At 38.3% G+C, this 144,179-nt stretch overlaps 1 protein-coding gene and 1 long non-coding RNA gene across 3 annotated transcripts in view; one reads left to right on the top strand and one right to left on the bottom strand.

Moving 5' to 3' along the window:
• Positions 1 to 2,434, bottom strand: part of LOC116183322 (uncharacterized) — a 4,818-nt gene extending 2,384 nt beyond the window's left edge. Inside the window, exon 1 of the long non-coding RNA XR_004147923.3 lies at positions 1 to 2,434. This exon is cut by the window's left edge and continues 1,033 nt beyond it. This is a non-coding gene — a long non-coding RNA (uncharacterized LOC116183322).
• Positions 2,435 to 24,574: 22,140 nt separating this feature from the next.
• CDH2 (cadherin 2) lies at positions 24,575 to 138,718 on the top strand. 2 transcript variants are annotated; one of them, XM_021525736.4, is made up of 16 exons: positions 24,575 to 25,219; positions 35,945 to 36,056; positions 100,617 to 100,843; positions 102,657 to 102,803; positions 103,871 to 104,026; positions 105,379 to 105,523; positions 106,582 to 106,754; positions 111,632 to 111,769; positions 112,129 to 112,314; positions 114,239 to 114,495; positions 115,831 to 115,973; positions 117,147 to 117,380; positions 117,697 to 117,930; positions 119,179 to 119,318; positions 130,153 to 130,317; positions 137,307 to 138,718. In XM_021525736.4, exons 1-16 carry the CDS (start codon positions 25,145 to 25,147, stop codon positions 137,511 to 137,513), a joined length of 2,739 nt encoding a protein of 912 aa, XP_021381411.1. In that variant the 5' UTR covers positions 24,575 to 25,144; the 3' UTR covers positions 137,514 to 138,718. The 2 variants fall into 2 exon arrangements, with proteins under 2 accessions (XP_021381411.1, XP_085428170.1); XM_085572044.1 differs by lacking the exon at positions 24,575 to 25,219 and adding an exon at positions 25,954 to 26,274.
• Positions 138,719 to 144,179: the final 5,461 nt, after the last annotated feature.

Genomic DNA, 144,179 nt, shown 5'->3' with positions numbered 1-144,179 from the left:
AAGTATAAAGGTTTGTAGTTAAAATTCTGTGAGGCGCAAGACTCCTCTGGAACATCTGTCATGTCAGCAGAACTGCTAAAGTGCAACTCTGGTCAAAAAAAATGACACTATAAAAATTACATCTATCATGTACCCTATTTATTTTCCCTTGGTGATTTCCAGATTAAATCTGCTCAGTTTAAAAATAAAACAGACTTTTTTTTACTGCTTTTTTATCCAACCATCTATGTTGTCTGTTCAGCTTCTGCCTAAAAAAAAAGAAACCATGTTCCTTCTATTCCATGCATCATTTTCCATTCACTCACAACAAAAATTCTCCAGCTAAAATACATGTTATATTTACACGGATATGAAATGAATCAGAACAAAGCATATATCACTCACCTTTCAGATTAAAGTAAAACCTGGTTTTTTTTTTTTCTAACCAGTAAGCCACAAACATGTATACATGACAGGGAGTGATCAAACTTGACATTTTCACAACAGCAAACTGAAGAATGTTTCACACTAAATACATAGATAACTACATACTACACATTTATGCCTCTCTCTATATATATATACAGACACATATATATGTGTATATATGTATGCATGTAATACACACCTGTGTACTTCTACACTTACATATTTGGATATTCTTTCAAGAATTGTCCTAATCATAGGCTGTCAATGATATTTTATATCCCTTAAATACTTGTGCTGATACCTCCCTAAAATGTCCTTCCACATTTAAGAAAATTTGGGAAAAAGGACAATACCAGCCTTTACCATCACCAAATGACTGCAGCCGTGCACTACTTTGTCTGTATTGAAAAACATTAGGATTATTTGTATCATTTCCTACCTCTTTCCTATCTCTCCTATTTACTCACTCGTACTTCATTAACTTTGTTTTGATAAGCTGAATTTTGTCAAACTGTGTATATTTTCTATTTATAAGAGATAACACAGTTACCTAGTCCTTATTATCACTCCATAGAATATGAATAATCATGTTATAAAAGATGCTATACCACAAAATGGATTTGGCTAGTTAGCAGGTATTTTTTGGCTAGTTAGCAGGTATTTTTTCCCATGGCAAAGAAATAATAAATATTTGTATATTTGAAAAACAAAGTAAAAAACAGCAAAAAACTACCATAATAATGCTGCATTTAAAATATCAGGATTATGGAGAAAGCAAGAAATGCAGGGAAAAAGATGATATTTCAAGAAAAAAAATTAACTCTACTTTGTCTTCAGCATTAATGGCTGAATGGCAATCAGATTATCTCACTTCATGAATGAAGTATAGCTAAATGATGGTGAATCAAAGCAAGGCAAAGGTCATGCAGTTAAACAGAATATACTTTGTGGAGTGTACTTAGCCCTGTTTGAGTACATTTTGGCCAAAAGGAGATGGTCAACCTGACTCAGATTTGGAGGAGTACTTTGATTGTACCAGATTTCTCCACAACTTTATTTGTGAAATGTCTTTTCTATCAATAGTATTTAATGATGTAAATATGGTGGTGGTTCATCCCTCCATCACAACCTAGAGGAAAATGACATCGTCATCCATTATCATCACAATATTATTGCAGGAAGTTATCTGGCCAGGAAATTATCAATCCTTGGGAAATACTACTACTACTACTACTACTACTACTACTACTACTACTACTACTACTACTATTACTACTACTACTAATCTTAAGCACACATCCTCAATAATGTAATCTGCCATATGTACATTCAATCTATTTTTCACTCCTTGTGCTGGGTTGCAGTCTTTATTTCGCAGACAAGTTTTGGGGTGGAGCCAAGGTAACTGAAAAATCACCTAAAGCTCTCAAATGATGACTACTGGGTGACAGTATTATTCTTCAGACATAAGGGCAGTTTTATGACAGAAGTAAAGTTTGTCTGTGAAGGAGACACAACGCTTTAGGGGTGTCTGCAGGACTATCGATTAAGCTACCACATGAAATAATGGCCTTTACAAATCTTGCAACTTTCTTCTACAACTGCATATGATCAATGTTAATAATTTCATTTAATGTAGTGCTGGAAGGTGAAGGGGAGAACAGGAGCTGAGATAGAATTTAAGCCTCAATTTGTCTATATCAGTGGTTGGCTTACAATATGGTCTTAATGTATTTGTGTCAGTTAATAAATTGCTATAAAAATTTACAATAAAATTGAGTTAATGTTGACAGCATATATCTGAAATCTATACTAAGACATATTCTTACACTGTTAAAAATTAAAACTGTATAGAAAATAGTTTAATCACCATGAAAAATGTCAAGATTTTATAATCTCTTCCCACGCCAAATCAAGAAAAAAATTAAGATCTCAAGAATATTCAGTACAATCCAGCTCAATTTAAACAATTAATTCAACAGAATAATAAATTTCAACAATCAACTTATTTAAAAGATTTAATTAATTTAAATTGAAAAATTATGACTCAAAAAATTATTGATTCTATTGTTTTATAGACGGAGCTTTGTTTTGCAATTTTTTAAACTACCAATTTCTTGCCAAAACAGAATCTTCCACAGGAAGTTGTTCTGCTCAAAAATCATGCTCAACAAATACCTCTGTTTTTCTGCCCAAAACCACCATACATGATATAGCCAAAACAGAGCTTAGAAGTACAACATGTACATAAATAAAAATGCTAAACATTAGTTCTAAAACCAAAATATCAGCTATGGACAACAGAGGAACCAAATAAACGACTTACTGGTCTATGATGTCGAGTGAAATAGTGCAATAACCCCAGGTCATGATTGAGGCATTTGTCTGGCTCTTCACCTTCGGTGGAATATTTATTAAAATAAATGACTCCCCAGAACACATAAAAGTGCCTTTTTCTTCCCCTTTCTGGTAAAACAGGAGCCCATGTGGCTGAAATGTCCATGTTAGATTTCCTCACCACTTGCTACCCTTTCTGCATAATCCTAGCACATGCTCTCCTTGGCCATAAATACTCTCTCATAGTTGTTCTCAGCACACTCTGTTTAAATGCACACCTACACTGCCAGTCTTCCTTATCCTGTTCTGCTTACCTCTGCTATTGTTTGAACTATCAATGAAAATACAGAGCTAAAACTTTATTTCATTAGAAGCAGGTGCTTTTTCTTAGTAAAAACAAGAATTATTCCCCATCAAAATGGCTGCTGCTCCCCACTGCCTCTAGTAACACTGATGCTAAGACATGTATAAAGACAGAGGCTTCCTACCCTGAAAGAGGAAAGGGTTTTTGGAATGATGTTCGTAAAAAGGAATTAGATGTTGAAATGTGTATCTGCTCAGATAAGTGTAGTCATAGATTTATTCTGGATGTACTCCAAGCTAGGAAACTGTGCGTGTGCTTTGGCTTGGCAGCCAGAGAGGCAAATTGGAAGAGTGTTAATACACTCTGCTTTTCAGCTTTCTGCTCCAGGTACAGCTCTAGACCAGGCTGACTCATATTTGGTAAACTCAGAAAGAAAGAAGGGAAAATAGTAGGAATATCTGGTATAGTTGACCCTCAGCTACGAACAAAAAGATATCAAGAAACAAGTTCCAAAATTTAAAAAAAAAGCCCCCGATCTGGTAGGAAATTTATGGCAAACCTCACTGTAATGCACTTATTCATAAGTAGCAGCATATTAGCATTCATAAGTAGTAACGTTAATATTCATAAATAACATCATGCCATCTTAAAGTAATTAAAGGAATTTAAGTGGTGAAATTCTTAGGGTTTTAACATGTTAGCTGTTAGACAACTTAATGATAGCAAGAACTGTGGCTCAGCTTTGATTGTCAAGTTGTGAGACAGAGAAGATCTCACTGCACGTGCAAGTGGGGACATTGGTGGGATGCGACTTCAGAGATAACAAACAGCAGCCTCAGAGTGACCAGTCCTCTTAATAACCTCCAAGGTAACCCCACAAAAACCCATCTTACATCTAACTTATCTGGGTGGCTCATAGCTTGATCATCCTCCCCTCTTCCACTCCTTACTGTGAGACATGGGGATCTGGGAGCCCTTAGATCACTATTCCTCACCTATTTCTTGCACATTCTCCTTTCCTCTGCTACATTAGATTCCATGGACATAGAGAATAACAAGCAACTCTTGACATATTTGAAGTTTGTAAACATGGCCTTCCCCTGTCTCTTTTCCTTATGGAAAATATCACACGATGCAGTCTTGCCTGGAATTTAAGGTGTTTCAAATTCTGGATTACATTCATTTTTCTGCCTTTACACTGAGAACTGAACTCAGTACACCATCTAATACCCTATTTTCATTAAAAATACTGCACTTTTCCTGCATTCCAAGTATGTACAGCAAGATTTCAATTCCACCCCCCCACATACTTTTTTTTTTTTTCTTTCTCAGCATAATACATTTAGATTTCATGGTGTTTAAAAGAAAAGGACTAATTCTGTTCAATGGAACTCCAAATACAACTTTCCCTGATTTAAAACTCAGGCTTGGGTTCTCTAGGAGTGATGTCCTCCTGTGTTGTTGCTAGTTGGGATGCTTAACCTACCTCCTACTTCTAAGATTAAGAGGCAGCCAAAGGCACACCCACTACCTGGATGAAACAGTATGATGAGCAGCTGTAAGCATTGCTCAGTTTAATCCTCTTGACCTAAGGCTGTCACTATATCACTGCAGTTACACCTAGCTAAATAAAGCATATTGCAGAAGCTTAGTTTATTTTTCTCAGACCAGAACTGGGTGCAAGTTGGTTTACCAAGCAGTGAAATTAAAGACTAAGAGACAGTTAAGAGGAAATGTGGGTATATGCCTAACTTCTTATCTTTTTCATGACTTTTTATATTCTGTGAATGAATGAATGAATGAATGAATGAATGAATGAATGAATGAATGAATGAATGCCTAAAGTTGAGTAATTTTTACCAAGTGTCCTGATCATAGGCTCTTTGACAGGGAAGATTTTGCTTTTGCTGCGTATAAGTAGATCCATAATGCCAACACTGTTGAGAATAAAGAACTATGGGACTCCAAGGCTTCATCTTCTGTGACGGGTGAAGGAAAACAATCCTGTCACTTAATGGATATCCTAGCAGGATCTAAAGTCCAGTTTGTCATGCAACCACACCAACATGCTTGGATTTTCTGTGCCAGACACTTAAAAGAAACCTGGGCTAGTTTGTATGTAGTCCATAAACATCAGATTTTGCAGGAAATGCATAACCATCTTTCTGAGAGCTACTTGCTAGTGTGGTTTTGAATAATACAAATAACTCAGGTTAAGCACACCAGATGCAAAAACCTTCATGGTAGAGAGATAATGGTGTGATATGAGAACAGTCTCAGTGCTGATTCTGAGCTGTATGCAGTATTCAGCATCACTGGGTAGTCCACAGAAGCAAGTAGAGGCCCCATGCTCCCCTCTCTGGGTAACACACACAACTGAGACTGTCTAATGCAACAAACTGAGCCCTTCCATCCCCTCAGCAACCTTCCCTAGACTGCACATCTTATGTTTCCCACTGAGAATGCATCATTAGAAAAAAGAAACTAGAAAAAGTTATTATGCACACCTACCTGATCTCCAAACACTAACAGTTTTGGTTTTGTGGTTTTCTTTTCCCAGACAAATACCAAATTCAGTTTATACAGTGGTTTCTGTGGGTGGAAGAATGCAAAAACCTGAGTAAAACTGGCTTTCTAACAAATGTTAGATTTGAGGTTGGGTATACTTTAATCTCTTTTAGGAGTTAGAAATTCTCCTAAATTTTCCTTTGTTGTTGAGCAATTTCTTCAGTACAAGATGAAGTGATGGTAAAGTCTAAAAGGAAAAGCAATGTACAGAAAAAATATCCTTGAGATCTGAGTTTCACAGCCTCAGCCATCTTGAAAGGTGCTGGTTTTTTTGCCTTTTTAATATACTAAATTTTAAAGATTATTTCTAGTAACACTATAAACATGACAATTTCTCTGTATGGCAGTTTTATTAGTGGAAAATGTGAAGATGGTTTTGGCAATGGTTGAACAGCATGTGACTGGACAGCCAGTACAGAGCAGTCTATGATATATTGGTAGCAGCCAGAACAGCAAAATGGCCTCTGAAGCATCAATGATAAAAAACTGTCTAAGCAAGTAGATCTTCCAGGAATCAATTATCATTAAGTTCAGGCATTTAAAAAATCAACAATTCAAGAAAAATATATGGATTTGATATATTTAAAAGGAAATCTTATTGCTGCTCTGTTCAGAAATTAATTTCTGTATTGAAAAACATGACTTGTGAAACTTGAAGAGAGAGGACTTCTTCTGATCATATTATGGACCATGTGAGAATATACTGGAAGTAGAAAAGAGAAGAATTTTGCTGCTCATCCTGCCTCAAGTTTAGAAGGAAAGAGTGTCTATTTTTGATCCAGTTGTTTGCTGTTTACAACTAATATTTTTTGTAAAGTTGTACTGCATAACAGAAAACTAGAAGAGATGTGAGAATGTGTGCTTGTACAGAGGCAATATTGGCTTATTTTTTTAAGACAAATCCTGTGCCTTAACTACCTTTACAACTTTAAAATGTAACACAAATTGACAGGAGTTTCTAGACTCTATATCTCTCTCCTTCAGACCATGCTTTCCACGCCATAGCTCCAGCTTAAACATTTACATTTGCTGCATACATGCTAACAAAATCCCTGACAAGTCTAGTGATGAGAAGGGAAGAATGATTCAAAGGGAGACTTCCGTGTTTTGAAGGTGATAGTACTTACTGTTAGCTTCGCAATTAGAAAAAGACATATTTCAGTCAAATTGTAAAAATCAACTTAATTGTTTTGTCATTATAAAAGTTTTTTTTCTCTATTGTAGAAACCTTGCTTCTATTCTAGCCTTGTGAACAAAGTCAAACAGGAATTTTAAAATCTTTTAGACTTGTATCAAATAGCAGGTGTGTAGAGTGAAGATGGAAGAGATACTGAAGATCTAACAGGTTCACATGTAACTTAAAGAGCTGAGATTAAAGTGGTCTATTTAACATAAATTTTACAACAAAGTAATACAAAATTGTAGCAGAGGTTTAGATTCTTTATGGATGTTCTCCTGTATTTATTCACTTAGCCACCAAAAGCTTTTTATATGGATTTATATGCAACTTATTTTTTAAATAAAAGTTTTTATGGTGGTTCCAAATTGTCTGTTTTTATTTAAACCTCATCAGAGTGTTCCAAAAATAACTGTAATGTAAGTACTTATCAGAACTCCTACAACATAAGTCAACGTTTATTTCAAGTGCTATGTCACAAATAGACTTCTGGAAAGTCCTGCATGAAGTCTTGTTATTACTCTAACTTTTCCAAAACTTGGGATTTTTGAAATTTGAGACTATACAGGACAGCACCTACTCAATTTACAGAGCCTCTTTTTCTTGGTTAACAGGTTCATTTAACCGTAACATCTCTTGTAGTATCAGTCTTAACAGGTCAAATCTTATCAGTCCAGAGAGACTCTTGAAAATAGAATCAACATAGTCCCTGTTCACCATCCTTCTTGAAGTTGAATAATAACTTCCTACTTTCATTCCCCTTGTACAGTATACAGATTTTTCTTTGTTTACACAGTGCTCAGAACAAAAAGGCCCTAAACTCAGCAGTAGCCTGGTAAGATGTGTCAGTAATAAAGGCATGTCAAAAGACATTTGGAAAGTTTGTTTTTAAGCTGCACTTATGTTCCACCTTCCATGGAAATTTTGTATAGTCTTTTATAACTTTTGGATATAAAGAAGAGCAGGAGGAGGGGAAATCAGCCCACAATTTTATTTTTTGTTTTATCTAATGACGAGTTATTTTGGTTTAAGTACCTTGAGATTTCATTGCATTATGAATACAGTGTAGGAAATAGATGGAGAAAAACATCTGCAGAGAAGAAAACAATTGATGACAGAGAATGAGCATAGAACATTTAATGAATAAAACCTTTTTTCTATTAATTTGTGACCAATTTTTAGACTTAAATGAGACTGAAGAACTAATTTTCCTATGAACACATAGATACACAGACAACATAAAATGAGGCAACGGCTTCTTTCCTTGAAGTGTGCTCAGACTAAATAAAGTTCAGTTTGTTAACTAAAAAAGTACAAAAGCTTACACTTTTCTCTTGAAGAATTAAGCAGTTCAAAAAAAACCTCCAGGATCCCTGAAGAGACCCCAAGTCTAGGTACTAAAATAAAAACCTCCATTAATGTTTTCATTTCTATTTCTTGACCTAAGAGAAAAAGCTGGAGGAAAGACTGGAGGCTAGAACATTACAGCTCTTTCAGGTTTAAAGCATCTACAACAAGAAGATACCATCTTTGGAAATGCACAAAAAAAGATAGGATTTTCCCTTGTTTCTTTTTTTAACCTGTTAATGAAAAAGTGTCCTGGTTTGAGACAAATTTGGGAGGAAACAGATTTTTTTTTTTTTCTCTCAGAAGGAGACTGCAGATTTGCATGACTCTGAATTATTGTTTGAATGTGAATAGTACCGCTTTAAAAAATTCCAACATTTTAGCTAAGCAGTTTGTTCAGTTTTGGTCCACACTTTGCTTATAACACCACTTAACCCTGGTTTTAATGCAAAGCTAGAATATATTGCCTACTTTTATCAAAAGCCAAAAATAACACAGCACTCTGTATTTTTCTGTGCAAACATTGTTAAAGCTGGGGGAAGAAGGGAAATAAAACTGACCTGAGCTGAATGAAAAATTGTGCTGCAATTAAAAAGACTGCTATGGTAGAGAGAGAAAATAAGAAAAGGAAAAATACAGCAGCATGTAAGAAATAAACAGCAATTAGTGAATGAGACTATTGCTGCTTAAAATTGGTATTTAAAACTTGGAAGAAGATCAAGCAACTTTCTTGTAGCATTCCTATATTAACATGTACAATGAAACTTCATATCAGCAAATTGCAGCATAAAGACGTTAACGTGTTATGCTACCATAAAATAGCATGAAAAAGTCTTAGAGGGGAAAAGAGAGAAATCTGGGGGAGAAAGGTTTCTGCAGTTGCACAAAATTATTTATTTTGTCTCATGTGTATTTGGCAATGAAGATTTAAAATTTAACAATGAAAAGGACTGTTAGTATTGCAGCTAATGTTCTAAGCAGAGGTACTTATATTACTTAGGTTTCTTCTTATTAATGTGTTAGAACTCTGTTATTACATAGAAAGAGATGGACAAATCCTGTATGTTTGCTTAAGAAGTGTATTTCTGGTATGACAAGAATGCTCCTCTAAGTGTACTTTATTGACTTTATTGACTTTATTGACTTTATTGACTTTATTGTTAAAAGTGTTCTCTGATTCAGAGGTAGAAGTTATATTAATATTAATCTAAAATCTTCCTAATATTTCTTTTGCTTAAAACAACAAAAGTTGGAAGAGTTTGTTTACTATAACACATAATAATACACCTGTCTCCAAAATGTCTTTCAAAAATGTTATTCTTTGAGCTGGCAAAGCCCCCACTCTCTCTGGAAATTGTTTCAAACCCCATCCTAAGTGAAGGCTTACTTTAGCTGGCATTTATTTGATTTCCTTCATGGACATTGTGTGGAGGTCACAGACCAAAATCCAAGTGTGTGTTTTTCATTCCTAATAGCAGAAAGATTTTAAACATGAAGCAATCATTCTCTTCTTCAAGAAAGGTAATTTATCTCTTCCCTTAGCACAGTCAGATCCTGGAGACTTGCCACTTCAATTCTCTGAGATTTTATAACCCACACTACAATATTCAAATAAAATTTTATTGTATTGTGAAAAGGGGAGGGAAGAAGAAAAACTGTGTTAGCACTGATTGAAGTTGAAACTTCAATCTGTGAAGGTCAAGGAATTCAAAATAGCTTCTTATATTATCTTTACCCAGCTTCAGTATGTGAACATGCAAAATCTTCTTCTCAGACAGCTGTGTGTTCTTGGAACAAAATACCATTTTAAACAGTTTAAAAATAAACTAATTTCAAGGTTATCAGGATTTCACTTTCAAAAAAAATTGTGTAAAATGTGATTGACTTTTCTTTATAGATAATTATGGTAAAGCTGTGTGTTCCTTGCCCATGTTTTTTGGCAGGGAAAGTTGGTGGTGCCCAAAATAACTGACTCAAGAAAACTTAGACTTATTACCAAAGGTATTAACAGTATGATTTCCAGTAAAGCCTGTAGATGCCGAGATTGTGAAATCCAGACATCTTATTTAAAATGCACCATTTACCATTTTCAATTGTCACCCATCAATTTGAAAGGTAGCTAAACTGTCTATTAAGTCATCAAAGCAAATCAAATGCCTTCTGTCTTAGCATTTCCAGTGTTTTCCCTAAAATTAAACTTTTGTATGTTCTTTAAAGACAACAGTAATCATGTCATTGCTTTTGGACATCATGTCCAAAGCTGAGCATGTTTTTAAAATTAATCCTATTATTCTGTCAGACATCTTTCTCCTTTCATCAGTTGAAAAAATAGCCTCCCGTAGAGAGTCAAATCTTTTTTTTTTTTCATTTCAGTGCTAGCTACAATTAACTTTGTTATTTTAAAGAACTTATCTTGTTACTGAAGAGACCTGAAGAAAACATGTCTTCAGTTAAAAGGATACCTAGTGTCAGCATTGTTAGTATTTTATGAAAATTGCCTCATGTTGTGCCTTTTCAATTTATTTTTTTTTGTGAATGCAATATGTAATTCATACGCACACATGTGAGTGTCTGGATCGCTGAATAATAAATATTAGACTTTATTTTCTGCTGTAAACAAATTTATTGCCTATAGCAACATGCCACTTCTAGACTGATTAAGAAAAAAATAACTACAGTAATCTTTAACACAAAAAATTCAACACCAGCCAGCTGCCCAAGTCTAATCACCTTGGCTGCATTTGTTTAATAATGTAGGAGAGAGTTCCTCATGCTCCATTTGCTCAGAATGTAGAAGATACTTTCAATGGAGTTGAATGAAAATTAGGCTGAATTTAAGGAATTAGGATAAATCCTGGCCATAGAGGATTAAGGGAAGTGAAGGAGCATCTAAAGGGTAACTAAAATGCAGTACAGAAAAGGGCATGTTTTTCATTCCCTGCAGTTGGGGCCATGGAAATGGCAGATTCTCAGGTTGTGACCAATTTAAGAAAGAAATTTAATAGAAGTCCATGGACCCTCTCCTAGCAGTAAATGTTACTTGAGCTTCACCAAGGAGAAGCAGGGTTCAAATGTGACCATTAAGTATATGCTCAAAATATTCACCTCTCCTTTTTTTCCTGATGACCTGTGGATTTTATTAGCCAGTTCATCCTAACAGTAGGCTTCTTCTGTGAGTCAAAGAAACTGCTATCTCAGTGTCTAATTTCCAGGACATTTAAAAGTTCTGATTTTTTTTTTCTCTATACAGTGCCTGATTTAACATGTAAGGAAACTTAAAGCTTTTATAATAGAGTATTAACAATTGAAAAATTTGGTCATAAAGGTAACAATGTAATGGAGGTGCATATTCCCTTATCTAAGCCTGAGACCTTCCTAGCTACAAGGTCATTAATTTTTATGGTGATTGCAGGAGTAGTTTTGTTAGTTCCATGTTTGAAATGTTGGCAAGACACTTAAAAAGATATTGCTTAATGCCTTTAATATAATAAAATAATTTCCTTTTTTGCTTTTTGGGAATTTATTTTAAGATTTATTTGCTCTGTAAGGACTAAGGAGATATCTTCATCTCTTTTCCATGCACTTCTCCACCAATAAAGAGTAACAGAACTGATTATTACATGGTTAGAGATCTATAAAACTATTATGGTTGTGTAGATAGATGACTGTGTTGGCTGGCCGGAGTTCTATTTCTGATTCTTCCATCCAACACAAACAGAGAGTAAATGGGTTTCGTTTCTTTTTCTTTTTTTTTTTTTTTTTTCTTTTGAGGTTGGGGAGTGAAAGAAATATTTGGTTTTAGTCTTTTTTTGTTTTACTTTGGATTTAGATGAATCATTACCTGGGTGGAGTGCCTCATGGTAATAGTATTATTATTTCATTTCCGTTTCGTTTGAAACAAACAAAATCCTTCATTTCCTTCATTGATATCATAGTCAATATTTTGCATTAAGTGTTTTCTTCAGACCCAGCATGACATCAAGAAAATGAATGATGTCCTTCAGTTGACACTGGAAATATTTAAATTTTTTTCTAGGATTGTGCAAAGTGTTCTTAAAATGTATTGGCACCATACTAAATCATGACTTCATATGGCTATGATAATGTACATTATTTTGCACTAAACACTGACATAATTCTAGTCAATGGGATTTTGCCTTGTAACAGTACTTAATTGGTGTAAAACCACACTGACTCCAACTGCTTAAATGACCTCACTAAGTGGCATTGAGGTTAATTTTATTCTTGATTCTGTACTTCTGTGGTTTATGGGGCTGTGCCCAGTTTTTAGAAAAGAATGAACCAGGGGAGAGCCACAGCAGTCAATAAAATAAATTTTCTCAGTAGAATAATAATACTTCATGGTACAGTTTTTCAGCAAACTGTAGTGGGTAAAAATCATCTGAAGGAATGCTTCACATACACCTTCTCAGGCTGCACCTGCAATTGACCATACACAAGATGGTCAATCAAAAAACATTAATCAGTTTCAGCACAGAAATTAAGCAATATGAAACCCAAGTGGATCTGTGTCACTTTAGGCACCACCTTAGAGTAGTCTCACTGTAATGAGATTATTTTAATATCAACTATTTTTTCAAGTGTGCCACTCTGTAGTCTGAGAAAATGCACCATGGTACAATGTTCCACACCATACCTCTATTCTACATATTTGGTTTCTCAGTGCAGGATACTCCCTGAAGAAAAGAATTGCAAACTTTGACTCAGACTTACACTCTCCTCGTGTTTTTGATATCCATTAATTTTGCCATTTCTGTTTTTGAATTGACACTTTCAAGACACTTGACAAAATATTGAATAATGCTGTGAATATAAATCTTGTTTATACAAACAGACTGTGCCTTTGCAACAGGAATTTTATAGCAGATGGATACCACTGTGCAGTATTGTGTACCTTCAGATGTCATGGTCATCTGGCTCATGGAAGAGGAGCAACAGGCTCCCTGTGAATTGCATTCTCAATTCTATTAGGACTCGTAGAAGGATGTATATGACTAACCTTTACAAGGTTTCAAGCCTTCATCTTTCAAAGTCTTCATCTACAGGACAAAATATTTTTTCATGTTGCCACAGGGCCTCATCAGTTATTAAAGAAGGTCCCCTAATATTAATGTGGGAACATCAACATTGCCAGGAACTGGGGTTCATCTTCAACAGTGTTCAAAGGCAAGTCTGTTTTCTGGATAATCTAGATATTAATGTTGCTGACAATTCACACCTCACTAGGGAATATCTGATTTATTTTCAGTTCCCCAGCATATGGTGCTTTCTCTGTGTTCCACAGACAGCAAAAAATAATAGTTTGGCTTAATTTTGCTTAGTTTAAAACAGGAAAATGCTCTTGGCCCACTTATGGTTAAATGTTGAATTTTTCCCAGGGATATGTGGAAAGGACTGCTTTATTCAGAAGGAAGGAAAGGAGGATTAAACGATTGGTCCTGTAAGCCAATGCTTGTCCCCACAGTGATAGTAGCAAAGCTTGGGGCCATCCTGCCCAGCCTTTTGCTGAAGATTTCCATTGGCATAATTTTTTTTTTTTCACTCATTTTCTTTATTTTGACCTTTTCCTGACCCTTTTTATCCAGTTTGATTCCTTGGTCCTAGCATAAGAAGCCATTTGCTTCTCAGTTGTCTCTTTATGGCTCTCTTAGAGCAAATATTATAATCCCCCAAATAGATCTTTTCTTCTTTCTTTTTCTGTAGAGATGTCTGCTTCTCAATGGAGAAAATGTACCCCCTTTTATGCAAGCAGAAGCATGAAAGAAACATCCCAAGAACTTGGAGACCCCTCTCCATAATATCAGTGCTAACAACATGAAACAATCCTTTTCCCCTTTCCCACCTCCCTCACAGTTTTTGGGGAGCCATTCCAAGATACTCTTCTACCTTAGCTTTTCGTTTGACATCTGTTGAGATTGTTTGAAATTATTTTCTTCTTCCTAAAGCTTCTGTGACACCAGCTGATTGTTTAACCAAGAATGTGTTAGACTGGGGACTAGGCAAAAAAAATCTGTAAAAATTAGCCTTCAATTTGAGGTTTGCTACTACACTTAAAGCTGTTTTTACTTTTTAGGATGTTACCCAGAGACAAGATTTTCCTGAGACATAGAAGGATCTTATTCAAAACAGACAATGGATAAGATGAACAAGGGCGCTCTTTATTATGATCTTTTCCCCATCCTGCTCTCAACCATAGATGGACTCTAGCTGCTGGAAAAGTAAAGGCAAACACCAAATATCTGAACAAGCACAGGAGAGATTTTCTTCCTTGGAGTCTATGCCCTTAGTTTTCAGCTCTTTTTTATTATACCTGCAAATAGTTTTCAAATACACTGTAAAATTAATAGCATTTTGCAACAGCTGTTTAAAGCCAAGTAGTTGTTAATGTCCTACAAGGTGTCTGAATTTACTCTGTAATGTGATTTTGGCTGTTTATGTTATAGAGCAGATCACCTTGAGTGCTACCATGCAGCACATACAGGACAACCAGGAGATCAGGCCCAGCCAGCCTGAGTTCATAAAAGCCAAGTGCTGCTTGATTGACCTGATCTCCTGTTGTGACAGTGTGACCCACTCAGTGCATGAGTGGAAGGCTGTAGTTGTTGTCCACCGCTGCCTTAGAAAAGCCTCTGACACTGATCACCACAGTATTCTTCTGGAGAAACTGGCTGCTCACAGCTTGGGTGGGTGCAGTGGTCACTGAGTAAAAGCACCAAAACTGGATGGCCAGGCCCAGGGAGTGGTGGTGAAGGGAGTTATATCCAGCTGGCAGCTGGACTCAGAGTTGGGGCCAGTCCTGTTTAATATCTTTATCTGACTGAGTGAATCCTCAGTCAGACTTAAACAATTCTATGATTCTATTAAAATACTGCCTCCAGCAGCAAAATTATTGCCAGACTTTTGTTTCCCTAGCACTCCTTGAGAAGAGCCAGTACTGTGAGTAGAGGTGTTGAGTCATTATATAGATGTGTATGAAAAGTGAGAAAAAGCCACTGAAAGAATTAACTATTTCCAAAAGTTATATGTTACTCCAGTCCAGGCTGAAGTTTATGGTGTTTACACAGTACCCTGACTCTCGGGAAGAAACAGCACCAAGAAGGAACAGATGCAAAGCAAAGTGATATGTACAAAAAAATCTCCAAGACAATCCAAGGCCTGTAATTCTTTGCATACAATGCAAAGTTACAGTCAAGGATCATATCAATTGTGTTTTTGATGGATAACTAAACAATACATAATTCTTTGGTTTGACATAACTAAGATCCAGACTCACAACTGTGGCACATTCATCATCATAAGTTCTGTTCTTCTCATCCTTCAGGTTCTTTTGTTACCATTTCTTAGCCATTGAGACAAGGACTCCTATTTGGAGAGATTTCATCACTAGTTCTGAATGCCGTGTATGTGTTTACAATTTACTGACTCATCTCCAGGTGAGATTACACATTCTTGTCTTCAGAGCCTTAAGATATGTTCAAGCTGAATCAAGAGGGACATGGCTGCTTTAATGGATATGGAAACTCAACGTTATTTATCAGCACTCCTGGCTTCCCAAGGATATTTATTTGCAAAGGCAATCTGGTGATGACTCCAAATCAGTATCAGGAGAGAATACGGAGACATATAAAGTGATGAGCGTGGGATGGAAGTGGAAGACTGCCAGGAGTGGAACTGCAAAGAATGTATTTACAAAAGCTTCAGTGCAAAGGAAAATGAGGGCTCTCCCTGGCCCGAGAGCAAATACTGAAGGGCGTGGTTCTGAGCAAAGAATATTATTCTGGGAAACTGGTTCTGATGGGGGGGTCATCTGGTCATCACACTCAAAGCAAGGGGGTGATGCAAGGGTTAATATGATCACTGTATCTGCTAACATGGGAGCACTGAGTAGGAGTCTGGTACATGTATTACTTCTGTTTTTCAAATTACTACAGCTGGTGGTAAAATACAGCATGCAATTCTAGTACCAGTATTTCAAGCAGCATGTTGAAATGAGGGTCAGGGAAGAGCTGGAACATTTATTAAATTATTGGGAACTATGTATTTAATGAAATAGTCAAAGACTTTGATTTAGTTAGCTTAATGAGGAAAAGTTTCATCTTATCAAAGGTAACTGGTCTGTTCCAATACAGTGAAAAGACACATGAAAAAGTTAACTCTTTCAGTGCTGAAAAAAGTAACAAGAGTGAATGCCTAGAAATTACACAGGTTAGATAAACATAACTTACTCATTACTTCCCTGAAAGGGTTTAAGGCCAAGTTGGATGGAGCTCTGAGCAATCTAGTCTAGTGAAAGGTGTCCCTGATCACTGCAAAGGTGTTGAAACGAGACGACCTTTAATGTCCCTTTCAACCTAAACCATTCTATGATTCTATGACATTAACCTGCAACATTTTTAAAGAGAAGGCTAACCACCCACTTAGTACAGGCAACATTAGACTTTCCAACAGCAGCAATTTTTAAATGAAAATCAGAATTTTTTTTGTAGAAAATAACAAATATCTAATTAGGCAGTAACTTCTGCTTTGTTTCCAAAGTAACAATTTTAAGGCAAATCACAAGCATGCAAGACGAATGTCTGACAACAAACCCTGTGAGGCATTTTCAATATTTATTTTTCTCCACAAACTATTCTTGGCTATGCAATAGCTGTGGTACAATGTAGGTACCACGGAAGTAGCACAAAAGCTCAGTGCTGGACGCGAAATCCTTCTGCAAATGAGAGTGAACACTTGGGTGTTTAGTCCATGCTGAGCTCCCTGCTGTTGCCTGCAGCTCAGGAACTGTGAACAGACGAGGTTGTAGCAGCAGCTCATAGTGCATCCTCTCCACAGTGGTTCAAAGAAAGGCCTAGGTGGAAAAAGTCTGTCCCTGACTTGTGAAAACTTCTCACAGAAGAACTGCATTTCACTAGGAAAATATAACTAGCAAGGCTTGCCACTCTAGATCAAGCTTCTATGTCTGCCTCAAAAGCATCGCCTTGCTCTGCACAAGTTCTTGGCCTTGTTAGAAAAACTACTAGGTAATATTTTTAAGCCTGTGCTTTGATGAAGTCAAAATAAATTATTAAAATGGCCCCTTCTGACTTCAGAAAATATAAAAAAACAATGAATATGATCCATTAGCAGTGGAGAAAAAGATTTTATTTTAAAGCCAAAGAACTAAAGTCATAGATTTTTTATATTAGCTAGTTAGTTGTTTTCAGAATCTGCACATGTATTGAATTGTGATCTTTAACACAAAAAATAAATTAGGGCTACAGTTAAAAAAAAAAAAAACACCAAAACCAATTCTTTACTTCAACTCCTAAATAATTTTTTTAAGACTCCAGGGAAAAAAAGAGACCAACTTTCAAACTTGACAAGTCCTCAGGAACTCCCACTGGTCCTGAGGTGAAAAGCAGCAAAGGGGCGTTTATAAGCAGGAAGGACGCAGATTTAGGGTTTTGACAAAGGAGCCCTGTCTCATGTTGCCGTGACCGTTGTTAACACCTAAATCCATCCCGCTCCGTGGCCTCGGAGCCACCATGCCATTTTCTAACCCACTGCCTGGCAGATAGATACCCCGGGGCACCGCTCAGCTCTCCAGCTCACATCGCTGCTGAAGTGTCTGAACCAACAAACTGGTGAAGAAGGGTACGAGCACATGCTGCCCTCAGCTCTGAGCATGGAGAACTCTAGGCAAGAGACAAGGTGGGCAGCTGTCAACAGCTGCAAACCACGGTGCCATGGGAAAAAGCCCCTTTATTTTTTTGTAGTTTTGTTTTGTTTTGCTTGAAGTTGCAGACACAGCTGTACCTGCAGAGATCAGAGTTTTCACAGGACATACCTGGCACTGTGAGGACAAAGACCCAAGTCTCCAGGCTACCAAGGGTCTAACGTAACCAAGGGAGAATATTCTTCCCTTATGAATAAAACTTTAGAGACTTCCTAAAGTTCAGGTTAATGATCCGGTCTTGTAAATTCAGATAGCATCTGGGGATGACTTAGGCTTGCATTGCTGCAAAATATATGAAAATTTGCAAAATTTCATTTTAAAGATTAAAGCCATTTTTGAGTCTTACTAATGCAAAAATTATTTTAAAAGTACGATTTTTTTAAATCATCAGATTTTGCTGCAAGTGTGTAAAATATTTCTCCATGGCTACTTCACTGCATGTCTAATTTTAACTTGGACTGAATTTTTGCAGAAAATTTGTAAATGCTCTTAATAAGAGAACTAGCATTAATATACTTGCCAATAAAACAATTTTTCAGATGCTTGAATCCACAATTCCCTAACTTTCTAGCTGTTCTAAACTTCTGAATCCTTCCGCAATTTTTGAGTACATTGTCTGAAAGGGGAACAACAAACTCATGAATATAGACAGCACCTACACTCCCTCCCATTAGTAATCCAAGAGGAAGCATTGGAAATTTCAGAGCATTTCTTCCATTCTCAAAAAAAGGCACATTGACTTGTTCTATGAAGATGGCTTGTTTGCAAAATCTTTGCAAAACAGCAGTTGTTGGGGGAATAGGAGGTACGTTGGATGCAGATGGGTCTGTCAGGGGATATGGCTGTGAAACTCTTCTGAACTGTAACAACATCATTTTCGGATCTGTAACAATGCCAGATATTGGCCAACTTTAACAGCAATTGAAAAAGGCACAACCTCAATGTAAGGCTCATGCTCCTCCCAAAGTTAAGCTCTCTGCTTCAGAGCCTGGCATAAAATACCTGAAATGGCAGCAAGATTTTTCTCAACAAAACAAAAGTTGCATATTTTCTTTGATCTCATTCTTCTAAAAGGACAAAGAATTTTTCTGAAGTTTTCAAAAAGCATTCGGCTTGAAACAGAGAATTAAAACTTATTAATTAAAATTAAGGAAATACTACAGTAAATGAAAATAAAATTCAATGTAAGGCTCATGCTCCTCCCAAAGTTAAGCTCTCTGCTTCAGAGCCTGGCATAAAATACCTGAAATGGCAGCAAGATTTTTCTCAACAAAACAAAAGTTGCATATTTTCTTTGATCTCATTCTTCTAAAAGGACAAAGAATTTTTCTGAAGTTTTCAAAAAGCATTCGGCTTGAAACAGAGAATTAAAACTTATTAATTAAAATTAAGGAAATACTACAGTAAATGAAAATAAAATTTAGTGGAAAATATTAGGTATATCTAAATAATGAAAGTGACAATCCACATGAAAACTCTTACAATTTTATTAAAGAAAATTATTAAAATTTCATTAAATTAAATTACTATTTGTCTATGCTGGTTTACTACACACAACTACTGTTACAGTTCTTTAATTTTTATTACCAAAAAGTCAAGAATAGTAAGATTTATCTTTTGGAAATTTCTTTCTTTCTTTTTTGTAGGTGTTACATACATACCTCTTCAGAGAAGTCAACAGCTTCATTCACACAAGTGAATGCTGGTTATGGCTAAAGAGGGAGTCTGGGACTCTGCAGACTGCATAAATCAGAAAAAAAGTTGAGATTTCTGATCCCAAGACAATAAAATTATTACTTGATATCATTGGAAAGCAAACCAAGAGAAAGGAAATACTAAATATCATAAATCATTTTTTAAAGTATTTACTGAAGCTACCTTTTTAAGACGCTAGCCTTTTAAAAAGCAAGAACCTACTGGCCTGATCAATATGAAGCAGCTCTGTAAAACTCTAAAACTTTCTTTTGTGGAGATTAGAAATCATCATATGCCCTTGTTAGAAGTCATCATCCTTTCAGTCGATCATCAGTTACAAGTCGATCATCCCTTCTCACACCATATGATTAAAGCCTTGTTCTGGAAAATATTTTTTTCTTTTTTTAAGATTTTCCACTGAATAGAGATGCTATGCTGATCTAAAGGTCTCTATCTTGATTTTCAATAGAAACTCTCCATGCCAAACAGCTTGAAGGCAGTGGGCAGTGATGCTGAATAAGATTCCTGGAAGAATGCAGCACAAGTAATCAGCTTGAAAATGTTGATCCCAGATCTTCACACTAAGGGTATAAACATGAAGCCAATTACACAATATGCAAATATATTGCATCACATCTGGATTACATATGCTCAGATTCTTCTCTATAGAGAAATCCTTTACAAAATTCATTAGCAATTGACAGAAGTATAACTATGGTGACAGACACAATTTATCTACTAGAAAAGGGAAAAGAAAATCCTTTTCTATAAATCATATGTGTGTGTATGTGCATGTTCACACACACATACACACACATACACACACACACACACATACACAAACTTCTGTATATCTCAGAAAAAAGTGATTAATGCTGCTAAGGCTTGCTAAAGCAGAAACAGGATTTGATGTATGCTACATTCTTCTATCCTAACCCACCTGATTTTCAAATGTGAGCATAACAGCACACTAATGCAACTGTAGTTACCTTTCCATGTCTTTCATTGCCTTGATGTAAGAAAAACTGGAAAAATATGTAAAGCTATGTATCTTAAGTAATGATAGGGCCAGAATAGCCCACCAAGATAAACTGTTCAAGTTCTATAAGAAATTACAAGATACAGTCAAATAAATATTACTTACTGCTAAGACCACCTTTTCCCCCCTCTTTCTGAGAATATGTCCCTAAATAAAATGATAATTAGAATTTTTTGGGGTTTTATTGACATAGGTGATCAACATGAAAAAGTATATTAAAAAACCTGAACACTCAGACCAAATAATTCAGTGTCATTCTTATTTTACTGAAGTTAGAGAAAGACAGCAGCGCTAGCAATAGCATTTAAATTATTCTAATTTTTAAAATATTTAAGCTATTTTAGTTTCTGTGCCACTCAATTTTTCTTACTCACTCAATGCTATCTCTATCTACATAAAATTTCTTTCTTCTTGGCCATACATGATTATTTGCTTCCTAAAGCAATAAATCATTTTCATGTGGTGCCAACAACTAACAATCTTACTATTTAGAAAAATCTCCCTCCCCTAAGGAATTTCACATGCGTGAAGTTGCTACAGAGAATATACAAATATGCCTTTCCCCCATTGCCTGTCACAGACTACTCAAAATAAATTTGGAGTCTTAGGATGACAACAGAATCCACGTTAAAAACCACTGTTTTAAAAATTTAGATTTTTGTTTGTCTTAGTACTTCTTTCTTTTCTGTTAGGAGAATTTATCTGGATGAGCTGTTGGTGCATGCAGCCTTTGTGTCATAGTAAAAAACATTCACTGCTTTTTCCACTATTGTGAAAAAACTCATTAATAAGCATTGGACATCCACAGATCCATTAATTGTGTGATTTTTTTTTTGTTTGTTTTGTTTTGTTTTTGTAAACAAATAAAAGTATTTCTTCATATGCCATGAAGAATACAAGAAAACTGGGCAAAACTAATATGCCCTTAGTATTTTTGCTCAATGCATTTACACTTCCATCTTGTAAGTACTTAGACACAGGAATGGAGGTATGCATGTGTGCAGTGTAAGTGACTAAAATCACACATATAAATGTCAGATAAGGGTTTAAACTGTTGGTAAAGTACTTAATTTGCATAATTTGAATTGAGGAGAGCAGTAGTAGTGGCAATACTTGGCAGATTAAATGTAAGAATAGATCCACAAGGGAAAGGGTCTTCTTTTCTAAAATATTTGAAGCCATGAGCAATCTAGTATGTTCCAAACTGAAAGCATTCATTTTTTTACAGACTTTTTATGAACCTTAGGAATGAAAATTAATTTGGACAAGTTGAAAGAGAAACTCAACTCCATGACTAACATGGGAATTACCCTAATCCTCTCTTCAACTCAATCATGGAATTTTAACAAGGTTTTTCTGGAAGCCCTTGAGATCTCCTAGCTTGAACATTAACTTATGTCCACTCTTTTTATACTAGTTAAAACACATAAATGCAATTTGAGGCTGAATTAGGAGATCAACCTTTTGAGTTCTAAATCACTTGTTAGAATCTTAGCCAGAAGTTGCCAACTTGCTGGCTTTTGCATGATATACATGAAAGAAGTTGACAATCTCATTTTAGCAGTATCTGAATCTCCAGCTATGCCTACTTAATGCTAGATTATTTCTGTGTGGAAAAAAAAAAAAAAAAGGTGTTCTCCTGGGTTTATGCTACAGATTAAGGATTCCCTGAGGAGTCATTCATGTTTGGAAGCAACGTACAAGTTTCTCCTCTGCTCTACCAAACAAATGCCTCTCACCATAAAGAGATGCGGTGCAGAGATTATACCTCAAAAGGTACTACCGACCCATGCTCTCTTATCTCTTTGTCAACACACCCAGAAGTAGAGAACTATGAGCTGTAGGAAACTTTTGGTTTCAAGTAAATGAGGGAAGGCTGCTGCTTGATTCTAACTTGTTCAAGGCTAGAAGATTCAATAAAATTATGTTGGTGAGAGCAATTTTTCTGCCAGTGTTATTAATCCTGCCAAGTAAATTTAAAGGCAGCAGTAGAACCATAAGAAGCATCAGCATCAGATCTGGTAACTTTCCAGATATGCAGCAGAACCTTTAGTTTCTTCAGGCCTTTAGGGATGGATGGGTTGAAGGATGTGAAGGGCCAGGCTCATTTAGGTGACAGGTAATTATTCTCATCAGACAGCTGGTTTATGGAGTAGTTTATAATGTGTGATTTGCATTCTGTAAAACACTTGTAGAAGTGAATAAATGTTCAAATACAGCCATTAGCAAATGCTAATATTTTACCTACCTATCAGAAAATACAAACAGGAATCTGTTACTCCGGGAAAGTTACTGTTTCATAAGCAAATCCAAGCATTTCTCCCTTGCTAAAAAGACAGAACACGTGCTCTGTCAGGTGCAAAACCGGGAAATTCGTCCTTGTTACAGGATATAAACATCAGCTGTGCCTTTCTTGCTTACTTTCCCTCAGGCTTTGGCTAAATTTTAATCCAGAAACTCATGACCAGCCGTAGTTTCCTCCTCTCATTGTTCTTCACAACTCTTGGGATCGGCACAATTGCACGGGCTACAACTTTAAAGAGGGAGCGGGAAGGGAGGGATGCGGCGGCGGGGGGGCGGCTGTTTTGCTGGATGAGGCCGCCTCTGCTCGGCTGAGTCTCGCTCGGTGCCGAAGCCTCGCAGGTGGCGCCCGGCTCGGCCGGTGCCCGGGCTGTGCGGTGCCCCGCGGAGGCGGCGGGCGGCGCGGCTGCGGCGGGCGCGCATCCCCCCGCGGCTCCTTCTCGCCGTCTCCCCTGCTTGGGTGCGCAGCTGCAGCGCAGCTCACGAGTGACTGCTATTTTCAATTCCCAGGCTAATGAAATCAGCATCGTAAAAGCACGTACTTACCCCGCCTTTCCCCGACAAAAAAAAAAAAAAATACAAAGGCAAATCCACTGTTTCCTTTCAAAACCTTGTACGTGACGGTTTGCATTATTTTCTAAAGGATTGGGGGGGATGTTGGGAAGAGTATTTTTCTTGCAAGTTCGTGTGTAAAGATGCTTTAAAATAAATAATGCACCATTTTGAATGAACGCTTCATGAGATTGCTCAGCGATCAATACCTACGAATCCTCCCTTTACTATGTCCCAGGATGAAACCTCTGATGCAGAGACACCAAACAACTTTGCCGCCGGTGGGCGTGCGAAAATCCGCGCCAGCTCGGCAAGTGACCCAGCACTTGGTCCTGGCTTCTCTAACTGTTCGCTTAGCAGCTCCGTTCCGCACGCTGACATTTTAGGACCCACGGACTGCGGACCCAGCCAAGCTTTTGAAAACAATTTGCTAATAAAATTTAGCAGGTAGTTTAGGAAAAAAAAAAAAAAAAAAAAAAAAGTAAGGAACGAGGGGGGACGGAAGGTGGTTAAAGGGAAAAAAAAATAGGGAAAAAAAAAAAAAAAAAAAGGAGGAAAGCTAAGCTGAGCGGAACTTGCCAAGCCACCATCACCGGGCGGCAGGCAGGGCCGTCCCACGACCCCCGGGCTGGGCACCAGCGGCGCCCCCGCAGCTTCTCGCTGCACCGACTGTGCCCCACCGAGCACGGCGGGGACGGGTCCTTACTTCCCCAGAAAGTTCTCGCCCCCCCAAACCATTGCAGTACACCAAGTGTGCGGGTTGGAATTTATTTCGTTCCACCGCTCTTCAGCTGTTGGCGTTGCAGGGTCAACGAGCGCCGGCGCCTGCCCCGCTGCCCCCAGCGCCCGCTCTCCGGGAACCGAGGAGGGGCAGCACTATTCGCAGGCACAGCGGCGAATTTCCCCGGCGCTCGCTGAGCCGTGCCGTTCCCATTGGCCGTGCGGCCGGCAGGGAGCGACGGGAGGCGGAGAGGGAGCTACAGCAGCAGCAGACAGGCAGGCAGGCACCGGGCGAGCGCGTAGACAGGCGCACGGCAGGCAGAGGCTGCTGGGGTATTGTTATCATTGTGCTTCGGCGGAGGGCTTTGCCTGCAGGGGGAGGAGTGGAGGGAGGAGAAGAAAGAGGGAGAGAGAAAGTGCGGGGCGAGCATGCAGCAGGGCTGGGGCCGGCGAAGCGGCGGTGCTGGCGTGCCTGGGTTGAGGCGCTGAGAGGAGCCGCCTGCCCGAGCTCGCTGGGGGGCACCGGCGGGAGGAGCGAGGCGGGCACGATCCAGGCGTGGGGAAGGCTGCCAGCCGAAGGGAGCCGCCGCCGCACCGGCCTCGCAGCAGCAGCAGCGACTACTTCTTTCTTATCTCCCAGCCTTTTGTTCGCCCATCCTCCTCCTCCTCTTCCCTGCCCACCCTCTGCACCGCGGAGGGGGCTCGGTCGAGAGACAAGCAGGCTGACCCAGAGCTGAGTTTCACCCATCCTCCGCCCCCCGCTCTCTCTCCCTCTGCTGCATCGCTGCCCATGAGCTAGAGCGGCAGCCGGCTCCGGCAGGCGGGGGCAGACGCCGACCGCAGCTCCCGGCAGCTGCCGCTGCCCGACCCTCCCCGCCGCTCCCCTCGCCCCGCTCCGCGGGCTTCAGCCGCGCTCCGGAACTGCTGGGGGCCGCCCTGCCGCCTCCCCTCCTCGCCTCCATGTGCCGGGTAGCGGGAGCGCCGCCGCGGATCCTGCCGCCTCTGGCGCTGATGCTGCTGGCGGCCCTACAGCAGGTAAGCACCGCCGGCGGGGAGCGGGCCGGGCTGCGGCTCTTTGTTCCCCTGCGGGCGGCGATGCCCAGGGAAGGCGGGGGAGCCGGGGGGAGAAGGGGGGGTGGGGGGGGGGGAGAGCAGGCAGGCTGGCTGCGCTTCGTGGTGGGGGTCTCGGAGAGGGGAGAGGGGAAAGCGGCCCCGCCGCCGGGATGCCCCGGGGTGGCTCGTGGCCGCTCGTGCGGAGCCACCTGCTCGGGGCAGCCCCGCCACCGGGCTCCGCGCCGCAGGGAGCGGGAGAGAGGGGGGGAGCTCATGCCCGGGGTCGGCTGGGAAGGAGAGCGTGGTCCCGAGACGCGAGAGGTGATGGGGGCACAGATTCCCCCTCATTCCCCAGAGAGCAGGTGCCGCGGGACGTGGTGAGGAGCTGGCCGGTACCCGCGCGCTGGCAGGAGCGCGGGAACTCGGCCCCGCTGCCGGCGCGGGGGACAAACTACCGGAGTGGGGGACGGAGCGAACATTCCCCCCTCCGTCCCGCGTGATGAAGAGTGGGCTGCGGTGCAGAGAGCAGCCCCCGCGGCTCCCTCGCCCGCTAATCCTTTCCCCGGGAAGAATTTAATCAGCCTCCGCCTGGGCGCTGGGCTTCCCCACCCCCTGCCGCTAACGGGAATTTCCACTGGGACGGGCTCAGGCCCCGAAGTGTTTAATTTATTATTACGAAAGTCCTGCTGCTGCCTCCCCCCGGCGGCCTTGCCGGGGCGCTCCGGGCGGGTGGCTCTCGGGGTCCCGGGCAGGTGGTCGTGGGGCAGCGCCAGGCACCGCTAGCTGCATTGTGCTCTCTTTGGGTGCAGAAAGTAGAGGTCTGGGGCAAGATGGGAGTGACCGGGAGGATACGGGGAAACGACAAAATGGATCCTGTTGGGGCAGCAGGGGCAGTGCCCGTGTGGTGATGGTTGGGCTCCCCTCCGGCGGCGAGGAGTGTGCGGAGCGGGAGCGGAGCCGGGGCAGCCGGTGGGTTCCCCGTTCGTTTTGTGCTCGCTCAGCTCGCATCCGGCGCGGCGCCGGGGGTGGAGAGGGCGGTAAGTCCGAGGGACAGATGGCGCAGATCATCGCCTCTTAATGGTATTTACGATTGGGGCATTTCTGTCGGGCCGGGGAGCGGGTTGAGGCGAGGCCGGCGGCGGGGCCGGGGCGGGCAGGGCTCCCGCCGCGCCCGCAGCGGCTGGCGCAGGGCAGGGGGGGCGGCAGGCGCAGCCACTGTCCATGGTGCGGTCCCGCTGCCTCCGCCGCGCCGGGGCGGGAGGAGCCTGCCCGGCCTCCCGTCTGCTCTCCGCTTCTTCGTCTCTGTGACGCTCCTGTCCCCTCGCGGGGTCCCCCGCCGGTTGAGTCCTTCACGCAGTTTCTGCGCCGCTCTCGGGGGCTGATGACTTGCACCGGGCGAGCGAGGTGCTGAAACGCTGCTCCACGGCAGCCGGGGATTTTCCCTTGAGTCCTAGCAGGACGCGCGGCAGGGTGGCTGGCGTGACACGGGAGTGTCCGGCTGAGCATGAGCGGCTGCATGTGATATCAGACACCCTGTTCAGAAACTTGTGTGTGCCACTTACCGGCTGTTGTTGTGTTGGGTTGTTTTATTGTGTGTTTTTTTTTTTTTTTCCAAGTCCGTATGTGCTGTTTACTGTATGTGCTTTCAGTTCTGTTTAGTCTTCCTATCTCAATAAATCTTTAAAGCACAAAATCTGCAGTAAGCTTTTATTCATCTTATTTTTTTTTTTTCTCCTTACCCAAGGCAGGTTTGAAATTGAAGCACAGGCTATGAATTAAGGACAGGAACTAGCCGTGTTGCTTTTATTTATCACAGTGTCACTGGCACGTTATGGTTGGGGAATCCAATTTCCCCCTTGTTTGGGTATCCATTAAATCAGGTTAGGGTTGATTTTTAATAGTGTGTAACAAAATTGGAATTTGAGTATGAAATCAGATTTATAGACCTGTGTCTGTACAACACTTTCATTTTAAGAGCTCTTTTTTCCTCCCCCCTTCTTCCATCATGCATACTGCAAGAGCCTTCATGAGCTAGGTGCACTGCTAACTTTTTTCCCCTATTGTCACACCTACTACTTTTGGTTTGTAGGAAGTTGTTTGTATCGAGTTCTTCTGAAATGTTGAACCTTTTTGCTCAGTTTTTCCTCTCTGCAGCACAGCATCTATCTACCTTTATTTTCTAGAGTTGTTAATCTGCTTGTTATTTATTAGTGGTGTAGACAAGCTGTCGTTATGGAATAACTTGAAAGATTGTAACTGGAGCCAGATTTTTAAGGGCAGATCTGTGGATGTTGTTTATGTACAGGAAATATGGCTTAAGAGTTTTGGCAGTGTGTAACCTGCACAAGAAAGAAGGGTATGAAAAAACTGCACTCTATTTTGCTGGTTAGCGTATGAGTCTGGGAGTATTACATGAAAAAAATCCTAACAGAAGATAGGATGAAAGGAGTGAGTCTTGTTTTTCTGGCTAAATCAACAATTCAGTCCAATGAAGGAATGGGAAAGCCAGTATGAGTTTACAAGAATGAACCTATTACTAGAAATAAACTGGAACAAAAATTAGAAATAAAGTGTTCAAAAAGGGAATATATTTCTTTAAATGTAAGCTGATTGAATCACTACGTGGATGTTGTCTTTTCTAAATCAAAAGCAAGTAAACAATAAAGCAGTTTTTGGAGCCTTTTGAGCTTAGGTGACTGGTTTGAATTTGAATTATGATGATAGAGGATGTAAGTTATTACCCTCTGCAGGCAATTTTGGTCTTATTCCAGGTCTTAGTGAATGTATCCAGGTGATAAAGCTACTACCCTAAATGACACTCCTGTTAAGCTGCCTCAGCTGAGAATACAGCAATGGCGTTTCTTGCCAGCTCTACCCCTCTAGTAATTACCCCCAGCAGCAGTAGTCTCTGGCAGAACTGGGGTAAGGAATATTAACGTAGTTTTATGTAGAAACAAGCAAGATCATCTATTGTGGGTAAATCTTCTGTGTCTCACAATATACCTGTGTCTTAATTTTTTTTTTTTTAATCTTATTTTTATAAGATGAGTTTTACAGTGTCTCTGATAAATGACTCCATTAACAGACACCAACACCATTAACTCCTTTCAAAGTACACTGAATGTAGTGAATTGAATGCATTTTGTAACACATTCATAAGCTCCTGACCAGAGTAGTTATGTAGAGTATCTCAGGCTTTTTTGATGTAGATCTTCGTGTTCTGGTTTTGTTTTGTCTTCAAAGACTTCATTGGAAAAGTTAAATGTGGCAGGGTATTGCAGCAGAGAGCTCTCCAATCCTTGTCTGTCTGGTCTAGGTAACAGTGGTACCACTGACACGTCCTCAAAATTCAGATAATTGCAGAGATGAATTTCCCTTGAATATTAATCTGAATATATTGTCTAATATGTTTTGTTAGAATTCCTCTTAAAAAACTCCTTTTTACATCTGTTACAGACAGATAAGGTTATGTAATTCAATGTGTTTTTGGAATTTAAGTCATTGGTTGACAGAACAGGAGATAAGCAGAATTTTTTTAATATACAAAATTATCTGGGAAGATACTGTAGCAAGCTCATGTACCAGAAGGCATGTGTTCTTATGTTGTTGATCTATGTATTTTTAATAAATGTATTTTTAATAAATTAGTAAATAGAGAGCCTTCTACTGCTCTCTCTCTTCCTGAGTGGTGCTGCTACCTAGGCATGCAGCTCAGTGTGCTGGAAAGCTTAATGTATAGTTTTGATACCAGCTTTTAAAATGTTGCCCAAAGTAATCATATTTCTGAACTACATCTAGTTAAGAGTGTGTAATTCAAAAACTTCTTATTATTTTCCTTTCTGTTTCTAGAAGTTGAAGGACCTCCCAGAAACATCATTGGAAGAACCCTGTCATGTTCTATCTTACTTGGTTTCATTGATGCTTTTATATCAATAATGAAATTTATTACTTCTTTTAATAAGTGAGCACTAACACATGAGGCAGTTTAGCTGAGACAGAATTGCATGTTTATATTTAAAAATATCTTGAGGAAGCTGTGAGTAAAGTTATTTTTACTCAATACAGACAGTATTGTGTAAGGGACTTGTCATGTGGTAAGGAAGAGGAATTTTTGAATGGCTTTTCCTGCTTAACAAAATCATTTACCAGTTAAACTCTCTTTCTGTTTCTCACTGGTTTTGTAAGTGCTTTTTTAGGGTAACAAAAGAGTTCAGAAAGATTGCAATAATTTCAGTAGTTACCAGCATTCCCATTAGGATGAGAGCGTAACTTATTTCAATATACACACACAAAGCACAAGTCTGTTCCCAAACACTGTGCAATCTCTAATGTTCCCTGGAATTTTTGTTTTAAATTCTTGTTAAAAAGGGTAGGAGGAACCTATAGTGTCCTTATGGAGTAGCCTGGGGTAGCCTGTGTGCTTCTATTAACCCAGTAGCATCAGTTGTGCATAAGGTTCAGTGGGACAGATCACAGAATAAGCTGGTGATTTGACAAGGATTATCAAGTCCAGCTCTTGGCCATGCACAGCACCATCCCCAAGAGTTTCACCATGTGCCTGAGAGCATTGCCCTCACTTGGGGTGGAGAGTAATGAAGGTAAAAAGAATACTTTACATCCTTTGCAGGAGCAGTGGTAAAGCACTTCTCACCTGCCACTGACTGAGACTTGCTCTTTGGCCAACAGTGGCATACAATGAGGCGAATCCTGAGAGGAAACATACATTATTGCAGGATGAGTTTAAGGAAGATCTGTATTTTCCTCAAGTGCATTTGTAGTTCGTGAGTGAACTGAGAGGGACCTTTATCACCTGGGTGTTGGACCATGTTGCTGTTCACCTTGAGAGGTATATTATCCAAGTGTGCATGATTCATCATTTGATTTGATCCTGCACTTCTTGCTGAAAGATCATGGGAGCTCTGTCTGAATAAAGAAGGGAAATTAGGCTTTCTATTTTTAAATTACTTAGGAAAACAGATACAGTATCAGCAGCTTCCAAGATGGAAGACGATTTGCTGCCAAATCTTTTCAGCATTTCACTTAAAGTATTTGGTTTTAGTCAGTATTCATATATTTAATTAAATACCATGTTTCCAAAAAGTGCATTTATCCTCTTCTCTAGGCACTCCTTGACATATTTGAAAAACACATTTTTACCAACAGACTCCTCTAGGGACTCTCCCCTTCCTTATAATTAGCATATAATTATCACCCAGCAGCTGAAGACATAGTTAAAATTTTGTGATCCCCCAAAGAGGCCTTGCAAAGCATCCCCCAAAGGTCAGAAAAATGCAGCATCCTCCTGTATGGGGTAGCAGCACTTGAGCAGCAGGCTGAGATGTTCAGTGTGAGCAATACAATGTCTATTACCAAATCAGAGAGATGTAATTTCTTGTAGAGAAATTAGAATGTGTGGTCAAATACAGGATCCATTTTTTTAAAAATTATTATTAAAACTAAGACATACAGAAATTTTAAGAGATCCTTCTCTGAGCTGTGGTTCACCTGAAGCACCATGTGTTTTGGAAGATGCAGTCACTGCAATGTTCTCCTAGTTGAGGAAGGGGGAATGTCCAAACTTGGATCATGGGTTTGAGCTATATGGGGTATCCTAATAAGTGTCTCAATTTTTAGTAGAGAAAATGAACATTGTCTCATTGGGGCTTAACAGAGTAGGGTCTGAACGTGGTTTGTAAAACTGGGGGATGAACAGATGCAGAGCAGAGCTTGGCAGTGCTGGTGGACGAGAGGCTGGACATGACCAGAGACAGGGAGTTTTCACATGGGCATGTGGAGATAGGATAAGTAGGAATGGCTACAAACTGAAAAACAGTAGGTTGAGATTAGTTTGTCTTCACTGGGAGGGTGGTAAGGCAGTGGAACCAGTTGCCCAGAGAAGCTGTAGATGTCCCATCCTTGGAAGTGTTCAAGGCCAGGTTGGATGGGGCTTTCAGCAAGTCCCACTGGTTTAGTGGAAGGTGTCCCTGCCCATGGGCAGGAAGGGTGGAAATAGGTAACTTACATGGATCCTTCCAACTCAAGGTTTTATGATTGTAAGAACCTTTGATGGTTTAAGGCAAGTTACTCTTAACTGGATAGTAGCATAAAAGTTGTAGATTCTCTTACCTGGGGAAGGTGGTTGAGATCTGTAAGTGTTGGTTTAAGAAATTGGATTTTCTGATCTAAAATCTTGTGGTTCACAATTAGAAGTGAAGCCCTTTCTGCTGTAACTGAATGACCTCTGGGAGGATGTGGCCTGGCACCCCCCTTGGAAGCTTTTGGCTTCCAGAACAATTTGAATGAAAGGCACTTTTCTTTTTCTCTAGTTGCATTCTATGGTTGAAAACAAATTGTACTTGACTACTTTTGCTGAAGTACTGAGTACTGTGAGAGCATAAACTGTTGGCAGCTTTGTTTGCAGCAAGTTGGGGATTTAAGAGAGTTGCTGAACATTTTGAATTCTAGTCTCTAAAGCTTTTTGGAGATATTTCTATCTATTATGCTTTATGACAGTAAGTAGAAACTCGTTACTGAATAATACCACCTTATACAGCATATCCCATTGTGTTAGATAATGTCTGTACACAAAAAAATGGACAGAACAATCTTGACAGTTTCTGGAGTTCTCTAGAACCTAAGTTGCAAATGAATATTGGGTATCATCCTGGTTTTAAATTAATGAAGAAACACCCAGTCTTTAAACACAGTCACAAATGTTTCTGTGGTATTTGCTTAAGTTGAATATTTCTGTGGTAGTTGTAAACAAATGTTGGTTATTAAGGAGGAAGAGCTCAAATACCCTGTTCTTGCTTCCTCATACATATGATTATGTCAGACATGGATTTGAACTTCACACAATAATGTCCTGTCAATTGGCTAGACTTGGCAATTGGTAACTGTACTGTGTTCATTTATACTGTGTAATATGATATTTTCTTTGATACATACCCAGCTTGGTTTCTCATTTTACTACTTAGGCTTCTTTTCCTATGGAACTAGGTTTCAGTTATTATAAAATAAAGCAGTGTTTCAAAAACAACTTGCCTTGCATTTTGGTACAATTACTGTTAAGAAATCTTGTGTAGGAGTACATGTAGATGCAAAGAAGTAGATGCAAAGTAGAAGAGACTTGGATATTTCAGGTTGATAGCTAGTACTGAACTCCAGTGCTGTATGGCATATGCAGAGGAGATGGTGAGATTACATTTGAAAATACATGTTTCTTTAAATGGATATTTCCAGATATTTTGAATTTTAAATGTGTCTACTTATAAAAACAATGGGAATTGGTTATGAGTCCAGAGCTGTCAGTACTAGAGAAGAAATTCTGTCTGGCTTGAATCTTGTTTCAGTTAGAAACTTTTCAAAACTTTGAGGCCTGTGTTGTTGGAAGACTTACTGGTGGTATTTAGAAAAAGATGTAAATGCAAATCCCTTAGATTTATACAGTTGAGATTGTAAACAGGATGTTAGTGGTATTCTTGATTTTGGGGTTTTTTATTGGTTTTTTTGTTTGTTTGTTTTGGTTTCTTTTTAAATTGATCTGGAATACAGCTTTGGAATGAAAGCACAGATTTTATATCTAGAGATGAAACTAACCGAGGAGCAGGATGTCAAAACTGCAGGCTTAACTGCCTAACTGTATCAAAATGGTGAATTCTTTTAATTGATTGAATAACAGTTTTGACAGAAGACTTCTAATTTACATCATGTTGCTTCATAAATGCCATTTTCTTGTTGCATTTTTGTCTGAGATCTACAGTACTGAGTTTATATGCATGATCTGGTACCATGTGTGACTATCTCTCTAGCATCTGGAGATGGTAATGCTTATCACTCATTTAGCAGTTAAAAATGGCTAAACAAGTCATAAAGGAGGAAGAAAGCGGAATAGTTTTTTAGAAGTAATTTTACTTTGCTGTCGCAAAGTCTGTTAACACCTGAGAGGAGAATTTTCCAAGTGCTGAGCTTGTTTAAAGCTTTGTGACTCCACTGAGCAGGTTTTATGTGAGTACAAGCTAAGGTAATTGCTTTCTGTCTTAAAAAGATGTTTTTTTTAAAAGTAGTGTCCTTCTGCAGATAAATGTACAAGTAATATTAACTTAAATTTGAATGTGTCTTGGGAATTGTACTAATCACACAAAATCCGGTAAATTATAATAATGTGTCCCATAATCTTCACTAGCTTTTGCCTTTTGCCCCAGATAAGGGGATAAAAATATTTCAGCATCCTTCTTTCCTTAGAGTTAAAATGGTTTGTCTTGCAGTACTCTTAGGCTGAACTTGATGTGACCCAGTGTGTCTGTAGTTGCAACTTCTACTTAATTCAGAATGCTTAACACAGGGCGATTAAGAATTGCTGAAAATTTGAATTCTCCCTTCCCTTGTGTTTTTCTTCTGAAACAATCTTTACAAAGGCCTGTTTTTGGAGAGCAGAGTACAGTCTTTTGTTTCTGGATAAAATTGATGGCTTCAAATAAAAGAATAAAGAAAGCTCTCTATTCATGTTCCCCAGCCTTTGTTTCAGTGGGCATTGTTTCAGTTTATAAGAGCTGTTTAGTACATATACATTACTGGAAAGGCTGAAAGATTCCCAAACATATCGGTGCAGTCTTGTTAAAAATCCAGCTATCTCCTCAGCTGCCCAGCCAGTACCTTTTTGTTTCAAACATGGAAGACTTTTATTTCCTCTTCCACCACATTGCTTTGAAGTCATCTTTTGTGCAGTAGTTAAAATGAGTCTTACTATTTTTCTTTCAAATTATGGAAACCTTATCAACCCTGTGATTTGAGTTCTAAGGCTGAGGGAAGTGGCTGGTTGAAATTCTATTTATTTTTGATTTGCCATCTTTTTTATCTTAAAAACTCAATATGTAAATAGACTGTTGGCACATAGCTTCCAGTTTTGTAGGGAACATGGTTCTGTGGTAGCTAAACTTTTGCTTTATTTGCTTTGTCTTTAGGGTCTCCATATAAACATATTAAACTACATAAGCAATTGTACACACATGAGATACCCATGTAGATTTTAAGTCACAACAATTTAAGTTAATCTGAAGCTTGATAATTACAAGTTCTCTTACTGAGTGCATACTTGGATAGTGCATTAACTTGTGAGTTAGTAAATTTTAAGTTTTTTTGGTTTTGCCAGTGCCATTGTTGAGCTAAACAGTTAGGATGCTGTTGGTGTACATGCAATGCAATGGGTTACAAATGCCTCCTTGTATTGGTGATAAAACTGTTCCAGCAGGGGTTGACATGCTGAGTTTGGCCATGTGTGTCAATGCACTTCCACCTCATCCCTTTTGCCTGAGGAAACCCCTGTCATTTGAAGTCCTCCTGTCCCACGTCTGCTTTAATGCTCTTTTTCCCTGGGGTTACTAGGGTGAATGGGTGTAACACTATCATCTCCTCTTTCTCCCTCCCTTTTAAATTTTTTCCTGTAGGGCTTCCTTTGCAAGATGCAGAGATGCTTACGTGGCCTTGAGTAGGTGTGCTTGATGGAAACCCATCTGGAAAGCAAACAGGAAAATCTAATTTAAGTCTTGATCAGATTTAAGTATGATATAATCACACAGTTGCATGTGCTTTCAGGACCATATACCACATCTGGGCATGCAGGTGGATAGACCTTTGTTTGGCACGTAGAGATTGTGAGAGGCTATTTGAGATTGTGCAAGGCCTGTCACAATTTCTTGGCTGTATCTCAGCCCAGGCTGCAATGGGACCTGACCTCTGCTGTTTACAGTGTGAAAGGGGTTTGCCAATGTATGGTCATGTAGTCACATGTAAGGTGGGCCATTATCTTGTGCAGTACTAAAGTGAGACAAAACCAATCCAATAAAAAGAAATCTTAGTCCTTTGTCACAGAAAATGTTTGGTTTGGTTTTGTTTTTTTTGGTCCAAATAGGCAACAAGCTGTCCTGGAAAATAGCTTTGCTACCAAAAGTATCTTCTGAATATGGAAGACTACAGAACAAACAAGTTTCCAAATGCTTTATTACATTTCTGAATGGAATGGCATTTATGAAACTCTTTTAAGAATGATTTGAGGGTAAACTTTTTTAATAAGTGAGAGAACAAACAGTTTCAGTGGCTCAGCTCTTCCATTGTGCAAATTTAATGAGCTGCTCTCCTTTTAACTTAATGTCCCTTTGAAATAGGAGATTGGATTGGAAACATTTGGCTTTATATGGTATCTGTTTGAACTTTAACACAAATATAAATTCTGTTAAGTTACTGCAAATTTAGCATTTTGTCTTAGTTTACTTGTTCTGGTGCAGCCTCACATAGAAATACTCTAAATAAACCATTTTACACCAGTGGTTGAAGTAATCCCTTTCAAGCAGTCTGGCTGTGAAAAAGTTGAGATGTGTTTTGTGCAACATTTATTTCCAGAGGAAGGAATGTTTTTGTTCCCTTTATGATTCCCCTTCAGTCTAAATGTCTGGTTTAGTGGAAATGTTCAGTTGTCAGAAGAATCAAGATGGTGTATTATTTAGATCTTACCAGACAAGTGGGATTTGTTCCTTCCATTCCAGTTATCAGAAAGATTAACCCTTTGCCCTCACGGCCCTAATTGTAGTCATTCAGAAACAAAGATTCTGCTTGTACAAGACAGCAGAGAAGTGTAGTATGTGCCAACTGGAATGTTTCTCTGGTGAATGTGGGTTGCAAGTATTACACAGATTTTGTCTTGTGTTTCAGGCACCGATAAAAGCAACCTGTGAAGATTTGTCATGCAAGACTGGATTTCCTGAAGATGTTCACAGTGCAGTAGTGTCAAGGAGTGTACATGGAGGACAGCCTCTTCTCAATGGTACTGTTAGAAAACGTATTTTGAACTTTTTTTCCTTATAGTTGTAACCATAATTACTCTGGAGCATTTTCATCCTTAAGTAGGACATTCTTTCAGGAAAGACCCTCGGCTGCTCTGTGATTATTTCTTGATCACTATCATAGGACTTGGAAAATCAGTTGGCATTAGTGGCAGCACATGCACCTCTGACTGTAATTTGAAAACACTTAAGTGTTGTAGAACTTCCCATTATTATCCTCTAATTCTTGCCACAGCATTCACACTGATGCTTCTTGCTACCATTGACAGTGTGTATGCCACTGATCTATACTTGCAGCCCATGTTTATATGAGGAGGAAAATAAAATTTCCTTTCTGCTTTACCTCTTGTAGAAGAACTGCAGTTACGCCCAGTGCCAGTGCTTGTGTTAGTGCAGATGTTGTTCCCTTACTGCTTTTTCTTGGCAATCTGAGGAGAGACGCCTATGGGAAGCAATTAGTGGGACAGGCAGCAACGTGAGAGAGTGGTTGTCTGTGAGCCCCTGTGAGTCGCTGACTGCTGACCAGGCTCTGTAAGGAGGCGTGCCAGGAGAGGCAGGACAGTGCCAGGGATTTCTCAGGGACAGTGCACTGCTCTCTCACCCTGGCACCTACCTGCCTCCAAATGGCACCGTGCCCAGGCTGGGGATGACCTGCTCAGTAAGCACAAGCCCTTTCCTCTGCCAGGGATGCCCTGCAGTCAGCACACCTGCCCAGGTTTGTCCAGTTTGGGAATTCAGTTCGCTGTTCTTTTCGTATCTCTATTTTGCAGGGATAGAGTAGGACACAGAGGCAGATGCTCTGAATGTTTCCTAGATTTCCCAGCCTGTTAAGTTTCAGTATACAAGCTCGCAGAAGTACAATGTTTTTTAAAAACCTGCATTAATTTGTCTGTTTCTTGAACCACTAACATAATTTTTTAATCTGATTTGGAAATTGTAGAACCAAGAACATCAGTTTTAGACGGTTTCAAATGCAGCTTAAATAAGGACTAATTTAATTTAATTTGTTGTTTCTTTCACACATAAATTTGGCTACATAGTTCAAGACATTTAAATGAAAAAAATTCTAATGAGTCTGCAAAACAAATGAAGTGAAAGCTGTACTCTTGATTTTCCAGGCTGTATGTAGCAGTCTATCGTTAATTATATTTTACAGACCTGTTTTGTGCTTTCTTAGAAGTATAATGGAAACTTGAATGCAGGATGAATTGATTAGTTTTAGTATATTTAAACTTGAGTTATTAAAGCTTTCTCTATTCACTTTCAAGAAAGTATATTCTACCAGCACAGACTTTCCTTTTGTTAAAAGATGGCTTAGAAATTTATGCATTGAAGTAAATGTTCTGCCAATTGAGAGAATAATAAGGAGGAGAGAGAATATTTCTCACTTTTCCACCAAATGGGAGTTAATAGATAGCTCTCCTATAGACTCCTGTAATAGACATCAGCATGAAAATTCCTTGGTATGTGATGAACAAACACGGGCAGGGGGCAGAGCACAGCAGCCGAATGCTTTCCAAAGGTGCCACCTTGAAACCACCAAGTGTTTGTTACAGGGTAACTGTCATACCATCAGTTCCTCTTGAAATGGAAATCACACAAGTTTTGAGATCTACCCTGTGGAAATTCTCTTTACTCTATGGAATCCAGGCTGTTCCTGAAGTTTTTTCCCTTTTCCCACCTGTTAGGAACCACAGTAGACTGGGCACTAATTGTCTGTTGTTGTTGCTCATGCAAACCTGATGATAATGTCTAATCAGCTTTAACTGAGTCTGAACTAGTAACATAGGATGACAAACTGACTTCCTCTCTCATTATTCATCCCGGTCCCACAGTCCCTTCCCTTGCTTCTCAGAAGTGAGTGAAGCATGACTGTTAGTTTGTCCTTGAATGGTATTAAAATGCATAACATTTTAGGGAAGTAGGAATTGGAAACACAGTATGAGGCAAACAGTATGTATCACATCATATCAGCTGGTTGAAAAATGACCTGAGGGAGTCTTTTTCCTACTACCGTTTCCTCAACTGAATTACTGCAGTGGTTAATTCTTTTGAAAATTTTGACATGCTTAAAAGCATATAATTTGCTGGTTACACATAAACATACAGTCCATCATTGCATAGCTTTGACTTAAATTTAATTACACTGTCATTTTGAAATACTATTGTTGTCAAAAGCCTATTTTCTGGTTATTAAACTAGATTCAGATGATGCTGGAAGTTAAGTATAGTTCCATGACATTTGCTTCGTAGGGATAATCATGTGCCTGATTCTGATCTAGGCCACCTCGCCTATCTAAATGCATGGAATTATTTAAGTTGGAAAAGACCTCTAAAACCATAAAGTCAGTCCATTAATCCAGCACTGCCAAGTTTACCACTAAACCACGTCCCTAAGCACTACATCTGCATGTCCTTTAAATATCTCCTGAGATGATGACTCCCAACAGTTTCCTGGGCAGCCTTTTCCAATGCTTGGTGACCCTTTTGCTGAAGAAGTTCTTCCTAATATCCAATCTAAACCTCTCTGATAGATGGATGCCATTTTCAGTTGTCCTATCACTTTTTTCTGGAAGAAATGACAAATCCCCACCTCATGACGAGGTGCTTTCAGGTAGTTGTAGAGAACAATAAGGTCATACAATTGGCCTTGGCTCACTGATCCTCTGTTTGACCTTCCTGCCCTCCAGCAGATCAGCATTCCTGCCCATCTGAGGTGCACTTAATCCCCTCATCCCAATCATTGATAAAGATATTAAAGAGGACTAGTCCCAGCAGTGAGCCCTGGGGAACAGCACTGGTGACTAGCTGCCAGCTGGGTGTAACTCCATCACCACTTCCTGGGCCTGGCTGTCTGGACAATTTTGGGGGTTTTACCCAGTGAGCACTGTCCCATCCAAGCTGTGAGCAGCCAGTTTCTCCAGAAGAATACTGTGGTGATCAGTGTCAGAGGCTTTTCTAAGTCAGCGGTGGACAACAACTACAGCCTTCCACTCATGCACTGAGTGGGTCACACTGTCACAACAGGAGATCAGGTCAATCAAGCAGCACTTGGCTTTTATGAACTCAGGCTGGCTGGGCCTGATCTCCTGGTTGTCCTCTATGTGCTGCATGGTAGCACTCAAGGTGATCTGCTCCATGTCCTTCCCCAGCCCTTAAGTCAGGCTGACAGTCCTGTAGCTCTGCAGGCCCTCCTTCCAGCTTCTTCTGAATCCAGTTTACTCACCTCTGATCAACTATGACCTCCCTGGTTTATTAGGACTGCTGATAAATGATGGAAAGTGGCTCACTGAGCACTTCTGCCAGTTCCTTCAGTACTTTTGTGTGGATCCCATCTGGATCCATATAGCTGTGTGGTTCTGAGTGATGCAGCAAGTCACTGAATATTTCCTACAGGATTTTACTCTGCTCCCTGTTCCAGCCTTCTAGCTCAGGGGCAGGGTACCCAGAGGTACCTGCCAATTGAGAGGTACCCAGAGAACAACTGTTTTTTGTTACTGGACTGCATCAAAGAAGGCACCAAGTACCTCAACCTTTTCCCCATCCTTTGTCCCTATGTTTCTACTCATATTTGATAAAGGATGGAGGATCTTCTTATCCCTCCTTTTTCCTAGAAAGATTGCTTTTAAAAATTGTCTTTTAATATTAATCTGTCACCAGATTATGTTCTGTTTGGGTTTTGGTGCTTCTAATTTTCTCCCTGTATAACCTTGCAATATCCTCGTAGATACTTACACTAGTCTCTGTATGTTTTAGAGATGAAGGCTTTAATTTTCTTTGGTTTACTGCATTGATACCACCAGCACAGAGGCCTTAGGGACATCTCAGATATCTACAGAGTAATTTGACCCTAACTTGATGCTTTCTTGACAACTTGCTTCTTAAAATACTGCCCAAAAAATGACCATATGTTTATCACCTGTCATGTTTATTTGCTTTTGTCTAGTACACTGGGGGACAGGCTTCTCTTCTTTGGCTTCTGTCTTACCAAAACTTAAATAAAATTAGAATTATCATATGACTTGTTGGTCTCTGCATTCCATTTGGAGATCTGGCTTCTAAAACACTGTTATAAGAATAATTTTACTGCACTACACTATATTGTATGTTTTTTTGAAGAGTTCTTTTTTTATTTTCCTCCTGTGTTCAGGTGGTACTTGTTTTTGATGGAGGATTGGACTTATTCCCATTGCATTTAAGAATTATCATAATGGCTTTGTTCATGAGTATGGCTAGGACATTATGACGGCATCTGCTGATTTTTTTCCTTTTGTGCATGAGGGCATGAGAGGCAACTACGCATTCAGTTCTTGTCCAGGTGTTCAGTTGTCCCAGTATGAGAAAAATTGGTGGAGCAATATATATTCAGAATAACTTAAATTGGAAAAGGGAAAAAACTGCTTCACCTTTATTAAGGGGGAGGGAGGGAGAGAGAGGTGCCCTTGTTGCCCTTGGTTTCAGGATGAGGAAATGGAAAAGATGGTTCTAGTTGAGAAGTCACAGAAGTTGGAAACTTCTCCATTTGTAGGCTGTGACTGAGCTCTGTAGGAGGTAACTTACACCAAACAGGCTGTCCTTTCTTGCCTCCTTCTGGTATAGTGTCACCAGTGCCCCATGGTCTTGTGTTCTTTGAAGCTGATATCTTAAAATTTGTCTTGTACAATGTCTGGCAAGTCTGACTTCAAAGTACAATATGTTCAGATCACTAGATACGTTTAAGGTAAATGTAGTTTATTAGTCCTATAGGCCTAATATTAAATTTATTTACTATGACGTTGTTTCACTTGATACTGGTGACTTCATTGAAATCACAGTGATTTTTACCAAGGAACTAGATGAGCTCAGAACCTTAATTTCTGTAAAGGAAAAAAAAAAATTATAATTTTCAGAAGCTGAATTAAGAGAAACTTCATTAATTGCTAAAAAATTGTCTTAGTAATAAAACCATAGAATTATTTGAGCTCCCATCTCTTTTGAAATGTAATATACTTTGAAATTTAAAAACATTTAAAAAAGAAAATAAGTAATATGCAAAAAAGTCTCAAGTCACCAGCTAATAGAAGTCGATATCTATCCCAAATTGAGGGCACAGTATTTAAGACTGGTTTCTGTACATAAAATGTGATTACTGTTTGGAGAGCCATAAATAAGATGTAGTATTCAGAGAAGAAGAGGTTAAGTCAAGAGGGAGTTATGTTTAATATATTAAATGCCCTTGCTTGCGCTGGTTTTATCACATTTTTGTAGTTCATCCAGGGAAAAGTACTTGTGGCAGTTTGATATGTCCAGCGTGTTTATCTAATCCTTGTTCTATATCCTGCAAATTTTAAGATACAAATAAAGCATTTTCAGCTAAAATCATTCACCTCAAAAGGTTACTTGAGTGATTTGCACAGTAGTTTCTTAGTGATTCTTATGCTGATAATTATTGTAGCAATTTCGTACCTCTCAGAGATGTTATTTTAACATTGTCTGTCCTTTTACTAAATGCATGGTTTTAGTTTTCTACTAAGCAAATTAATTCCTAGACCATTCTTTCAAATGCTATGTAGCTATAAAATATTTCTAAGATCTTTGAGTTGCACAATGATAAAGCAAAAAAATGTTTTGGTGTTGATCACAGAGATAAGCCGTGATTATGGATGATTAACACTGCAGTTTTGTGAGCCATTTAAGCCACAGTAAGCATCAGCTCTGCCAAAAAAGGCATGCTTATGCCTTCCCATCTCTTTGAGCCTGGTACCAAGTGCTCATGAAACCATAAAATAAACCAGGTTAGCCAATTTGTCTGGGGTAAACTTTCACTCCCCCTCCTTTAGACTTTTTTTTCTGAATGACCTTGTAGGCTTAAACAGAGCCATGGTGTCCCTGCTGCTTTCTCTCCTCTACCAGGGAAATGCTTAGAAAATAGCACTTGTTTGGATGCTTTCAAACTGAGTGACAAGACTTGATTTTTGCATTCCCACAGACTTATTTGGTACTTTACCATTGAAAATACCAATTGGTCTCAACCCAGAAATGAGTTGTTGTGAGGAGTGTGGCCCTCAGGCATGGCCCAGTGTTTAAGAGTAACTTGACATTTCTTCATGACGTAGTAGAGGGTTACATGGACACCGTCTGTCCCAGGTGAAGCTACTTGGCTTTGTTGCTGGTGTTTTTTTATTATCCTGCATATACAAATGTCTACCATCAGCTAAGAATGAAATAGCTTTTTAAAAAGTTGTAATGCTTAAAATTGAAGACAGCAGCACATCTTTTAAGGTGGATTAACTGTAGAGCCAAGGAAAGTGTTCTTAGAAGAATTATATTTCCCAAAAGGGAAATTAGTCTTTGCTCAGGAAAAAAATTGTGGCCTTCTTTTTTCTATTAAAAAAAAAAAAATGAAAATAGTAACTACTTTGTTTGAAGTCTCCTTGCCTTAAGCAAAAAGACAAGTTGACAAGTTCCTTCCAGGCAGACAGCCAAACAATCTCAGATAGATGGGGTCTCTCTATGAGCTGCTGGCAAGCTGGGGAAAAATTGTTTCAATTCATCCCAAACGTATTGTTTCCTGAAATTCTTTTCCTGTACTCTTTGCTCTGCCCCCTCATGCAAAAAAAAGAAAGAAAAAAACGACTACAACCTACCATCCCCTTCTAGTTATTCTTTTGAGCCTTAGTGGGAGTGATTTTTTTTTCCAGAAGCTTCTGTTGTTAAGATATTTTTCCCCCTGAGTTATGCTTAAGATTTAGTAGGTTTACTTTTGCCCTCTTCTTTGAGAAGCAGAATAAATTCTATTGCTGTTACATGGTGATGCTGTGCCTTGTTGCTTTATTGTTACAGTTGCATTCCAGATCTTGGTTTCTTGCCTTTTTAATCCTTTTCATCTTCTTTTCTCAAACAGTTTTCCTGTTTGTACTCTTTCCATACCCCACAGCATCCTAAATTCTCCAATGTAATTTTTGAGCTTGCCATCCTGGATTGGAAGAGCTGCTCTGTTTGTTTTCACTATGCTAGCACAGTACTTATGATATACTAGTTTCTGTTCATGTACCAAGCTCTTAAACTATTCTTAGATACTTGTCCCCTGAAAATTAGACCTTAATTTTGCTGAAGCAAGAGACTGCTTTTCTTGATATGTTGTTTCTTTATTCCCTTTTACCAACTACTTAAACATGGATTATATTCTAGAGTATGTATAAGCATATATTCACTTTGCTGAACAGTAGTAATTTACCTGTTTGAGTGGTGACTTCTTTTTGCTTTTTTTTTTGTCTGACTTGTGATACCTGATTTTATTTTTGAGTGTTAAACTACTGACTATAAGTTGGTATCATCACATTTCAAGCTTGTATGTTCAGTGTTACATACATATAAATGGAAAATAAGCATAAATAAGGAAATGCAGTGATGTTATGTGTACAAAAGACTAACATTTCAGAAACATAATTCTGTTATTCCTTGGTGGACTACAAAGCTATTGTGGAATTGTATGCAGTATGTGAATCAATTTGTATATCCAGTATCAAAGAATTTATGGCTTGGGTTCTAGGTAAGAAGGAATTCTAAAAAAATCAAATCATAATGTACTTAAGACAATTTTTACTTTTCATGGAATATTTGTAATACAGGTGGAAATATAGTTTATAGTAAAATCCTAAACAAACTACTCTGTCCAGTTTTTCCAAAGAAGAAACGTGATTCTCCCTTATTCCCTGGAAAAGGAGTGCTGCTTCTCTTTCTCATGTAGATTCTTATTACTCCATCTTGATAAAGAGAAAAATACACCTACAGAAAAATTATAGAAATCTTGAATGGTTGCAGTGTTCTGGGATCTGTAAATTACTGTCTTAGTTAATTAGTCCAGTTCAGATAGCAATTTCTGTCTGTAGTGCGTTTACTTGGAATGCACTGAATTAATTAGTACTTATTCCCTTTTCCTATATTCAGCTGGTTACTTGCAAGGGTCTCAAATGTAGTGTCCTTTCTGTGTGCAGAAATCTGAATTACAACAGCAGAACTGTTAGCTGCCTCGGTAAGCTCTGAGCATGGCTCAATGAAGGATGGCAAAGGGGATGTTTCTTTCTGCCCTCTGAAGCTGGGTCTAGCATTATAGTCTTTCTAACACCATTTAGTGTAGCCTTAGTTCAATTTTAAGCTATACCATCTGGCTTTGATTCCCAAGGGGCCACTATTTTTCCCAGAATCATTGTAGTTAGAGCATTCTTCAGTGCTGACCAATGCTCTAGGGAAGGCTGGGAGGAATGGTGGCTGCAAAGCTGTGCAGAAAACCTCCCCAATAGGCAAAGGTGCCCCTTGGTATGGGTGATTTATTTAGTTACATAAGAAAGTTGTTGCATGGAAGAGCTGCATGGAAAAAAAAAATGTTTCTTTGTGTGGTGCATTGGTATATGGAATACATGGAACAGAAACTCAGGTGAAGCCTTCTGTATTAGTATACATAATATGAGAAAGTGGTATTTATAATTAGGAATTCAAATTGTCACTTAGGAGTACAGTACATCTTCTGTTGACTTGTCATTTTTCTAAGAATCTGGAAGACAAATTTGCAAGAGCATCCTACTGAGGTGATATTACAGGAAATATCCTTAACTGCAAAACATATTACCACACTAAATACAGATAAACTTCTCTAGTATTTAAACATGTAAAAAACACATTAAATCAAATACTGCTGCGTTGAAGACTTGGATGTCAGTCAACAAATCCCAGGTACGGTTTGAACTGCTCTGATTTTGGTTGAATGCACTGAGGCAGATTTATTGCATTTGGTTGAACTTGGAACACTCAGTGTGAGGGCACTTTTATTCTGTAAATAATAACTTCTGGAAGAGTTCACTTCCAAGCTTTTACAACATGTCCTAGGCATCAGAGCCAGCCTTGCTAAACTTTGGAGAAAGAAGGAGCAGAAGCAAGGTGCAAAGAAACAGGGTCAGATTTTGGATAGAAAGGAAATTTACTGGACTTGCTATTATCTTCTAATTAGACTGTAGAAAGAGCAACTGGCCTTTGTACCCTTTAAATCTTTCCAATTTAACACAGCACAGATGGTTTTCTGCTTGTTTTCATATGCCCTCACTGGTTGATGTGTCCTCCAGAGGGCAGGGAAAATAATGTTGGGGGATAAATTGAATGAAACACTGGAGTGCAAAATGGAGCTGGGGCCTGGGAAAGGATGGAAGCAGAAGAAACTGGGTGAGGAAGGATGATGAATGGAGGGTGGAGTTGTGAACCCTGGTGTCATTCAAGGGGGAAGGAAAGCAGAGGTTGTCCACAACCCTAGAAAGAGTTGAGAAACTGCATTAGTTGGAAGAGGAGGCAGAAGGAACCCAAGGTAAAAAGGAAAATATCTGGAGATACTTTCAAATTTCCTCATGGCATCCTTTTTGAGCTAGCCATGGGCATCCGATACCCACCTTAACTTAAAGGAAATGCTGAGGACCCAGTAGAGCTCACCAGTATGAAATAAGAAATAAGTGAGCACGTATGTAGTGCTGGAAAGCTTTTCTAGGAGAAACCACCGGGCCCTCTTCACACCAAAATGGCAGCATGGTGTTCCACATCTTCCTTTTTTTTTTTTTTTTTTTTTTTTTTTTTTTTTGAATTTAAGCTAAAAAACGTAATTATCTGAGTATTCAGCCAAGATCAGAACATGCACAAGGAAGAGCCTTTTGAAGATGAACTGATCTTATAGCCAAGACATGAGGTTAGCTAGAGTACCTACAGCTGCATATCATGACTTGTTCCCTGTTTTGGAGGAAACATTGAATTTGAGCAGTAAGGGTCAATCAGTGTCTATGAAGTGGTATTAAAACCCACTGCTGCTTTTTGTTACAGGTGTTTTGGTACCACCAATATTTTTTTCATTTTTTTCTCTCCTTGTATATATGTGCAGTTTAAGTGCATATGAAAACACGAGCCTTAAGTAGAGCTAGGAGAGGTTATACCCAAAATGTAAACCTTCCCTATTGTTACAAAAGCATTACAGTGATATGGCTGCAGGATGGGTGAGCTTGATCAGCAAGATGTTTCACAAACTGTTCCTTCTTTTTCTGGGCTCACTGTTGTCTGAGTCAGGTTAGTTGTTGATTTGCTGGGATCTGCTGTGGAAAAGGAGATAAATTAATGAGAAAAGAGGTGTGTCAGTGCTGATGAGATAAAAGGAGATCATAACTGAATGAAACTCCACTGTGTTAGATTCTCTGTTAGGTTTTGTCCACCCTCTCTTCTCTCTGCAGTGCTTTTTTCCTGCTGTTTTAATATATGCAGGATTGGGTGGCTGAGGATCAGTGCCCTGCCATCCCTTGCCCTTGATGGCTGCTGCATTCCAGCACTGCCCAGGCACAGTGGTGAATTCTTAGCTGGGTTGCAGATGACAGTGAGCAATCCCATTAACCTGCCAGCCTGGCTGCGGATAATCCCAGAGAACCAGGGCACCCAGAGCTGCCCACGGCTGCCATCCCTCACCCTGCTGGCTGCAGCTCCTGCCTGCCAGTAGGCACTGATGCTCTGGGCAGAGGAGCAGCACAGCACGGCTCAGGTGCGTCTCCTCCTCCTCTGAGCTGCCTGCAGAGCTCAGAAACTGGCCCATTTAGATTTATTTTTTCTTTCTTTTTTACCGTCTGCTGTGTTTTGGCAGACCTGTGAGCAGTGGCAAATATTATGATCGTGTCTGCTTGCCTGCAGCTCTTTCTTGTGCACTGTGCTGCCTTTTAAGAAGTAGATTTTGTTTGGTTTTGAAAGTTAATGGCATATGCCTCTCAGGTTGTAGAAAGAAGGAATTATTTAAGGTCCTCTGTGAGTTCCAGTTTAACATTTTCTTAAATAGGAAAGTCAGAATCCCTAAAAGCACAATTTATAACATAAAAGCTATCAAAATAGCAGTGCAATCTGTTAAAGTGTTTAAAAATTTGATTCGCTGCAGTTTAAAATGGGAAATAAATGTACACTAATTGTTTTGAATGAAGATGAAGATGGTGTTTGAAGCCAGTCTTTAAAGGAATTAGTAAGATAGCACTGCAGTTAATGGTAGAGCACTGTTTTCCTGTAATGGGCTAAGCAATGTTCTCTAATTAGCTTGCAAATTGATATTCAAATACAAGTAAACTGGCAATCAAATACAAGCAAAGCATCTATGTAAGCAGACTTTGACGTCTGCATTTAGAATACCTGTATCAAAATTATGTGTGGGTAAAGGGTGAGCTCTTAGTTGTTTTCAGCATGGAGCTTTTATTAATTGTAGCTCACTGGCTACAGTAAGTAATTTTTTTAATTTAAGCACATGAAAAGAGGAAAAATAAGGGTTTTTTTTGTTCCCCACAAGTGAATGGCTTTTAATCATTAGTAACATAATACTAAGTGTGCATGAGTTTTTTTCCCATCTTCATTTCTTTTGGTTTTTGTCAACTAGTTGTGCACATAAGATCTGATACATAGCTGAGTCAGTGGAAGTTACTCTGTTGCGTTTTCCTGGATTTGGATCATATTTATATTCATTATTAAAATTATTGCTATATAGTGTAGCCATTTCATTTTCACGCCTTGTGGAAGAAACTGGATGCATAAACCATTGGTGATGTTTATGTTGTAAGGTTTTTGGTGGTATGTAGTACAGGTTCTTAAACTTGAATTGAATGCCTGGCACAAGTAGGTTTCTGCAAAGGAGAATCATAGAATGGTTTCGATTGGAAGGAACTTAAAGACCATCTAGTTCCAACCCTCCTGCCCATGGGCAGGGACACCTTCCAGACCAGGTGGCTCAGAGCACTGTCCAGCCTGGCCTTGAACACTCCCAGAAATGGAACCCCCACTGCTTCTCTGGGCAACGTGTTCCAGTGCCTCACTGCCCTCACAGTAAAGAATTTCTTCCTAGCTATACAAAAAAAAATGGTGCATAAGAACTCCTGTTGGGAAAGGTAGACAAAAATCACACATTTAAAATTCAGTTTTCAGGGTCTTTTTAATGTCTGCATTTTCTAATACATAAAACATCTCTCACTCACTGATACCTCACACACTGATACCTTGCTAACTACCCTCTGTAAGGATTTTGTTTACTGACAGAAGTGTGAACTGTATCGGTGGGTCAAGTATGTGGTTTTATCAACCACCAATACTTCATGCATCAGCTGTAACGATGTTTGTTTAACATCATCTTTTATGCTAAAAGTTCTTCAGAATGTACTTCCCTAAATCAAATTCATGTCACTGTGCATTCATTAAATCCAATTAATGTTTGCATAGATTTAACTTTCAGTGCTGATTATTGTCTGAATTCTTCAAGGGGGAAAATCTCAAACAAAACCAAAATAAAAAACTCCCTTGTGATAAGTGTTTTCTGTAAAGCAGTAAGTATGCATTTTATACTGTAGAAATAATACATCAGTGAAAGTCTTTGACTTTCAAATTCAGCATGTGCTTTTCTGTTCAAATAACCCAAATTTTCCCTTTACAGTGCTTTAGTGTATGTATGTATTTTTATAAAAAATTGATCAGCTTGGTTCTCAGGGGATGGTTAATGGGGGAGTGTAGGTCCCTCAGAGTTCACAGGTTCAGATCAGTCTGTCATCTGCATCCAGTAGCCAGTAACTTACAACTGCTTGGTAGGTTATGCAAAAGGAGTTTTGGTTGGTTTGGTTTCTTCTGAAGGAGTCTCTGTTGAAAAGGTACTTGTTACACAAGAACCAGAAATACTGCTGAAATTAGTGGAAACTGGGTCAGCACATGTGGGCAGGCTCATGTGTATGAAGGTAGCTAGAGAAGGTCAATATCGCAGTGCTTTCCTGAGTGGAAGAGAGAAGCACTGAAACAGAATGGAAGTTTAACCTCTTGAAGTGCATTTATGGAGAGCTATGTTAGGGCAGTAGTTTGAACAGCTTGGAGCAAATAGCACAGCTAGTGTTTTAGGTACTGCAGATGTTTTTGCCTATGTGTAATTGATTCAGTGTGTTTACCAGAACTGGAATGAAGTCTTTATCACACTGAAACTTCAAATACGAATTAACAGCAAAAGAAATCCCTCTCATCTTTACCCTGTGTGTCAGCACCTGCACTTCTGACCATCCCAAATCTCAATTAATTAAAATCTTCTTGTGTCTGTGTGCCAGTTAATTGTTTAAGAATGATATGTGTCATTATTTCTAAAAATGGATCTTTTTTCCTCAGAGAAAGTGATTATATCAGTTGTTACAGCTGCAAAAGATCTGGAAGTTATTTCCCCCTTCCAGTTTTTGAAACAAAGTCTCTGTAATTTACAGATTCATGCCAAAAAAGCCAACATAGTGTGGCAAAATGGAAGATTTTTGTTAGCCTTCAGTGAGTTTGCTGTTTAAAGGAAGTAAAAACTACAAAAGCACAGGTGCACCTGGCTTTAGGAAGCAATTTTGCAAGAGAAATCCCAGCAGAAATGGCTGTTCCAGACTGCTGGGCAGGTCATGGTGCAGTGCTGAAGCCTGGCTTACGGTGGCCACTGTCTCAGGGTCTGTGGGTTTTATATTGCAACTGATTTAAAAAAAAAAGAAAAGTGATTAAGTTTTAACAGGATTGAGCTATGTGTTCCTCACAAAACCCAACAATAGTATACAAAGGTTCTTAATTTTTTAGGCCCCATCTATCATGCAGGACATAAATAAAATCTGAATAAGCTCTCTCCAAACATTAGTTCCTGTAAGTGACTATAAATTTTCAAAAGGTACCTAAAGTTTTTGTAGGGTAACCAAATAAGGTCTTGGAAAGGGCTTCTTTTATAGACTGCTTGCTGTCTGCTCAAAGATGGTAGTGTGACTTCTGTTGCAAACAATTAAAAAATTGTGAATGTCAGCCTTAGCAGATGAACAAAGTCTTAAGGTCTATATATGTATCTTTTAGTAGCAATAACTTCTTGTAAAGCATTTACACTTTGTAGAAGGGGTAGAGATAGATAAATAGTTGGGTAAGGTGTTACACCAGTGTTTTAATGATGTCTGTCAACCATGTATATTTATGATGCAGAGAACTTTCCAGATTATGGGTAGTGTCAAAATGTCACTGCAGGTCAAAACATGGGTTTTTTGTTTGTAGATATTTGTTTTTATTTGGTTAGAGTTCTAAAGTCTCTGTATTATAGTTTTAGTAGGAATCTTCCTGTCTTATATTTTAAAATTTCTGCAAGCCATGCACAGATGTGCATGCACAGGATAAATTAAATTCTGAGCATACAATCCCATGAACTGAGAGAGAAGAAGGTCACCTTGGTGCCATAAATGCAAACTGTGTCAATAACATTGCTTATTTTATATTGTATACTTTATGTTAAATTTCCTAATTTTGCCAACAACAAAAAGTAAATATTTGGTTTTTTATACTTCATTATTATTATTTTGCTAGTAAAAGAATTATTATATATAGACAAGCCTTCAGAAGGACCTGGGGATGCCAAGGGGACAGTGGGGTCTGTAATACTCAATATGGAACAGACAAGTGGTTTTAGGTTGTTTCAGAATTTGCCCAGTTAATTCTGATAATGTGATTGGGGGATTAATTCTCACTTATACAGTGTTATTTGCTGCCTTTCTCAATGCATGAGGATGCACGTGGTATATATTGTCTTTTTAACTGATGCTCCTACTAGACATTCAAAGTATGTTTTCCTCACTGTAGCAAATATTAAAATTACTTTATGTTGTAAAAAGCTTTTGCTACAGGCTGCAGAATTTTTAGTGGTTCTATGACTTGAACCATCAGGTGTTCAGAGCCCTCCAAGGTGGATGTTGCAGGTTGCAGGCACTATCTATGGCTTTTAAAAAAAAACTAAATCTCTGTGATTGAAAGACTTAAAGAGTGCTGTCATGGGGGATATTGAAAATGGCTGGGAAGATTAGAAGGCAAATTTGGAAGACTGATATCTCCAACCTCCCTCATTTCAAGAGTAACAGTTCCCCTTATTTAGAAGGTATAAGAATTTCAGAGCAGCATCAACAGCTCCCAAATAGAGAAGCATATCTTGCTAGCGAGACACAAACATAAAACAGATGCACATTAAAATAAGGTTTGCTGATAACAGTCCTACTTGTGGATAACAGTCCTACTGTGATAACAGTCTCTACTCCAGGAGAGTGCCTCACTCTTCCAGACCCAAATGCATTGGGAAATTCCGTTGCGTTGCTGTGGATGACGTGGCTAAATTAAAGCTTGGTCTCTCTTCTTGGTTCTGTACAAGGCAGTAAGGCCAAAGAGGGGTGGACTGGGGGTGGGCTGAAAGAGGTATTTTAATGAAAGACTGAATGGTACAACTTTCCTAATGTGAATCACACGCAGCGTGCATCTTCCCTGGTGACAGAAGAGCTGAGGCAGATGTTACTTCTCAAGTCTAAGGTCTAAATCCTGTATTGGAACGAAGTGATCTAAATTACCATGGGAGAGGGCAGTCCCACATCTCTTCTTAGCCCTCCCCAGAGGTCCAGGTCCATATTTTGCACTAGTTACAGTGGTCTTGCAGCCTCAGTATTAATCAATGCACTGGTCTGATCACATGGCAGGCTTACACTGAAGTGAAAGAGAAGTGATATTTCTGTGGATCAGCCTGATGAATGAACTTGTCCCAGAGCTGCACTGCAATGGCTTCTGGGAGAAGAGGGATATGGGACCATAGGCTGCAAGACCACATCTTTTAGCAGAATTTTGTGCTTAAATAATTTTAATTGTCATACCAGAAGTGCATCCTAGCTGTGTTTGTAAGTATTGCTCATTTTCTTCTGAGATCTTCATCTCTCACTGGCCAGCCATACAGCTTTGCTGTCCTTTTAGATCTGCAGAACCAGGGTGGTTGATTTGAGCATCTAGTATGCAAATCAGATGACCTTTTCACTGTGATTACTTTTTTTTTAAATGAATGTATAAATCATGGATATTTTCACCATTAGCTCAAGACCTTCTGTGAAATATGAGAATGATGTGCAGCATTTTAATCTTCAGTCTGTCTGGTCTCCCTCCCTCCGTTCTCACACCTCCACACTAACAATCCAGCAGTAAACCCCTAAGTAAGGGGCAGTCTCTTCAGACAAGAAGAGTCACAGGCTTATTGCAAAAACAAAAGGAAGCAAGCAAAGCTGACTACCATAGTTGTAAGTCATTTTTGCATGCGATGCCTGTTGAACTCTATTTTGTCACCTGGGGTGATGTAAAACATGACAGTCTACCAGGGCTGCTTCAGGGGTTTCAGTGGCATTCTCGGTTCCTCAGACTCTTCCATGTGTAGAGATTTGAGGGCTAGCTCTGCTGGAGTCTCCTGCTGTAACCGAGGATGCTGCTGGCTCTCTGCTGGAGGCTGCCGTCCTGCGGCAGGGCTGATGGCGCAGGCTGCCTGTCTGCGCTTTGCCTCCGAGGGTCAGAACCTCCGTGAGTTGTCGATAAAGATGTGCTGACACCAGGGCAGCAGCAGAAGAACTAGAGCAGCACAAGGATGTGCGTGGCCTTCTGTCAGGCCTTGCTCATCGCTGTCCTTAGCAAAGTTAAGATCTGGGGTTGGAAGTATTTTGTGGTGGGAAGGCAAAAGAGCCCCAGGGCTCTTGGTCATACACACCTCTGAAGCAGTCTTCAGGACTGGTCTACGGTGCTTTCCTCAGTAAGTTCCTGTGGTAGCCAGGCTTGCTGCCCTTCTGCTAAGGCTGAAGTCTTGTTCAAGGCATATGGTGTTAAAAATAGACACATTCTTCATGACTTGTAATAATCAGTTTGATTAAGTTTGGATTGAAAACAACAGGAATGTTTTCTTTTAAGCTGAAGGCTGTGACTGGTTTTGGACAACTTTTCTAAAGCTTCCCATTTTAAGGGAGGAAAAAAAAAACAAACCCGGCAGCCTCGTAAACTATCTACTGTGAAGTTCTTTAAATAGCACAATCTATCTCTCCTCTTAAATTAGTGGTCAGCTTAAAAGTAATTCATCAAAACCAATGGATTTACATAAGTATGTGGTATAAGAAAGAGGAGAGCTAGGTCTAGAGTTTCTGAGAATTCTTGAAATTAAAGGCAAATCTGGCTAGTCTAAAATCAACCACAAACTTCGTAAGCTTCTAGTCTTTAGAGGTTTGGGCTTTTCATTGTTTTTTATTTTGGAATATCTCAGCTGGAAAAGGGAAATTGTGTATATCTGCTATGGATCTTGCATTCCAGAAAAGATTTGCAAGTTATTTATATGTATCTTAAGTGAATGTTACAGGGAATTACAAGGATACTGGTTTTCTGTTCAGGGATGAATAGGAATAAAGGTGTATCTTGATATTGTTGTGTGTGATGAAAAGAATGTATTGAATGGCATCAGTGTGTTTCTTCAGATAAAGATTTTTTGATACCTGATTTTATTATAATCTGACCCAGTGGTCAGGATTTTTGTTACTTTTTTTTACAATTTACATGTTTTCCCATAAAGTTGGATGTTCGTTAGTACCTTTTTAATTAGAATATTGATGTGCAGTTGCGTAATATAAACGTCTGAAGTTATATTAGTATTTCCTACTGGTTTGCATGGATTATGTTTTTATTTGCCCTTGACTTGTAATGAGCCTATGAGCTACGAGCTATTAGTGTGCCCATGGGCAGATTCTGATCCTAAAAGTAAAAACAGACAGCTGTGGCCAGAGGGGGCTTTTCAATGCAATACAGCGTGGCTTTGCCAATAATTTTAGTTTTTCTAAGCAGATTTTAAGGGGGGGGGGGGGGGGCTTTCATTGTTGAATCAAAAATTTAATAATTGCTTTTTTTTATTATTTTTTGTACATCTGAACTATTTTGTGCTCTTATGAGAACATTGTAAAAATAAATCTGCAGTATTTAGACAGATGCATTACAGAACGAGTTCCTTATCTGAATTCAATGACTGCCTGCCTTGCATGGGTGAGTTCTTGTCATGGTGCAAAACTTGAGAAGTAGACTGTAATACTGAAAAATAGAGCAATTTTAAGGAGTACTAGGAACTTGTAAATGTGCAGCTTTTCTGAGATGCTATGCAAGGTACGGAATATGAACATTAAATTTTAAAATAAGCAATTTTAATACACTTGCAACAGTGCACGTATTAAGCAGAGATCAGTAAATAGCTCATGATAGTTAATGTGCATCTTGGTTTTACTGCTAGTATTCCGTGTGAGGAAGGAAAATAACACAAGAAGAGAGAAAATTATTTGATTGAGTTCACCATGGGTTTTTCTTCTATTCCAAGTCACAAGTTGGGAAATCCATGACATGATAAAACATAGAAATCTTGCCATTAAGATTGGCAATTAGATGTTGTTTCTGTAACTTTTTTGTACTTCTGTCAAACTGCAGTAGATGTGAAAACAAGGGACATCTGTTCTTCTTAAATGGTAAATGCAGTACCTCAATAGTAATTAAATTATATAGGCCCAGCTCTCATTAGGTGAATTGTTTTGTTTTTTTCTCATTTACATTCTTGAAGCAGCAGAAAACAGTGAAATTTCATCATTTACTGTCAGTATAGAAGCTGCATTCAAAGCTTGAAGTGAATTTTGCTTTCTAGAAACCGGTGGTTAATACCAGAGATAATTTGTGCCCTGCAGTGTTGGACAGCATCTTGTGAGTTGATTCTAGTGTAGGAACTGCCCAGAGCTACAAGGGAACATCACACTTTTTTTCTGGGAGATGTTTCACTTTCTAGTCAGTGACGCTGTAGGGAGCAAAAGCCCACATCCTGTTGTGTGTCACCAGAAATGCCAAAGGTTTATAGGTGATTTGGAGGCAGAGTACTTGATTGTAGGAGAGTTTGGATGGAAGATTGTGCTGGACAAAAGGGTCTGTTGCTTTGCTCAGCCACCCTGCTTCCTCAGAGCACTTACTGAGTGCTTTCTCCATCTCTCTGTCCTTATGCTTAATATCTCTCATCCATAAATTTCAAAAGTTGTAGTTTTGGGTATTTGGAAACACTTCTGAAGTGGTATGACATTGACTTAGGCAGTAAGCACAGCCTTGGAGGAGCAAGTTTTTTAGATCAAGATGTCAAGAATGGTTTAAAACATGCAGAGCAGTGTTCATAGTTCAGAGCAATTAAGCATGAAAACTTCCCAGTAAAAATGTTGAGATTGGAATGGGCTTTTCAGTAATGCAATAACACTTCCATCTACTAATGCCTTTGATTTAAAAAAAATAAAGCAAGAATACCCCCTGGTTTTATATAATGTGCTTTGCAGCCTTTGTCTTTTGTTTCATGCTGTTGGAAAGCTCAGTAAGCAATACCAGTTATTGACACCTAGTTCAGTGCTTGATCTCCCATGGTGATCCTCTGCTTCTAAAAGGATACCATCATTGCATACGGGGGGAGAGTAGCACGTGGATTAAAAATTATCTCACTAAAGTAAGTGTAAGGCTAGTTAGAGTACACCAGGTTGCCTTTACTGAAATATTTTCTCCTTAAATCTCGTCAGTCATCCCTGCTTGGCTTTGCATTATTGGTCACGGTAGTTTGTGAGTCTGAAGGGCTGATGTAGAAACGTTTGTATTGTGAATGTGGGAAGGAAAGCTTTGGGGTCAGACAGCTCTGAATGGAGCTACATGTACTAGGGAGGCCTTGCCTCGCACCCATGGGCGTGGTGGCATTTGTGTGCCACAGGGGAGAGAGGACAGTGGGTTTGCTGAGGCACAGTGTTTCATCAGTTCTACCAAGCAAGGCTAATCTCTGTCCAAGGGGATCAGAGCTGTGCTCCACCCTTGCACTGGGAATGAAGGCACAATAGCAATCTTCAAAGTCTTGGGATTCTTGAATAAAAAACAAATATTAAAGGTGATATCTATATTTAAGAAGGGTCTAACTATAGGGTAAGCTTCCACAGACCATCTGAAGCTTTTAATGAAAAATAAGCCTTTTCAAAGAGTAACTCTCTGTTTCACCCAGAAGAGACAATGTGAAGAACCCTCACAATAAAGTTTTCTTATATATTTGGGTGAAATATTCTTTTGTAAAGATAAATAAGAAAAATGGGGAAATCCTCTTCTCAGCAGAGGCTTGGAATTGAAATACTCGTTGAAGAAAGATTTTGGTAACTGCTGATCTTTTGCTGGCAGTATTTTTATCGTGGAGAAAGCTGAGGATGGTGGTTTAACCTTGTACTTTCTTTCTCATCTTCTTTTTTTCCCCTCTATGTTTTTTAGCCTTTATTAAGTGTTGTTAGGTTTTGTTCCTACAAAGTACTTTCTATTCTTTGATACAATTCTTACATTTTTGTCTTTATTTTCTGCAACTTAAAAAAAAAAAAAGTAATGAGTGAATTCAGAGAAAGACCAGAATGTCCACATGCATCAAACTTCCCTTTGAATGCCACTGATACTGAGGCTATTTTGGACAAATGACTTAAGAGATGTGGCAGTGAGCTGATGGCCCTTATCTCTGGCTCACCTCAGTGTCAGATCTGATGGGACCTGGGCATGCACAGTGTGTGCTGCATTCCCAGATGCTGTCCTGCCACAGCTGCAGGGAGGTCAGATGCTGGAGGCACCTCTGGTCATCTCCAGGCAGCTCCCAGGACGGTAATAGCAAAAGGTGTCTGGTTTATTTTGGTCTAGTGACTCTGTCTACAAAGCAGAGATAGGAAAATCAAAGAACTGCATGCCTCCAGGAGCCTGTAGTGGGTATGATTTAAGTTATCTGCAGGGGACAAGGTGTTCCATAAACTTCCATTATATGGATTCTGGCTGTACTTCTGCTAGATCTGTAATTAGTTGATTAGTTATTATTGCTTCATGCATTAACTGAAGTTAAGATGTAAAAGTGAAATTATCAGTCAAAAGTAAAGAAAAATTAAGAAAGACATAAAGGGAAGCAAGCAGTGCAGATTTAAATGCTGAATACTTCTAATAGCAGTGAGTAGCTGAGCGTGTTTCTGTGGGCATCCTTTACAGCTAAAAGAAGAAGATTTGGGGTCAAATCCCACCATGCTGCGTGAACTTACTTGTTTCTCCATTGTCAGAGTCTGTAAGATACAACAATCAAACTTGCAAAGGTGATGCAAAAAGTACTGTTAAAAGAAATGAAAAACCTTAATTTAAAAAATCATAACAATTTGAGTAAAAGTCTCATGTTTCCCATCTGTTTGCCCATCTATGTAAAATAATGTAGATCAGTAATTTAAAGTTAGCAAACAGTAATACAAGAATCTCTGGTCCTTAGAGGGTTGGATTTCATATGCAAGCTATCAGTATCCTTTGACTAGTAAATTAACACAGCTCTTTAATAAGCCTAAAGAAAATATTTAAGGGGAGGAGAATACTACACTGAGGGTACATCACTCTTAAATTGTTACCTTTTATGTACTAAAACTGGAAATTGTAACAGTTCTGGCAGTGGGATTGAACACTGACAGCAGAAATTTTTTCTGAGTGACGAGGGTTTTTTTGTCTTTAATGGATCCAGGTTACTGCTCAGATATATTGCCTGGAAAGGTGGTGGTGGATGGCCTTAGAATATTGTTTCCTATACCAGCTGAACACTGCTAATTCTGTAGAGCCTTTCTTGATATTCCATTCCCTAAAAGAAGGCAGTGCTCTCCATTTCTCATTGCTAGACCTGTGAACCACTGGCAGGTATGGTTCAGAGGTCTCATACAGAATTAATACATGAGGTAATTAATGTTTCACTGCATTAAAGCAAAGTTGGTCTGCTATCAACTTTTACACTCCCCGAGAGCACAGAGGCTCGAGTTGGCACACTTACTTGCCATCTGAAATCTAAACAGGGATGTGGTCAAGAAGGAAAGTTAAGAGAGAAGTATGTCAGGGGTTTAAAGTACTTTCATATTTTTCCAGACAGAATTTTGTTAGGAAGGATCTCTCTGGTGATGCTTTTTTTGTTTGCAAAGATCTCTGACAATGACAAGTCCTGGGTAGTGCAGGCTGTCATTATTGCTGTCCGTGGTCTAACCATTGCACAGTATGCATATTTTGTGATGTGTATAATCTTCTGACAGGCCAGGGCTGTTGAAATGCCATATAAAGTTCATTCCATCCTTTTTACTAGTTAGCTGAATTTTCTTCAGAAAAATGGTTTTGCTTCATGGCAAACCTTGGAAGACATTCTCTAGTGTTTTCTGTATATAAGAACTAATGACAGTGTTACAAAAATAGCCCCAAAATTTTGCGTCATCTTGCTCTACTCTTCCTTTGTTTTCAGAGTAGTTGCATGTAGGCTGAATTGACCTTTTTGTCTTAAGTTTGCTTCATGCAACAAGAGGCTCTGGAGTTATTTCAAGAGCTCTGAATTTTGTCATCCCTATACTTTCACTGTATCCATACCTCACTGGAAGCAGGACCCAGCCCTACCGCTCTGCATGTTTTCATCCTGCTTTCCTAAATGCAGACCCCAGCATTGCTTTTGCTGTAGTTCTTTCTGTATCCCCAGCCTGCTGAACCAGAAAGGCCTCATCTTTCAAGTGTGTACCTCAAATGCCCCTTTGCTTCAGCTTTGTCGAACAGGTTTGAACAGGCTGCCAGTTGTCACACAGCAGCTGAAAACCTCCTTGTGCATATGCTCAAGTGGTGGCACATCCAGAAGGTGGCAAACTGAATGCTACCGTTCATTGCTAGTTCATGCCAAAAAATTTGTAGGTGTAAGGTATGTATTTGTGTGCTATTTCTTTTGACTAGATCACTCAGCAGACAGACCTTTCCGTTCTTGCAGAGTCTTCCCATCTTTTTTGCACTGTGAGCTGTGTAATATTGCGAGTTGGGATATCAAACCCATGTGAGTTTTGTGTGCTGAGAACTGATTACCTCATAAGACAGTGGAGCAGTGATTAGTTTAAGTTCTTCCTCAAGAGTTAAATGTAAATGCGCTGTTGAATAGTAAAATTCTTAACAAGACTGTGTTCATTCTTGGGAGTGTAATGAAAGACCAGAAGTTCAGGAATTACATAGCAGAGAGGCATAAATGGTTCTGCAGGGATAATGAGAAGTTATGCTGCAGTTTTCTCCTGCTCTCCTGGGATGTGGTGCAAGACCAAAGTTAACTCGTTTTCTCATAAGCCCTGTAATTTATCAAGTTACTTAGATGTTTGTGGTTTTCCTTTGTAGGATGCCATTCTGCGAGATGGCAGTACTCAAAAGGCTGCGCTCATTCTTAGATTACAGGGTGGGGAGAAGTGGCACCAGTTTAAAAACGAGGAGGGAAATTCTGTCCCCATTTTTAACTTTGCAACAATGATAAGGCTAACTAGACTGAAGTCAGCCTACATTTTAAACTGGTGATATGGTGGGGAAGGACACTCTTGACTAGTTGATTATACACCAAAGATATCCAACATGACCAAGATAATACAAGTTTTGAGAAGTTTTTAGTTAAATACTGTACCTTACGGAACAAACAAAGCATGCAAGTCCAATCACCTTTGTGCTCAGTACAAACCTGATTTTTTAGAAAATCTGGGTTTGGCTTTGCTGTTGAAATCTCTCCTAATGGGCTAAAAGAGTTGGGCAACAACTGTGTGGTGAAGGCCCAAGTACCAGCCCACTTGGGTGCCCTGGCACTGGCAGAGCCCCAGGCATGAGCAGTTGCATTTTGGCTATTGCTGTTGCAGCAGCTGGACCTGTTTAGCCGAATACTCTGCCCCTGTCTTTCTTAAAAAAAAAAAAAAATCCACTCACTTAGACTGCAATTAGGAAAAAAGTTCATGAGCTCATATGTTAGGAATGAATAAATGTCCAGAAGAAGTTTATACTTACATATGTTTTGAGTGTTGGTAGCTTGCCAGGAAGGGACCTCTTGGTCAAATGCCAAGACTAAAGTGTTAGAAAATGAGTTGGTTTATCTCTTTACCATTTGTCATGCTCATTGGACATATATAGGTTTATTTTTTAAAATTAATTGTCTAGCAAGGCCCCTCTCCTCTCAACATGAAGTTCTTTCAAGATAAATCTTGTCAGTTGCTACAAAAATGACACTGAAGGAAAACCACTATAGCTACAGAAGATCTTAAGTTTGTATTGGTCTCTTTTCTAGTTTGCAAGCTGGCCAGCCAAAATGTACAGAAAAAGTTTTTGCTTAACCCTTCCACCAGAGTATTGCCTCAGAATGAGGCATCTGTAAACAGAAATGTTTGCCTTTGTGCAAGTGGGCTAAAAACGTAGGTTATGTGCAGTTTTGGAAACTTGTAGTGATCAATGTACATATATACATTGTACAAGAACTAGAATGTTTTCATTGCATAAGGACTAAAAATTTGCAAACAAGCACAATTTCTAATACAATAAGATAATTTTCTTAAAACTGATTTCTAATTGATGACAAAATATAAGGATTGTTGGTGAGTTTCTTTTACGAACTATTTTTCACAGCTATATTAACTTTAGAAAAGATAGAAGGTTGAATTTCTTTAATGGTTTGTGTTTACAAAACCATTGTTTTCACGAGCTGTTGGCTTTAATTTTGAGAAGTTGATTGTTTTAAGGCAGTGGCTTAGGATCTGTGAAGGAGGGGGCCAAGATGCCATGCTGTGTGGCACTGCAATTTTTTTTTTTTTTTTTTTTTCCCCCCAAAGAGAAACCTTGAAATACGTAATGTTAGCTCAGGAAAGCAAGGATCTGTTCCGTTCTCTGAGATAACCTCATTTCCGATGCTGCTCAGAGTTCCATAACATAAATCTGAGTAGACTAAATGTTCAGCTGCATCTAATGACTTCTGTGTACTTTTGAACTGACTGCATAAATTACGTAGTTGAAGATTCATGCACAAAATACACAAATACTGTAGCAATAAATGGGGTTTGTGCATGAAATTCACTCCATGCAGATGGCCCATTTAAGATGCTTCTATTTGACAACCTCTGCCAGAGGTATGTTTATGGGAGGAGGGAGGGTAGTAAAGGAAGAAATGTAATTTTGGCACTGTCTAAAAGGACAGTAGGTAAGCATCTTACTTGACAGCCTGTCTAGGATTTCTGGATCAGTCAACCTGGGTGCATATCTTTCTCCTAGTTTTCAATTTGTATTGGAGGCTGCAAATGAAGATTACTTAATAGAAGGAAAAAGTAAAATAACGTGAGTTTTGATTGTTTTAATCTGAGAACTTGATTGTTAGAGGGAGCAGTAGTTATATTGAGTAGTGATCACTAGGTACTAAGTGCCATCCCTTAAACAGGGTAGAATCTAACTGTTACCTGGTGTGTGGAGCCAAGGGATGCTATATTGAAAAAAGATTTAAAATTAGACTTCAAGAAAGGAATTGTAAATTCTGTGAATTGTACCAAAATTAAGAGAAAAATCAGAGGGGATGGTCAGAGTAGGCTGATGGCAGAGCTGTGGGGGAGCTCTTTGGGACAGTTTTACCCTATGGTAAAACTGGCAGGCAAAAATTTTTACATTGCTTGTTTAAATAAAATTGACCTTCGAAATAATTTCTTTTTATTGAGGAAAAAACATCGTATAAATCTGACATTATTTGGGCCCTTATTTCTGTTTACAGCTATTAAGAGATAACTATCACATTTAGAGGAAAGTAATGATGTTTTCTCCTTCTAGACATAATTGCTGTAAGCAGAAAACATCAAAGGTCAGTGTTACCAGAGCTTTCTTAAGGATATTCAGAAAAGCTATTATCAGTTAGGTGGCTATATACTGAGTTGAAAGCTGTGTTATATGTAGGATTGAGACAGAGAAATTACAAAAAGTCAACAGAGGATGTTCCATTCTGGTGTCACCCTAAAGTCAATGTCTGTGTGCATGTATTCTGTAAAGCATGTCTGTAAAAGTGGCTTTGTACTTCTGGTGTATTGTTCAGCAGTGAGATATGCATCAAATATGCTTACTGTGCAAGTTTAATTATGTTCCCTCTAACTGCTAGTCTTGCATTTTCAGTCTGGAACCTAAGTTTAAAGTGCATTTTTCTTCATCATCTTCAATATTAAATGTTGTGTGGATTCATCTAAGCCTTTATTTTTGCATCTCTAGTCCTGGAAGGTTTGCCCAGTGGAGCTGTTGAGGCCGTACTGTAAAATATATGCTGTATACTTATAAATAAAAGAAACTGTTTTCTCTTGGTACTTACACCAACCGTCCCATCATCCTCCAGAAATAATTTTACTTAGCACTCCCACAGGTATATTGACTTCTTGAATTTGGCTCACATTCTACAATCAATGCATAATTTGTTCAAGAAAAGTTTTTTTTTTTTTTTAAGATAGGATACCATGATGCCATTCTTCACCTTTCCTTTTGTATACACAAAAGTCTCTCCTTCATCCGTCTGTGTATCCAGAGATGCATTTGTGTATTTGTTGTTTGGGGCTGTTTTGTTGTTTTATTTGGGTTTTTTTCTTGGGTGATTAGGTAACTTTGCTTATTTTTAATAGATTTATTTTTGTATCTCACTCTCTAGTTTAGTGAAGCTGAGAATCACAGGCCCTTTCAAAGACTAGATGTAAATTTTCTCTCCCAGAGTGTTGATGTTGCTAACCTTGAACCGTAGCAGATGCCTCATCCTTGATCTTGTGGAGCTTTCATGAGTGAAACATAGCCAAAAACCTGATCTTTTTCTTTCCCCCTGATAGTTTTTTGAAACCAGTGCTAGTTAGAAAGTCGATCTGAGGAAACTCCTCCATAGAAGTGAAGGAACTTCTGGGATTTAAGCCTTTCTGTTGCCTGCTCTATCTTACACTTGTTTGGCACATGCCTGAATATGCAGGTTCAGCAACCTGAAACCCGCTGTTTTGTCTCTGCCCTGTTCAGTGCAATCTCGGGAAAGTGATTCATAAAATGGTTTTATGGATACTTTTCAGATGCTGATGAAAATTATTCTTATTCACCACCTAGAAGAAGCAAAAAAAATGGTGATGTTCTTATTTCTTTCACGTAATTGTCTGTGGTAAAGTGTTCATCCCCAGAGCATGTCAGAGTATTGAGTCCAGATTCTTCTGGGGAAGTAGTTGTGGTGTTTGTTGTTGTTTCATGGGTTTATTGTGTGTTTTTTATTCAAGGGTTTTATTTTTTTCATGTTTTAGAATGATTTTCCAAAGAATTTCTTACTTTGCTATTCCTGTTTATTGATTTTAATTAAAAAAAAAAATCTTCTCTTATTGGCCAGTGTCCTGGTTCAAGACAAAATTTAGGAGAAAACTCCTAACATCACCCAGGACAGCTAGCGGTAAGACTTCTAAATCTGTGTTTTATAATTCCTGCCATAACAGCAAAGCCCATGTGGAAAAGCACCAGGATTGCAGAGAAGAAAACAAATCTGCAGGTGAACCTATGTGGGTTCTGTCACATAGGTTGCAAAGAGCTAAGAGCTGTTCCCATGTGAAAGGCTGGGTTTTTGTTTTTTTTTTTCCAGAGGTGGTGCAAGGTTTTGGGAGCTATGAGAGTCAGGGGAAGTATTACTCCTTCAAACATAACTGTATGTTAAGTGATTCTTATTAAACATTCTTGCTGATACGGTGCTTTCATTGTTCATATCTTCACAGGCTGGTACACTCTTGGCACCCTCACAGGTCATGCAGCCTTACAGAATTCCTCATCCTCCTCTGTATTATGCGTCCTTCAAATACTTTCCAGAGGATATCATGCCTCCCTCAGTTGTTGCTTCACTAAGATATGTGAACCATTATGTTCAGCTCTTTAATCATCCAATATTAATTGCTCTTGCCAGACTGCTTCTTACGTTTGTTGCTTAACTTCCTTTTGTTTTGTCTTTATCCTTCTCTTTTTTAGACTTGGAAAACAACAGATTTGGAATACTAGTTGGGGAAGATAACAGAATATGGCTAATGATCACTTAACTATCCTACCTCCAGTCTTTCTGGATGATGTAGCTATGTGTTCTTTTTCCTTACTTTATGCCATTAGAAGAGGAAAGTAATCTTTAGTATTGCTTTGACTTAAAAAGAAGCATCGGCATCCTTTGGTTGCAATAAATGTAAGGGTTTGTTTTTTTTTTTAATGGAGGGGGAATTGATTTAAAGAAATGTAGCAGCTTAACCATTAGTCCAGTTATCAGAGAGGTGGTAGTTTTGTAGTCCTTTTCTAGTTCTATTTTTGTGACCTGGTAACTGGTAGTCACTTTTTTATGTTTGAATGGTGTTTTTAAAACAAAGATCAAGGAGCAGTTGACAGAAAAAAACAAACAAAAGAACAAAAGAAAGAAGTTATTAAAATATGTAAATAATGACAACTCATATTCCAGTGAGAACTGGTAAAATTTTTACACCACGTTATAGAAGAAATATGTATGATTTACTGCCAGACATTTTATGTCAGACAATTACAATTATTTCGGAAATCTGGGTATCTGAAACAGAACTGGAAAGCAGATCAGTCTGGGGAATTGTCCCATCTGGCAGATGCCTGCAAGAACTCACTGCAAGCAAGGATGATTTATTTTTCTTCCTTCCTCAAATTATATATGCTATTCCAAATTTAACAGCAGCCCTCTAAGAAATATGTGGTTTGAGTTTCATTGTTCCCACTGTGAGTGCCTTTAAGCATCATTGAGGAAAGACAGATTTCCAGACTGAAGCAAATAAAAGGATTATTGCCCTCCAGAATTGTTATTTGATCGGTTAAATCTCACAGTCCCAGGTTTTTATTTTTTCGGGTTGAGCAGAATTATTGAGCAACCATGAGTTCCTAGTCTCTACAGCCAGATGCCTTGTATCAGTTCTATATCTCAGTTGCAATGAGGATAGCTATTCAATTACTGTGATTTTTGCTTATTGTTTGTATGTTTTGGGAGGTTTCCTGTAGATGTGTTAAGCAGCTCCCTTACCAGGAGGCTGAAGTTTGTCAGATACAGAGATACATGTCCAGTGGAAAATATTTAAGGCTTCCTCAAAAAAAAAAAGGGGGGGGGGGGGTGTCAAAATCCAACAACTGCTCGTTTTTGTGAGTTCCTAGCTCTTTTCAGATATCCTCATGCCCATTTTTTCCCTCCTCTGAAAACTGACTTTTGGACTGTGAAGGAGAAGGAAAAAAGTTGAAAAAGTTGTCATTATGCGTATTCTTTTTGAATTTTTAGCTTCCTTTCTGGGATTAGTGTCCCTTCCCAAATCTGTGTTTCCTTTCTTGTGACTTGCAGTTGGAATGTGAGAACATATAATCACTGACTGGTAATAATCACTTACCAACTTCAGTGAGTGAAGTAATACTTTACAACCCTGTTGGAAGTACAATTCTAAATGTTTTGTTCATCTTTAAAGATTTATTGGTTTGGGTTTTTTTAATGTAAATCAGCAGATACCACAGTTTATCAGAAATATTTCCCTATGCTTGAAACAGACTTGATCAGATGTTAGATGCTGGATATTTATTTATGACTGAAATAATGCTGTTTAACAAAGTGTATGCGGGATAGCAAAGGTTTTTATGCAAGCATACCCGTTTTCTTTTATAGGAAATAATTTTTTTTTCTTTCTACAGCATGATTATTTCCTCCTCCAAGTCATTAATATTGTATTGTATCTACTACCACGTGGAGAGTAGAGCAGTCCCTTATAGTAAAATGATGACTGGTTAGATTTAAAATTATTTAATCCATAAATCTTGGCTTCTTTATAAGTTTTCTTATCTGAAAGAATCAATGCTTAGGGAAATAATTTTTATTATATAATGATTGTTTTATGAGGCAAAAAAAAGCCTTGGTAAGTGTGGACCATGTAAATGAGAATAGTTTTTCTGGAAGTTTAAGTTCAATATTTCCAAGACAAGAGTTTTTCTTTATACTTTTTTAACAGTTGCGGGCACATCACACTAGCTCTGCACCAAGGGGAGAGAACTACAAAAATCAAAAGCTTCAGCAGAAGTTTGGAGTAGTTTCTGTGTTACAAAAACTAAATTGCAGTATACGTAACTGGTCCACCCAATAGTGAGACAGTTGCTTGCCTAATGTAATAAAGACTCTGTTATGCTTTAAAAAAACCCTAATCAAATAATACTTAAGCTAGAGAAGAATCTTCCTGGTATACTACATTTTTTTTTCCTATAAAATACCAGTGCAATTTTAGAATTAGTTTATTGTGTTCCATTCTTGTTCCCATGTTGGTGGAAGTCATGCTTAATTTTGGCCAAAATGAAATACTGCCTTTATTTGTCTGTATGTTTTTGCTTCTGAAATGAGCACCAGAGAGAGCCATGTATTATGCAGTATATTTCTCTGCCTCAGTCATAAACACAATGTTTCTTGCCCTCACAGTCTCTTCAGGACAATCCAGTGCTGTACTTGGTCACATGAGGAATTTTAGCTGGTGGAGGAGCTATGGGACACTTTAACTGGATTTATACTGTGCTCTGCAGTACTGTGAAAACGTTATTCAGATGACTCCTATACTCATCAGATGTGTACTGTGATGTGAATTCTGCTCTGAAGGCAACAAACACATTCCCTTTCTGAAAAGAGGTTTTGCATTTCTCTGTTAGTATAATTATTCAGAAATTTTGCAAAGGAACAAAAAAGCTTTTGATTTACCATGCCCCAAAGTGGTGTTGAAATAGTGTATTTTAAAATGTGTTTAGTGTTACGTTTCAGACTTTTTGCAGTTTTAAGCTAGGTTCTCTTAGAAAACAGAGAAGATTGAATGTTGCAGTGGTCATCATTATCTCCTTAATAAAAGCCTGAGATGAGCACCTTAAAAGAAATATTTGGGTTTGATACTGGCAAAAAAGTTTATTTTTCTTTTAATGTTATCATGATGGTGACCTTCTTTGCATAAAATTTATTACAATTACCTATGATTTAAAGGAGAGGTAATGTTTAAAAGATGGATCTGGTATCCAGCTCTTGGATCTTGGCTCTTTACTTAGTTTGACTGTGTGAGCACCTGCAAGACCTCTTGCTCTGTATAGGAAAAGTATGTATTTCCTTTTTTTCAGACATGGAAAAATGCTTTGGCCACAGTTTTGATCTTCAGAGCATTTTCACATTTTCTGATGAAACCATATTATGTAAATATAAATTAATACCACAAAAAACCCTAAAAAACTAGCAGAATGGCCCCATTGATGCCTTTGTAAAACACTTAATCTATTTGAAATGAATTGTATTTCCTAAAGAGGAACCTTCTAAAGCAAAGACTTAAGGGTGTGGAAAACAACACTGATTTTTAATTACAACTCCTATCCTCCTGTAATGCTGTGGTAGTAGTGATGCACACTTTTTTCTCTGCTGTAAATACTGAATCCATTATTTTGTGAGTTTGGCTTTGATGCAGCTGCATTGGGGCACAAATGCAAAAGAAAGGGATCTGATCAAGCAATTAAATCCCTTTCGTAGAGATGAAGCCTACAACTAGTTCTCTCCAGCCTGAATTTTTGTTGCTGTTGTTGTTCCTGTTGGTTGTTCGCTAAGTATAGGAACAAAAGGGTTTTTATATCTGAGTGAAGAATAGAGTTTCTAACAAGGAAAACCAATAACTGAGAATTAAGAATTTGGTGTTTGGAAAACCCAGCAGAAGGGCTTCCCCTTTGAAGACACCTATTAACAAAACAAAACACAACAGACAATTTTTTTAGCAGTGTTCCATTAATCTTTATCCCTGTTTCAAAATAATTTTTTTCATACATTTGCAAATTTTGCTTTGGTAGTCTGTTAAATAGTAGAGTACATTGCTACATAAATAAAGAGCCTTGAGATTTAAATTGCAGAAATTAATCCTTTCTGACATGTTTGCCTACCATTAAGATTTCATTGACCACCACTCTTAAAGTTTAGGAGTAGATCCTTCTCACACACAATTAAACTTCTAGCTACATAAGAATGCAGGCTTTTATATTCAGTTCTCATAGTGAAGGAAAGGTAAAATTCTCACTGGTCTAGTACAGCATGCGTTGAAGCAATGAGTTTAGCACAATAATGTCATCCATTGACACTATCAGCTTGTCAGGGTTTTCTTCATAATTCATTTACTTGTGTAAATAATGTGTAAAAAATGTTGAATTATAGAGTAGAAAATAATGTGGATCAAATAAATGTTAAATAAAATTTGAAGTTCTTTGCAAATATGAAGTAATGAATTATGTGTAGCTTTGTTGGTCAGACTTCTTATTTTTTATTTCAGGTATAGAGTCATGCAATCTGTGATGCACATTACACTGAGCTTTTTTGTAGAAATACTGTGTATACTAGTTCAAAAATAATCTCTTCCAGGCAACTGTGCAGTGGGAATTTCTGAGAAAGCATGGTACACTTTAGCCTGAGCCTTATGCTCTTAGCAAGCAGAGTGGTCTCATCAGCAAATCTGCATTTCTGTTGTGTAGCTATGTGCTCATATTGGGGGGAGAACAATTCTGGAAAGAATATTTCATGTTTGGTATATGTTTTTATTAGAAGTTTTCCTCCCCCCTTGTCTTTTTATCTGCCCTGTGTACTTATCCAGTAAAAATGCATTTTACATGCAAATGATGATAATCACCTTTGCAAATCCATTTGACTCAGTTTGAAAGGAGCAGAAATGGAATGATTGAGAAAAGAGGAATGGGATCCTTGACAAACTCATGATATGTGGTTTTTGATATGTTGTCTTTTTTCTGTATTTACGTATAAAGAAAAATAATATGTTGGGAAAAGGGGAACTTCATCTCTTGCTTTTGGTGGTCAGGTTTGAAGAGACAGCATTAGTTTTACTAAGATATTCATGTTTGATTAATCATATCTTTAATTGATTGGGAACTTGTATTGCTTCTAAATGCATTTCCACTTACTAACTTAGCTCATTACCAGTATTTATTCAAGTGAAGATTAGTTTTAATATACTGGGATATGCTTAAATTGTTTTCTTTATATGTTAAATTTCTTTGGAAAGTACATTCAGCAAGCCATTAACATGGAAGACTAGAATAGTACATTAACAAAATGAATGTTTGACAAGCATGATTCTTTAAACGTACACTGTTTTTCCATTTCGTATGGCTGTAAAATTAAAAGTGCTCTTAATGTTCAGTTTCAACAAATGGTAGTTTGATCCAGTTGAAAAATAATCACTTTTCTTTCTCTTAAGCAAATTAAAATATTTTTATCAAGTAACTAGACTATTAACTTAATGTGCCTCAGTTATTTTGACTGACATGAGAAGACAAAAAACTATGTAGGTTTTGCTTAATATATTCAATCTGTTAAAACTGAAAAACCATAAAAGTTTATAATAATTATAAACTTTATAAAAAATATATCATAATCGCATTAATTTCATAGTATAAAGACTACAAGCTTTGGATTTTGTCTTGCACGAGTTTGTGCAAAAAGGTGTAGAGGGACTGGGGAGGTAAGTCAGAACAGCTGAAAACTAAATGCCATGCCAGTTTAAGCTGTTGTTCATGACATTTTTAAAGGGGCTAAGTTTGAAGTTAGAGGCAGCAATATATATGGAAGTGTAAGTTGCTGTGGGTAAGATGACGATACTGACACAAAGACTAATCAGTGAAAGTTTGATTACAAACTGGATTTCAATATTAATAGTTTTAGTTTAAGATTTTATTTTGGTTTCACTGCTTTGCAGTTTAGGTGAACTACAGGTAAAAATGAGTAGCTAGATTTATAACTATTTATGTGTCACTTAACTCCAGGCATAGTAGTTGAACATTAAAGAAGATTCTCCTACTAAAGTTAGTTTGGAAAAAAAAAGAGTTTTTAAATCTAATGTTACAACAAGCATATAGAATTTCTTTAATACAGAGCTAATTCTCAGTCTTTATTGCATGTAGTAGCCCACAAAAGAGTCTGTATTTGTAATTTTCTGTAAAACTAAACAGGAAGGCCTAAGACTATGAAGTAGAACAGAAACTTCTGTTATGGATCCATTTGTAGTTGAGTGGATGTGCAGGTGGAAGCGTCCTTTTGACCACACTTCCAAAGTTACGGTATCTTGTATGGACATGGAAGAACAAAGTTTTTTAAGACTGTAGGTTGATGATCTATCTGGTCCTTAGGCTGTTTTCTTGCCTTTCTGCTATAGTAACAAACTAGCGCTTGCATAATCTATGCATGGTCATCGTTGTCTATATAACTTTTAAAACACGACAGTGAAAATATGATAGAAGAACTTGCCTTGTCTTTTGAGATGGATAATATGTTGGTATCTTTATACATTTTGGTTTTTTGTGTTATTGTGGTTCGATTCACTGGATCAGCAACAGTTGCTGCTTTCATGAAGTGAGAAGCTCAGTTTCTTTTCTTGGGTTTTTGTCCATGCTTTTGTTCCTGCACAGTTGGTTTCTTTGATAGCCTTGGTTTACCTCATGACATCTTGGTGGTTCATCTTGGATCAGCAGCAGAACTGCTTTATCATGCTGTTCTTTGGGCAGATGTGCAGCTCTTTGTGCGCCTGCCTTCCAACTTTCATCCCGCCTTTTGTCTCTGTGGCGTGGAAATTGATCCCTCCTAAAGGGTGCTGTCAAATTCAGTCAGGAAGAAAAGGATACCCTCCCAAAGCTGGAGGAGAAAATCAGCAGGTCCCTAAGGATAAGCCTGTTTCAGCATGGCTGCATAACTAAAATATTGAAGCTGGTGGCTCTGTGTGTGCCATCTTAAGAATTTGTCAGTGTGAATAACCCCCGACCCTCTGACTGTATGCAAAGCGAGGCCTGAATAACAGCTTTGTGCTGCAGGAACTTAACACATGGAGCGGGACTAAAAGCAGGGTTTCATTGGTTATTTCGGACATTTAACATTCAAGTCTCGTAAAAGAAAGAAGCTCGTTATGACTCAGTTCCGTTAATTAGACGTAAATTACTGTCTTCAGTGCCTTCACACAAGGGAAGGTAAGGGAGAGTTCTGCAGGACCAGAGGATACAGAAATTGTAATTAGATGGGGGCTTGGGCTGGGAAAGGGTGGTTGAGCACAAGCTCCCATTGAGCTCGGGGGCTCACGCTGAACAGTGTGTGCAAGGACTGAAGTCAGAATAATCACTTTTTAGCCTCCACCCAGATTTGTTGTGTTTCATTCCAGGATGACTGGTGTGTCTGACTCTGAATGATGTGATGAACAGATGTAGTTCATCTAGTAAAGGTTTTATCTTCTGTGGAAAGCTTTAAGCAATCTCCGTTTTAAAAAGGCGATTAGCCGTTAATTCTTAAAAGTTCAAAGGGACATCCAAAGTATTCCCTGACTTCTCATGGTCCTGGGCATAGTCATGGGCTTCTCATAGTATTTATCATCTCTTTATCGTGGACAGGCTAAAAATATTATGCCTATTACATATTGTCTAGCATGCCCTGTCCCGGAAATTTTGGGTTTGAAGCTGTATTGTAGAAGCATTAAGGAGATAAATTGATTTACATGTGACTCTGTTCAAGAAGAGGCAATGATTTGTTTTTAAGGTAAAAATTCTTATATTAGATTTGGTGAGTTTTATTCCATTGCTTGCAAAATTAACCATTTGTAAAATGTATGACTTAAAAGATGATTTAAGCTACTAAAAGGGATTTCTACAAAGCATTTTGCAGTTGGTTGGTTCAAATTCAGAGATGAAAGGCTTGTTTTCCACAGTGTGAACATGGAGACATTTATTGTTCACCTTGATGGTAAATAGCAATAGCCACATTCTTTTCTGTCCACTAAGATTTTGTCCAGTGATAGAATTAAACAAGCATGTTACTCAACAGTAGTTGTAGTTTTGTTCTTCCCCTCTCTAGAGTTGAGTTCAGAAATAACATTAACACAATATCCACAATGGAGTAGTCAGGTTTTTGAGAGACTGGTATAAATAGAAGTACTTAAAGCATCATTTCATTTTTCTTTGTATGTTAGTATCTAGCAAGGAAAATTTAGCTGTAGGCACTTAATGACAGGGCAGGCTCACCGCTGTAAGATTAATACAGTGACTAATATTTTGTTCCTGCATTGTTATCTGTCCAACTATTCCATGAATACCTTTTAGAGACGAGCAGTAAATCTGCCTATATGTTTTATGCTGTTTCTCTAAAAACAGTTTTCTGTTCTTGTGATAATTATGTTGGTAAGTAGCTAGGCTGGTTATATGTAGTGATTCTGGGATTTGTGGTCTTGCCTCCTGATGATTAGGCTTTCTTTGTTCCACAAAAAGCCATTGAAGTATTAATAAAGGCAAAAAACCAGCAGGTTGCTCAGTACCAGTCAGAAGCCAACACAGCAAGGGGCAGGCAGGGAGAGGACACAGATGGACTTGTATGTAAATACCAAAATGTAATTTCAAGCTTTTCTTGTAAAGTAAACAGTATAGAGTTTAAAACCTATAATGAAATGGTCAGTTTGGGCAACTGACACCTATTGTATTACAGAATACATTAAAAGAGTTTACCAGTTGGAATGTCACAGTTTGAAATGCAGGAAACACAAATATTACATTTCTGTAAAAGCTGTTGGTATAACAAAACTATGATCTGCTCCACTCCCAATAATTCTATTTGAGTTTGTTTTTAATTGGTACTCATTTTCTAACCCTTGAACTGCCTTCGAAGTAACAAGCTAAAAAAGACAGAAACAATTCCACAAACATTAATATTCCAGAGGCAAATCTGACCCTCAGGCCCATGCTTATCTGCAGGCATATTTGCTTCTGTGAGTGCTCAGAGTGACTTTTACAGCTATGTTGTTGTAGACTTCTAAACCCTAAACTTGTGATGTGTCCTAAAAAAGCAAACAAAGTGTTTTCTTTGAACAAAGTGAATTGTTTTGTTCTTATCTAAAACTGTTTGGCTTGTAAATCCCTTATATAGCCTTTTCAGTTACTTTAGCGAGTTGATAGGGAGAAACATTGTGTTCTTCACTATGCAGTCTAACTCATTAACTGTGGTCACTGTAAATCATTGTCAGAGTGACAATCTGTTAGTGACAGGATGGAAGATACCATGTTCGCCCATGCGTCTGGAAGGGCAGAACTGTTACCACTGAAGGTCATTTCAGAATGCAGAAGGGTTAGCGGGTATTTATTTTAGACTATTTTTGCAGGACGAGTGTTAGATGTGTCATATATCCAGATTGTAAGAATGCTGTCTACAGATAAGAAACACTTTATTTTTCTCACTGCAATACTGCAGCTGAAAAGAGCCTTATAGATGTTATTGATGTGATTCTTGTTTTAGGCAGGGTGGAATTCTATGCTGATTGCTTCTGCTCAATCAGTTTACCATGTAGACCATGTAGTGAAATGGTTAATAAATAAACTCTTACGGACTATATAAATAATTAGAGAACCAAATCCTCTAGCAGACCTAGCGGTCTTGCTGGAACAACCTATATGTCCTTCATGTCCTATCTTCTGCATCATCTCATTTTAATACAATGAAGTACATAAAACACAAGCTTAGTTAAGTCTGTAAATTTCTCTCTGCCAGCCTGGTACTCCTGTGTCCTGGTACATGTTTTTCTCCTTCCTGTTAGTCAGTAAACTAATGATTTCAGAAGAGGTTGAATCAAAGAAATTAAAAAAATATATAGAATAAATGAATTTAATAAAAAAATCTTGTATGTAAAAGACTTTTTTCCTAGTCTCAAAGCACAAATAGCAGGAATACTTCTCATAAATATTTGGATGGACCACCTTCCAAGCAATAGATCTTCTGCAGTTAGATATTCTTCTAGAGTGTGTGTGATCTGTTCCACCAGCTTGTCTGAAGGGCTCAGCTTCCAGCTGCTAATTTTGCTCCCTTGGGTCTATGTGCTTACCTTACCTTAAATCTCAGAAATTTTTCAAAAGAATAATAAATGCTCCTTCTCTAAAGAATGAAATGTATTTACTTGAGACTGGGTTTTATAAGACTTGGAGTGCAAGATCTTGTATTTTTGTTAGCTAGTACTGAGCAGCTGGTACTTTTTGGCCTCAAGTGGTGCCAGAGGAGGTTTTGATTGGATATTAAAAAAACAAATTCTTCACTGAAATTGTTGTCAAGCATTGGAACAGTCTGCCTAGCGTAATGGTTGAGTCACCATCCCTGGAGGGGTTTAAAAGACATGTAGCTGTGGCACCTAGGGACATCGTTTAGTGGTGCACATGACAGTGTCATGTTAATGGTTGGACTCAATGATCTTAAAGGTCTTTTCTAAATTAAACAATTATGTGATTTTAAACCTGAATGGGTTCTGATGGAGGAGTGCCTTGTTACAGTTGTTTAAATTCACTGATTTTTTGGCCACTTGGATGTTTTGAGGGAAACTGTGTGTTTTCAGTGAAAAAAAAAACAACCAACCCTTAATGGCATCTCTTCCTCTTTGATTTCCTTTAGTCCCTTTTTTCTGTAAACATATGAATTAGAAACTTCACACCATCTTCTAACTTATCTTTGTTCACTGTGCTTCAGTCTTATTATCTTCTCTGCCACTGCAGCACTGAGGTTGTACCAAGAGAGAAGCAGAGCCTCCATGAAGTGCAGCCAATGCTCCTTGGGCAGTTGCGTGCAGTGCTTAGTGACACAATGTCCAGTCCTCACATTTCAGATTTACATTTCAGAAGTGTATCTTTCACAGGTTGTGAGAGTCATCAGTCTGTTTCTGTTTGAGCGTCTTCAAATTTGGACGTGGGTTTGTTGGGTGCATTGTTGGGAGAGCAGCAGGAGCTGGTGGCACAGTTTGCTGACAGCTGCTGAGAGCCTGTCAGGGAATGCAGTCAAGTAGCAAAGCAGCATCCCTGTTTATGCATTGAAAGTAAATGCATCACAGGCTAATGACAAGAGGAACATTATATTTTTTATCTGATTCATTATTCTAAGAATTGCATTTATAATCTCTTCTTTCCATGTTAGTTCCTGTCTGCTTCCAGCTGGCACATCTTCTCACGTTAGGCCTTACGCTCTTGTTTTTCAGTCTTCCACTGTTGTTTCTGTAGCTGTTTCATACTTGGCTCATCACAGTTTTCTTCAATGGCCTATTAAAGCTTCCCTTTGGATTCTTCCTGCTCTGTTGGGCACTGCTGAACAATTTATGGGAAGTTTTTTGTTTGTGCCTGCCAACTGCAATGCAAACTAGAGAAGAGTTGCTCCTTGTCAAGAGGCCATGCTAATTGTGACCCACGCTGGGTGTATCATCAAGGCTATTTCAGATCCAGTGTAGGAGCCTCTGCCAGGCCAGCTGGTATCCATTCAAGGTCAGGTCTGGTGTCTGAGTCCCCAAGGGACAAGTACACAGATATCTATCTATAGCTCAGTGAAAGGATTGTATTAGATCAGAGACTGGTCACCCTCAGATGCTAATTCTCATCCAGACTATTTACCTGTAGGCAGTCTCAACCTCAGAACTGTAAACAAGTATTTCAGTAATTTTCCCCTCTGGCTATATTTATGTATAAACCACTTCTGATATGTTCTGACTCTCTCTCCTTTTCAGAAACACTGCCTAAAACCAGATTCTTGTTATAGTCCAGTCAATCTTACTTAGAACAAATCTGTTTCAGTGTAGCATTATAATTTTTTATCAAAAAAACCCCAAACAACCACAAGTGCAACCAAAAAAATCCACTCTTCCTCTTTGTAGGCTGTTCTTTAACTTTGTGGAAATACTTGTATAGGTGGATTAGGCATTTTAAAAAATAGACAGTGTTGGTGGGGTGTGGAGTTTTCTTGTGTCTTCAGCTGATAACATTTATCATCAACAGTGAGTATGTTTGCTGGGTAGATGACACGAAAATACTTTTTTATCATTTGAATATGCCCTGCAAAAACTCATTTAAGGCATTTTCACAAGTCTCTCTTTGTTCAGTGCAAGGTCTCCAGAACTATCAGAAGTGATGTAAGCTGGGAAAGGAGCCCGCCCCAAATGTACATCTAGAACCACTTGATCTTTGATCTTAGTTTGCTGGTGGTTTGCACGTAGCCCAGGGCAGATCTTTTGACTTTGTATGTCTGCCTTTCTTTGGCTCCAAAATAAGAATACGTGCCCAGCTGAGAATAACATTGGAAAGATTTTAAAACAAAAACGGCTTTGTCTGCCCCAAGTCTTATGTCATTTTTAAAAACTACATGAGTTGGCCCAATGAAATACTTCTTCATCTAAAACTTACCATTTATTGTGCATCCTCTAGACTATGTTGTCTAGGCTCTGGCTTTTCCAGTGAAGAGGGAGTTATTTTTAGATGGCATGTTTCCCAGTTAGTCTTAACCCTTTAGCAAATCAATTTGTCTTTCAGTTGAGTACAGAAAGAATCCAGATTATGAGACACATTTGAATTTGATACAGTTGGTTGCAAGGAATTCCACCATCTTCAGCTAGTTGTTCTTGTCTTCAAAATGTTTATATTTATTTGGTAAATTGAGTAGAAAATGGTGTAAAAACATGCCAGATAATTTCTGAAAGTCTGAGGATCCCCTGAAGACAGAAGCCATTCTATGAATACCACATCAGCAGCATCCCCATGTCAAGGACTTAAATACACAGCTAACTTAAGGCAGAGATAAATAGCACTCAGTATCCTAAGGCATTGTTATGAATCCATATATATTTAATAGTATGCATGTGTAGGGCATCCTTGTATATATAAACAACATAAATGTCCTAAGATACAGGAAAACCTGTTAGTTTACATTCTGAATACGTTCTGCATTTTTCTGTATCCCATAGCAATATCAATCTTCTTAAGAGTAAGCTGAAATTCTGAAAATACACTAGCTGATGGTCCTTTTACAAGATATGTGAGGTTCGCTTATGTATCTAGTCCTTGTCTTTGGATAAAGGCCATAAAAAACATTTTTAATGTGACAGGTTAATGCAAAAAGTTTCAGTTCTTTATCTTTTATTCTTCTGTTCTCAAAATGGAAATTGAACTTTTAATATCAATTACAGATACAGTCGTTGAAAAATCAAAGTTGTTATGCAGTGTTATTAGCAAATTTTGACTCTCTATCTAAGAATTTCTAAGGGAGGAATGTGACCACTTTTGAATAAGTGTAGCAATAACCTATGTATTTTGAAGTCTTAGATGTTCAGATAATTCCCTTCCATCAGAAACTTGAATGACTTTCCTATGAGAACAGAAGTGGTTATGAGTCTCTTGAATAACTTCACAGGCAACCAAATCTCTCCTGTGAACTGTATTTAGTTGTGATTTCAGCTGAGAAGGAACTTTTCAGACTTTTATGTTATGAATGTTGCATTTAGAGGAAGAGAGAAACATTTAATTGTTAATATATAGTTTATTTGACATCACTGAGTTTAAGCAGTGATTTACCCCCAACTCCATGAGTTATACACACCTATAATTTGGAATCAAATTGGAAGTCTGTTGATTATAGAACTCAAGTTCCTGTTGCTTCTGCTTAGCAATCTGTTATGCATAACAGTCAGCATCCATAATATTTATTATATACCAGGATTCCCATTTTGTTTTCCTCTCCCCCCCATGCATATTTGCTGTATGCTGGAGCTTTTTATTTCTGTTCCTTTCTGTACAGTAAGATATCTGTGAGTATCAGTGGGAGTAGAACAGAGCTGGCAGTATATAATTCTAGTGAACTTCTTTCTGCTTTGGTGACACAATCCCACAGCAGGAATACAGGCTTGTTTTGCATTTCTTTTTGCATCTGCATAATAAAAAAAGGATTTAGCTGAAGAAAATGGGGAAGGGATATAATGCACAGATTTTAAAAAGTAAGGGGAAAATGAGCTAGAAGAAGTAACGTTCAAGTATAGTATTAAGAGCCTACTCTGATGGGTTTGAAGTGATTTTGCTCCTTTGGAAGCAGATGACTAAATAAAACAATCAGTCATAGATACCTTCTTAAGTGTCTCCTACCAAATTTTTTATCCTGCCAGTTTCCACCATAGGAATAGCATGGATGTAAATACTAGCTAGGGCTATAAAAGTGGTGTTAGCAGCAGGAGTGTAAAACTTGTGGTTTTCAGCTGCTGTGAAAATATACTGAGATGTGCATATCAGCAGTCCAGTACTGCATCTCTACAAGGATTTATCCATATGTCCAGTTCAAAACACATGAGTAGTCCAAGAGTATTTGTAATAATACAGATTATTTTAGTATTTCAGGCTTTGTTTTCCAGTCAGGCAAATCCTACAACTGACCTCGTGGTGTTTTGTATTAACTAAGGCTGCAAAATACGTTTTTTGATTGTGTAGTATAATATTTTTTATGTTTACATTACAAATGTCATTCTTCTGTGATCATGCTTTGTTCCTATAATTCTGACTTTATCTGTTACAATGAAGGTTTGGCTTTGGCAAACTGGAAACAGACTTGTGGTTATAATTGTATCCATAAACTATAAAGCCTTTAGTGCTCAAGTCTAAATAAAAACCAGAATTCTCATAAAACAGAGTAATGGAAGAAAGTAGCTTCTACTGCAAAAAAAATTAGAAAACCTGTTCTACTTAGTAATAAAAGTTTCAGTATGTTAGTTTACAAGTATTTATTGTGATCACTGATCCTGTGAAAGCTTAGTCTTTTGGCTGATTATTGCAAATATAGAAAACATACAGAGATTTATTGTCCAAATGTGAATAGGTTCACAGAGTTTCACTCTTTTTTATGATTAAGGAAAGGAAGAAATTATTTTAGGTTCTGGCTTTTGCAGCTCTGTTCCTTCTTGTTCCTTTTAGGTTTTGTTGTATCAGGACATAATAGGCAGGTCAGTGATAACTCTGAAATATACTTTGTATATAAACTACATAAAGCCCAGGTCCTTAAAAAAGTCCTGGTGAACTGAGCTGCCGTGATGTTGAGCTTGGGCAGAGAGGAATGTGCTTTGACAAACAAACCTGTAATTTACTGTTTCCCAGATTTGTTATTGTGAAATCGTTTTAATAGACATCCAATATGGCATGTCCACAGCGGTATAATTCAGCTATCAGTAAAAGCATATTATCTATTCACTTTCACTTGCCTGTAAATAAATGTGGTAGATCTTAATTACAGTTTGCCTGAAAAGTAGAATTAGAACTTCTAATTTTTTATTTCTTTTTTTGGTCAGGGAGTCAAGAGGAGATTTTTTTTTTGTGTGGTTTTGAGTTTTTTGAGTTGGATCTAGAGAAAAATTCTTCTAGCTAGAAATTTTCTTACCACAAACATACATTTTGGTCATTGCCTAACTGTTTTACTAAATGCCCATGGATTCATCTTGTAAAAACATCTTGTGCCACTGTTCCGAGCAGCATTTGAGAGTGTCCTCTAACAGAATGAGGTAGACTGCAGATAGGCATCCCACCTGAAAAGTGATTTTGATGCAGAAGCATACACAAGTACCTTCTTTGTTCATCCTCTGATTGTTTTTCCTGCCTGTTAGAATGTGTCTCTAGTGTGATGTCACAAAGTGGATACGGTTGCTTGTTAATCTCATGCAATATTCCACTTACTTTAAAAATAGAAGTAGATGAAAAAATGATGTTGTGTATTGTGTTCTGCTTTGCTCATCATCATCAAAATCACATAGTTGTGTTTTCTGAGCCTAGTCTTTACTGTTGGCATTAATGTCTGAGATGGTGATTGCACAGCTTGACTGTTTAGTTTCTATAAACTTCACAGCAGTAGTCATGATTCCTTGAGTGCAAAATTCACCTTTATCGATATTGGAGGACCTCTCTATGGCAGGCAGGGTTTTAATTTTACTAACTGAGGGAACAGAATACTTTTTCCTCACAAATCATGTTGAATTGTACTGTCACTGATGCTTCAGGTACATGAAGTACCTATACCAGTATAGGTTCTCCAGATGAGAGGTATTCTGTCTTGATGATGTTTGTCATAGTCTGGATATGCCTTAGCTATATGATGCCTGAAATGAGATTCAAATATCCATATTGTGGTATTTATAAATAGTTTGATTTTCAGTGGTCCCAAAAATCCGCAGCTGCTGTCAGCAATTCAGTTAATTCAATACACTGTTTTGCATTTAGTGACAAAACAAATGAGCCAGAATTAACAGAGTTGGTTGTTTTAGCACTACTTAATTTCGTAGATACCTCTGATGTGGAAATACACCAGTAGCAATTGCTCCCATCAGATTGAGTGTCTTTTGCATCATTTGACCCAGGTTTTCTGCTGTTGTAAGTCACACATATGAGAGGGTAGCAATTATCTACTACAGATACACAGTTTAGCATAAAGGCATTGAGAGATCTTCTAAGATGGCGTTGATGCTGATTATGTCAATATCCCTTTGTCAGGTGCCTATTTCCTATCTATTTTATTGCTCTTCTGAAGAGACTGGAAAGGCAAGGAGTTGTCACCTATCTGCGTAGCCGTACTGCTTCCCTCTTCTTCAATCCCCCATACAGACAAAAGAGAGGAGCAACATGAAAGAAGAGGAGGTTATGATGTGGAAAACTACCAATTTTTTCCTGCTTCACCATCCTACTGTCAGAACTAAATGTTGATATATCATGCACAATTTTCAGTGTACTCACAGAATTTGAAAGTGGGCATATCAAACTCAGCAGCCTGTGAAATCAGGAGATTTATAAACTTTCATGCAAGTTAGCAGCCTGTGGTAGGGTGAGACCTTCCAGCTCTTCCTGTGAGAAATAGTTACAGCCCCTGTGCTCTATTTGCAGGTGAGAAGTCAGTGTCATACATGTCCTGCAGGAATTTAAGATGTGGAGAGAGAGAGGCAGACCCCTTGCAGCAAACATTGCACACTATTGGCTAAATAGTCACACTATCCAGCTAGACCGCAGTGTTACAATGCTTAATTCAAGGGCTGATAGATGTGTGTGACTGTGTACCTAAAGCTAGTATTTACTATTTATTGTCATGGCATGCTCTGATGTAGTCTAAATTGCATTATCAGTGAAAGGTATTACAAATTGAAAAGATTCTTGTACATAATGCACATGCTACAGTGCAGTATACTGACCAGGTGCTATCTTTTTACAAAGCTAGAATCTGACAGTCTAGTACAGGAGTATTTCAGCATTACAAGATTTACTCGGTTATTGGAATAAGAAGCATTCACTGCTCGTGGTCCCTTTAAAAAATAAACTTCTTTCAGAACTTTTTCTCATGCTTACCTCAGTTACACTGAGATACGATTTGTAGTTTTCACAGTTAGAGCCTAAATGTCACTAGCTATTTCTCTCCTAGTTACCTCAAGGTACTTTGCTGGATTTGTGTTTCAAAGTTTGGAACGAGCCTATCAGAAGAGTACTTGAATAATTGGAGAGAACGCCCAGAGCAGCTCCAGGGCCCTTGCACAAACCAGGAAAGACTGCTTGCTTTATTTCTCTTAAAGACCCTGAGGTGGAAAGGTTTAATGCTTGTGCAGGGCTAAACCTTCAAAGTGAGCAAACGTGAGTCTCATTTGCTAGAGTTTCCATGTGGAAAGCTCCTGTTCCCTGGGATAAAAGGTGCTCTGAGGCTGCATGAAACTTTTAAGCAAGTGCAGATCTCTACCGCAATAAGCCGGTCCTGCTGCCAGCATTCCCCGCATACCCATCCCAGGGAGGCCCTCCTCCGTAAACTCCAGATGAAAGAGAGCAGACTAAAAGCCTTAGAAAGTGCATCCAGCTTTTTGTTTCCTTTGTCATCAATACAGTGTGTTCTGGTGTCTCCAAGACAACCATGTCTAAAAGGCTGACTGCATCTTTCACTGCTGCTCTATAGTGAGCTTGCCGAGATCGGCTGTGAGGGCCAACCTCTAGGCAGTTTTTATCCATGTGTTTTCTGGGTAGTGCCTAAGTTACTTTATGTGCTTGCTTTGGTTTTATTGCAAGAATTAAGCTTTGGTTTATCTGATACTGATTTTAAAGATACTGTTTTGGGGTTGTCCCAGCTCATCTTTCTTTGAATAATTGTAAGGAGCAGCTAGGATGTTGCCAGTAACGCATGCAACAATGCTGGCTTTCTTTGCATTTCGGGTCCATTCTGCATCTGATAATAGATGCCTTCCTGTCACTGAATAGAGATGTACTGAATCTTGCTTTCTGCCTGCTCTTTTGTTGCCCTTGTATGCCGCCTCCTTGAATGATTACTGGTTTCAAATTTAAGTTGAGAGAGTCAAAATACCTGGTTTTCTGATTTCTGTATAGTTGTCTTGTCAGTTTGCAGATTTGCAAACTGGCAGACTTGGGGGGAGGAGGGTGAGTGCTCACTCATGGTATGTGTTCTCTGAGCAATGTCATCACAATCCTTTCCCAGTGTTCAGCTGCCCCAGATCTGTGGCCTCTGTGTCCCTTTCTCTGTAATGTACTTCTCTGCCACTTGCTTAGAGAAAACTGGTTAATGAAATACAGTTCTATGAGGTCAGGGGCTTTGGGAATTACCATTGTCCTGTCTCCTTACAGTTGTCTAGGAGAAGCAGAATCCGAGGCATGTTTCTTCCAGCTGAAGTGAAGAGTAATTTAAGATAATGTAATTATTTGTGGTTTACAGCTGCCATAGTCAAGAACACCACCCCTTCCCTGCCATGTGCTTTGTCAAGGTTAGTTAGCATGGCTAAGCATATGCTTAACTCTTAGAGCAACCAACTCTTGCTGACACTTTCCAGTATGACTGAGACCCACACAAAAGAAAAGGAAATAAAATTTTCTCATAGCAAATTCCAGCCTGAGTAGTGGCAATTCTGTTTTCTTGGCAGCCTCAATGTACTGTAAAAATATATAGATAATATACTGTAAAAATATGGAGAGAAACATCTAGATAGATAACTTTTATATATGTTGGGCAATCTTTAAATGGATGCATCGTTTTTAATAGTGTTTGTTGTAGGCTATTATTTTATTTGTATGTCAGAATCCAGTATCTTAGAGATGAAATTGATTTCTGCAATAACTGTATTGATGTACTTGAAAAGGATAAGCAAAGACTTGCCTGTAGACAGTAAGAAAGGACTGTGTAAAATAAGACAGTGTTGGGTGGAGGTATAGTCTGCAGTAGAATGAATGAGAGCAAGCTGTGGTGCCTGTGATCAGGGCCATGTCTAACTTGGCAGAAGCATTCCCCCTTGCCTGCATGCAGTTGGTGAGACCAGTCTTGTGTCCCCTTAGCACTGTGCTTAGAAACATTTCCTCTGTTTTTTTTACTGGGTCTCAGCAGAGCAGCGAAATTGAGAAGCAAGAGGATATGGTGTAAAGGAGGAGGAGACTGGGATGCTCTTCATGCTTTGGCAGCCTTGACTCCCCCCCCCCCCCCCACACACACACACACACACAACCTCCTCCTCCCCTTTTTCTGTTAGTCATCAGAAATTTTAGGAAAAGCAACAGGAACAAATCCTTCATTGGTTGGTAAGATTCCAGACATCAGAAAATGTGTTGGAGTTCCTTTTCATTTCCCTAGGATTGCAGCTCTCCTGCAGTTCTCCCCAGATCAATACCAGTGTGTAGTATGGAGAGTTTACTGGTATCCACTTGTTTCCCTTTAGCACTTTGCAAATACAGTGACTACTCTGGAAAAGCTGGTCTTTGGGCGTTGAGATTTTATTGATTTATTATCAAGTTGACATGCATGCTCAGAAAGGTTTTTTGTTCAAATTTCAGAATAAATCACAAATGAAGACTTATGCATTTTTCTGTAACAGTCCGTTCATTTTTTCCTTTCTTGTCTCATGTAAAGCAAAAAAAAGTTATACCAAGATTACTTTAATGCTTTCAGTCTTTGAGGTGGTTGTTTTGTTGTTGTTGTTTTGGTCTCTGTGGGGTTTTTTTGGTTTGGGATATTTTTTTCAAAACACCATGAAATATTACATTTCCAGTCGACACCATCCAAGAGTTTTAACTGAGCAGTGGAGTAAATAATACCTAAAAAGTGGAGATGATGGGAGGACACATGACTTTCAAAGTATTTTTGTGGAGACTTAAATTTTATAAAGAACTTAATGTTGATATGATTGATCTTACTATATTAACAGTCTGCAGTTGGCTGGTTCAGGCTTTTCAGATCTTGCTTATATTCACTAAATTCATGTTCATTAATAATGTGGCTGCCATCCTTAAGTTATTCAGTTGCACCATAAATAATTTGTTTCACGCATGTGTAATGTTTTCAGTAAATTGATTGATGTGGGTGGGCATTGAGTTATGTAATAATGAAGAACTCAAAACTAAAATTACTTTTAATCTACTGTGCTATCAAAATAACTTGTAAGTCAACGCACTTCTCTCTGAGTTACTGTTCTAAGTTGCATTTTCTAATCACAATTCATAATATGTTAAATTTTTAATCATTTTGGTGTTTCATGTTTAATGTTTTCATTTGAAAGGCGGATTGTTTCTCTGTAAATGGATCAGTATTAGCTGAAGTCACTTTCTTCTGTGAATGTAATAATTTATAATTGACTTAGTTTTAGAAGTTTTGACAAAAATTGCACCTTTTCCTAGATAAAGTTTTGGGGGGAAAATAACTGATTATTGCAGGTTAGTATGAAATTATTCCCTGTTGTTACCAGCTGTGACAACAATTTATTTTACATCTACTGGTGGTACAGCATAAACTACATAATGGCCTGCAAATGAACTTTACAAATCATGCTTCTATTTTTATCATCAGCAATGCCTGCTAGTGAGCTCTGTCACTTAACTTCTGCCTTGCTGTAAATAAAATTACTTTTCAGCCATATATCGCTTCCTTCAACTTGCCTTGAAAACCTTTAGCCTGAGAGAGATTTTTCTCATGAGAAATTTCTGTGGCATTGTGGTCTGCTGTGAAGGCGAGGGCAGATTCTTGCTCCATTTGTAAACCTTTGCAAAAACAGCTTGCTAAGTGGTTTTGGAGGAAGTTGTTTGCCTGCTTTCTGTTTGCCTTTGAACTGGCATGCTTAGCACTCTTGCTGGACATGTTATGTAGAATAATTGGGGAGGGAGGAAAGAGAGAAAAAAGAATGGATGCCACATGTAGCATAGAATTTGGCAGAATTGATAAACAGACCTAAGACTGCTGATTTCCCTGGACACTCATCAAGTACAAACATTTTTGTAGCTTTCAATGCCCAAGGCAAACTGGAAAGAATTGCCACCCCTCCTAGTCAAAAGCCACTTGCACAGTAAACAAAATAGTCACTAAACAATTTGCTGCCCTTAATATTTTGCTGACCTGCATGACCCCTTGTCCCGCCTGTATGGCACAGCTGTGCCTGCAGCAGCGTCACTGCAAAACTCAGGGCTGCAGCAATTGGGTGGCGTTTGACGTTGTATTCCTAAGCTCTGTTTGTGGGTCAGAGCATAAATTCCTCATGTGAGCAGAGGCTGAGATGGCTTCTCGTGCCTGGAAAGATAAAGGTTTGTAGTAATTGTAGGAGGAGCAGAAACTGCTTTTGTATAGGCTCAGATGGCACCTTCCCTTTTTATGACACTACTAAGCATGTAGTGTAAAACTGCCTGGTTCAGCTGTGCCACCAGAAGCATTGGATCCTCCTCACCTCTCACCTCCACTTCCATCTTCTTCTGAAACTCCTTCTGCTTGACCAGGCTTTGGAATTTGGGGTTACCCAGTAAAGCATTATTAATAGGACATGGGCCTATGCTCATGTCCTGCCTCCTTTACTGGATGGTTTTATTTACCTTAGATCATGTTTTATAGTAGCTGCATTTGAAGCCCTTAAAAAGTTTGGATGTTGTTTTTGTTTGAATTTATTATTTATTGTAAGGAAAGGAGATAGTCAGACCATTACTGTATGTGCATGATGTTTATGAGCAGATGAGAAATGCAGATTTGGTCCAGTAAATGTAGTAAAGTACTATATCAGGAAACCTAAATTCACCTTTTAAAAACTAGGTTAATTTAATTTTGGGAAACAGTAATAATTAACAACACTGCATTAAGCAATGTCAAAACTGTGTTTAGCTCTGATGAGCCAGTTATCTAATTCAGAGTTATATATGTTTGCTGACCAGGCCTTCTAAATATGTTTCAGACTTGGATGAAAAAAGTAAAGGACAAAGACACCTTTTTTACTTTAATAAGAGAACTCTCAAATCTCAGCTTTCAGCAGCTGATGACCTCAGTGAAGAAAAGTATTAAATATTAGCAAATATTTAAAAAACAGAATGTGCTGCATGACTGAGAAGATATTCTTAGGAAAAGATGCATCCTTTCCATTTTCATCTAGAGAAATTAGCTGGTTTTTTGATCTTAAACATCTATTTTTTCCTTCAGATAAATGAGAATCACAAGCTCACCTGTGCTTTAGACCTGATGAGACTACAAAGGAAGAGTGGTTCTCTTTGACAAGAGAGGAAACATTGACACAGATTGTACACGTTTATGTTTTTCTAAATAAAACAACAAAGATTTCAGTACATAGTTTAAGTGGTGACAGATTTTCAGGACAGTGTCTTAAGACTAGTGTTTTAAGAGTAGTGTTTTGTTCCCTCATGCATTTTTTAATTACTTCAGTATGGCTTTAAAATTTTTCTTTACAGACTTTTGTGCTGATTTCTGATTCCTCTGTGGAAGTTTTCTGCACTTAGGTCTTGCCTGCTTTTTAAAATTAATTTAAGAATAGTTTCTGATTTTTTTGTAAACACAGCATGAATGCGATGAAGAGAATGCATTTGATAGAATAGCGGAAAGAGTGATGTGTCCAATGTTGCTGTCCCCTAAAATACTGTAAGTTAAGTTTACACAGGAGAGGAAGACGTTTGTCTTGGCTCTGCCATCCTACATCAAGATTTTGGGAAGACCATGGGGTCTTCTACCTTTAGAGACTTTTCTTATTCTCTCTCTATCTTTCTCATTTGGTAGAATGATAGAACAAGCACTTATGTGGTGACAGTACTGCCCTGAAAAACATGGACACATTTTATGGCAAACACCTCTCAAAGACATGTAGTTGAAAAATGTTAAGGCAGACAATAGGGTTGTGTCATGTGTAAGAAGGTAGGATAAGAAAAGACATGGTGGAGTCAAGCTGTATTAAGGATATTAATTAATATTAAAACAAGTTTACATTGCAGTACTTGGCAAAAGTGCAGAAATCTGCTGGATCTGGAGGTGAATTACTGTAAAAACAGAGTTGTGTAGCATAGCAAGGCATGAGTCAGTTGAATGTGATCTGAAGACAGAATTGAATGCAATTACTGATTTTTATCATGGGAGCTTGTTGAGAGTAGTGCAGATAAATCACAGCTCAGTGACTAAAATTTCATGTCTCAAGTTCCTTTTGTTACCTTGGTCATCAAATAAAAATTTCAATTGTTTGTTGGAGACATTCAGCAATAAAAGAGTTAAGGAAAAACCATGTAGATTGGTTATACCATTTGTTTTGAAAATCTGCAAGTTATGGCTATAATGTAGAAATGCTAACAGATGTACATTGAAAATTACATTTCTGCATTTATAAAATAAAAAAATCCACATTGTAGTAAACTTTATAAATGTTTTAACTTCTAGTAATGAGCAGCAGTCATGTTGTGTTCTTATGAGCCAAAAATCTTGTTAATTTTCCCCAGTTGCCTTTCTCCATATCCAAGATACCGTATGTATTTAATTTGTGGCATCATGTGTATGTTCTTTGATTTTTTTTTTATTTATAACACTACTAAGCATGAATCTGTTAAGAACTTCACATGAATATTATTTTATGACATCATAATATGTTGCCTTTTGTAACATCCTTAAATTATGTACACAGTACCACTAGGATTATTGAAAAATGGACAGGACCTCAAAATGAAGTTCAATTTTCAGTAGCTCTTTGCTTTCTCTTGGCAGCATATCAAAGCCAAGTAATAATATTTCAGTACCAGTACTTTAAAATGTAGCTCAGATGTTTATTGTAAGGTCAGATCTGTTCCATTTCACTCGCTGCTTCCTCCTGCTTTGGGAGAGGCTGCTTTTAGTTTGCAGAAATCCATTTCTCATGGGAAGGTCAGCTTTAGATACCGTGATCTTGAGCCCTGAGAGGCAAATCAAAATAACACATCACTCATTTACTGTAAGCATTGCCTAACTTAATAAGAGTTGGTTCTGGACTCTTGAGTGCTCAGGTGAGATGGGCAAATTAAATTGATTATATTGCTTGCTAAGCTGTCTGATTACCTCATCAAAGTGTTGCACCAGCCATGTAGACTTTCTCCACTGGCAGGAAGGTGTGCAGTACAAGGACTGTGAGCAGCCTGTCCAAACAAAGCTGAAAATGTGACACCATGGGTTCTGGATAGTGCCATTTGGACAATTACTGGGCCTGTGTTTGCGGGCTCTCAGGTTGTGTTCCTTGGGAGCCTCCTCCTGAATAGCTGAATGCCTTTACTATAAAATGGGGTAGGGTGGTGTGAATATGGATTTATGTTCCAGTTAGAATGTGCACCTTTTAATAGAAAGTACGAATTAGTGGAGAATACCTGCATTAAAATTACTTGACATTAATAGAATGCATTTAGCTTCAGGGGCTATTTTTTTTTTTTTTTTTCATTTCCAGGGTGTGCATGTGAGAGGGGACAGTTTATTTTGTAGTTTTTTGTGTTGGATTAGTTTGTGGGTTTTGGGGTGGGTTTTTGTTTTGATGAGAATTTTTTTTGCTTTGTGTGCTGTAGCTTTTTGGGTTTTTTAAACTTTCTTAGAACACAGCCCTAAATCCTAGTGAAATAGATCCTAAATATCACTGCAGAGGCTCTAGTCCTTGCCCATGGATGCAGGCTGGCCACACCTGCATGCAAATGGCTGTCAGGTCGCTCAGACAGAGGTGAGAGGAGAGAGCAGTTTTTTATCGCTACTGATGAATGTCAAGAGTGCCAACATCTGATGACAGGTTGCTATTTCATGCTCTGTAGTTTTGTTTCAACAGAAACTCAGTATGCTGTTTCACTGAATGACTTAGTGTTCTCCCTGTTGGTGACACTATTGCATTTATGGGCCAAAAGCATATTCACATGCACACAAAGACGAATCTGGAGTATAGTATTAGAGAGGAACTGTTCATCGTGCACCAAGAAAGGAAAGAATTTTGTCATGAGTAGCTTTAACAGTCTTTCAGATAGATCATGAATCTGCTTATATTAGCCATCAAAGCACAGCTTTTCAGTGATTTTTGCACAAGATGTTCATGGTAATGCTTATCCTAAGGAAAAGTGTCTCTGGATCAGCAGTCATTACTGTAGAACACATTGGATAGTATTTTCTGAAGTATACAGCAAGCGTAGCATGGCTTTCTTTATTCCCTTCTCAAGCTGGCATTGTTTTTGGGAAGAGAAAGTGAAAAGAGATGTTTGTTCTTGCAAGTGAATGCCACAGGTGACTTTGAGGAATTCAGAGGCTGGGGAAAATTGAGAAGAATACAGATGGCAGTTGAAATAGCCATTGAAATGTTAAAATATTTGTTACAATGGGGCTTTTCCATTCAAATTCCTTTTGGAAATGAATATTTAGTATTCTGGTAAGCGAAGCAAGGAGTGCCCTTCTATTGGAATACCAGAGTACTTGGGTTTCTAAAAGAAGATTTAGTTCCATTTTTGTGATGGATTGATTCTGCAAGTTATTGAGTGTTTCCATTGTTCAGATATTTGTATTATGTTTGATTCATGTAAATGTTAGAAGTTATCCAATTTTCATCTTGTACCTAGGACTCCCAGTCAGGGAGCAGTCCTGTTACACCATTTGCTGTAGAAATAATTCCCAGACATTTGGGATGCAGTCTGGGCATTGGGAAGGTGTTGCTGTGTGATCTTTACTAAGAAACTTAGAATGTTGTGACTAATAATTGAAAAGTCAAGACTGTGTAGAGTGCAATAGCTCAATGCTTCTCAGCAAAATAGTCTTGACTCAGACAGTAATAGGTTAATTGCCACATCCAGAAACGAATCCTAATGATTCCCTCTAGGAGCCATTATCACATGTGGGGTTTTCATTGATATTTATAACTGTAATCTTTGGTCTCAAAGCTCATGTAACTGTTCAATCCAGCAAAGGGGTTCAGAAAGGTAATACCCTGCTCTCATCCTTGGGCTTTGCTAAAAGTAGAATTTTCAGTTCTAGTTCAATCAGTCAAGCCCCTGCTATTTTCAGGCATTATTCCAGTCTAACACAATTTGAATGTCAAGTGTTTTGTGCTCACAAGGCCCACGGGAAAGTCTAGACACACACACACACACAAAAAAAAAAAAAAAAAAAAAAAAGAAGCTGCATTTATCATAGGAAGAGTATCTTCGAATATATCAGAAGATCTGTTCTTTTTCTTCTCTGTTCTTCTGTGGCTAGACTGAATCATGATTGTAAAACAAGAGTCTGTTCATCCAGGTCTGTCTCTTCTCTTTCCACCTGGAATAAATTGCATAAATTTGCACAGCATTGCTTTGGCATAGAATCCTGAAGTATGTCTTAATTTTGCAGTACTGAAAGTTCCCTCTTGAATGAAGTCTGTCTGTATTTCTCTCATTTGTCTGCAAATTGTGTCCAAGGATTTATTTTCTTTTTCCCCTTTCTATATTAATCCTGGTACCATGTTGTGATGCTGTCATGCTTGTCTGCATTTTGCTAAGAAAATGGTTTTTTAATCTGTTTTTTTTCCTGGTGTAACGCCTCTTTTATTTCTGTCAATTCTATTACTGTCAATTTGAATTTGAGGGGATTATCTGAGCCTCGTAATTTTGTAATCCCTAGACAAGATACTCAAAAAATGGTAAAAGATGTTGAAGGAAAGTAGCATCACTTCAATTTTGACTTACACAAGTAACCTCATGTTGGTAATTTTAATGAGTTTGCATTGTATGGTGCAGTCAAATATAAAGCAACAGTGCTACTTCTGCTTGCAGCCAGTGTTTGTCTAATTTACCTAGAATCAAGTGGGCCTTACATGAAATAAAAAAATAATTTAAAAATACTCGAGTTTGAGGTCCCCACTCTGCAGCATAGGCACAAAAAGTCCAATTTTCGCCTCCTCTTTTGCTTTTCCTTTTGTGCTGTTGATAGTTGGTGACCTTACAAGGATGGGTGGTTTTCGTCTCATTGAGAATATGGTTTAGGTAGTCAACCAAGAAGATAAAAATAATTAGTAATCAGTTGAGAGCATTCATCAAGTGCCAATTGCTAGAGAGTATTACAGCACTGGATTTGTTCTTTCTGATAATTGTACTTATTTTAGCTTGTGAGGAGAAATACTTAATGTGTTTACTAATTACTCTTTGCTCCCTTGTGTGGACTGATGACAACATTAAGGTTTCCCTATGATGTTGCAGTGTTTTAGGTGAGTTTCCATAGTCAGCAATGTCAAGTAATTTCCTACATATTTCTAATGAAATCTAATTCTAATACTAGTGGTTCTTCTTTTTTTAAGGCATCTGCACACATATATTGCATTGAGGGGCAATGTGAGGCATATTTGGAAAGATGCTATAACAAGATTCCATGAACAATCCAAATAATAATCTTAAAATATGTGAAATCAGGCATTTTCCTGATTTATTTCCCCCTCTTTAATGGTAATCAGCTAATTTGCATGTCACCTTAGCTATTTTAAATGTTGAAAGCAATACAGAGAAGGAGTGAATACCCATTTAGGGGTTACTTTCAGCCACAGGTACTCCCTCGTAATATGATAGACATACAACTCTGCTTTGTTACAGGCAGCATTACTGTGGCCTGGCTGTGAAATACTCTGTATTAGCCTGCACCAGTCACCAAGAACTTTTTCTGAATTTTAAGGTCAGATATCTCTGTTTAAGAATAATAATGATGAAAACCTGAGGTCTGACTAGATACTATTAAGCTGCCATGCCAACTAGTTTTCTGCCTGAGGCCTACTGGACATGATCCAGTGATACTATAATCCGTGGGATTTATGGATTTTATTGCTATCTAACCACATCAGTGTAAATACTGCTGGGCTGTTTCTGCTGTCTCTTCCATGCCCTTTGGCAACTGGCAGGTTTCTTGCCCTTGTTTAATACAAAAGCACAGTGTTCAAGCAGGGTATTTTTTCCCCATTACCCATTTGCTTAGGAAATGAGCATCCCTGTGTTACGGGGTGGTTCTGCTTTGAGATCAGCCGTGCCTGCTGCTTGCTGTGGGGATGCTGGTGCAGTTGTGTCTATGTCCATTGGCTGGTTCCCCCCAGAGGATAACACCTTCATCTTTTAGCAAAGAGCTGGTGCACAAAGCTGTCACAGTGACTAGAGTATGACTAAGGACCTTTTAAAAGTCATAAAGAAAATTGCAGCTTTGGAAAATTAGACCGTAGCATGCCCAGAGGAGTAACATGTGGGAGAATGACAAAAACCACCAGTGTTGGGCAGACCAGACAGGGAAGGAAGGAAGGAAGGAGGGAAGGAAGCAGAGGAAAATCTGTACTGGTATTTGTAGAGGGTCATTGCATTCAAGTATGTGCTGCTTTGTGAAGCTGAAAGGAAAGTTTAGGGAGAGTTGTCCCCTTTCCCCTTGGAGCATCCATAGCCACATGGGCAGGAATTCCAAATGTGATCTCAAGAAACAGGTGGTATCCTGAGGTATGCAGCAGAATACAAAGCATTAAATGTTCCCACATTTGCTTCAAGACTTTTTTTTTTAATGAATTGTTGAGAGGAGTCCTGCTATTTTGTCTGTGCTGGAAATTTTTGTTTGATGCAATGCAATTCAAATACAGCACTCGGTTCTGCCTGAATAGTCCTGTAATTTAATGAGAAAAATCCCTAATTTTATTTTGTTGTATTTCTTTCCATGGTAAGAAGTGACACATTGCCTAAAAGTGATATATGCTTCTCTCCTATGTTCTGTTGTTGTTCCTAAACCCCTTTTAGTGTGGGGGCTTAAGCCACTGTTTAAAGCTGCTGAGTGGTTGAATTTGTAAAATAGATCATCAGCTCGTTTGTAAGTATTCCCCCATTTGATATTTCAGCAAGTTCTGGCTTTTCACGGAAACTCTAGGTGCCTGGATATTTAGTTTGTTAGGTATTTGTTTATTTTTGTAAAGACAGCCTGGGATGATCTTTCTGCCTAGGTGTGCTCCAAGCCTAAACTGCAGCCTGAAATTAGCAATGCTTTGACACCTCAGCACCTCTGTCAGGAGCACAGTTGAGAAAGGGGACAGGAAAAATTGGTGCATCAGGAAATAAAGTAAGTTTCTTTAAACTAGAAAACAGAACACCTGGAAATGCAAGGAGAAAGAACAATAAAGAAGAAAGAGAGAAGAGCTAGGAAAAAAAAAAACTTGAAACCTGACGCCTAAAAGGACTTCAGGCCAAGAAGAGTTAGCATAGAGAACATAAAAAGCATCTATTCTCTGTTCTCCCTTTCCTTATTGCTAGTGAGGGAAAAGGAAAAAAAAAAGAGCTAACTTCTTTGTCATTTTCTAAAGATAGAATAAAACACAAAGCAGCTTATCCAATTTTTTACTTGATATTTAAGTCATTACTGTAGCACAAAAACTGCCCTTTAATTGCTGCACTGTAATTGTAGGTATTTGTTTCTTACTCTGCTTAAGGTCACATAAAAACGAATGGAGGTAAAAATAGGTTTGTGTTAAGTGCCTCAATTTTGAAACTATTTTCTGCTAGCTATCTGCAGAGACAGTACTTTCCCTTTAGTCTCCTGGTTTGACTACTCAGTAGATACATTTTTAATTACCAAATTGGATTTTAGCAGGTGTAGTCAGTTGATGCATTATGGGTATAAGAGATTAGTGTTTAATCCTTCTTTTTATTACTGTGTAGAATGGTATACTTGGGGAAGTATTAAAGGTGCATTGCGTACTCCAGAGTACAGAAATGACATTTATTACTGAGTTTTCTTTCAGCTAGCATCATTTAGAAAAAAGCTGGTGCAGAACTCTGCAGGGGCCTATAGCCTCATCTATAGAGAAACTGCCTTAAACAACACAGAGTGGAGGAAAATTGAAAGAAACCTTTTTGTGTTTTAAAACAAAAGCAGTTGTCGAAATACTAATACTTTCCCTCTTGAATATGATTATTCTCTTTTTCTACATTTTATTTTTTCTAAAATAAAGACAAAAGGGGTGTGAAAAGCACAGATCTTTGTGCCAGTGAGTGGTAGAGGCAAGGACTGAAAAGAGTCAGTGAATCAGATATAATTTGGACTCTGTTTGAGATACCAGTCCTGTGTTTTGCTGATGGCTGGTATTCCCGTACTGAAAAGCTGCAGAGGATTTCTATCGAATAGAAAGAACATTATCCCCATTTTCATTCTGGCATGCCTGTTACGACTTTGTTCTGTAAACAAAGAGGATTATGGGAACTGGAAACTAGATGGCATTTTATTGAAGAACTGTGTGAGTCTTTCCCTGTGAATGCAAGAATTAGGCAGTCTGGTGATAGCTACCTATGAAAGAAAATACTTTAAAAATAGACCTTAATGTTTGAATTATTAGGGTTCATAAGGAGGCAGTCTTCATGAATGTAGGAAGGAGCTTTATTATTTCCCAGTTGTACCTTGCAGCAAAATTCTTTAAAAGAAAAATCTTCACAGTAATTGTACGAATTAAGAATGAAAAAGAATATGTTGCAGAAATAGGGAGAGGGAGATTTATGTCCAGTGTTCTTCTGTCATGCAGACTGCCAGATTGCTTTGAAAATATGTTATTTTAGGAAACGTGCATATTTATCTATGTAGAACTAGCAGTCTCAGGAGTGGGGCAGGAGAGAGAATTGCACTGAGTCATAGTTGTGGTAACCAGTACGAATTACTTTTACCAGCATAGTGTAAAACTTTTGGAAGAATTTAGGGGTTTTGTACAGTAGACTATTCAACATCCTGTTTGTCCAGAGAAAAAGTCATATATATAAAGTCATATATCAGTACTAGTTTTTACCTAATGCCTACTGCAGATCACTCAAACTGCTTTCAATTAATGAAAAAAGTGTACAGTATGAATTAAAACTAATTCTTGCAAATCACCTTTCCTTTTAATTATTGTTTTTCCTAACTGAATAGACAATTAAGCAAACAGTTCAGTGTGGAAAAGTGGGAAGTTAAACTGCTATTAGTCAGATCATGAAACACCTAAAGTTGGTAAACAGCTTGAATACATCCTCAGTTTCATCTCAGTTGAAACCTTCTGATGTGATACTTCTTCGCCACTTGAGAGCTTCATAACCAGGCTTACCCATGGAACCAGGCTGTAAAGATGTTGAAGACAAGTGTAAATAGGATTTAGAAGCAAATGGGCTGTATTTGGTCCTTAGTAAGTGGCAGAACTCCAGTTGGGCTTGCGTGACCTGCCTGGAGCCCTCTACTCTAAGTGGGCTGGGGTGGCAGAACACAGTGCTCAGTAGAAGGCACAGGTCTTCAAAAGCAATTACTGAATTAGCAGGCTTTGGTAAGTTGCTGTCTTTTGACAGGCAGCTTTCTTTTCAAATGTCACAGCTTGGTTACTGCAGCGAGGCTCAAAATGAGTAGCGCTTTTGAGATTTTTGGATGGTCTGGAGTATGGGATAAACTACAGGTCGTAAATATAAAAGCAGAGAAGAAAAAGGGATTAGAAAAAAAACACAAGAAGAAACTTTTAGAGACAACGCTGATGTATGGAAATATCTCTAAAGGATATAATGACAAATGGAATTACAATACAGGTAGGGAAATGCCATTGCCTAAAATAACCTGATTATATTTCATATTTATTTTGACTCGGTTATTTCCGTAGCTAATGTTCTCAGTTTGCAGATTCAAACAACATTTTTCTGGCTGATGTAGACAACACATATATCAGAAAATCAGATATTAAATAATACTTAATAAGATTTCAAGATGGTTTCAGGAAGTTCTAAAATCAGGCCAAATTTAAGGGTGGTGATGGGAAAGGCAAGTTAGAATGTATTTTAGTTCTTTGTGATTATAACAGTTTGTCAGGATGTCAAAAACCCAGTTCTTTTGAAGGTCATCTATAATTATAGTAAAGGATGTCTCATGGGCATTACACATGCCACTCCAACAAGCCATGACCTGAAATATGAGCATGTGCACTATGCCACTAGGACTAACAGATCATCTTACAGATACAGAAGTAACCAGTATGAATAAATTACTAATTTATAAAGTAAGAGCTTGGGTTGAGGGGAGGGAGCATTATATGGAGTTTCTCATGTAGTTTTCTCCTGCTTCTCTCTCTGAGGAGTAAAGACTTGTTTAATACAGAGTGTTCCTGGAAAGTGTTCAGATATTGAGTATGCAGATGGCTAGACAGTTCAAGCAGAATGTTTCCATATAGTTTCTCCATCTGTCAAAGGTAAAAGTGGTATCTAATAGGTAGTTGTACCTAAGATGCTTTCTTATTCTGTTTGTTTTGTCTGTTGCAAAATGATCCCAAGTGGATTAAATAGCTATAAGTTTTCTGTTTTCTGATGCACACTCTTAACTGTATTGCTGAAGTACATGTGTCGTTAGCACTTGGCATTTGTTGCAATTTTCCATGATGTCTACTAAGTGAGCCTTTGCCTTGAGGTTGGTGCTTAGGCATTGAGAAGAGCATTCAAGAGGAGTAGCGTTCTAACAAATTTACAGAAGGATGCACACTAGCGTGCTTGTATGCATGTGGATGTTACCTAGATGTGAATTTAATTATTTTCTAAGTGAAAGAAAATCCAGATGACAAACTCAGTCTCACTATCAAAATGAGTAATGAAAATGTTGTATTAATATTCTGTGTTGCACATGAATATATATGTTCATTAAATATTGTACAGTGGGCTATATTATTAGCATGAGGTTTTTTGCTCAGTCCTTGTTTGGATCAAGTAATTCTGATATTATTTGCCTAGGACAAAAAGAGCAGAAGCACATTGTCAAAGAGTGCAAACCAACATCAGCAGCTGTATTTTATAGATACTATGAATCATTTATCTCATTAGACCTGAGCATGAGTGGTGTTGATCTCTAGTGCACTTTAAATGAATTTGCATGTCTAGTTCTTAACGTTTTGTACACTACACGTGTATGCATATGTTGTAATTACTTCCATGCAAGAGTGTTAAACTGAAAGCTTCCTTAAATACCATGGAACAGTAGGCTTTCATTTTGCAATGTTGTAGTCTTAGAGGTCCTCTTTTATTCTTTATTTAATAGAATATACTTGCCTTGGTTTTAAGAGAAGACTCAAATTAGGATATTAATGGTCTTTTGTCTTAGGGTATAATATTTAATAATAATCATGCGCTAATAATGAATAAATTTTTTCTTCTGTTTGAAGATCCTACATTTATAAATCTGCTTGCGTACTGCCCTGTTTTGAGCCTGTGAACTGAATTAATTTATTCCCATGTTTCATATTACTGCTTTTATATGACCAAAAGTATTCTCTCTAAAACTGAAACAGTTATCTTTGAGTTTGATTGAATACTTCCCAGGCTTTCAAATAATATACTTATAAAAAGTAAATACTTTCAGAAGATGCACAGGATACTCAAAAATGCTTTAAAATCCATGAGTTATTTTTACAGATTATGATACTCTTATCTGATCATTTATGTAGAGTGTTATTAAAAAGCAGTAAAATCAGATACTTGATGATTCTATTGCATATAAAGTGACTAAGATTCTGCAGATTATATCTAGTTAACCTTTTTCTAAGTGGGAAAAAAAATCTGTGATTGATCTGTCAACAAAAATTGACTTGTGGAACGTATGCCTCCCTTTCCTGTGGTTTTTAGAAAAGAACATGGTTGCATAAGCAGTCATTATTCACAGTAAAAAAAATATTTCCTGTAGCATTTTTGCAAAAAAAAGTCTTTGCCTGAAAACCTACTGTCAGAAATCACTCTTTGTTCATACTAGTTGAACACTGAAAAATGAAGCAAAGTGATCTAAATCGAATTTACAAGACTGATAACCATGTGGTTGGGGGGAGAATAGCTACTGCACAACCTGTACTCTGTCAAGGGAATTTAATTATAGATGGTTATACTTGACTGTAATTCGTTAATGTGTGCTCCTTGCAAAGGGAGAATAATTCTCACATTGACAATTTTATATGTTTTTACCAGGATACTGTCAGAAGAAGGGATTTTCATTGAATTTCATAATACACAGTCGCCTGGGGGAAGAATATCAATGAAGTGGCTAGCTGGGTGGAGTTTTTGTTTTATTTTTGTTCTGCTAGAGTCTGTATGTAAAGAGATGGGGGGAAAGAAATCTTCTTCTTTATGAATTTGAATATCTAAAATAGGAATATATTCTGCTATTGTTAGAAGTTTTTTTTTTTTTAAATATTGTTGTGCTGTCTTGGTCTTTCAGACTGTAATGACAAATACTCATTTTAGCTTTCACCTTTTTGAGGAACATAATCAAAGCTAAGATTAATCTTCATTCTCTTTCCCACTCTTGTACTTTTTGGAAGTAAGTCTGAGAAGAGCCAAAGGTAGAGATGGCTTTGCTGTTTGTCCTGTTGGTCAAGACACTTTTCTGGAAAGCAGATTTTGAGAACAGTTGTAGCTGAGGTGAGAGGTTAGCAGAGGCACAGAAATATGGGTTATATTGCTGGCTGGTGGTTTTTTTATTATTTTTTTTTACTTATGTGAACTGTTTCTGAGAGGTTTGTTTGTGAACAGTGGTGGCATTTTGAGGATGCCCAGCTTCCTCCATGCTTGAGGTCTCAGTCATCTGTGCTTCTTTAACAAAGTACAAATAGCACTGTTTAATAGTCCAATCATTACATTCTTACATCATTAGATGTAGTGACTTTGGAGTAAGCTCTTCTTGGACATCTTTTTATTTCTGTGCTGGACAAGAATTACAGAATTAGGACTGTGGTAATTTCTACATACTGGAGTAGTTGCTTTAAGTAGTAGCTTTATATTCTTGGCTTAGAGTAATGCATGTTCTCATTTGGCTATTGCATTTCAGCCTAGTGTTGCAGTGGGCTGACTCAAGCTGCCCAGGTTAAAAAAAGTGGAAGGTCAGTGGGATGGTTAACATGTGGGAACTGGAGCTTCTGCCTGTCAATTTTCTCCTCCTGTGCAAATAGCAAACCAGAGGATCTGTCATCTTTTCCAAATTCTGTAGACCTGTAGTCTGTAGATTATAGTGAAGGAAGTCATTGAACCTGATAAAGCAGGTAGGATGGACTTGAGGTGCCATAGGAATTGCTTAAATATATGAAAACTTACATGAGAGGTATATTTACTAGAGTTTTAGAAAACCACTCTCTTCGCTTATGAGGAAGACCAGAGGCAACCTCTCCAAGGAGGATCACAGGAGCAGCCCTGCTTTTACCCAGGCAGATTTGTTCTTTCAGGGCTCAGTGCTTTGTGGACATGGCATGCTCTTCTCCCCAAGGTGAGGCTGGCCTTTCACAGAAAAGACCTTCAGACTTCGGGATCTGTCTGGAAAGAGCAGTATCCCTGCCCAGTTCAGCGAGATTAAAATTAAGAAGGTTGATGGTATATAATTTCTGTAGAGTAGTGCTGTGCTTTGTCCCTTTTTGTATCTGATGGACCCTTTTAATATACAATGTTTTCTGTCAGGAGAGGACAAATGGGGGATTCTGGATAACTGAAAGGGTGCAGTAAGGGAAGAAATTCAGTCTGGCATCTGAACATCAGCTTGGTCCTTAAAGTTCAAATACAAAAAAGTATGATTCTTCTTAGTACCTTGATGAAAACAGTGCATTACAGAAGAAAGCATATGATGCATGACATTTAGTAGTGATTTTTCTTGAGAGGGACTTTTAGGTTTTGAAGCTAAATAGTTTTTGCATGGTTTAGCACAAAATAAAAAGTGCAGTAGCTGAAATGAGGCATAAAGCCTCATTTCATCTTCATCTTTACTATGTGGATTTCAGCACAACCTTCTTAATGGTATTTTGCACTTCTATTGCCCATACAATCAAAATATTTCATAATGCTTTGGAAACATTAAAGAGCGATCATTGGTTATAAAAGCACACTGTTATTTTTTTACTTCCTGTTATTTGCAGTAACCTAGAAGATAAGTGGTGGTGAAAATAATTGGGTAGAGAAGACAGTTACCAATTCTGTTTTGTGCACAAGACATCCTTATCTCTACATTTGGTTTTCATGACTTCTTGTTCCAGTGTATGTTTTTCAGACACAGCAAAAGGAAGAAGGGAGGAAATTAAACAAGAATAGGTAATGCCTAAGTAGATAAAGAGATGTGTGTGGTACAGAACATAGCTTAAAAAAATACAAAAAACCACAAAATTCCAAACCAAAATAAAACCTCAAGGCTGTTAGATTAGGTTTTCCCTGTGAGGCATTTATTGCCTCCTCCATCTTGTCAATGAGGGACAAGGAAACTCAGTCCCAGAGCTCATAAGTAATCTTTCTGAGATGGCACAGATGAATCAGAGGCTGGTGTAGGCACAGAATTCAATATTTTTAACATATCTCAAGGTTTCTGCCTTACTCCTATTGGCAGAGAGAGTGTGCTGGAAGCATAGTTGTGTTTGCAGTTATGGTTGCAGTGTAACTAAATTTTTTGAGTGTTTTTAATGAATCAGCTTGACTGGATCGTTGCGGAGCTTGAGATGCAAACCCAACTGGCAACCGACAGAAATGTACCATAGGGCATGGAAGGAGATGGTTTTCTTGCTGGTGGTGAGGTAAATTTGTAGGAGAGAGGCTGTTCCTGTCTAGGGTTAAAATCTCTGCTTAGCATTCCACAGAAGAATATCATTGTTATGTGGCATGGACTGACTGGTAAAGTACAAGTCCTAAGTTCTAATATCATGTGATAATAGCAGCAGCAAGTTAAGTATCTCTGCTTTTGAGTGCACTTGATGTCACAGTGAATTCAAGTGGGCCGCTTTTTAAATTTGTTTGTTTGCCATTTTGTGTCTGTTTTACAGTGAGGTTTCGAAGCTGTGATGGAAACAAAAAAATACACTTTGGTAGCAGCGAGCCAGAAGATTTCAGAGTAGGTGAAGATGGTGTGGTCTATGCAGAGCGAAGCTTTCAACTTTCAGCGGGGCCCACTGAGTTTGTCGTGTCTGCTCAAGACAAGGAAACCCAGCAAGAATGGCAAATGAGGGTGAAGCTAACCCCTGAACCAGCCTTCACAGGGGCTTCAGAAAAGGTAAAACAAGAGCCTAGTGCAGCCTGTATAAACGTATCTCCACAAAGAGGCCTAAAAATAGGGGTTTAATTTTGCCAGTCATGAACTTCTCCATAAACCAGCTTATTAATGGACACGTAGTGCATGCAAAGGTGGAGCTTTAGAAGGAACTTTGATCATCTTTTATTCTGTAGTTTTGCTAAGGCATGGAAAGACATGCCTGTTTAACTATATAGGATTCTTTGTATTTGAGCTTTTTGTTTGTATAGCTTGAGATTTATACCTGAATTTAAGCCTCATACAGCCATTTCTTTATTTTATATTGCTTGAAAGTATTATAGTATTTATTCAAGCGGTTAAATATAACCACAAAATAAACAAATCTCTGATAGAATGCATCAGTTACATTTATTAGATGGGAACTGTAGATTTACAGCAGTAAGTAGGAAAGCACTTCTGGCAGGGAATATTGGCTTTGTCTTGTCCCGTCATAATCAAATTGGAGATTGTAAATTATTCATGATTCCAGCATTACTTGGTAAGGAAGATCGTCTCCCTCTGCTGGAAGCTGCCACAGGATAAACCATGTACTGTAACAAAAATCAGACATAGCAATATGCAATTAGCAATGTATTTACTTTAGAAAAGTGTATTAGGTTGTTTACCTTTTTCTGTCATATTACTTGTTGCCTGCTGTTTCTTGCTTTCTCCTTAGTGAAGGAGAAGTGCTTAGTTTACAGATAAAGAACAAAATTTATTCATAGGTTAACATGCCTGTAATAGGTACACATGGAAGATTTAAGCATAATGCTAAAGTAGGTAATGTGGTTATGCAACACATTTTTCCTGAGAACACACTGGAGACCACTGCTGTGTAATCCTGTTATTTGTTTGCTTACTTGGTGATTGTGTTAAATTTGCTAAAGCATGATTTTAACAGTGGAAATATTGTCATTTTGTTCATGGAAGCATAGTAAAAGAGCAGATGCTTAGATGTGCCAGCGCATGCCCTGTTTATCCCAAAGACACTATTCAGGTGTCCTTACCATCAGCATGTAGAGTAGAATCTGGCCTTTAGTTGGGGGTCTGTTCATACTCTGTGATGTAGTTGCTTAGATTAAAACAAGTTCTTATTTTAAAAGATTTGGAAGATGTTTTTGTCACCCCATTTCCAACCTTAAGCAAGCTAGCTGTGTATGCTGTCATCCAAAGGATGAAGTGACTGCAGATATAGAAGGGAATAGGAAGGGAATGTTGGCACCCAGCAGAGATTAATGCCCAGTGTGTAAAGTGGGTCATCTACTGCATCCATCATGGCTGACATAGGTTTAAAATAATTACAGCATTAATTCTATGGGATTTAATAGGGTCATAAATATTTGAGACATTCCTTACCAGTATGTATTAAACTTCTCTTGGAACTCAAATTACATTATAGCACATGCAGATCTAAATTTAGAGTACAGTAGCACATTACCTGAACTGAAGCTCTAGCTAATGAGAAATACATAAAGGCATACTATTAAATTCTGCAAAATATTAACTACTTCTCAGAAAGTAGTGCCAGATAGTTTACACAGCAGTGCCATGTTATAATTCCCTTTCTCTTCCTAGTTAAATAAAGAAAAAAAGGGTTCTTATAATTTTTCAGTGAAGTTGTAAATGATACTGTTTTTTTTCAATCTGCACTGTGAATGTAAATAAAACAGTTCTATGAACACAGAGGAAAGACAGTCTTTCAGTCAATTATGTAATTGTACCTGAGTTACTTTATAATGTCTGCTAGTAATTCTCCTTCTAACATGTGCTTAATTTTATCTTGTACCTGGGAAAGGACCAAAGGAAAATTGAAGAAATCATATTTCCATGGCAACAATACAAGCACAGCAGCTCTCTGAAGAGGCAGAAGAGAGACTGGGTTATTCCTCCAATCAACCTACCAGAAAATTCCAAAGGACCTTTTCCTCAGGAATTAGTTAGGGTAAGGAAGTTAATAGAAGTGTGGCTTCAGTGTCCCTCAGAGAGCTCTTGAAGAGATTTTGTGTAAATGATGTCTTGTTCATCATCCAGACATTTATCAGAGTCTCTTGGGTTGGTTTCTTTTTGCTACCTGTGCATTGCATGCTGGGATGCATCCAATTTCCTGGGGTTTAACTTGTTCCTATGCATCTCTGCTGGTGGAAGATGACCTTGTTTTGGGTGGTAGGTGTTAAGGTGTATCTGTGCTGGTTCAGGAGTTCTCCAGTCTCCTGCACTGGAGTTCTTTGCCTAGGAAATTATGTGGGAGTGAGCAGGAAGCAGTGTGCACCAGGAGACCAAAGGAAATTGGATCTCATGGAATGAGGACAGCAGCTCCTCCATAGGATTCTGCTGCCCAGAAGTAGCCACTGCAAGGAGCCACTGCAGGAGCCAACCTCTTCTGGGCTGGCTTCCAACTCTGGTACTGGCTGGTCATGATCAATTTGTTGGAACTTGGCAGAACATTAGCCCAAGTAGATAGGACACAGTTTCACTCTGTTCTATGTGTGCACTGGTGATTCTGCTGCTCCTCACAGAGGCACTGCCCCTCAGTTGTTTCCTTGGAATATGAAACAAGTTCAATGTTTAAGCAAAAATAGTGAGTTTCTAAAGAGATGGCCTGTCATGGAAGAGAGCCTGTAGCTTTGGGCTGAAAAGGTATAGGAGAAAAGGAGAAACACAAATCAGACTTTTAATTTCCTGTGTAATTTTACAATACTATATGTTTTCTCTAAGATCTAAATATTCTGCTTAAAGTATTTGTTTTTGTTTAACACAAATCATTTTTATTTTAAGAAATAAACAGGGATAATTTTACATTTCTGAACATCCTTTAACCAGTTTCTAACAAAGAGTGCTGTTAAGAAATTCAGACTTTATACCAACTCTGTACCATTTCCAGAATAATTGTTTTTACAAGTACATCTTAAGGAGCAAGGAGAAAATAAATAGAGCTGCTGCTTGTCTCAGCAGCAGTCCCATCCTGCACTTGTTAGTAGCTAATGTAAACTTCATCTTTTTGCCACACAGATTAGGTCCGATCGTGATAAAAGCCTCTCGCTGCGGTACAGCGCGACTGGCCCGGGAGCTGACCAGCCTCCAACAGGCATCTTCATCATCAACCCCATCTCAGGACAGCTGTCTGTGACGAAGCCTTTAGACCGGGAGCAGATTGCTTCTTTTCATGTAAGAGTTTAATTTACCACAAATCAGATTATCAAATTGAAGATGAACATCTGCTTCAAACATGACTTGAGCAGCCACCATTTAGTTCTGTATGAGATATGATTTGAAGAGTTTGTAGCAGATTTGTATTTATTGTACTTAATAAGGCTAACTCTTACTATATTTAAGCAGCTTAAATACATTAACATATGTAAACAGTGATTAAATGTATTTAGGTAAAGTAATTTTAAAAGATTGAAATATGGGTACTGTGGCTTACATTTCAAGTACAGGCCATTGATCACAGTCTCCACTGAATTGTATACTTTTCAAAAGTTTATTTTTAATTCAGCAACTTAAATTAGGATGTGACTGCTATTAGAATTGGTGCAGCTGTGATTTGAGAAATGGATGGGAAGAATAACTTACCAATTTTTATTTTAGGGGCAAATCTAAGCATTTTAATAGAATTGTAAATTAGGCCTGTCAGCTTATGAAAATTATATTCTTTGCTCTAAAAAAAAATCGACAAAGTAGACCACAGATTCCAGTACCAGTGGAAAAAGAAAGTTGCAAGAAGAGGGGGAGAGCAGGCTGTGACCTAAAGTTTGCTGTGCTTCTGGGAAACCATGCTGAAATCACCCAGCTCCTGGAGAGAGTTTTCCAGTGTGTTGTGGATTAAAACGCTCCTTGCCTTGTGCTCTGGGGAGCCCTTTGAGTGCTGCTCCCAAACAGAGGACTCAGCAGGAGGCATCTGAGGGGGAGGTGTGGGTGAAAGGATCTCAAACAACAGCTCTGGCATGCATAAGATTTTAACTGAGAATTTGACATTGGCTATTCAGGATTTGCTGACTTAGGAAGTTACATTTATATGAGCAATTTCCAGAGTGGTGAGTTAATAATGCCATATTGCTGCTTTGTAGTAGTTTTATAGCCATAAGATATGTGTATATACATCATGGGCATCAGCAAGACTGCTATAGGAGAAAGTTTCTATTTTCCCTAGCAATTGCCACACTCTAAATACACGGATTTACATTTAAATCTGTGTATTTTTAGAGAAAAATTTCTAATAGTCATTATTAAAACCAGAGTTCTATATGACAGAGGCACTAGTAGTAATCAAAATTGCATGATCTGAAATAATTTTTATAAAATCAAAGAAGAAAGTCTGCAACTTAGAATAGTTTGGAAGCCTGAATATCAGTTCCATTAGCAACTTGGAAATTTAAAAGGTCTATATGAGGGAGCAGTGACAGATAACAAAATACACTGAGCTAAAAATGTCTGGCCTGAAACTTCTTGTCACTATTATTATATCTATTTGCACATATACATTGTGCAAATTCTAATACTTTTAATAATTTTTGCAGCTGAGAGCACACGCAGTGGATGTAAATGGAAACCAGGTGGAAAATCCAATTGACATTGTTATTAATGTCATTGACATGAATGACAATAGACCTGAATTCTTACACCAGGTTTGGAATGGAACAGTCCCTGAGGGATCAAAGCCAGGTAACACATGGGCTTTTGGGAGGCAGAGGTATTATTTTGAAGTATCGTGTTTACATTAAATTCTGAAGATGTGATGAAGGGAGTGCCTTCAAACCTTATAGTACTTCGAAAGGTGTCTTCAGTGTCATGAGCAAAATCTCAGATACTCTTACCTTCTTACTTCACCCTATTTTTAATGCACATTTTTGGCACACTGGGATTCATTTCCAAAAGGTGAAATTGCTATGTTCATGAACTAAAACCAGGGGAGGCTCTAAGTATATGACTTCTGGTTCATGGTTTTCAAAATCTTAATTATAACATCACACTTCTTACATTTACTTTTATGATGGACATTGATGTTCATTTAGTTGACAGGGCAGGGTATAAGAGACTTCCAAAATTACACTAGTTATACAGTTCTAGTTCTGATTCCCAGAAGCTTTGCAAATACTGGGATTTGAAATCAGTGTCATTTGAATTCTTGAGAAAACCTAAGTGTTGTTCAGATCTCATTAAAATTCTAATCAGCTCAGACTAAAGTTTGCACTATGGCTGAAACCACTTCCTTAATTTGTCAGAAGTGCAAAATGAAAGGTTAGCACCAGAAATGTGTTTTCTAACTTTGCAGTGTTTACTTGGCATTTGAGATCTATCGCAAAGACTTTTGAAAGAGTATTATTGATATTGATTTTCAGTCACTAGCAGTATGTCCACCAATTCTGAACAATAAGTGTATTTCCTTTGGCCCAATTAATAACATAAGTATCTAAACATGAGATGTTCTCTAGTTACAGAAATGTTATTTGTGGCAGAACTGTAGGATTTCATTGTTTATGTAGCTTCTTCAGTTATAAGCAAATGTAGTCTTTTATAAACATAGAGTATTTTTATCTCCTCTTGTGTATTTTAATTACTCTGTTGGTGAGTCTTGATTTTAGCCAGTTTGTTTTAAGTAAAGAAGGAATGTGCAGATTTTACCAAAAGAAATATGTGCTTTGACCACTGCTTGTAAAGTGATCTTGTATAATATGAGTGTAAACTGTTTATATAACATCAGTTATTTATCCTGCTGCTAGGGACCTACGTGATGACTGTTACTGCCATCGATGCTGATGATCCAAACACCCAGAACGGGATGCTGAGATACAGAATCTTGTCACAGGCCCCGAGCAGCCCCTCTCCGAACATGTTTACAATCAACAATGAGACTGGTGACATTATCACTGTAGCAGCTGGGCTTGACCGAGAGGTAGGGCTGGTCTTAATCCCGTGGGTTGGGTTGCACTTAATATTGTAAAGATGGATGGCTCGGGATGGTGGGTGGGTGAGAGGATGGACATGAGCTGACAATGTGCACCTTCAGGCAGTCATACCCATGGCTGCATCAGCAGCAGCATGGCCAGCAGGTTAAGGGAGGTAGTTCTCCTCCTCTGTTCTACTCCTGTGAGACCCCTGGCGTGCTGTGTGCACATCTGGGGTTCTCAGCACAGGAAATAAGTGGACCTGCCTGGAGCAAGTCCAGACGAGGGGTGTGAAGATCATTGGAAGGTTGGAGCACCTCTTCTATGAAAATAGGCTGAGAGAGCTGGGACTGTTTAGCCTAGAGAAGAGAAGGCTCTGGGGAGACCTTATTGCTGCCTTCCAGCACCTAAATGAGGCCTGGAGGAGAGCCTGGACAGGGGTTTTTTAATAAGGGCATATTGAGATAGGACAAGGGGAGTTGACTGTAAGCTGAAAGCAGGTGCATTTAGATCAGATAAAAGGAAGAAATTCTTTACTGTGAAGGTGGTAAGATACAGGAACAGGTTGCCCAGAGAAGTTCCATATGCCCCATCCCTGGAAGTGTTCAAGGCCAGGCTGGATGGTGTTCTGAGCAGCCTGGTGTAATTGGATGTGTCCCTACCCGGGGCTGGGTGTCTGCAACTAGATGATCTTTAAGGCCACCTCTAGTCCATACAATTTCATGATGCTGTGAAATATTTCTCCCCCTCCTCAGTCTTAACTTACTCCCCTTCTTCACCCTGTTGACACCAATTGTTTTCCTAGTCCCAGAGTACAAAATCTCAGAGGAGAGAAAATTATGTTAGGGATGAAAACTGGACTTGTATGTATGGAATCCTATGTATTCCATGCGTGTAGTTACTCTTGGCGTCTGGGGTCATGGAAAGGATCTTGTCCCATAAGCCTGTTTGCTCTTAAGAAACAGGTACACACTAAAGGAGAGCAATGCAATAGTAATAATGATAAAAAGAAGTAATCTGTCAGTAATTCATTGCTACATGCTGAGCAAGGTCCATCCTGTCTAGACAGTTCTTCACTCTGCCCATCACTGGAGAAGGAGGATGCCAGATCCTCTGCTCTGATTCAGTCATCTGTGAGGTTGGGAATAAAAATATTTCCCTCCCAACTCCAAATCTGTCACACTAACTGTGCTTTTAAACCACTTGAAAACTTCACAAGAGATAAGCATTATTTTATAAACAAGCTATAAAATTCTAACCAGCCCCTTTTGAATACATCTTGTTTCAACTTCTGTATTACTAACTTCATTTTAGCTCATTAAATCCCAAGTACTGTATTTGCTGTTCATCTTTTAACTACTTGTTTATACTTATTTAAAATGGAGAATAAAAATGCTTTCTGAAGTTCTGGGTTTGCTATTAATATTCTGAGGCATTTCAGTTTGAAAGGAGCAATCAGAAGATTTGAAAAGCTAAACAGACTGTTAGATATTGCAATTAATTTTTGAGGTTTTATTAACATTCATTCTGTTTAAGTTGGTTTTGAAGAGAAGGGATTTGAGCAAAGGAAAACCCTGAACTTTACAGTATTGCCCTATTAAATTAAAAGAATGATGGGCAGCTTTGCCCTTGTTTTTAAAATCCCCTGGTCATCTTTGACAGATGAACTTTCAGAAGGACATAGCGATAATTCATGAGGTTTTATCACTTGGTGACTAGCTATACTGGAGGGATTTAACTCGGAAGAAACCAGCTGCCTGTGGAGCTTAGACCTTCACATGAACAGCCTTGTCATTCACCATCAGTTTTCCTGATGGATCACTCTGCTGATACCCAAATGAGTATATATAAACATTTCTTGGAACACGTTGGATATTAATGGTTAATGTTAAATCATTCAAATATTAAATTAGACTAATATGAAATAAAATGGTTTCCTTCCCAAGCTTTGCTTCCTCCATTTCCTGAGTCATTTTGTGGAAGTCAATTAAATTAAATTGACTGGGAGTCTAGAGAGCCAAGGCTGAATCGTCTTCTGACAGTGGGGCTGGGGAGTGCCTTGTTGTCCGTGTGCCCCAGCTGGTCTGCCCACTTCTGCCTTTCTACTCTTTTCTATGAGTCTTGTCTCTCTTGATAAAGCTCTAATTAAAGTCATAAAATGCTAGACAGAATTTTCAATTCTTAAATAATGTGACACATTTTTTATGGGAGCATAAGTGTTATAGGCATTAAAAAAAAAAGTGGTTCCTCTGATAGCATTCTTCATCTGCTGGTATTTTAGATTAACATGCACAATGCATTATTTGTGCTAACATGCACAGGAGGAGATTTGCTTAGGTAAGGAAACTCAGCTTAAGGCAGAAGAAATCTTTCATTTGTTATCTCAAAAGATGCTGTTTCATGAGATCCAGCTGCTCTTATTTCTTTCATTATTGCTGTGGAATTCACTTCAGCATTAAAACATCTGCCTTACTGCTAGAGGTGCTGAAGAAGTCAGGCAGGGTACTTAAATTTACAGACTGACATTCCTGCCTCACGTGAGGTTAATTCAGTGAAGTGCTCTTTTATTTGGCCTGTGTTGAAGTGGAAAGATGTGAACTGATGAGGTCTGTGTTCTTTCTTGAAGCTGCCAGTTTGTTTTTAGATGTGTTGCTGCTAAGTCTCTGTGCAGGCTGCTGACACATGCCCCACAGCTCATTCCTGGCTGCTTCTCAAACCACAGTAAAAAGAGACCCACCTCCCCCAATTTCCCCATGCCTGGAAAGTTGTGTGCTTGTTTTCTGAAATTTCACTCTCAGCAGCTGATCTGCTTTATGTGGGTGCTGGGAAGAGGGAAAAAACCAAGGGACTAAACAAAAACACTGATTTGCTGTCTTTTGGGGCACGTTCTGGGGAAGTTTTGAGAGTGCCAGTTCTGTTGGAATTAAGATGATTGTAAGGAAGCTGGGTCTCTGTGTAATAATAATGGAGTTTCCTTAATGAAATTTGCTTCTTGGGATCAATGTATTAAGACCCAGATGAATCAGAAGCACCTGCTGTTTCAATAACATAGAATCATATGGCAGTGAGATTTGCTTCAATACTGCTTTAGATTTTATTGCTTCACAGTAAGTAAAGTATTATTTTTTCCTGGATGAAAGTGGTAGAAGCATTTCTTTGATTCCCTCATGACTGCTGCTTTTATTGGTGTCATGAAGTAAACATTTAAGATGTTTAAAGTATTTGAAAGGTCAGTTTGCAAGTACATTTTCCAAGCCAGAATTCATATACATATATATATTTATTTATTTATGCATTGTTAAACATGTATACTGCATTTCTTTAGACTTTATACTAGTCTTGCTTTTTTTAGAGAATTGTTGGATGCATACATAGCAATACACATATGTAGCAATACCCTTACAGTGTCTTGTAAGAATTTCTGTATGAAAGAGGGCATGAGCATAAATCATTATCTTCAGTGGGAGTTATAAAGATCTGTACAGCTTATTTGAAAAACTTTCTATTCCATGACTCATTGCTGATGCTTCGAAATGTGCAAACCGTTAAACCTCTCATGTCTGTCGTACTGTCTGGCCAAAGTTTGAAAGAAAGCTAAACGCTATCAGTGGAATTATCCTTGCTTATTTTTTGTATCAATACCTGTAATTCCTTTTTGTAAATGGTGTGATTCTAGGAGTGTCCTGCTTGGGGTCAGGAGTTGGACTCTCTGATCCTGATGGGTCCGTTCCAGCTCAGCATGTTTCATTATTCTATAAATTGTTTCCATGAGAAGTAATCTGTCATATACCCCACTCTTTAGACAGTGGAAGGAAATAATGTACCAAGTGGAAAAAAAAAATCCCCAAAACATAAAAATAGACCCTCCTTGAAATAGTTTTATTTTGCCAAAAGGTTTTTGCCAGTGTTAGTAAACCATTTGTGAAAGTGCTGTTTCAAAGTAATAGCAGCTCCTTATGTCCTTTCTTTTGGGAAGAACTGAATGGTAACATTTCTCTGCAAGGAAGGACAATGAACTGGAAAAATGAAGGAGCATGCACAATGTTTGAGAGCAATGATTTAAAATAAACTTTTTCAGCAATTCTATACAGAAAGTATATTTATGATGGTTGTTTTTTTTTAACAGACCCTTGTGGATGTTGTTTTAAGCAGCTCACCAGGCTGAGGTCAGGTCTCCGCCAGGCGTTTCTGGTGCTTAGGGACCCTGGACCCACTCCAGCTGCGAGGGGGGAGTGAGTGCCCAGATCAAGGGCTGTAAGCAGCAGTGCGGGGAGAGGGGGCCCATGGCTGCCATACTCAGCCAGGGTGTTTAACATTTATGGAAGTAGCCCGTTTGGTGCTTCCCTCCCCCTTTCTCACAGTGCCCTTACTTGTCCCTGTTGGCCTCGACATCTTTGGTTTCCATAGAGATCACAAGAAGTTGCAGCAGCAGTTTTATACTCAGGCTTGGCTGAAACAAATCCTTGGCAGTTGTGGTCGTTTGGCCAACAAACCTACCTTGGCTCAGTGCTCTCAAATGCTTTTGAGGACTTTCCCTGTTTTAGTATAAAATGCACTCTGGCTCTTCTTTCACCATTTGAAAAGCATTGTTAAATCTGTGATCATGCATTAACTGTCTAAAGTGGTTTGATTTATTAGAGTAGGAAGCAGTCAGCCTGTCCTTACCTTGATGGCCTTTCAAGAAAGTCAAACAGTAGTTCAATATAAGCAACCTGCTGCTGTGGTCCTGTGGCACAAACTTTGCTCCTGTCATTTTGGGTAATGCCAACTAGAATAAACTGTGCGATATGTTCCATTGCTTAGCAGAGTGCAATTTTGGGAACACCTGCTGTCCTATGGTAATGTTAGTTTTGTCTGAAACTTATGTTGTTATTTTGTGTTTTAGAAAGTACAACAATATACATTAATAATTCAAGCTACGGACATGGAAGGAAACCCAACATATGGTCTTTCAAACACAGCAACTGCTGTCATCACTGTGACAGATATCAATGACAATCCTCCAGAGTTCACTGCCATGACTGTAAGTACAGGATAGGAGTTACTGAAGGATGTGCATATTTATAACCATTCTATTTCTCTCATTATAGTCACAGACAGTAAATATTGATTACTTATTAAATACCATACTGGCAGGCAGACTCAAAATATGTGCTGAATATATATTCCCTATATGCTGTGTTCTGCTTTTGACCAAAAGGCAAAAGCTGACAAGAGAATCAAGCCATTGGTTCTCTGGGTGGCCTCAGGTAAACTTCATTAGCTAAATTGTCAGAGCTCCAGTGAAGAGAGATGGGCTGCCCTGCTTTGATGAATGTTCAGCCTGGTGTGGCTCCTGCATGCTCCTCCAGATGAGGTGAAGTGTTCCCATGGTTTTTGCAGTTCTACGGGGAAGTACCGGAGAACAGGGTGGATGTGATCGTAGCGAATCTGACGGTGACAGACAAAGACCAGCCGCATACGCCGGCGTGGAACGCCCTGTACCGAATGACGGGGGGGGACCCCACGGGCCGCTTCACCATCCTGACCGATCCCAACAGCAACGACGGGCTGGTGACGGTCGTAAAGGTAAGGCTTGCTTCAGAGAGTTCAGCACAGATGAAAGAAGTGGGAGAACACCAAAGGGGGGGGAAATGTGAGTTCCTGAAGCCAGCATGAATCTGGAATAAAATGGATGCTCCCTTTCTTGTGGAATCTAGTAATCCGTCTCTTTGAATGTTACCTTGCTTACGCTATCAATAGTATTCTGCCTGCTCAGTTTTAAAAATCAGGCTAGGTTATTAAAAATTACGGGTCTTGAATCTATAAATCTTTATCTGCTGAAAGTTAGAAATTACTCTGTGAAAAAGCGTCTCCTTAGTATTTTCTGCTAGTCTAAAGAACAACTTCCTACCTCCTCAATTAGTAGTCACACATGTTGTCTGCACATTTTATGTCAAGATGTTCCATTAAGGAACAGATATAGGCAGTCAAAGCACAATCAGGGAGGAAAAATTGATAGGTGGGAGGGTACTTCTACATGAGACATTTAAAGACTGGCTATTTTTAAAACCTCATTTAAATACCTTTTATGGAATAACCTGTCTATCTTCATTCTCTACCAGCACAGCTCTGTGTTGAGGGATGACTTATTTCAAGTGATAATAACAATGTGGTTCTATAATTAAAACTGCCAGGCAGTAGCCACCTTAACTCATGACCCACTGATAAATGTCTCATCTCTGAGTTGGCCTGCTCTGGTTTTGGCTGATCCATTTCAAAGTCAAATGTGCGATGCCAGTGATCCCATTTGGAAATTAAAAAAATTCACTTTTTTTCTCTCTTTTTTTTTTTATTTGTTTTGTTTTGTTTCATTTAGATTCATTTTGTTTCATTTATTTTAATTTCATTTTGTTTGGTTTTAATCCTCCCAGTATCTAGGTGACAAAAAGATACAACCTACATGCAGCATTAATAGTAATTCATATAAGGTTTTTTTAATAACTCTCTTTGGTTTATAACTGCTCTTCCCCGGAGGTACCAATTGTTTCATTGCAGTCTTCCAGGAAGAATTATGTGAGTGCCTGTGCTTTTTAGCACTTCTTTAAGTGCCCAGACATGGGAAAAGTTGGAAACCTGCCTACAGTTTTTATTGGCAGTGCAATGAGTTGATCTGTCAACCTGTAATGAAGATTAGATTGTCTCTTGTCACTTATTTCATACTGTTACATGCCAGCTGCCCCAGTAAGGTACGGAGTTTTCTTCCAATCTGGGATCTGTGTGAGTAGTACAGTGCATAGTACAAAGGGAAATCCTGTCTCCAGGAATGCCTCAACCCTGTGCAGCAGGACAAAGGAACTCTAGATTCCCACTGTTTTGACTTCTTCTTAAATTGGACTTCTGGTTCAATGAGGAAATCTCCAAATGGAAGGTTATCTTCACTGGGAAGATAGAAGCTGTAGGTGTATCAGAAGTCAGGTTGACTGGGATTACCAAGAGTCTTTCTAGTGAGATGTTGAAGACATGAGAATCTCTGATCTATGGGAATAGCTATAGTCATGAACTCATTTGAAGGAAACTTCCATCCTTCTAACAGAAAGAGGCAGCTTTCTGTCCCCATGAGAGATCATCAGGAGGCACCTGTGAGTGCCTGGCACAAAGCTGGGAGCTTCTTCATCATTTTGTGATTAAACTGTTCGTTTCCTCATTTGTTTCTAATGGCAGTACCAGAGTAGGTTAAATCCCAGAAGGACAAGGTTTCTAGCTCTTCTGACTTCAAACCTGCTGCTGCTGCTGTGTGCAGAACTGAAACTGCCACATGCTGCTAAGCAAAGCCCCAGTGCACGGGCTTGTGTTGAGGTGATGATTTTGTACTCTCTTCAGACTCCGTGCTCATTTTTGAGAAAAGCAGTACAAGTAATCTTCAAAAATGGGCTTTAAACTTAAAATGTAATTATGTGTCCATTGCTACTGTGAGTGAACGTTAACACTTCCTGCTCTTTGCTCTTCCCAGCCTATCGACTTCGAGACCAACAGGATGTTTGTACTTACCGTAGCTGCAGAAAATCAAGTGCCTTTGGCTAAGGGGATTCAGCATCCTCCTCAGTCAACAGCAACTGTGTCCATTACGGTCATTGATGTGAATGAGAGCCCGTATTTTGTTCCAAACCCCAAGCTTGTGCGTCAGGAAGAAGGGCTGATGGCTGGCAGCATGTTGACAACTTTTACTGCTCAGGACCCAGATCGTTACATGCAGCAAACGTCTCTAAGGTCTGTATAAGCACGTTGCAATATCTGTGTTAGGGAATGGGTGGGGAGGAAAGAGGTGACATGTGAAATTACTGCATTTACCGTAGCAGGCAGCTGTCCCAGCACATCCTGTGGGTTTTGTGCAGATCTCTCCAAAGGGATTTTTGGCTGTATAGAAGGTGAACTGATCAGTATTCATAGGTGTGTAAACTGGGTCATCTTCTCATCCTGAGTCCCATTCCATCAAGACAGAATGCAATTATGCGTCTGTGGTAAAGTATCCCAACTAATTCAGTCAGAGCAGACATGGGCTTCTGTGAACTAAGATCATGTGCAATTAAAATTCACCAGTAATTTCCCATGGCAACAAAATTGGGATTGTTGGTGAAATCTGAAGGGTTTTCTTTTCATTTTTCTCTAGTAATGCAAAGCGGTGGTGTTGTTTGCGAATTCTTGTACTGACAGCTATTATCATAATTGATCATAATTTTTCTTGTGTCTAAAACTTTTCTAGCCAAGCATGCCTCATGTCATTATTTGCAAAGCTAAGGCTGTGACTGCCCATGGGTCAGAACTCACCTTATCCAGCTATTTTTTTTTTTTTTTTTTTTTTTTTTTTTTTTTTTTTTTTAGCTAATGTAAAAGAAACTCAAAAACTTATGTTCTGGCTTTCCTTCCAAAATCAAGATTATTGCAATTTTATTTTCTCTTGATTTTTGGTTAGCTGTTTGTATGTTTGTAATACTTCGCTCATTTCTGGACATAACCATCGTACTAATGACAGCATGAGGACTAAGATAGCTTGCACTTGATTAATGTCAAAGAGAAAATGTATCAGATAGAATAATGGTTTTGAAAGACACTTCTCTTTCAAATTAAGATGAGAAACATGCAGTAAAACCAGGGCCTCTGAAAATGAAGTGAAACTGAAGTGCTAGAACAATGTGAGTTAGTGCAACTAACCATATCCATTTTTACCTCTCTCCTGCTCTCAGCACTCTGACAATATGAAAATTAGTATGAATATCTCTGTAGGTGTAGAAAAACTAAGAAGGATCCTGACTGAATATTTTGAGTCTTGAGTATTAATGTTATATAGTTTATGGTAATTCTATTATTTTCTCCAGTTACATGATAACCTACAGGGCAAGGCACTTCAAGAATCAAAATGCAGGACTGGTTTAAATATGTATTTCCAAGAAATTTACTGACAGTACTTGATAAATGGAAATGTGTAAAATGCTATCTTCAAATTCCAAAAACATGTTCAGAATACAAATTAAAATACTAATGCTCTCTTTGTTGTCAATATTTATGTTGGCAGATAAATAAAACAACTTATGATTAAATACACAGGTACTCAAAACTTTCAGATCCTGCAAACTGGCTGAAGATTGACCCTGTTAATGGACAAATAACAACTACAGCTGTTTTGGACAGAGAGTCAATATATGTGCAAAATAATATGTATAATGCAACATTTCTTGCTTCTGATAATGGTATGTATCAATTTTGTGTATTTTTTAAATAAAGCTTTTAATCTTTGTGATTGAATGGCATTTGGTTTTACTGGGGCAGAAAACAGGATATGCTTAGGATATATCCCATTGGAAATCTGTATTACCATTAGACTACTTGGGAAATGGCTGAAGAATAATTCCCTGAGTTTATAGAAGAATACTGTCTTGGTTACATTAGTTGAGTTGACAGAAAATTTAAAAAGCCCTGCATGGGAGTGTGGTAGGTTGAGTGAATGCACAGCATGAGTGAGCTTTATATGGAGTAATGTGTCATTGGAGGGGCTTTGTATTTTCCCACATTCAGGCTGCAGCAGGGCAGAGGGAAAAATATCTTTTTGTTGTCAGTTTGTTAATGACAATTAACACTGCTCAGAAATTAGGCCTTTGATTTCAGCTGGAGTGCTGTACTGTTCATAGCTGATAGCAGGAAGATGAAGAGGCACAGTTAGGGACGTTCTCACATTATAAGGGAAAACTGAAACACTGAGGCTATTTGCCTTGGAAAGAAGACAGGGTAAAATTTTCTGAACTGGAAACTAGATCAACTATTTCTGTACTTTGACTCTGGTCTGGAGAAAAGACATAACTTGAACTGGAAGATTATGGGAGGTGGAATGAGAACCATTGCTAGTTATTGAAAAATTCAGTGCCAAATGATCACATCAGTGTGTGATTCTGGCAAGATTTATGGAAGCATCACACATTCGATATGGATGGCAGGAATGTCCAGAAATAGCATGATGAAACTCAGTATTAGAAAGAATTTAAGAAGCACAGTTATGGTAGAGGGTGATCTTATGCCTTCAAAGTTTGGAAATAATTTGTCCAGAAGACAAATCGTCCCAGTTTTGCACTTTCTTTGAAGTCTTTCTTGTGGACAGTCTCTGGAGATTAACTGTCTGTCTGGTCAGTGAAGTGGGTGAGTCTGTGATCTATGGACCTGCAGTTATTTTCTGAATTTTGCCGAGTCGGGACATTTTTCTGAGCACAGACTATTTAAGAATTATTGTGTTAGCAGGACCAGTGACAGTGTTGGATTGGTTTTGTAAAAGACAGAATCCCAAAACTGAGTTAAACATGTGTGTTGGTACACCTTCGTTTAAATAACGTTGCAACTGGAAACAGGCTTAATGCTATTTCGTTTTCTTTTAGGAATACCCCCCATGAGTGGAACTGGCACACTTCAGATATACCTGCTGGACATCAATGATAATGCCCCCCAAGTGCATCCAAAAGAAGCCACAACTTGTGAAACACTTCAGCCTAATGCTATTAACATCACTGCTGTAGACCCTGACATAGATCCAAATGCAGGCCCTTTTGCCTTTGAGCTGCCTGACACACCTGCTAGTATTAAGAGGAATTGGACCATTGTTCGAATTAGTGGTAATTAACATTATGGAAATCTTCATCATTTTAAATAAACTTTTGGAAATATCTTCTCTTTGGTATTATTTCACAACATACATGAGTTTGGTTGATATTAACAAGAAATGACTTTAGCATAAGTTCCCCAGAGAACAAAAAATTTTAAGAAAAGATGGTCACAGCACGCAGGGGGTCTGTTACCCTGAGTGTCTTATAGTAGTTTGAGCAAGAAGTTAATGCTGAGCTCAAACATGAGCTATTTTTGCCGATGCTATTTTAATCCCTTGTGAGCAATATATTACTTTTTAACCAGCGCCTCTGTTTTTACACACAGGTGATCACGCCCAGCTCTCCTTAAGAATCCGGTTCCTGGAGGCCGGTATCTATGACGTGCCCATAGTAATTACAGATTCTGGAAATCCACATGCATCCAGCACTTCCTTGCTGAAGGTGAAAGTTTGCCAGTGTGACTTAAATGGCGACTGCACAGATGTTGACCGGATTGTTGGTGCAGGGTTGGGAACTGGTGCCATCATTGCAATTCTGCTTTGTATCATCATCTTGCTCAGTGAGTAGAGAGCTCTCTAAATTCTAACTCCTTTACTCTTGTTTTGCAAGTAAAATATTACATTTTAGTATCAGGTACCTTGACAAACACAGGGGAGTTATTAAAGGCTCAGGTCCAGGAATTGTTGCTGCATGGTTCAGTGTTCTGGACAAGTATGAAAACTTCCTGATAGTAGAGGATTTGGAGTTGGATAGTGTACAGCTAGCACCTGTTTGGCAGTCAAGCCCTGCAGTGGATTTATAAAAGAGATTTTCCATTTATGCCCATGGACACTTGTACTGTTACATCAGTGAGTGACCAGGTTGAAGATGTGATTAGTCCCCAGGCTTCTAATCTGTCTTGTGCTGCCAGTACTGTGTGATTTGGTGCCACCCAAAGCAGGTGGTAATGCTTAAAAGCATTGCTTTTAAGAAGTGCTCTGATGTTACTATTACTGTGGTTCAGTTTAATGCAAGTAGGAATTACTGTTGGAAAGTAGTATGTCACAGCCCTTCACATAAGGACTGACAAGAAGGGCAATGATGTGTATGTTTAAGTACTGTGAAAAGCTGTACTAGTATTCTGATTTGTGTGAAGTGCATTGAGTAAGGGAAATGACTAAATATCATGAATGTCTGTCCAATGTAGTAAATTAGATAATTAGATTAGCTACCTCTCCTACACATTGTAGTTAAGTGATTGCCAATTGTGATGGAACACAAGGGAGAGATTAGCCTGGTCATAGTACACTATGCACCCATCTAGAACATAGAAAATTATGGAAAGGAGTAATTAAAAAAAAAAGTGAGCCTAAGCATGTGATTTTACACAAGCACACAGTGCATTTACTTTCTTGACAGAAGATACTTTTTAAATGCCAGGTATGAAACTAACAGAGTCTTATTGAAGGAGAGATTTCTTTCTGAATATAGTGGTTTATGAAGCATAGTCTTTCTTAATTCTTTTCATGGCAAGTTTGTTTTGCAGATGTGGAATGGATTTGTTACTTACAACCTTGAATATGTGATTGATTTCCAAACCAAATTGCCTAGAGTGGTCTGAGTTTAAACATCTCTTGCTTAAGCTGCCTTCTGTCAAATTATTAATTTAAAAAAACCCTGTACCTTATCCAGAACAGTCAAATCCAACTGCATTGCTTTTTTCTTTCTTTTTTATTTTTTAAAATACTGACATTAAATTTCTATTATTTTCTATGGCTGTATTTCAGACTTAAAATGTGGTTTTGTCTCTTCCATTTTTGCATTATAGTTTTAGTTTTAATGTTTGTGGTATGGATGAAACGCCGTGATAAAGAGCGTCAGGCAAAGCAGCTCTTAATTGATCCTGAAGATGATGTGAGGGACAATATTCTGAAATATGATGAAGAAGGAGGTGGAGAAGAAGATCAGGTGAGGAAAGGTTAATGTATAGATTTATGCATAGATTTACACTTCTCACTCTACTTTATTTTGTTTACATTAAAACACTCTGGTAGCTAATTTTTACATTAAGTACTGAAGGCAATAACTTTAAATAAAACATTACTTTCTCTCATTTTTTTGTGCCATTGCTTGCCATTTGGATAAGATGTAAGAACAGTATCTTGTCCTCTTGCAGTAAAAGCATTCTGACCAGATTTTAGTTAGGGCTGTTATATTTAAATGAAAGTTAACATCCACTGTCATTGCTGTCTGTAAACTTTCCTCACTCCTTGTCTGGGAACTTGTACAGCAACACGAGTGCAAGGTGCCTAATATAATCTAAACCAAATACAACCCTTTCTTGGTGATGGGTGAATGCCTTTCTAGATAAATAGTAATGTTGGCTATTGACAGATTTGCCACCAGTGGGATTTCAAGCTTGGAAAGCATTTAGGTTTCAAGTAGCTGTCAGGGCACATCTGTGTTTATTTAAATACTTTCCCAGGCAGGTGCCATATGCATTTTGTCTCATGTCACCTCTGGTTGAACCACTGCTGATATGTCAGAGGACCAGGAGTGATGTGTATATGCTAAGAATAGTGTCTTTTGCCCCCATCTCTTTCCAAGTTAGTGGATTTTCAAGCAGTGTGATTTCCTTCCTTCAGAGGACGTTTGTTAAGTGCTTTATGAACATGACAAACAGCAGATTTATGCACATTATCAATGGTAGAAGTGAGTGTCGTAATTACAAAGAGAACAGTGCCTATAATAGAGTCTAAGAAATTTTCCAGTTAAAAGCCTTGAAAAATTAAGTGCAATTCTTCCACACATCCCCAGTCTCAGTCATCTGGCACTTGAGTTATCTGAAAAGTGTCTCCCTTCACTGGTACAGACTTCTATAGTTTCTTTCTGCTCATTTGTTTATCTGAAATTTGTGTTCCCCTTAGTAATTTCCATGCTTCCTGCATTTCCCCAAGTACTGTTCCTACTTCCTGGCTTTTCTGAATAATGTTCTTCTTAGGCAGTTTTCAAAGGAAACTTCAGTTTATGCAGTTTTGGAAAAATGCTTATGTTAAATAAAGTGAAAACAAGCCTTTGAGTCTATGCATGTATTCCAGTTACTTGTACATAGTTTCAGTACAAGAACTGCATCCTGCTTGTGCACCTGTTATTGTACAGGAAAGTTACAGTCTTAAAATTAGGAAAACTCAGTCCTGTGAAAAGTAATTTTTCAGTTCACATATTCCCAGCTCTTGTTCATCCCGAATTCTCTGGAGGATCTGTTCAGCAATCGTCATGGATCTTTGAGTTTTAATTACTGTCCAGGCAACCCTCAGGACAGGGGTTAGGTTGTCTGAGTATAGTCCATCGGGAAGCCATAGGTGATGGTAGGGTAGTGTTGGGAGGGATTGTGCTGCACATCAGAAACGGTAAGCATTGTGAGAGTGTACAATGAGAGCAAAATGGGAATGGTTCTGAAGTCTCTCCTCTGCCCATCTTGTGCTGTGCTCCTCTCCAGTTGGCAGTGCTGTGTTTGTGAGAGGTTTGATTAGGGTGGTGTGGCAGGAGTGAGTGAGACATCCTGCGAGTGCCGCAGAGATGAGCACGACGTAAGCTGTCCATAATCGCAGCCTTTCGCCGGCAGTGGATGGACGTGCTGCACGCAGCGAAAGGAGAGCTGCCAACGGGTGCACTGGCAGGAAAACAGCAAGGAATGTGAAATTAGGACTGTTTTCTCTCACAGTGGGCATAGAAAGCGTCTAGACCTAGAGAATTTTAAGGGCTTTACAAAAGATTGAATGATTTTTTGTCACAAATCCCCTTCTTACTTTCTTAAGATGAATTTTAAAGCCACTACTGCAATTTCGTTATCTTCACTGCAGTCGCTTTGTTCAGGTACACAGGTACCTATTTTGATCCATTGACAGTAGGCCAGGCTCTGGGGATCTAAAACACCCTTGCACACTCTAAACAAAGGAAACATGTCCAGAAAAGAACAGCTTGTACAAAGTGTAGCAAGCTTTTATGACCACTTCTAATGTAGCCAGTTTTATACCTCTAATAGGCAAAATGGGGGTAGGTTCTCCCATAGCTTGAAAGCTGAGAATTTGTTCTATGCAGAATGGATGAAGAGAGAGCACAAACTTTTCATCTCATTTTCTTATCTACAATGGATTATATAAATATGTTCTGTCTTGTTTTTCAGTGAGATTATTTTACTTTATTTTGGTTAGGCATTTTTTAAAATCTAAATTCCGCCTGTACTTAAACTACATGGTAATAATTCCTAGGTTTGTTTCTTCATGGTTCCCTCCTGGCCCCCCTCATCCCTTGTGCCCAGGGAGAAGAGGAAAGAGGGAGAATTATATTTCGTTGGGGTTTATTTGGTTTTGCACATATTTTATGTGAGATTTCAGAACTTAGAATGCAAAGCTTTTCAAATGTCCCAACAAGTTCTCTGCAAGCAGTAATCTCATTTTTACAAACCACAGCTTAGCAAAATACTGCATAAGCAATGCAAAGCTGTGTACAGCATTGTGGGCAAAGGGTATTGGCTATAAAGATCTTTGCATTGTTGTCAATGTTAATGAAAGTATTCAAGTGTCAAAGTGAGCGTTCTAAAAAAGTATGGGGCTAATATCAAAAATGTATTTTCAGAATGAGGCCTCACAGGGTAAAACTGCTACTGTTCTATTAAAATCAAGAAAAATTGCTTCATTTCAATCTTGGATCCATAAGTCATCAGCAAATTACAGTAAAGTGCTCTGTGTCAATATTAATTTTTTTAATGGTGCACTGTCTCTAAAATCCTGAGGACTGATTAAACAAGCAGCTTCAATAGAAGGCAGTACACAAGATGACTCAAACACAGAGCTGTCCAGCCCAGAGTGCATCTCATGTGGAGAAATAAAAAGGAATTTTAAAGCCTCATGTGCATCCCAGTGAAAACAGTATTTTAAAAGCTTCACATATTTTCCTAAAATGTAAAATTACTTTTATTTATAGCCAACAAATTACTTTTTAAAATCACATGCTACTCGAGAAGGACAGCTTGAAGATTTACCCTGTGTGACCTGGTATTTCCCAGATGTTTAGGTTATTTGAAGATATGACTGTTAGGACTTGAAGGTAAGTGATAGAACTTAGGTCTCTCTTTATCTGAAACAAATTAAACTTTTGAGTATTTTATCTTAAAATACTTTATTTATTTGAGAGCTTTAATATATTTATTTTGAAATTATGTGAGTTGGGTTTCTTAGCTGTCATGGCAGACCCAGAAACTCCTAAAACATGTTCAGCCGATTCCTTTCAAACTCTCTGTACATTCTATCAGAGTGATGTCTCCTGTAAGAAATTAGATGAGTTCAAATTCCAACTAGTTCCTCTGAGTCATAGCAACTGCCAGAAACAAGCTGGAATTCCTGTTTGGTTTTGTTGGTGTGTTTTGTCTTTTTTTTTTCTCCTGTGCCAGCAATTCCAAGGAATTATGAAGTGAAATCTGTAATAAAAGAGCAGTTTAGTCCATCGTGAAGGTCTTCAGTTAATCCCATCCAAGGCCATTTTGGCCGGCTTTGTTCAGTCTGACAGACTGAATGCCTGTCAAGAAAATTGAGGATCTTGAATGATTCATAGTTGTCTTCTACCTCGGCATGATGTACACAGGGTCGTGTGATCTCCACAGCAGCTGAGAAAAATGCTATTAATTCTCTAAGCTAGAAAAGCTTTTGATCTGTGGGTCATAACTGAAGTCAGCCTGCTTGCCTCTGAAGAGCATTGTCAACACTGGAAATGTTTTGGACTTTTTTCACCAAAAAAAAGCAGGCTGAAAAACAGGCTCCAGAATGTTTCCAGCACTCCTGTTGTTCCAGGCTGCAACTGTCTGGGTTTTGTGAACAATGACTGTACTAAAGAGAAGTTGGGGATAAGGGAGGAATGAGAGAAAGCAGAGGTATTCCAGATAGAAAGCTTTGGATTCTTCTCAGGATTTTCTTTACTATTTTATATGTTCAGTAGTTTAGCTACCTGACTTAGTGGAGAATAGATCATGAGAGGGTTTGAGTCAGCATCATTCCACAGAAGTCAATGTGACTGGTTTGGGAAGGGGAGAAATGTTGGGGTTGGGGATTTCTTTGGCATTGTGCTGTTTTGTTTTATGTGTATTTTGTTTGGTTTTCCTAAAATTGTACCTGAATCTTAAACTCTTAGGGATGGGGGACAGTATATTTCGTTACATTCTGAAACAGAAAGTTCAAATTAGCAAACTGTAGTGAGTGCCTCTCTTATTAATTAACCTCATGATCCGTAGCTTGTAGTTGTTCACCAAATGGGGGAGGTGTGAGGTGCAAATGGTGAGTATTCTTTCCTGATAGAGTGTGCTCTGAACTTGTAACACCAGTCTCAGTTCCAGAGAACCCAAACCTGCTGCTGGCTGAGTGCTGAAGCACTTAGCATGTGTCTGCAGCGTAGTTCATGCACACAGCGCATCACAACCCATAGTCATCACTAACTCATTTTTGTCACATATCTCGGGCCATTTGTGTGACTTATATTGAGGTGGTAAGTGCTTGACTGGGATATGTGCAGCATACGTCAGCCTGATAACCATGATACTTTTTTTTTATGTAATTGCTTTTGTATATGTCTCACTGCACAAGATAATTCTCTCCTTTGAGTTCATTTCTATAATGTTTTCTGAATTTTAGTAGTACTTGCTCATGCAGGTAGTCTTGTTGAAGCAAGCTGTCTGAGCAAGTGGGTGTTATGCTTTAAAGTATTGCAGATGAGCTGTTTTGAACATGTGGGGTAATCTAGCTCTCAGATCTTTTCAGCACAAGAATTTCAGTACAATGATTTTACTATTACTCAAAGTGGTTTTCTTGCTGTGGAGTCGTCACTGTCCTTCCTACTTCAGTTTTTTTTTACATCAATAGATTGCTTTTTTGTCATATTTTTTACATATTTATGGAAATAGAGAAAATAATAGCATTTATTTTAATGGCATTAATTGCATTAAAAATAAAAGATGGTTATTGTTATGTGTTCAGGATCTAAATTTTGAACAGAAATTGCTCCTTTATGAAAGGGTAGCTGTGTTCCAGCATTTATGTGTCATAGATAAAAGCAAAATTAGGCAATCTTTCTGAATTTTTTTGTGGGGGTTTTGGGGTTTTTTTTCGTATTGTCATATCTTTCTGTATGCCCACATTTTGAGATAACTTTAATCTTCTGTGCTGGGTCTTTTTACCACTTGTTGTAAACAAGATACTGGTCCTTACCTACTCCATGAACTTTATAAATCCAAGTGATTAGATTTTCTTTTTCACCAACCTGAGTGTTAATGAGATCATTTACTCTCAGTTTTTAACCTTCATTTTGCATTGCATTAAGTATAGAACATGTTTTATGTTCTGAAATTTCAAACACAATGAATGAAATAAAGGTTGCTATGATATTCCCCATGAATATACAATACTATAATTAAAAGGTAGTTATTTCAGGGATTGTGTTTGCTTACTAAGACATTAGCTTCACTTTTTTGAGTAAGTGACTCATACAGTGCTCCTGTGGAGGAATTATTGTCATTCCTGGTGAATCTTTATCTCATGATATGAAGAGTAATGTTCTCATAATTCCATTACAAAATTGTTTTGTTTTATTTTATCATATCTAGAACCTTTGCCTGTTACTGCATTGTATCTGCAGCTGCAGCTTAACTTTCACCTTTTTTATTATGAAAATGATAAGATAGCTTCTTTGTTATCTTGAAAATTATTAACTTGTAGTACTCCAGATGTATCTATAATAAAAACAAATGGTAAAAATGGTAGGGCAGAAAGTAATCTAAAAGCAAGTGACAAACCAAGAGCAACTGTTGGTGTAGTCATTTCAACTATCCTCCCACCTGCAGCCTACATCTAGTCAGTCCTCTATCTTTGCTTTGTTTGAAATCTCATAATTTCAGGAAATATAAGATTCAGGGCCGTTGTAGTATTTTGCTGAACTCAGGCGATATTTTAACTGAAAATTTCTGATAGGTTTTTAGGGTGATGTTTGCTGGGTTTGGGGGTAGAATATATAGCAGGATTGGTTTTCACTGCCTTTTTTTTCTGGTTTTTTTTTGGTTTTGTAAGATTTCAGTGGGAACATGCAGAAGTAAAATATTTCTTTCCTTATTTCCCCATCCCATTTCCCTATTGGAGTAAACAGTAATTGCCTTTGGAACAAAAAGTCAAGGTGGGACACATGTTTTATCCATGGGTATTTCAGAGTCATTATTAGTTCTGTTCTCTTCAGGAAACGAAAAACCTGAGTTTATACTAAGGCTCCATCCTCTAAAAGGAGCAGGTAAAATTCAGATTTCTGCTACTCTTGCTTTATATGCAACTAAACCACTGCAGCTGATAGTGTTGAGTGAAAGACACTTACAGGTCTTGCCATCAAATTAAGTCAAAGTGATCTGGTGACAATTAAGTTATTTCTTGTATGGGGGTAGAGCTGAACTTCCGTATTTCTTTGCAAAGGGTACATCCCTTGAAAATGAGAAACAGGTATAGTGGTTTTGTTACATTTAGTCATGTGTGTCCAGTCCTATGTTCATGCCTAGCCAAAGCTTTCATTCTGTGGAAGGTGAAAACCCAAGTCATCCCTAGGAATATATCACACAGTCTCATGAACAGCCAGGAAATAAACCAAGAGCTCTGAGACAGCAGAGAAGCCAGAGTCATAAATCATTAACGAATGTCAGTCACATTCCAGGTACTAGGCTGTGGTAGTGGAAAGTTCAATTCAGATGTAATGTATTAAAATATTTTCTGAGTTTTCCTTTCCCAAAAAAAGTCCATCCTGTCTCTGCATAGCATTTTATAGTTTCAGTTCATTGTGATTTCATTCTGTTGTTTGCAGTTCTACATCATAATGCTCCAGGATATATTCATATAAGGCAGTTATTAATTACTGTAAACATTTTTTACTTTGTTAGGGTTTTTCCCAAGAACTTAAGTAAATCTTCTAATTTAGAACAACTAATGAGGATGAAAAAAAATAAAAGATATTTAAAACGTCTCCTGCTGTAACTGATGACTGCTCTATGAGGGACTTAGGTGCTGTTCAGTGAATGGCTGCCTTGCCTAAGAGGAAATTGTTTAGGGTAGAGATTTTTGAAGGCTGCATTATCCTGTTTTTCAGTGATTATTGGGGAGTGTAAAATGGCTTTTTGTACTATTCTGCATGTTTCATCTCTTCAAGTTGAGATACTTGAACTGTGCTTTGAACTACTGTGTAGATGTTCTTAAATAAGTGCTTTGGGGAGTTTTAGAGCCTTCTGCATATATTTCTGGTAATTTGTAGGGCTTGGCTACCTGATTCTGACATTCAGCACTCTTCACTGGAATTGCAAGTTTCAGGAATGTATGGTTCGAACTAATAATGGTTGAGGAATTTTCTTAACACTGTTAGAACTAAGTGAAGGCCTAATAATGTCAATATTGCAATCAGCTTGGAGGGGACAGGAGGTTAGTGGGGTTTGAGGGGGGCAGTGAGATTGATTTCACAAGATGAAACTTCTGATAAAATGCTCTTGTAGCACATTAAGTTTGTAATCTCTTTAACCACCAGTTATCGAAAAGGCAGCTATAGTTTCTCCAGTGATAATAAATTCCTTTCATAAACAAGCACAAAACCAAAAAATCACTCAGCTTGCTTCACTTACATCCCTATTGTAGAATGTGAGGTTTCTGTTTCCCTGTTGACTGTAGGTTTGGCCTATCAGATTAGTCCAAGTTTCTGGTTTCCAAAGGCTTGAGTTTTTCTAGATGCAAATGGAGCAAACTTTTATGTCTTAGCAATATTACAATTGAGAAAAACTAAGTAGAGTCTCTTTTTCATCAACAATCATAAGTTTGCCCAGAAGTTTGAGGAGGAGAAAACTTGAACAAAGCATCTGTTTGAGTGTGCTCAAGTCCAGACTGAAGGAATATTTTTCTAGAATTGCAGCCTTACCTCAGTAAATATCTCTGACAAAAATTGGCAGCCATATGAATTGGATGGTCACAACTCTCGCTGAAGTACATTTCCATTGGAGGGCCAAGACTTCTTCCCCAATGAACTGCCAATAATCCATAAGCAGATTTTAGCTATTAACTGGTTATATGGGAAAAGACTGAAGCAAAACCAAAACACTGTAGAATTGTGATCCTGAAATTAAGAGTAAAAATGATGACCTAGAATACTGACAAAAGCTGTATGTCCCAACCTATCGCATCATGTTTTGTTCTCTCTTTGATGGGCCAGTTTTCCATTCAGCTGTCACTTCTACAGTTAACTATCTTAACAAACTCTGTTTGAGGCTAACCTGTAAGTCCATTCAAAAGCTTTAGGTAGTATGTGAAAAGCTTTCCCACTTTCCTGTCTGTGAAAGTAGCACTTAGTGAAGACATGGGACCTCAGCACCTCTATACAGCTTATGGCCTGCCATTTTAAAACATTTTTCCTTTTTTTACTTTGCAGTAATTGAGTAGAGTTGACTTTAGACGGAATGTTGAAACAGCTGGAGTGGTTGCATGGTGCTTGGCACTCAGCCGGTTTGGGAGGTGCTGGATGAGCTGGCCATACCCCACTGGTGTCCAGTTAGTATTGATTTTAATGATAGGAGGGGTTTGAGAGCCCGAGGTAATACATACAATGGATCTTCTTTTCTCATCCAGACACTGTTAGACCTGCAAGATAAACTTCCTTTGAGAGAAGGCTAAATGACAGTGTCATAAATTGCCCTAGAAAAGAAAACCAAAGTGGGATTCCACGTAAGGACACATTCTGCACTGCTCTTACCTCAAGATTGCTATCTTTTCTGAGTTCTTGGCTATTAGAGTCTGCATATGTCTCCAACTATTAAATACATACAAAAGGATGCCTTAGATATGGACATAATAGACTTATAAACTTGATTTATATTTCTGTATTACCACTAACAAGTAAAAGAATTGTATACAAATGTGTGTGGCTAGGGAAAAAATTATAGAATTGAAATGAAGAGAGATGGTCTTCTGGTTTTCATACATTGTTATTTAACCATACCAGTTTGAATTCCTCCATAATGAAATGCTTAGATTTAAAAAAATATACATATATTTAATTTCTCCCTGTTGGTGTTTTCCACCTTTATCTTTTGGGTGGGTATGAAAAGCACTCATGTTACATATTTATAAATTCTAAAAAGTACATTCTTCTCTGTTTGATAGGATTTTTTGATAGCATGTCTCTAAACTATTTTGATTTATTTTACGTAATAAAGGGAAAGGATAAAAAGTTCTGTTCTGTTTACTTTTCTCTGATTCATACTGCTTCCTGGAGATCACTTATTATTCTGTTTGGTACATGAAGTACTGAAGGGTAGGAGTTAAAGCTCTGCCCCAAGGAACTTGTAATCTAATTAAAGCATATGAAACTGCATTCTCAGATCTCAGTGGAGCTGTTCCACCTTCTTTGACTATATATTTGTGTGCAGTCATCTGAGAACCCAAGCAAGAAATCAGAAGGTGTAGTGGATTTGATAATCAGTTACAGTTCTCCCCACAAACTACCATCACTGCTGTCAAAAAGAATTCTTCTCCTGTTGAAAAGTCTGGGTTTAGGGTCACAGGAGGTCATAGTCTCAGAAAGGATCTACATACATCCCATGAGATAACAGCAGCCATAAAAGCTTGCACTCATTCCCTTAGGAGCTGGTAAGGAGCTAATAAAAAATAGTCTGAACAGACAACTTCCAGCAAGTTGAGATTATAAATAAGATTTTTATCAGAACAGCACTGTTGAAAAACTGGTATTTTTGATGGATAGAAGAGCTTATTTAGGATGTTTATAACTGCTTGGATTATTTGTGGGGCAGGGTATGTGACCTACAGTAGAACTGGCATGAGCCCCCATCTGCTGGTAGTTCCTGAATGGCTTTTGTTTAAGGTGTGAAGTCCAGTTCTTAATTGTGCATTCTCACCAATGCCCTGTGTAAAGGCATCCTAGAGCATGACTTTCTTCTAGACATTGCAATAGTGAGGAGAATGACAATGATGAAATGCATCACACTGTGTAAAGAGAATTCAAGCATATCTATGTTTAATGCATAAACATTGATCTAATTAAATTTTTCACATACATACATACTGCTTATTGGAATTCATACTGCTATGCTAACTTCATCAGGCTGCCAGAGTTTGAAACTGCAGCATCAAGTACTTAATGAACAGATTCATGAGTAATCTCCAGAAAGTGCTTAGAATTAAGGTCAAATCTGAGAAGCTTTGTACTTCTTATGACATTTTCCCCCCTTTGACTTTCATATTATGGAAGCCACATAAAATCAGCAAGGAGTCTTAAATTCATTCTTTGAAGGTATTAGAAAATACTGCAGAACACTGTGCTTCCTTTTATTTTTTTGTCAGAATGTATGGTATTTATTTTCTTAGAAAAATAAGAGTTGGATTTGGCATCTTTGCTCTATGCTGTAAATCATCATGACTAGGTAAAGTGTTTAGTCCCTTAATAGTACTACTCAAATCCCTGCTTCTCAAGGGAAAACTTACGAGAAGCATTACAAATCTGATGGAATAGAATCAAACCAGGAGATTTAGGGAGTATAAATCAAATAATATCCTGTTGGTATGCAAATAACAGCGTTATTGACTTATTCTCAGTACGCATTACAATCCTGAAAACAGGACTTCTGGTGAAATGTTACTTTGCATTTTCCTTTTTTTCCTTCTCATGTTTCCCCCTGACAGATATTGTTTGAAATTCTGCTAACGTACTGTGTCTGTTTCATATTTTGCAGGATTATGACTTGAGCCAGCTCCAGCAGCCTGACACTCTGGAACCAGATGCCATCAAACCTGTTGGAATCAGGCGTCTTGATGAAAGGCCAATCCTTGCAGAACCTCAGTATCCAGTCAGATCAGCTGCTCCTCATCCTGGGGACATTGGGGACTTCATTAATGAGGTAAAGAAGCGGAAAAAGATTTCCTCCTAACATCTGATAATCTTTTATATTTTGTTTATTCTACTCTGCATAACTAGCTGTTATGTTAGAACATAATAACTTTTTAAAACTTCCTCAGACAATTAAAATTGTCTCACTAGACATAAATAAATATGGTCTTCTAAAGTGTAGACAAATTTAATTAACTCATTCAAACAGAAAAGCAAGATATATCAATTAACTTCTATGCACTCATATTAATTACATTCATAGTATGTTATCAGCAGCAACCACAATATCTCCAAGCAGGATTATGCAATGGGTTGCAAGTAATAAACAGACTAACAAAATAGTAGTGTAGCCTAAATTCATTTATTAATTCACAGTAATTTAATAATGGAAGAAGTTCATTTTGATTCTCCTCATACATTTGAATCCAGATAATAGTGGAACTTCAGTACCTTCAATAAGACCAAAAGAATTCCATCAAATACGATTAGTGAGCAGGGCAGCTAAATTAAATGTTATGTAAGTGCTTTTAATACTTGTCTTGTCATAGAACTTTCAAAGATTTTGCATTATCTTTGATTCTTCAATCTAATAAATGTAATTGAGATTCAGACTATACCAGAGTACTAATAGCTCTGAAAGAAATTATCCTCATTATTTCTATCACTGGTCACTCTTAAATCATTGGTGTTGTGGTACTTAGGATAGAATGTGTTTCTTGTGCTTGCTGGTTATAGGAAAAAAGGCTAACCCAGGATTTACTTCTGTTTTTACTTTATTCTATACTGAATTGTAGTAGTAATAATTTTCTCTGGTTTTCTCATATCTTCCTTGTCAGCTGGAGCTGGACATGTATTGCAGAGTATTGCAGAACAGTTTCTGCAAATGTCTTTATTCTTGTTTGCCTTGAAGAAAAGTCATGCTAATATACTAAGGTCTTTCCTGTTAGAAATCTGCAGAAAATTGAATTTACCCCTTTAAAGGTGTACAGTGATACAATTGTCAAAAAACTTAGAGGGGAGTTGATTAGCAGGAAATGTACAAATATTCCTTTTAGACATTGTATTTTAAGAGACTCCAGTTTTTGCTTGCTTTACACTTCTAAATATTACAGTTATAATTGGCTTCTGGAAAATAGTGGAGACATGGGACACTAAAAAGGCTCATATTGTTGGCCAAGCTAGTGTACACACAAGAACTTCCTTGTGCTTCCAAACAATCGAAGATTCCCATCCTGTTCTCACACAGCTGTGACCAGACCGTGCCCACCTGACAGGCAGTAGTGAAGAGCCCTGGCTTTTGTTGTTCTCAAAGCAGCTGGGAGGCTCTGTTATGGAGCAAAGGCAGGGAATGGGTCTGATTCTGCTGGAAGGCCAAAAAGGGGCCAGAGGTTGTTCGGCCTCCTACAATTTTTTAATGACTTAACAAGTTGTTCTTGCAATATTATTTTTCAGTAGGTTATCACTTTGGAAGATGATACAGCATCAGTGTGTACAGATGGGGCTGAAGAAACAGTATTTTCTGTCTTGATTTAACCCATACGTTTATATTGCACTACAGATGAGCATGGAGTCGTTTTCTTCCTGCTGTCTGTTGTATTATATCAGTCCCTTTATGCTTCCCCTTGCCATCCACCAAAAAAGAAAGCTTCTCCCAGCTATTCATACACAGTAAAATAATGTCATTTATGTCATTGATTAAGAAAATGTATGGAAATATATATGAACTTAAAGAAAACACAGCAATTTTCTTGTCTGCAGGTTAGCTCAGAATTAAATATATCCTCTGATTGAACGAACTGTGTGAGGTAGATTTTATGCTTTAATGGTTATATATTTAGCTTGTCTCCTTTATAAGGATTTTTTTTCCTCTAGGATTTTACAAAAATGTATTTTTTTACTGTGGGGCATTCCACCTAACCCTCTCTCTAGCAGACAGTAGCCACCCAAAGATTGTCCATGCTTTGTTTTCCCAGAAGACTAAGAAAAATGGGCATTTTATTTCTCTAAAATAGTATCATCTTAATTTGTGTTTTCTGTAAAAAATTTCCCATGACAGATGTGATTATAAATTGTCTGCCAGGTTTGGGGGAAAATTGGTCTGTTTTTCATAGAAGTTACAGTTAAATTTCAAAATTATCAGTTTCTACAGCATAAATGTTCAGGCTGCACAGGTTTTCAGACTCTCCAGAATATTGCACCTGCAGTCCTGGTATGATTAAACCCAAGAAACTTGGTAAGTTTCTCCCAGTTTTACTTGAGGTAAATTGAAAAAATATCTTGAGTAAAGCCTGCACCAGACGTTTCTTAAGGCAGTTCCTACAGAAGATAAGCTGAGCTGTGGAAACAACATAACAAGATAAGAAAGAGCATAGTTCATATCTCTCTGCATCCAACTTCAATATTATTAGATGTAATTCTTCCCTTGGGCATCTCTAACCCAAACTACCCACCAAACTATCCCAGTCCCTACTTGAGGAGGGAGAGGCTGCTTTTGAATTGTCAGCATTTCAGTAGCAAAGGCTGTGTTAGCCCTTCGGTTTGAAAAGATGCAACACTTTTGGAGATCAGTCCAATCTTTTGGAGGACTTGACCCTATTCCAGGAGATGTGGGTCAGTGTGGTTTTTTGGGATGCTGGTCTACATGTGAGAATTCATTTAATCTATTGAATGCTCACCAGCACCTCAGACACACTGTTCAGATTAGCTTCTGAATTACTTCAGCTTTAGACAAAAAATTTATTTCAGATACTGGAAGGTTTAGCTCCCATTTCCAAGCAAGCAAGGGAGTTTTCTTCTTATTTTCCTTACAGAGTCATAGAAACAAAAAGCAAAAAAAGATCTGTGGGTTATTTAGGTTTTTTCCTTTTAGCAGTACTCTCTTTCTTCTGGTATATTATTTTCTACCTGTCATCCCTTGTATTAAACCTACATAACTCAATGAGACATGTAAGTAAAAGTATTTTGTAGTGTTCTGGTGACTTCTAAGTTGAAAAACAAGTTAAAATTACAATAAAAAGTCATTCATTTTTATAACACAAAGTTGAGATAACATGTACAGAGCTATGAACTGTCTAAAATAGGAAGGTTCCAGAGGTATCTGATAGTCAAAATAGGCTTTGCAGGCATAAGCTAAATGACCTCAGGGACTTATTTGTTTTGTCTGTTTCAATGGATAGATGAATCTGTAATTTAAGAGGGAATGAGAAAAACCTCCTTTCTTCCAGTCCAGTGTACAAACAAGTCAGTGGAATAAGTCATGTGTTATTAAGAATCCTCTGTAGACTTCGTTTTCCATTTTGAGCCTTTCAAAGCCTAACCTGCAGAGTGCGGAACATAATTAACACTTAGAATAGTCAGGATTGGCCGGACAGTATAAATTAGACCTGTTGGAAGTAGTTTTGTTAATCCTGTTTTCAAAGACCCACCTATATTGTCCCTAGAAATCTCAAGCAAGTTATATTGTGGTGGAGAGTTTGTGGCAAAGAATATGTTTATAATCAATAGAGGACATAGCCTGAGGCAAACTAAATTTAAATTGCAAACTAAAGGTCTCATCCCATGGGGATATGGAGGACCCTCAATTCATTCTTAGTAAATGGTTATTGATGCAGTGCCCCTCCATGCAGTATGGAGTCCCTCGATGGTTCCAGATAGAAACCAATTTTTTTTGTATTTCCCTGAAGGTCTCTGTTCTTCCTTTCCTTCTCATCAAAAGTCTGATGAATCTGATTAAGTAGTATGATTAATGAAAATAGAAGCATTAGATTTTGTAATGTTCCATGGTAGTTCAGGATTCGAGAGGGTTGCTTCCCTTTAACTTGAGAGAAATGGAGAATGCTGCCTGTATTAAGACAAGTTTACTGTTGTTCCTCAGCCAAGGCACTGTAATTTCTCTAGTTCTGTCCCTTATCACCTCCTTAGTGAAAGCTCTACTATGTATAAAAGAGGAAAAGGAAAAAAAGTGAGTCTGTCCAAAGTTTCAAGCTGGCCTCTCTATTGCTGTGGCTCTTCTGCAACTGCTTGTTGTGCACTGGTGGTGTAGCACATGTAAAGAAATGTGACAATGCACTGTCCCAACAGGTTCCCCTCCTCCTGAGGATGTGCCCCAGAAATTCTGTTGTTGAATGAGCTTCTCACTCTAATGAAAACTTCAGGTTTTCAGATCAGGAAACTCTAAACCAAGTACAGAAGTGACTGACAGTGAATGCCTTGGCAGCAAAGTCAGTAGAAGCCACTCCTGGCAGCCATTTGTTGTCCTTTCAGTTGTGCAGATGCAGCAGGCTGTGTATCCACACCACCTCCACCCACTGAAAGGGACAGCATAATAAAAGAAAAGAGGTGGCAATGCTGAAACCAAAGGGAGCTTCTGAGCTGATGGCACTGCCGGGGCTGTCTGGCATGCTGTGGACTCCAACAGCAAAGCACAGCAGCACACTGGGTATGCTCAAAGAATTGGCTTAGCAGAGGGAAAAAGAAAATATTGTAGTACTTCTTTCTCATTTTAGTATGTAACTTGTGACACAAATATAGCAGAAATCTTGTCATTTGAAGAGTCAGACACTAAGTTCAGTCATTACACTGTGAACCAGAAGATAGGTGAAAATGTCAGTGTAACTTGTGCTGTGCAGTTGAATCAATACTTCCAAAACATGACCCGTAGCTACGTTCTCTGAATGAAATGGATTATACCGCTAGCACAACCTTTGAGAAAGTGAATTTGTTAGTGAGATCCTATCTTGTAAGTCAGTAACTCAAAACCAGTTTCCTTTTCTGAAATGCTATCATGATAGCAGCAGCAAATTGAAAAAAAAATTACAACTTCCCCTTTGGAAAAACAGATGGAAAGAGGCTGCCTTCTGCCTTGTCATGGATGACTGATAGGTATCAGAATTTTTGCAGTGATGTAGGGAAAATGTTTTGTTCGCTGATTTTTTTAAAATAAATTGGTATCCCATGGTTGGCTGGCTCTTAGTAGGCAGAACTGCAGGGAAATAACATTTGGTCTCCAAACCGACTTTCTAAATGACTTTCACACATGGATACTTGGCATTCGTACCTCAGCACTCCTTAACCTCAGCTGGTGTTTATTCTCCTTCCCTGTCACCTGTGTTCCAAACACATGTGTGTCTGTCACCCCAAGCAGGCTTAAGGAAAGGTCTGAATACCATAAGGCCAGTTAGTGACTAAGAAGCAAAGTTGTCTTAGTGCTTCAGCAGCAGAAAATAAGAGAAAGCCTTAGCCCTTGGAAGCTGGATAAGAGATGTCTTCCAACACTTGCTGTTGCCTTTTCAAAATCTCACATCTTTTTTCCTTATTAAGGCCATCAGGTTGGAAAATGCCAGAGATAACAAGCATTGCCAGTTATTCTTATCTCATAATTCAAAATTGCACTTTTAATGAAGGCTATTAATAACCTGCTTGATGTTGTTGTACAACATGAAATGATCATTTCAAGGCCAAAATTTGTTCTTGATTAGAGGTCATTAGCTTGATAAATATGCTGGGTTTTTCCATCACTGATTTGGAAATTATTTTAGGTACATTTTGCACAATTCTGAATTATTTAAATAGGTAATAAAGAACCCGGATTCACTTCTACCTTATCAATGCCAAATGCTTTAATTAATGGGTTTAATATGTATGTACTCCATAATAGATATTTGTGGAAGGAAAATCAGCTTCTGTTCTATTTTGTCATATTTGGACAAAAACAATTGAGAGTGAAACATACTTTTCTAAAACCAGAATATATTAAACAATTTAAAGGAAGCACACTCATTTCTTCAAATAAGTAGGAGTATAATAATGCCATTCTTTAAATAAATAAACATTAAAAATTAAAACCAGCACAATATCACTGGTAAAAATTAATAGCAAGCAATTTAAAATCCTAGCACAGCCTTATGGGACTCTGGAAGATACATTATCCCCTGTCAGTGGCTGCCAGAGTAGGTCCTATTCAAAATGGAAGATTTTGAAAAAGTGTTGTTAATCCCATGGATGAAACTATGAGGTTAAAAAAATACAAATCATAAGAGGGTTTTTTGGCTTCAGGCTTTTATATTCAGCTTGTAAATCTTCCTCAGATAAGCACAGAGAAATTGTCTCATATTCTAAAGTTAGTTACTCATATAAGCGTTTAGGTTTGGACTTGTGTAGCAAAACAGAGAATGTAGAGGCTTTGTTCTGGAAGAAGTCTGGTTCTTTCCTGGCTTTTCCTCATCAATTCCCCAGCATTTCCTCCAATTCAATTTGTGTTGCTTTTAATTTTGTCTATTCAACTCCTCAGACTGAAAATGTAAAAATGCTGATGGCCCACTATTCATGTGTTGGTAACTTCAGTATTTTGAAATGAGGAAACAAAAACAGTCATCATCTTGTATTCAGCTTTGATGTCACTGTGTGTATTTTTTGAAGAGCAGGTGGATTTCATGGGTGGATGTGGCAAAACATAAAAGGCTTAAGACAACATACCATATATTTTTCTCACAGCAGCCTACAGAGGTACATGAGTTTACAGGACTAACTAAATATGGATTTTGGCACATGCAGATGGACTGCAGGCCAGAAAAGTCAGTGGATATGCTATTGGCCATGTGAGATGGCTGTTGAAGTGAATCTTTGCAAACATGCTTGTTTCTCCTTCCTCATCTGTCTAACCATTCCCACATTGCCCATGGCACAGGTTGTGAGCTGTGTATCTTTGAAACTTCATTTACTAGCTTCAGTCCCAGTGCCATGACCCTCTCTTAAGGTTTTGTTAGGGCTGCAATTGCAGCTGCATTCAAAATGTTCAGTGCTGCAATGCTGGAAACCTGGCCATTCTAAAGGGAGTTACAAAAATGTAAATCCTATTTTGCACTGAATGGAAGGAGAGGAAGAATTTTGTTTTCTCAAGTGGTGCTTGATAGATAACTGCACTGCAAATATTCCAGATATGCTTTTGTCTCGCTCTCAGATACAGAACTTTATTTTCTTTTCTCCCTCTCCTTCTTGCAGGGACTTAAAGCAGCTGACAATGACCCTACAGCCCCACCTTATGACTCCCTCTTAGTCTTTGACTACGAAGGAAGTGGCTCCACTGCTGGATCCTTGAGCTCTCTTAACTCCTCAAGTAGTGGTGGTGAGCAAGACTATGACTACCTAAATGACTGGGGCCCACGTTTCAAGAAACTTGCTGATATGTATGGTGGAGGTGATGACTGAACTTCAAAGTGAACTTTGGTTTTGGACAAGTACAAACATTTCAACTGATATTCCCCAAAAGCATACAGAAGCTAGGCTTTAACTTTGTAGTCTACTAGCACAAGTGCTTGCTGAAGGCTTTGGCTTAGGCTGCAAACCAATTTGGGCTCCGTGGAATATCAGTGTTCCAATGCTGTTTGGAAAAAAATATTGAGCTCAGTTACACTTGAATTTTACAGTACAGAAGCACTGGGATTTTATGTGCCTTTTTGTACCTTTTTCAGATCGGAATTAGTTTTATGTTTAAGGCTTTAATGGTACTGATTTGTGAAATGATTCATTAAAGAGACAAAATATGTTGGGGTGGGGAGGAGTAAGGTGAAACAATATACTTCACAATGTTTTTGTTACATCGCATTGCTTTTATTAAAATAAGGAGATTAAAAATAAACAAAAAAATCCTCATGGAACAATTTTATTATCTGGGAGAGAGGACCATGAGGTGGAACAATGTACATTACTTCTAGTTTTAGATGTTAGGGGACTTTTTTCACTAAAATTCTAAAAATTATGCAGCTGGTTGCAAATAAAGGGAGTTTTCATATCACCAGTTTGTAGCAGAATTGATTTTCTTTTCCTTATGCTAGAATGTTAGACACATTTTGGTCTTAATCCATGTACACATATTGGTTTTTGTTGGGTTTTTTTTTTTTTTTAATTTCTAGGTTTTTTTCCCACTTCACTGTAAAAAATGGTATGTGTACATAATGTTTTATTGGCATAGTCTGTGGAGAAGTGCAGAAACTTCAGAACACGTGTATGTATTATTTGGACTATGGATTCAGGTTTTTGCATGTTTATATCTTTCGTTTATGGTTAAAGTATTTACAAAACAGGTTGAAAACAAGTGACATTGATTCAATTGTTGAACTGTAGTTAGAGTACTCAATATTTTTTTTATTTTTATTTTTATTATTTTTTTGGTTTGGGGAGGGAGAAAAGTTCTTAGCACAAAAAAGTTTTACATAATTTGTACCAAAAAAAGGGGTGGGGGGAGAGTTGGCCTGATACTGGTGGCACGAGAAAATATACAGTATGTTTTCAGGGGGGGAAGGAGCTTTCAAACTGGAGAGACTTCTGAGAACAGCTTTGCCTCTGTATTGTGTACCAGAATGTGAATGATACACCTCTGACCCCAACGTTCTGAATAAAATGCTAATTTTGGATCTGGTGCTGGTTTGGCATTTTTTCTTCCACCTGAGCAGCCTGACTACAGTAAATAAAATGTACTTGTTTGAGTATTTTGAGTTCTGTGAGAAATTGAGTGTGCTTCTTTGGCATTTCATACTGCTGGACTGAAAACAAGCTGCATGTAGAAGAAAGCCCAGCACAAATTTGGAAGGCAAGTTCCCAGGTAAAAGCAAAGTTATCTGTGCTGTGATTTCTGGGAATTCACAATTTTCAGTTTTCCAGTGATGAGTAGCTCTTTGGTTTAATGTGCATTATTTGGATAAGAACTTGCATCATTTTTGGCTCATTTCTAGACTGACAGTTTAATGAATGTGTGATTATGCTGCAAGTTGCATAAATATTGTGGCAGTCCTCTGCTGCCTGAACTTTCTTGTGCTGAAGTGAAGACAAGCCCCTGCTAACTGAATGCACATCACATCATGTCCTTCAAGGAGGTGCTCACGGTCCTGGAGCTCTATCAAAAAGCCCCATTAGGAGATTTGTCATTAGTAAACACGTTTCTGACCTGTTACCATGATTTACTTGCAAACAAAGCAAGCATATTAGGTGCAGCAGTTCTGTCTGTTCTCATGCAGCAATCTGCTCAGGTTTAATGCCTGTATTTACAGACATGAAGAACCGAAGTGTGAACAGTGTGAGCCTCAAACAAAATGCCATCAGTGGGCAGGGAGGGGAACCAGGCTCTGGCAGCAAGTTAATCTGGAGGGAAAGCTCTTCACTGGTGCCACTTCAGTGCTTCCTCAGCAGTCACACTACAATTTACATAATTTGACTTTGCGACATAAATCCCAAAATCAGATTTGGGGAGCATTAACGCTGCATGAGGGATGTCTCCTTCCTTTTTCTTGCTCCTGATGAAATGTAGCAATCCTCTCAGGCTGGGATATACTATTTCAGCTTCTGCACACCTGGCTATTATTTATATCATGCATTTGAAACTATAACCTAATGCTGTAATATAGCCTTGATTTTTGAGTAATGTATCAAAGTCACCAACAAGCACCATTAAACTATTTCCAAATTCAATTTGTAGTATATAGAACAAAGTATGTAGATCAGGATGTGGAAATAAAAGTCTGACCATGCATAGTTAAGTAAGAAAAGCTTTCATAAAGGGCATATTTTAAACTGTCAATGCATGTTAAATAAGCAGAAGACAGCTTTTAGCACAAAAAATTATGCAAAAATGTATTTCAAGCATAATCTATTATTGTTACTTTGAACCAACAAACTGGAAATGCTAAATGAACTTTATTCATTGACATTGAATGTTAAAAGACACACTGGGGGAGAGATCTGTGAAAGATTTTGAGTTTGGGTTCTAGCACACATTTTTTTGTTAAAAATGGACAGAGGTCATCTTTTATAAGCATTTGGCTGTTCTGCACAGCAGTAGGAGCTTTATCTTGATCAGACAAACAGCCAGTTCTACAGCTCCTTTGAAATTGTAGCAACAGTTCTCAGACCTAGTGATAGTTCAGCATTAGGTCTGCTGAACAGAACAAAAGGCAAATGATTTTTATGCATCTTATATGCTTATAGAAGAAGAAAAACGATGTTCGAACGGATCATCTTTCATCAAGTTTCAGATTCATCCTTATTCTAGAAATGTGCAACCAGGTTTTGTACCTGTTTCAATACCCACCAGAGGGCTGCACTGAGAGGAAGATGGCTGAACATTGGGCCCACAATATTTTTGAAAAACAGAAATTTTGGCAGCCTAATTTGTAAATGGCATTTGGTATTGGCATATATTACCCCTGATTTGTAGACACTGTATCCCAGAGAAGTTACTGGCAATAAATGAGGCTGTAACAACTTTGACCTTTCAGCCTTTTTGCAATTTTTATTTTCTTTCATTTATAGTCTTTCATAGCCTTCTCAACTTCAAGGCTGATAAAGGTGGGGAAGAGTGGTTACAGGAAATAAACATTTGAAATGGATACTGATGGCCTTAAGTGTGGATGGGTCTACCTTACTGCATTTCCCTTGAGATTGCCAAATACTGATGAATATATGTTAACATTCACTCCATAACAGTCTAAAATGTACTCACCATGCTCCCTCCAGGTAGCTGAACTCCCAAGTGGTTATTTTGGTACCAAAGTAGCAACGTGACTAAAAGCCACATGAAGGCTGCTACTTGGGAGTTTTTATTTCTTGGTATTCTGGGTATTTCTAGTAATTTTTTGGACTAGACTCCTTACCCAGAACATTCACATCTACTCTACCATTATCCCATTTACCTTAAGACCTGAGGGAAAATATCTTCAGGTGATGGGACACACAATCCCTCAAAGGGTCTGTAAAACCTTTGGTTATTAGAGATATTTCGTGTAAGCCACTGCCAATTCTTCCTTTACACAACTACTCTCAACTTCCTAAGGAACCTTCCTGCTAGCAGTGGTAGCATGATTTTGGCAGATTTACCTTTCTGGTTCAGGAGTGTGAAAGCAAGTTCCTGCTTTTACCTTGGTCAATATTTATTAGTCAAATAAAAATCAGAAAAGTCAGTCGAATGCGTAAATACCTAATCCACAGTGGTATATTTTATACACAATTTTCAGCCAGGGATGATCCAGATTTCTATGGTGTCATTTTTTATTTATTTTGCATTTGCTTAAATAAACTTTAATGTTTAGTCTCTCTCTAGACAAGGATCTTTACTAGGAATTTCTTTAAAGTACAGGATAATTTACCTTTACTTAATATATGTCACAGGAATAACGAAAATCTTTCCCTTTAGCAACAAAGCCCAGCTGGGAAACAGAAGTGGGGAAGAAAGGCTAAAGAAAAAAAGCTAAGTGTTCCCCACAGGGACCCGAGGTGCTTTCCATCACACAGACAGGGAAAGAGCATCCCATTTGTTAGGGACCCTTTGATGAATCAATGCAAGACCCTCTTCAGCCAACCTGTGCCTCTGTACTGGCCAAACATCTTTTTGGGTGTGACGGAGAACTTGGAGATGTCCCTTCTCTGGAATTCTCGTGTCAGTGCTGCTTCCTGTCCTGCTGGGTTGCATTCTAGCACTGTGCTTTCCCAGTTTTCCTCCTCAGTTTGCCTAGGTAGTTGAACAGTGCCAAAACTCACACCAGGTTTTATGTAGTCTTCAGTTTACAAGCCACAAAGAATTAAGGTCTTAAGTCTTGTTTTGATTTGGTTGTTTTGCTGCAGGCTGGAGGATGTGTTCTCCACACAGGAATAGCTTGGAAGGCTTTGTCTTACTTTTCAAAGTTCAGTGTCCTGAACAGTATTTTACCCCCAAAACCTCTGTGGGTTTCCAGGACATCAAAAAATGCAGCAATTGCCAGTGATACAGTAGGCACTTACAATCAGATTTCACATTTATGTGCTGTCTTGACATTTCTGCCACAGACGGACATACCCTGTGGTGACAACGTGACACTGCAACCCCACCCAGAGAGCTTTTGGAAAGATCAGTCAGGGTGAGGTGGTGGACATCTGCTCCCTGAGCTGCTCTCCTGTTGCTCTGGCTGCAGAGAATGCATTTTTGTGTGTGTAACTGCTGCCTCTCAGAAGATTTATGCATAATTGCAGGTCTCTTGCTGCTCTTCTCTGAACACACAAGAGTTGCCCATATAGGACTTCTGGAATGTGCCTACACATCTCATCTCCTGCATGCCTTGCCACATTTACAATCATTTACTGCCTCAACGAGATGGTCATTATTTTCTATTTGCTTCTATCTTTATTCTTCTCCCCCAGCTATGTTTCAGAAAATACCTAAGACCATTTGTCTTTCATTAACAAAGGGAATGCACTCTGATTTATTAATTATTCTTGTTGCTTGTTGCATTTCTCATCTAATATATAGTTTTTAAACCCTTTTGCCTTCCATAAGCAAATTCTACTTTCTTAGTTCTCTTGGCAAGGCTGAGAAAATACTTCCACTTTTGTTTCTACTTACCCATTTTCAGTTTTTTAAGAACCTCTTTTGCTCTTGTTTTCAGACCTTAAATCAATACTCTGTGAAAAAAGAGTGACCAACCTCTTTTTTAAATTGGCTATTTTTTTCCTTCTAAGAGAGAACATGCTTGTTGAGTTACTATATTCCTGTGTTGTACCCAGGAAAAAATCTAGATTTTTCATTGTTCACAATGGATTTTATTTATGACTATTGCTTAAATTATATTCATTTTGAAAGGCTTTTTTTTCAAGCACTAATGCATTTTTAAACCTCATGGTGGTACATATTTATGTAATTTCATGAAACCACCTTCAGGTGGTTCACTCCCTCCCAAAGAGCCTAAATACTGATTCTGAAATAAACATATTTTGCTCTGGGTATGAATAATGAATAGTAGCATTGTGAAAATTACTTTTATACTCCTGCTTCTGAAGATAAAATGTATTGATATGGTATGGGTGTATGCAGACAGACAGATCCATGGGCCCACCCATTCTGGGTTCCAAATTACAGAATTTTGATTATTACATTACATTTGTTATCTGCAGTACTGCAGAGTGAGCTTATAAAAATGCAGCTGTCTTCTCTGTGTTCAATAAATCAAAAGTAATGGCCAGATAATCAAAATTATGTTCCAATTCTAGAACATTCATTACTGGTGGCATTGTGTGAAGCAGTTATAAAAACAAGCAGTGTGCTAGGATGATTAGAAGGAATTACACTAAAAATGTAGAATCATTGCTGGTATGTTTTGACTTGAAGTTAACAAAGAGCAGTTTGCTCAGTAAGGGTATTTCAAGATAAACTGAGAAATAAACAAAAATTTATCTTTTAGCCTGACCTAGTCAGGAAGCAATATTCAGAGCCCTTTCTGAGAACTGATTTTTCCTCATTTGGGCAAAATGAAAGTAAACAAGAAAAACTACCAAAAATAGTCAACCAAACCCTTAAAAACTCTTCATGGAATGGGAGGGAAAATTTCAAAGACCTGCTCTGCTGTCATGTTTCATACCAAAGAATTTCAGGCTACTGCCAAGTTTTTTGATCTTCACATTTTTTTTGTGTGGCAAAAGTTCACACTGACTAGAGACCAAATTATCTGACTGTAGAACATCCAAATCCAAGCTCTAACTTAGAGTTAGTTACTTTGGTGTTTCCTGTTTTTCCATCTTGGTATAACTAATTAAGTACTTGCTATACCTAAGAAAATACTGTAACACCTGAACTACTGTTTGGGATGTAAAAAAGCCCCAGCCCACACTCAGGAACTATGCCTTGGTGTTTGATATGCTGAGTGAATGCCGTATTTTGAAACTAATGACTTTTTCTATTAAAATCTTGTGGAAATCTCTAGATTTCATTGTGAAGGAAACAGTTCACAAATCCTTTGTATTTACTCACAAAATGAATTGTTTTCTGAATGTTCCCACTCAGCCTTCAGTTATTTGAAGGCAAGACTTAAATGGCAATAAGATTTTCATATGGGTTGATGACCACGAGGAAACCTT

The sequence above is a fragment of the Lonchura striata genome, chromosome 2 (genome assembly GCF_050655825.1).
Source record: "Lonchura striata isolate lonStrDom1 chromosome 2, ASM5065582v1, whole genome shotgun sequence".
Classification (NCBI taxonomy): Eukaryota; Metazoa; Chordata; class Aves; order Passeriformes; family Estrildidae; genus Lonchura; species Lonchura striata.
This window is presented reverse-complemented; position numbering and strand designations above follow the sequence as displayed.

Coding starts and splice junctions, on each gene's coding strand:
- CDH2 (XM_021525736.4), top strand. CDS start 25,145: ATGTGCCGGGTAGCGGGAGCGCCGCCGCGGATCCTGCCGCCTCTGGCG. Junction 105,524..106,581: donor CCCTGAGGGATCAAAGCCAG/GTAACACATGGG, acceptor TCCTGCTGCTAG/GGACCTACGTGATGACTGTT. Junction 117,931..119,178: donor TTGTATCATCATCTTGCTCA/GTGAGTAGAGAG, acceptor TTTGCATTATAG/TTTTAGTTTTAATGTTTGTG.